General features: G+C 44.2%; 1 protein-coding gene across 1 annotated transcript; it reads right to left on the reverse strand.

Moving 5' to 3' along the window:
• Positions 1 to 52190: 52190 nt before the first annotated feature.
• On the reverse strand, positions 52191 to 119539 carry MYBL1 (MYB proto-oncogene like 1). The gene is made up of 16 exons (XM_069731427.1): positions 119354 to 119539; positions 108442 to 108547; positions 108275 to 108346; positions 107267 to 107359; positions 104242 to 104462; positions 92894 to 93071; positions 91408 to 91482; positions 90641 to 90748; positions 87474 to 87704; positions 81937 to 82281; positions 80811 to 80956; positions 79498 to 79609; positions 75259 to 75375; positions 75074 to 75175; positions 65818 to 65964; positions 52191 to 55049 (listed from the first exon to the last, which is right to left on the reverse strand). Exons 1-16 carry the CDS (start codon positions 119371 to 119373, stop codon positions 54918 to 54920), a joined length of 2205 nt encoding a protein of 734 aa, XP_069587528.1. The 5' UTR covers positions 119374 to 119539; the 3' UTR covers positions 52191 to 54917.
• Positions 119540 to 144179: the final 24640 nt, after the last annotated feature.

Here is a 144179-nt window from a genome sequence, read left to right on the forward strand (position 1 = left end):
AATAAGTTTTTTTTTTTTTTTTTGTGAATCACACAACCATCACCAAGATAGGGCGGGAATTAATGCGGTGCTGTCATGGTTCTGGAAAATCAAATTACCCGTAAGTAATTATCATTTTTTCCCTTCACCATGACAGCACCGCACGTGAGAGGAAGAAATAGAAGACTCCTAGGGTGGGACAACAGCAGATAACACCTTTCTCCCAAAAGACAAGTCTGATAGACCTAAGTCTAACCTATAATGTCGGAAGAAGGTAGATGGTGAAGACCATACTGCCGCTCTACAAATCTGTTCCACCGAGGCGCATGCCCTTTCCGCCCAGGATGTGGCAATAGCACGCGTGGAGTGGGCCGTAACACCCTGTGGGGGAACCTGACCCGAAGAGGAATATGAAAGTGAGATAGCTGAACGTAACCACCGTGCAATGGTTGCCTTTGAGGCCTTTTTTCCCCTGTTTGTCCCCTGGAAGGTGACAAAAAGGGCCGATGACTGACGCCAAGATTTTGTGGCTTCTAAGTATTGAAGCAGGCATCGTCTGACATCGAGACAATGGAAGGTTTGCTCTCCCTGGGATTTTGGTTGGGGACAGAATGAGGGCAGAATAATTTCCTGGTCTCTATGAAATTTTGAGTTGACCTTTGGAAGGAAGGCCGGGTTGGTTTTGATAACCACTTTGTCATCATGGAAGGTAGTGTAAGGAGGGTTCACCGACATAGCTTGAAGCTCACAGGTACGACGGGCTGAAGTTAAGGCAACCAGGAGGACCGTTTTTAGGGTCAAGGATTTTATTGATATAGAATCAAGAGGCTCAAAAGGGGAAACGGTTAGAGCATTTAAAACTAAATTTAAATCCCAGGGAGCCACCTTAGGTATTAATTTTGAGGGTCTGGATGTAAAAGAGGATCGGATGAACCTATAGACCCAAGGGTGGTCAGCAAGTTTATGATCAAACAGCGCACCCAGGGCAGAGACTTGCACTTTTAAGGTGCTAGTAGACAGACCCCTTTCCAACCCTTTTTGGAGAAATTCAAGAATTTCTTTTACCGGGACTTGCTGACTCGTTTTGGACAATTGTCGCCCCGAGAAATCTAGGAACTTTTGCCAGATTTTTTGGTATTTCTCTGAGGTGACCTTTTTCCTGCTGGCGGGCAATGTGGTCACCAAAGGGTTTGAGAATCCTTTTGCTAACAGAAGTTCCCTCTCAAGTTCCAGGCGGTGAGATGTAGCCTGTGTACTTGGGGATGTTGAACTGGTCCCTGGTGTAGGAGATCCGGGGCATCCGGAAAGATCCACGGGTCCGAGATAGACATGCGTCTGAGCCACGTGAACCATGCCCTTTTCGGCCAAAAGGGAGCTATGAGGATCACTCGTGCCTTGTCTTCCCAAATTTTCCTGAGGACTGTCGGGATTAATGGTATTGGGGGAAATGCGTATGCTAGATGGAAGTTCCACCGATATAGAAACGCATCTACCCCCTCCGGGTGTTCTCTTGGGTTCAGAGAATAGAACTTCTTCACCTTCCGATTTTCTTTTGTGGCAAATAGGTCTATCTCTGGAACGCCCCAGCTGGCACATATTTTTCCAAACACTCGCTGGTTCAGGGACCACTCCCCTTGACGTAGCGTGTGACGGCTCAAGAAGTCGGCTACCTGATTCTCTGACCCTTTTAAGTATGTTCCGGTTAGTGAAAGAAGGTTGTTTTCGGCCCATGTAAAAAGTTATTTGGCTTCTGCCATAAGGGATGGTGACCTTGTGCCTCCTTGGTGATTTATATAGGCTATCGTTGTGTTGTTGTCGGACAACACCACAACATGTCTTCCCCGAATCCTTTCTCCTATATGAAGAAGTGCTAGCCTTACTGCAGACAATTCCTTCAGATTGGAGGACGCTGAGGTCATTGGGCTCCCCCATTGACCCTGTAGGACCTAATCCTCTAAGTGTGCTCCCCATCCCCATGGACTCGCATCAGTAGTAACGACTACTGGATCTTGCACTGACCACGGCACTGCGTTGCTTACATTTTCTGTTTTCAGCCACCATTCTAGTGAGTCCTGAACTCTTGGAGATAGAAGAATCTTCCGATTTAGATTGTATGGACTCCTGTCTTGTTCGGCTAGAATCTGCCATTGTAACTCTCGTGTGTGGCTTTGTGCCCACCGTGTTGCTGGAATTGTTGCCGTTAGGACTCGTAAGAGCGACATTGCATTCCTTAGAGAGATAGTGCGTTGTAGCTGAAACAATTGTATTTTCTGTTGAATAGATAGAATCTTCCTCTGTGGGAGGACACACTCCTGGTTGACTGAATCTAATAAGATTCCGAGGAATTCTTGAGTCTGTGTTGGGATAAGTCTTGATTTTTTCAGGTTTATCATCCATCCTAATCTGGTTAGTACCTCCAGTACTCTTGCGACCGCTTTCTCGCAATTTTCTTTGTTGTTCGCTATTACCAAAAAATCGTCCAAATATGGTACCAACATTATGTCTTCTTTCCTGATGAAAGATGCCACTTCGGAAATAATTTTTGTGAATATGCGGGGCGCTATGGCTACCCCAAAGGGAAGACACTGATACTGTAGATGGACGGGAGTTTCTGCAAGGTTTACCACTAATCTCAGATATTGTTGGTCTTGGACAGCGATTGGCACATGGTAGTAAGCATCTGTGAGATCGATCACTGCCATGTAACAGTTTGGGTCAAGTACTTTCACTGCGGTTCTTAAGGTCTCCATTTTGAATTTTTCTATTTGAATATAATGGTTCAGGGCCTTCAGGTTGAATATTACTCTCAGCGAGCCGTCTGGTTTTGGCGTTAGAAATAAGGTGCTGTAGAACCCTTTCCCTATCTCCTGATGAGATACTTTTATTAATACCTCTTTTTGGATGAGGAGATGAATTTCTCTCTCTAGTGTGGCCTGATTTTTCCCCGCCACTTGGGTCATTTTTACCCGATTTGGTGGGAGGATGGAGAACTTGAGTCTTAGACCTTCTGACAACAAGTTGGTTACCCATTGAGAAGCCGGCAGTGCTGCCCAGTGATGGACAAACCGCCGGAGTCTTCCCCCCACCGGAATGCTGGCGTCATTGATGTCTGGGATCAGACTTGGGAGGAGGCTTGTTGAAAAGAAATCCCTTTTCTTTCCGGTCTCTCCAGGGTCTGCCTCGACTAGGCCTGTCATCTGATCGGCCGCGGGTCCCTCTATATCCAGATCCACGAAAGGACGAACGAGAGGTTTCCCATCGGCGTCTGGGAAAGGAAGGAGGAGGAAACCGCTTTTTCTTGTCCGACGCCTTCTCAAGGATCTCGTCCAGAGCCTTGCCAAAAAGGTATTGCCTTTCACAGGGTACCCCGCAGAGTTTGACCTTCGATTGAAAGTCGGCTGTCCAATTCTTCAGCCACAATGCTCTACGTCCCGAATTGGATAAAGCACATGCACGTGCACTCCTAACAGAATCTATTGAGGCATCCGCCAGGAACCTCGCGGCGCCCTGTAGAGAGGGCAACGCTTCCAGAAGTCTCTCCCTCAGGCATTTGTTTCTGATTTGGTCACTTAACTCCTCTAACCACTTGACCATAGCACGTGCCGTGCAAGTGGCAGCAACCCCGGGTTTAAATGACCATGTCGCTGCTTCCCAGGCCGACTTTAGAAAAGCATCTGCTTTCTTGTCGAGGGGGTCTTTTAGGGCTCCCATGTCCTCAAATGGTAATGCAACCCCCTTAGAGGTGCTGGCGATGGCTGCATCTAACTTAGGCGCCTTATCCCACTTCTCACAGACCTCCTCATCAAAGGGGTATTTGCGTTTTAAAGACTGAGGGATGGACATCTTTTTATTAGGCTTTTTCCACTCCCGTTTTATTAAATTGACTATGTTATCATGGAAGGGAAAAAATTTCTTCTTTTTCTCCTCCAAATTACTAAACATGGTGTCTTGGACTGTCCGCGGTTCCTTAGGAGTCTCTACCCCCATAGTCGCTCTGATGAGTTTGAGCAGCTTTCCAATATCTTCTGACTGAAAATAAGGGTGACCATACTCCTCGTCTGAGGAGTCTAAATCTGAGGCATCAGAGGGGGTTAAGGCTCCCGACTGTTCCCCTGAATCTACGTCCGACCCTTGCTCACTTGTTGGGGGAGGGTGGGTTCCCTTTGCTGTGTGATGTTTCAGCTGCTCCTTAACTGTGGATTTAACTTCCACTCGTATAATTGATTTAATATTTTGTAATAAGGAAGATGATTCCTCCGCAACTGTTTTATCGATACAGGGCTGGCAGATTTTCTTGCTGTATAGCCTGGGGAGTGTCTCTTTACATAGTGGACAGACCCTATTTTTCTGTTTGGAGGTGGCTTTTCTTCCCTACAAAACACAGTGTACAGGGTATAAGTGTGTGTGGTTTGCCTTACAAAGGCACTCACCCCTCCAGGACCCCAGATACCGCGGCAGCTTGAGTCTCCTCAGACATTCTGGGCGCAGGCATCAGCAGCGTCTCTGGATCCATCGCTGGTTCGGTCATCTTCAGGCAATTGCTTGAAGTGCAGGACCAGCGACTCCTCTTGCCGCTTCTATTATATAGAAGGAGCGGTGTGCGCGCCTCTGGAGCAGCTTCCACCCGGAAGTGTCCAGCACACCGGCTCCTTCGGCGTGTGACGTCACTTCCTGTGCGACCGGAAGTCGTCATCCTTCACTTCGGCACCAGCGTCAGTGAAGGACACGCCTCCTTACCCCCGGACCAGCCTCCTGCACAGAGCGGTCGCCGGGGAGTCCAGCGAGGGGAAAGGAAGGCGTGGACATAGCAGCCTCTTCACCGGACAGCACCGCACGTGATGCCGCCGAGCATGGCTGGCCCCCCCGTGGACCTCGGCCTCCGGACCGGAATCATCAGAGGGGGATCCCTCCGGAGGTAGGAGCTCTGCGACAGGCGTCCACCTGCAGGAACAGGAAACCAAACTGAGGAGAGAGGGGCCGCTCCATGGCCATACAGGACCGATTAAACTCTTATTAAATAAATGACACAACACCAATTTAATGGATGAAAAATGGCCGTGAGTTTTATTATGGGTTACATAAGTTAAATAAATCCCAAACTTTCAATAAATAATCCAATAAATAATTATAAAAACTTTACCAATGACCAATCCGCCCCAAAACAAGGGGCGATTTTCCCTCAAACAAACTCACGACAAAAGAATTGAAAAAAGGGGAGGGAGGGGGGAAAAACTTCTTATCTTCAGTGAAAACCGTTGTTTCTGACAGGAAAATCACCTCAGCACAGCTTTACAAATCACAAAAGCCTGCTAAAAATAGCTCCACCAATCAGGGCCCGTAGAAACGGCGCCAAACAAACCAGCTGGAGCTGGTTAAACTAATAAAAACAAAGGCTATAAATATTAACCCTTTGTTTCCCCATCTTTGAGTGAATAAAATAGCCCATATGCTTAAACCAGAGATGTAGCACTTGACGGCCCGTATAGCCATGAGACCCCCCCTTTATCCTATTTCATTTACGGGGGGGGGGCCGACATGGCCATGCAGGACCAATTAAACTCTTATTAAATAAATGACACAACACCAATTTAATGGATGAAAAATGGCCGTGAGTTTTATTATGGGTTACACACATAGTAACATAGTTAGTAAGGCCGAAAAAAGACATTTGTCCATCCAGTTCATCCTATATTCCATCATAATAAATCCCCAGATCTACGTCCTTCTACAGAACCTAATTGTATGATACAATATTGTTCTGCTCCAGGAAGACATCCAGGCCTCTCTTGAACCCCTCGACTGGGATTTATTTAACTTTTACATAAGTTAAATAAATCCCAAACTTTCAATAAATAATCCAATAAATAATTATAAAAACTTTACCAATGACCAATCCGCCCCAAAACAAGGGGCGATTTTCCCCAAAAGCCAAGCCTAAAAAGGCGTGGCCCCCCAAACAAACTCAGCCATTTTTCAACCATATATGTTGTGAATTATGTGGCTGAGTTCACTTCTGTGGTCACAAGTGGTATTGCAGTCTCTGGGCTTCCTCCCTCAGGTGTTTTGGTGAGCTCGTTGGCTGCCTTGCTATTTAGCTCCACCTGAGTCTGTCTTCCTTGCTCCTTGTCAATGTTCCAGTGTTGGATCTGAGCTACTGCATCTTTCCTTGGGCCTGCTGCTCTGCTAGATAAGTGCTTCTAGTTTGTTTTCTGTTTTTTCTGTCCAGCTTGCTATTAACTTTTGCTGGAAGCTCTGAGAAGCAAAGGGGTGCACCGCCGTGCTGTTAGTTCGGCACGGTGGGTCTTTTTGCCCCTTTGCGTGGTTTTCGTTTTAGGGTTTTTGTAGACTGCATAGTTCTCTTTGCTATCCTCGCTCTGTCTAGAATATCGGGCCTCACTTTGCTGAATCTATTTCATTCCTACGTTTGTCTTTTCATCTTGCTAACAGTCATTATATGTGGGGGGCTGCCTATTCCTTTGGGGTATTTCTCTGAGGTAAGTCAGGCTTGTATTTCTATCTTCAGGCTAGTCAGCTCCTCAGGCAGTGCCGAGTTGCATAGGTAGTGTTAGGCGCAATCCACTGCTGCTTATAGTTGTGTGAGGATAGATCAGGTACTGCAGTCTACAGAGATTCCACGTCTCAGAGCTCGTCCTATTGTTTTTGGTTATTGCCAGATCTCTGTATGTGCGCTGATTACTGCACGCTGTGTTGCCTGATTGCCAGCCATAACAGTACAAGGAGCCAACCAATGATTCCCAATAGAGGGAAAAAAGAAATCCTGACATCATTTTTTTTTCTTAGCTCTGTCTTCAGTCTTTTTTTTCCCCTAGACATTAGAGTGCTTCAGGACACAGCTGTGGACATGGATATTCAGGCTCTGTGCTCCTCAATGGATAATCTCGTTGTAAATGTACAAAAGATTCAAGATACTATTGATCAGAAATCGATGCTAGAACCAAGAATTCCGATTCCTGATTTGTTTTTTGGTGACAGAACTAAGTTCCTGAGCTTCAGAAATAATTGTAAGCTATTTTTGGCCTTGAAACCTCATTCTTCTGGTAATCCTATTCAACAGGTTTTGATTATTATTTCTTTTTTGCGCGGCGACCCACAGGACTGGGCGTTTTCTCTTGCACCAGGAGATTCTGCATTGAGTAATGTTGATGCATTTTTCCAGGCGCTGGGATTGCTTTACGATGAGCCTAATTCAGTGGATCAGGCTGAGAAAAATCTGCTGGCTTTATGCCAGGGTCAGGATGATGTAGAAGTATATTGTCAGAAATTTAGGAAGTGGTCAGTACTCACTCTGTGGAATGAATCTGCACTAGCGGCTTTGTTCAGAAAGGGTCTCTCTGAAGCTCTTAAGGATGTAATGGTGGGATTTCCTATGCCTGCTGGTTTGAATGAGTCTATGTCCTTGGCCATTCAGATCGGTCGTCGCTTGCGCGAGCGTAAATCTGTGCACCATCTGGCGGTATTGTCTGAGAGTAAATTTGAGCCTATGCAGTGCGACAGGACTATGACTAAAGTAGAACGGCAAGAACACAGACGTCTGAACAGACTGTGTTTCTATTGTGGTGATTCTACTCATGCTATTTCTAATTGTCCTAAACGCACTAGGCGGTTCGATAGCTCTGCCGTTATTGGTACTGTACAGTCCAAATTCCTTTTGTCCATTACCTTAATGTGCTCTTTGTCATCGTATTCTGTCATGGCGTTTGTGGATTCAGGCGCTGCCCTGAATCTGATGGATTTGGATTATGCTAAACGTTGTGGATTTTTCTTGGAGCCTTTGCGGTGTCCTATTCCGTTGAGAGGAATTGATGCTACACCTTTGGCCAAGAATAAGCCTCAGTACTGGGCCCAGCTGACCATGTGCATGGCTCCTGCACATCAGGAAGTTATTCGCTTTCTGGTACTGCATAATTTGCATGATGTGGTCGTGTTGGGGTTGCCATGGCTGCAAACCCATAATCCAGTATTGGATTGGAACTCTATGTCGGTAACCAGCTGGGGTTGTCAGGGAGTACATGGTGATGTTCCATTTTTGTCTATTTCGTCATCCATTCCTTCTGACATCCCAGAGTTCTTGTCGGACTTTCAGGATGTATTTGAAGAGTCCAAGTCTGATGCCCTACCTCCGCATAGGAATTGTGATTGTGCTATCGATTTGATTCCTGGTAGTAAATTCCCTAAGGGTCGTTTATTTAATTTGTCCGTACCTGAACACACCGCTATGCGCAGTTATGTGAAGGAGTCCCTGGAGAAGGGACATATTCGCCCATCGTCGTCACCATTGGGAGCAGGGTTCTTTTTTGTAGCCAAGAAGGATGGTTCGCTAAGACCGTGTATTGATTACCGCCTTCTTAATAAGATCACTGTTAAGTTTCAGTATCCCTTGCCATTGATTTCTGACTTGTTTGCTCGGATTAAGGGGGCTAGTTGGTTTACTAAGATTGATCTTCGTGGTGCGTATAATCTGGTGAGAATCAGGCAGGGAGATGAATGGAAAACGGCATTTAATACGCCCGAGGGTCATTTTGAGTATCTGGTGATGCCGTTCGGACTTGCCAATGCTCCATCTGTTTTTCAGTCTTTTATGCATGACATTTTCCGTGAGTATCTGGATAAATTCCTGATTGTTTACTTGGATGACATTTTGATCTTCTCGGATGATTGGGAGTCTCATGTGAAGCAAGTCAGAATGGTTTTCCAGGTACTGCGTGCTAATTCCTTGTTCGTGAAGGGATCAAAGTGTCTCTTCGGTGTGCAGAAAGTTTCATTTTTGGGGTTCATCTTTTCCCCTTCTACTATCGAGATGGATCCGGTTAAGGTTCAGGCCATCCAGGATTGGACTCAGCCGACATCTCTAAAAAGTCTGCAGAAATTCCTGGGCTTTGCTAATTTTTATCGTCGCTTCATCTGTAATTTTTCTAGCATTGCCAGACCATTGACCGATTTGACCAAGAAGGGTGCTGATTTGGTTAATTGGTCTTCTGCTGCCGTGGAAGCTTTTCAGGAGTTGAAGCGTCGTTTTTGCTGTGCCCCTGTGTTGTGTCAACCTGATGTTTCTCTTCCGTTCCAGGTCGAGGTTGATGCTTCTGAGATTGGTGCAGGGGCGGTTTTGTCACAGAGAGGTTCTGGTTGCTCAGTGTTCAAACCATGTGCTTTCTTTTCCAGGAAATTTTCTGCTGCTGAGCGTAATTATGATGTGGGCAACCGAGAGTTGCTGGCCATGAAGTGGGCATTCGAGGAGTGGCGTCATTGGCTTGAGGGTGCTAAGCATCGCGTGGTGGTTTTGACTGATCATAAGAACCTTACTTATCTTGAGTCTGCCAAGCGCTTGAATCCTAGACAGGCCCGTTGGTCGTTGTTTTTTGCTCGTTTTGATTTTGTGATTTCATACCTTCCAGGCTCTAAAATGTGAAGGCGGATGCTCTGTCTAGGAGTTTTGTGCCCGACTCTCCGGGGTTATCTGAGCCGGCGAGTATCCTCAAGGAAGGAGTCATTATGTCTGCCATCTCCCCTGATTTGCGGAGAGTGTTGCAGAAATTTCAGGCTAATAAACCTGATCGTTGTCCGGCCGAGAAACTGTTCGTCCCTGATAGGTGGACTAGTAAAGTTATCTCTGAACTTCATTGTTCGGTGCTGGCCGGTCATCCAGGAATCTTTGGTACCAGGGAGTTGGTTGCTAGATCCTTCTGGTGGCCGTCTCTGTCACGGGATGTGCGTGCTTTTGTGCAGTCCTGTGGAATTTGTGCTAGGGCTAAGCCCTGCTGTTCACGTGCCAGTGGGTTGCTTTTGCCCTTGCCGGTCCCGAAGAGGCCTTGGACACATATTTCGATGGATTTCATTTCTGACCTTCCCGTTTCTCAAAAAATGTCGGTCATTTGGGTGGTCTGTGATCGCTTTTCTAAAATGGTCCATCTGGTGCCCTTGGTTAAATTGCCTTCCTCCTCTGATTTGGTGCCTTTGTTCTTCCAGCATGTGGTTCGTTTGCATGGCATTCCTGAGAATATTGTTTCTGACAGAGGTTCCCAGTTTGTCTCGAGGTTCTGGCGAGCCTTTTGTGGTAGGATGGGCATTGACCTATCTTTCTCCTCGGTCTTCCATCCTCAGACTAATGGCCAGACCGAACGAACCAATCAGACCTTGGAAACATATCTGAGATGTTTTGTTTCCGCTGACCAGGATGATTGGGTGTCATTTTTGCCGTTGGCTGAGTTCGCCCTTAATAATCGGGCCAGCTCGGCTACCTTGGTCTCTCCATTTTTCTGCAATTCTGGGTTCCATCCTCGTTTCTCTTCAGGACAGGTTGAGTCTTCGGACTGTCCTGGTGTGGATTCTGTGGTGGACAGGTTGCAGCAGATCTGGACTCAGGTAGTGGACAATTTGACCTTGTCCCAGGAGAAGGCTCAGCTTTTCGCTAATCGCAGACGCCGTGTGGGACCCCGACTTCGTGTTGGGGATCTGGTTTGGTTATCTTCTCGTCATATTCCTATGAAGGTTTCCTCTCCTAAATTTAAACCTCGTTTTATTGGTCCGTATAGGATTTCTGAGATTCTCAATCCGGTGTCTTTTCGTCTGACCCTCCCAGACTCCTTTTCCATACATAATGTATTCCATAGGTCGTTGTTGAGGAGATACGTGGCACCTATGGTTCCATCTGTGGAGCCTCCTGCCCCTGTTTTGGTGGAGGGGGAATTGGAGTATATTGTGGAGAAGATTTTGGATTCTCGTGTCTCTAGACGGAAACTCCAGTATCTGGTCAAATGGAAGGGTTATGCTCAGGAAGATAATTCCTGGGTTTTTGCCTCTGATGTCCATGCCCCAGATCTTGTTCGTGCCTTTCATATGGCTCATCCTGGTCGGCCTGGGGGTTCTGGTGAGGGTTCGGTGACCCCTCCTCAAGGGGGGGGTACTGTTGTGAATTATGTGGCTGAGTTCACTTCTGTGGTCACAAGTGGTATTGCAGTCTCTGGGCTTCCTCCCTCAGGTGTTTTGGTGAGCTCGTTGGCTGCCTTGCTATTTAGCTCCACCTGAGTCTGTCTTCCTTGCTCCTTGTCAATGTTCCAGTGTTGGATCTGAGCTACTGCATCTTTCCTTGGGCCTGCTGCTCTGCTAGATAAGTGCTTCTAGTTTGTTTTCTGTTTTTTCTGTCCAGCTTGCTATTAACTTTTGCTGGAAGCTCTGAGAAGCAAAGGGGTGCACCGCCGTGCTGTTAGTTCGGCACGGTGGGTCTTTTTGCCCCTTTGCGTGGTTTTCGTTTTAGGGTTTTTGTAGACTGCATAGTTCTCTTTGCTATCCTCGCTCTGTCTAGAATATCGGGCCTCACTTTGCTGAATCTATTTCATTCCTACGTTTGTCTTTTCATCTTGCTAACAGTCATTATATGTGGGGGGCTGCCTATTCCTTTGGGGTATTTCTCTGAGGTAAGTCAGGCTTGTATTTCTATCTTCAGGCTAGTCAGCTCCTCAGGCAGTGCCGAGTTGCATAGGTAGTGTTAGGCGCAATCCACTGCTGCTTATAGTTGTGTGAGGATAGATCAGGTACTGCAGTCTACAGAGATTCCACGTCTCAGAGCTCGTCCTATTGTTTTTGGTTATTGCCAGATCTCTGTATGTGCGCTGATTACTGCACGCTGTGTTGCCTGATTGCCAGCCATAACACATATACTGAAATCCCAGATTGAAAATGTCCAACCCCACATCAGATAGATGCACCAAGTCTTGCCTATAAAAACCCGGAAGAAAACCTTCCAAGTCGATGTGCCTAAAGGAAAAACCGTTAATTAGTGGAAGGAATTTATTGAGGCTCCTGTTCACCCGGATACGGATTTTGTCCATAAAATGACAGTTAATCGTAGACCATAAAAGCCTTGGCACTATTTCAGAAAAGACAAAACCCGTATGGGGGAAAGACTGCCTCAATGAAGAAATATCTGACCTCATAATAGCCAAAAGATCTAAGGTCCTGACCTCTCCAATATCGTTACCTCCAATATGAAAGATAACGAGATCGGGAGTAGGAAACAAAGCTAGACACTTCTTAAACTCTAAAACAAAACTTGACCACTTCATCCCACGAACACTGTGCCAGAAAATAAGGACTAAATTAGGATCAAAAGATAAATTCTCAGAATAAGAGCGTTGTCTCGCCCTCTTCTGGGCGCAAAACACGAATGAATGGCCGATGATCCAAACCACCAACGGGCCTAAAATTAAAAGAAAATTAATAATCATATAATTCATGGCGAATATACAATTTAAACCTTTTGGATTCCCATCTACCCATCTGTCGAATTCTAGAATCAGAAAGGCCGGCCCTAGCTGCTTCTGTCGCAGCTCCAATTCTAAATGAGTGAGACGTTATCTTAAGATGTTCTTTACCTAATACTGACAAGCACTTCTTCAGGATGAAATTAAATTGAAAAATTGTGGCAGGAGAATTATCCTGATGCAAAAATAAAGGGCCATGAACGTTAGGCCTAACTTGAAGCCATTTGTGAGCAGTACTAACAGGGCAAATTATAGAATCAGGAACAGAATCAATTTTCAATCTAGAACCCCTACCCATCTGATCTGTCTTAGACTTTCTTATGAATATTATGATATGTGAGTCATGAAGTTCCAGATCAGATGACATGAGTCCAGACGGGTGAAATTTATTGGAAGAAATTAATTCGCCAATACGAAGGGCACCAAAAAAAGAAAGCAAAAATGCCAATTGAAACAGGATTGATTCGTAATATGTAAAACAAACCTTAGAAAGAGACAAACATAAATCTCTTAATAAGGAAAAAGACATTGGGCGTCTAGAATCCGGTTTAAATTGCTGTTTTCTAAAACCCTTTAAAAATTGCTTTATAGGAAAAAGGGCTGTCAATGGGGTACTACCAAAAAGCTTAAGAAAGAAAGATATACCAGCAAGAGATTTAGATACACTTGAATAAGATAGACCTTTATTGACTAAAATCTCAATAAACCTTAGACCAGATGTAACATTAGGAACCTTTGGATCCAAACTATTCATGTTGCAAAAATCGGACCATTGGCGCCATGCGGCTGAATAATCAGCCCATGATCGTTCAGATAATGAATGCTGAATGAAATAATCTATTACATTGCAATTAAGTCCCACAATTCCGGAGGGCAAGGAGTTGCTTCTCTGTCTGCGTTTGGTACCTGCAGATAAAAAATGGACCACTGATTTTTGCATAGCGAATCCATAGCTGCACTCAAAACACTCGTACCAGTTTTGGCTTTAATCCAAATATTACATTTGAGACATAACAAAACTAGGTGTCTCAAAATATTGGCTGCACATTTATTTTTAGAAGACAAGGTGTTAATTGCCATAATGAACCCCTGATCCATAGAAAGAAAATTAATTCTGGAATTCCGAAGAAGATCGCCCCCAAAGAAAAATACCTAGCAAAACCGCAAAGAGTTCCAAGATCATAGGCTTCTCAATCAGCTGATTAGAAACCAAAGATTGGGGCCAATTAAAAACCGACCAGTGCGAACGAAAAAGAACCGCACAACCGAAAGACTTATGAACGGAAAAATTAAAAGGCAAAGAATCTGCACTAACAAAAGCAGATTGCCAACAAGACCTGCCATTAAAAGACATTAAAAACTGAAGCCATGTCCTGGCATCCTCCTTTAGATCCGAGTGAATTCGAATATGAGAACCGGGAGAGGAAAAACCAACTGTAGCGTCGTACATTCGCCTAGAAAAAGCCCTACCAATAGGAATAATGCGAAGGGCAAAATTCAGCAACCCTAAAAGTGATTGAAATTCTTTAAGAGTAATTTTATCCCTGGAAATAAAATTCAGCAAAGCACTTTTCAATTTAGACACCTTCTCGGCGGGAAGAGAGCAATCCATTTTCACAGAATCTAATGTGATGCCTAAAAATTCAATGGAGGTGGAAGGAAAAACAGTTTTATCTTTTGCAATTGGAACCCCGAAATTCTCACAGATCTTAAGGAAAGTGGAAAGAGTTTGAAAACAATCAGAAGATGCAGAAGATCCGACAAATAAAAAGTCATCCAGATAATGTAACACTACACACTCCTTGCTATTTGATTCCAAAACCCAATGAAGAAATGAAGAAAAACTCTCAAAGTAAAAACAAGATAAAGAAAAACCCATTGGGAGGCATTTGTCAAAGAAAAATTCATCTTCAAAATAAAAACCTAAAGAATTAAAACCAAGTGGGTGGACGGGGAGAAGCCTAAAAGCAGATTTAATATCGGACTTCACCATAAGGGCGCAAAAACCAAACTTCCTAAGGATATCAATAGCCGTATCAAAAGAGGCGTAAGACACAGAACATAAGGATTTGTCCACTTCATCATTTAAAGAAGATCCAGAAGGATATGATAGATGATGAATTAAACGAAAAGAACCTTGTTCTTTCTTAGTGACAATGCCCAATTGAGAAATTCTGAAGTTTGAAAAGGAGGGAGCAGAAAATGGGCCTGCGATCCTACCCAATTCCAACTCATTCCAAATCTTCTCCCTGGCAATGTCCAAATGAGAATAAAGGGACGGTAAATTCTTGACAATTTTGCAACCTTCACCTTTAAATGGAGGAATGTGAAAACCGAATGAGAAGCCTTCAAAAATCAATTTACTGCTCTCCCTGTTTGGATAAATGCTTAACCAAAAAAGCATGTTTTCCAGATTCACTGGAGTCCGTGCCTTTTGGGTTAGTGTCCTTAAGATTTGATTGTTGAGCTGACAACTTCTTAAAACATTTGGACATTGGGTGAGAATAGCCGCAGAACGAGCATTCGTGCCGAAATCTGCACGAGTGGCTCCATTTGCAAGTAGACTCATTGAATGCGAAGCAAATGCCTTTTTTAACAGGGTTAGAGAAGGCCTGTTTGCTAAAAGATTGCCTTTGAGGTAACATTAAGTTTATCCACAATCCAACATCTTTAACACCCCATGAAACCTCAGGATGGACCGCTAGCTTCTGTCTAAATGCCTCATCATAGAGGAGCCAAGCAGATCCACCAAAATTTCTGTACGCCTCCAGAATAATATCGAGATGTTGGAACAATTTACTACACAAATTTGGAAATTTCTCTCCCAAGACGGACGAATAAATAGCAAAAGCTTGTATCCAATTGTTAAAAGATTTCAGGGGACTCCGTTTTGAATCATCAGAATCGGATTTGTCATCTTTTTTTTTAAATCTGACCGATTGATCCCTACGAGGCAATAGGGAGAATAGATCCATAAAACTATTGCTCCAAATGAGCTCTTTCACAGAAGAGCTCAAGTGGAAGCCCAAGGGTGAAAGGTCGCATGTAAGTGCTTCTTTGAAAGTATTTTTATTGCTTGTGGGACATAAATTGGGAACACCCATACTACCACCAGCTAGCACACCAGAGGGAATAGCCTCACCCATAGCCTCAATAACGGCATTTCTAATAAACATTTTAAAATCAAACGGAGGGACTGACAAGGGGACATTAAAGTTCTCACCCTTCCTTGCGGTGTTACACTGTAGGTCCGAAGAACAGCCCGTGCTTGAGCCTGCCAAGTTAGGCAAGCGCGGCTGAAAGGATCTAGAAGTTGAATCCTCATCTTCATCCTCTTCAGAGGACGGAGCTGCATGAGGGGTTAAAGTTGCTTGAAGGACTGGCAGAGCTCCAGCGATGGCGGGAGAAGTGGGAATAGAAACCACCGGCCTGTCAGCTGGTGAAGACACCGCGGCGCTTTTACGACCACGGCGCTTGTCAGCATTACCGGCGGTCTCAGATGACATACCCGGCCCAGGAAGATGACGTTGAGGAAAATCTCGCGCCGGGCTGCGAGACTTACTTGATGAAGGAGGGCCGGACTTCTTGCTGCGTTCCCGGATATGACGGCTGGAGCGCAGAGGAGACGCCGAAGGGGAAAAAGACACTGGAGGTCTCCTGGTCCTTGCTCCGGAAGAAGAAGGCGCTGAGGCACTCGCAGGCTCAGATGGAGCCAGAGGAGATGGAGGAACTTGCGAGTCCTGAACAGAGGTAAGAGGATTAACCTCAGGAGCAGAGCTAGGTGGTCCCTTAGAAAGGCAACTCTTAAGCCACTCAAGCCCATCCTCCTCGCTGGCCCTAGAAAAAAGCTGCTGGAAAAGGCTGTCCATGACGAAGAAAAACCTTCTTATCTTCAGTGAAAACCGTTGTTTCTGACAGGAAAATCACCTCAGCACAGCTTTACAAATCACAAAAGCCTGCTAAAAATAGCTCCACTAATCAGGGCCCGTAGAAACGGCGCCAAACAAACCAGCTGGAGCCGGTTAAACTAATAAAAACAAAGGCTATAAATATTAACCCTTTGTTTCCCCATCTTTGAGTGAATAAAATAGCCCATATGCTTAAACCAGAGATGTGGCACTTGACGGCCCGTATAGCAATCAGACCCCCCCTTTATCCTATTTCATTTACGGGGGGGGGGGGGGGGGCCGACATTTTTATATCTCTGCTACAGGTTTCCTGTTCCTGGGGGCGGATGCCATCTCTCACGTGCGGTGCTGTCATGGTGAAGGGAAAATATATATATATATATATATAATATATATATATATATATATATATAATGATAGATAGATAGATAGATGAAAAGCTGGTAATTCACCTGCCGCATACAGTAAAATCACAGCAGGAGCCGGTTAGAATAAAATAGATTACTTCATATACACACTTAGAATAGACAGATATATAGATGTCAGTAATATATATAATTAGTACAGTGTGTGTGCAGATTACTGTACATGTATTAAATTATTAACCCCTTGACGACCGTAGGTATTTTCGTTTTTACTTCTCGCTTTTTGAGAAAGTTCTCATGCTCGCGGTGCCGTCAGAAAGGTCCTGGGAGTTCACAGTCAATGCGCTCACTTCACCTATCTGACATCAGCGCAAAATTTTCCCACGGCCATAGGGCTGATGTCAGATAGGTGAAGTGAGTTCATTGACTGTGAACTCCCAGGACCTTTCTGACGGCACCGCGAGCATGATAACTTTCTCACGCATGACCAAATATGCAGAAGATGTATGTGACCTGTCTTCTTCACTTCCAGTAATGAGTACATGCATGCGGAAGGTTTGCAGAGAGCTGGAGATGATGTTGGCCTTTGTAAATCTTGATATAATTGCTGTGTGATAACATGCAAAGGGACGATTAGTCTAGGGAAACTAAAGCCCCATTGACTAGTCAAAGGACAAATTTGCACAAGAAAAACTGAGTTTATAAATACTTTTTTTCAACATGTGTTTAGATGACTAACAGGATAAAGGGCTGGTTAGGCAGGGAATTTAGTAATACATATACAAATGCTGGTGGGTTGGAGGACATAGGGGACCTGACAAGTTCCCTTTAAATGTGCTGCAAACAGTTATTTACTCAGTGTGTTCACTTAATCAAGAGGATAGTTTATCATCTGTTTCTGAGAAGATAATTAAGTGAATAAGTATTCTGCCTTTATTTTCTGGTATGATCATTTTTTTTAACAGCCATTTGTTGTGTATGCTAATAATGCCCCTCCTGATCACCAACATGCAATGTCTTACACACTTAGTCAGATGGGTTGTGCAGTAAATACAATGCTATATTTGCTGTGAAGAGTATTTAGGGCTGTCAGACGGTCAGTCGACAAGAGAGTCTAGGTGTCAAACTGTAGTGTGAAAGTCAATGACAATGCGCCAGTCTGCTGGCTACTGCTTGGTGCCTTGTATGTGCAAAAACTCTACCCAAGCCATAGGGAAAACTGACTAAGGAAATTGGTTTAATAAAGTATCTAATGATTATATGTGACTTTACTGCACGCACGACACTTATTACAGTACACATGCTGCAGCTAACCTTTCTATTAAAGAGAATCTTTCACCAAATTTTTCATGTTAAACTGTGTAAAGACCGCTGTCCTCAGACGCATATCCAGGTAAAGCAATGTTCCACAACTCCGGTCCTCAAGAGCCACCAACAGATCATGTTTTCAGGATTTCCTTAGTATTGCACAGGTGATTGAATGCTTGCCTGTCTAGGTGATGCAATTATCACCTGTGCAATACTAAGGAAATCCTGAAAACATGACCTGTTGGTGGCTGTTGAGGACCGGAGTTGGGGAACACTGAGTTAAAGTGTACTGTGGAGCACAGACACATCGGGTCCCCATGACACAATGCACGCTGCTGGACAATCAGAGGCCAGCAGCTGACACTATGGGTGCATTATACTTTATGGAAAACTATATGAATGCATTATACTTTATGGAAGACTATGGCTGCATTATACTTTATGGAAGACTATGGGTGCATTATACTTTATGGATGACTATGGGTGCATTATACTTTATGGAAGACTATGGGTGCATTATACTTTATGGATGACTATGGGTGCATTATACTTTATGGAAGACTATGGGTGCATTATACTTTATGGAAGACTATGGCTGCATTATACTTTATGCAAGACTATGGGTGCATTATACTTTATGGAAGACTATGGGGTGCATTATACTTTATGGAAGACTATGGGTGCATTATACTTTATGCAAGACTATGGGTGCATTATACTTTATGGAAGACTATGGGTGCATTATACTTTATGGAAGACTATGGGTGCATTATACTTTATGGAAGACTATGGCTGCATTATACTTTATGGATGACTATGGGTGCATTATACTTTATGGAAGACTATGGGTGCATTATACTTTATGGAAGACTATGGCTGCATTATACTTTATGGAAGACTATGGGTGCATTATACTTTATGGAAGACTATGGGTGCATTATACTTTATGCAAGACTATGGGTGCATTATACTTTATGGAAGACTATGGGGTGCATTATACTTTATGGAAGACTATGGGTGCATTATACTTTATGCAAGACTATGGGTGCATTATACTTTATGGATGACTATGGGGTGCATTATACTTTATGGAAGACTATGGCTGCATTATACTTTATGGAAGACTATGGGTGCATTATACTTTATGGAAGACTATGGGTGCATTATACTTTATGCAAGACTATGGGTGCATTATACTTTATGGAAGACTATGGGGTGCATTATACTTTATGGAAGACTATGGGTGCATTATACTTTATGCAAGACTATGGGTGCATTATACTTTATGGAAGACTATGGGGTGCATTATACTTTATGGAAGACTATGGGTGCATTATACTTTATGCAAGACTATGGGTGCATTATACTTTATGGAAGACTATGGGTGCATTATACTTTATGGATGACTATGGGTGCATTATACTTTATGGAAGACTATGGCTGCATTATACTTTATGGAAGACTATGGGTGCATTATACTTTATGGAAGACTATGGGTGCATTATACTTTATGCAAGACTATGGGTGCATTATACTTTATGGAAGACTATGGGGTGCATTATACTTTATGGAAGACTATGGGTGCATTATACTTTATGCAAGACTATGGGTGCATTATACTTTATGGATGACTATGGGGTGCATTATACTTTATGGATGACCATGGGGTGCATTATACTTTATGGATGACTATGGGGTGCATTATACTTTATGGAAGACTATGGGTGCATTATACTTTATGGATGACAACAGCGTGCATTATACTTTATAGGAGACTATATGAATGCATTATACTTTATGGAAATCTATGGGTGCATTGTACTTTATGGAAGACTATGGGTGCATTATACTTTATGGATGACTATGGGGTGCATTATACTTTATGGAAGCCTATATGAATGCATTATACTTTATGGAAGACTATGGGTGCATTATACTTTATGGAAGACTATGGGTGCATTATACTTTATGGATGACTATGGGGTGCATTATACTTTATGGAAGACTATGGGGTGTATTATACTTTATGGAAGACTATATGAATGCATTATACTTTATGGATGACTATGGGGTACATTATACATTATGGATGACTATGGGGTGCATTATACTTTATGGATGACTATGGAGTGCATTATACTTTCTGGAAGACTATGGTGTGCATTATACTTTATGGAAGACTATGGGTGCATTATACTTTATGGATGACTATGGGGTGCATTATACTTTATGGAAGACTATGGGGTGCATTATACTTTATGGAAGACTATGGGTGCATTATACTTTATGGAAGACTATGGATGCATTATACTTTATGGAAAACTATGGCTGCATTATACTTTATGGAAGACTATGGGGTGCATTATACTTTATGGAAAACTATGGGGTGCATTATACTTTATGGAAGACTATGGGTGCATTATACTTTATGGAAGACTATGGATGCATTATACTTTATGGAAGACTATGGATGCATTATACTTTATGGAAAACTATGGCTGCATTATACTTTATGGAAGACTATGGGGTGCATTATACTTTATGGAAGACTATGGGTGCATTATACTTTATGGAAGACTATGGATGCATTATACTTTATGGAAGACTATGGATGCATTATACTTTATGGAAAACTATGGCTGCATTATACTTTATGGAAGACTATGGGGTGCATTATACTTTATGGAAAACTATATGAATGCATTATACTTTATGGAAGACTATGGGTGCATTGTATTTTATGGATGACTATGGGGTGCATTATACTTTATGGAAGACTATGGGTGCATTATACTTTATGGATGACTATGGGTGCATTATACTTTATGGAAGACTATGGGTGCATTATACTTTATGGATGACTATGGGTGCATTATACTTTATGGATGACTATGGGTGCATTATACTTTATGGAAGACTATGGGTGCATTATACTTTATGGATGACTATGGGTGCATTATACTTTATGGAAGACTATGGGTGCATTATACTTTATGCAAGACTATGGGTGCATTATACTTTATGGAAGACTATGGGGTGCATTATACTTTATGGAAGACTATGGGTGCATTATACTTTATGCAAGACTATGGGTGCATTATATTTTATGGATGACTATGGGGTGCATTATACTTTATGGATGACCATGGGGTGCATTATACTTTATGGATGACTATGGGGTGCATTATACTTTATGGAAGACTATGGGTGCATTATACTTTATGGATGACAACAGCGTGCATTATACTTTATAGGAGACTATATGAATGCATTATACTTTATGGAAGTCTATGGGTGCATTGTACTTTATGGAAGACTATGGGTGCATTATACTTTATGGATGACTATGGGGTGCATTATACTTTATGGAAGCCTATATGAATGCATTATACTTTTTGGAAGACTATGGGTGCATTATACTTTATGGAAGACTATGGGTGCATTATACTTTATGGATGACTATGGGGTGCATTATACTTTATGGAAGACTATGGGGTGTATTATACTTTATGGAAGACTATATGAATGCATTATACTTTATGGATGACTATGGGGTACATTATACATTATGGATGACTATGGGGTGCATTATACTTTATGGATGACTATGGAGTGCATTATACTTTCTGGAAGACTATGGTGTGCATTATACTTTATGGAAGACTATGGGTGCATTATACTTTATGGATGACTATGGGGTGCATTATACTTTATGGAAGACTATGGGGTGCATTATACTTTATGGAAGACTATATGAATGCATTATACTTTATGGAAGACTATGGAGTGCATTATACTTTATGGAAGACTATGGGGTGCATTATACTTTATGGAAGACTATGGGTGCATTATACTTTATGGAAGACTGTGGCTGCATTATACTTTATGGAAGACTATGGGTGCATTATACTTTATGGAAGACTATGGGGTGCATTTTACTTTATGGAAGACTATATGAATGCATTATACTTTATGGAAGACTATGGGTGCATTATACTTTATGGATGACTATGGGGTGCATTATACTTTATGGAAGACTATGGGTGCATTATACTTTATGGAAGACTATATGAATGCATTATACTTTATGGAAGACTATGGGTGCATTATACTTTATGGATGACTATGGGGTGCATTATACTTTATGGAAGACTATGGGTGCATTATACTTTATGGAAGACTATGGGGTGCATTATACTTTATGGAAGACTATATGAATGCATTATACTTTATGGAAGACTATGGGGTGCATTATATTTTATGGATGACTATGAGTGCATTATACTTTATGGAAGACTATGGGTGCATTATATTTTATGGAAGACTATATGAATGCATTATACTTTATGGAAGACTATGGGGGTGCATTATACTTTATGGGTGACTATGGGGGTGCATTATTCTTCATGGATGACAACAGGGTGCATTACAGTTTATGGATAGCTATGGGGTACATTATACTTTATTGATGACTATGGAATGCATTATACTTTATGGATGACAACAGCGTGCATTATACTTTATGGAAGACTATGGGGTGTATTATGCTACATGAATGGCTATGGGTGCATTATACTTTATCGATGACTATGGGCTGTTCATTATTCTTTGTGATTGACTATGGGGTGCATTATACTATGTGGAGGAATAAGGGGGGTGCATTATACTTTTTCTATGGAGCCCCATGATTTCTATGTACGCCCCTGGTGAGTATAATGGTTTATTTTCTTCCATACATTAAAGAATAGCAGCAGAATGGGGGACATATACTAAGATGAGGATATATATAACAGGATGGGGCCCAGGATAAGGGACATATATACCAGGAAGAGGGTGCATATATAAGTATATAATTTATTCAGGAAGAGGGGGGGTGCCTTGGTGCAAATCTTGCATCGGGGCCCATCAGACTCTAGTTACACCACTGACTATACGCACAATGTAATTTTGGCTGCAGAGCGGAAGAAAATGTTTTTGTTTTTTATTTCACCTGTCCGTTGCAGAGATATTAGCAATCATAGAATTTGGCACCTAATAAGCTAACTTTAGTTAAACCAAGTGGGTGTTACCAGATAGTTTTCACTGGGGGCGTGCACTTCTTTTCCCTGTATGAGTTGCTTCCTGATAGCACACATTTGGACTAATGAGTTACCTTTTGTTAACACAGGACTATGTTAAGAGATTTGGAAAGTCAGGAAAAAAAGATGAATGGCCTCCAGAGTTTTACACACTTTTCTGAGGTACCCGAGTCATCAGAGACCATCTCCTCAGGAGTGTGATGTGGTTCACCTCCTGAATCCACTCAACTTTAGGCCTCATTCAGACGTCCATGTTTGCAGTATGTGTTGTATCCGTTTGTATTCACCCATACATAACCTAGGCTGCTATTCACATGTCTGTGACTTTCATAGACAGTGTGGCCATGCAAAACACATGGAGACATGTTCATTTTTTTCCGGCAGCACAGCTGACAAGTCTATAAGTTTGTGAAAAAAACACGTACCACACTGGGATGCCATCCGTGTTTGAGGACACGTGCACACAATTATTTGGTGAGCTTTTAACAGCAGTATTTGTAAGCCAAAACCAGCAGTGGAACAATCAGAGGAAAAGTATAATAGAAACATATGCGCCACTTCTGTATATACTGTATCACCCACTCCTGGTTTTGCTTACAAAAAGTGATGTTAAATACTGACCAAATACTGAACATGTGAACATGGCCTTATGAGTAGAGATGAGCGAACATTGTCGGCTCCCTTCTTATTGGGCAAGCTATAGCGCTTACCGAAGAAGCTGCGTTGGGAACTCGGATGCCTGGAGCGCTCCCGATGATCAGGTGTTCGGCACCGCAGCTGCATGTGACGCGGCTGTGTGAGTCACAACCCATGCATGGAGATCCTGATAGTTGTGACTACACAGTGGCGACACATGCAGCTGTGATGCCGCATACCTGATTATCGGGAGTGATCCAGGTATTCGGGTTCCCAACGCAGCTTCTTTGGTAAGCGCTATAGATTGCCCAATAAGGAGGGAGCCGACAATGTTCGCTTATCTCTACTTATGAGGAGTCTGCTGTGTTTTCCGATACCTAGAGATTACAGCTCTCCTGCTGCAAGGAAGTGTCAAAATAACTAATATATTATTATTATAATGGGAACCCTAGTACTGAGCCATGGAGGTTACCATATGTAAGTTCCTGCACGAAGTCCTGTGGTATTTATTGACTGTAAATCAGCATCTATACTAAAGTAATTGCAGTCATTGCCTGATTACACTTTAATCCCTTTTGCCCTTTTCTATGCCAGCTGGTTGTTAAAAAAAAAGGCTTGTGGTGAAAGTATTACCAGCAGAGACAGGTGCTCCTTGTGTGGAGATCAATTCTCAGAAATCTCCACAACAATGGAAAGCACAATCTCTGTCTGTGACACCAGGATATCAATAATCATTTATCTGGATTACCTAATGGGTGAGCTGAGGGGACCCTATTAAATCTCACCAGTGCTAATGCTTGTCTGGCTGCTTATAAGGAAAAATAACTGATTTAAAATGCCATTTTAACAAAACTAAGATTAGTCAAACATTACTACATGCTGATGTCTCTTCTTCTCTAATTTTTGTGGAATAGCTTTCCCTGTACAGGACTATTATTAATCAATAGATTGGTTGGCGGCTCCACTAAACTGTATGGTTATTTCCATACTGTACAACATTAGCGCAACCAACAGGCTTTAGGGGCTCAAATCCTCCCCTTTGCCAAGTGGCATTAAACTGAGGACAAATCCAGATGTGTACTGATCTTGAAGTGTTGGTATCTGCGGGCGCTACGTTTCTGTCTGCGGGAGTCGAGGCAATGTTTTCTTAGCCACACCATCTGCTTTGGCATTTCCACCTGTTCAATACTAATCTTGGCTAAGTCTGCGGATATGCTGTGCCTGAAAACCACTACAACCCTGTCGGACGCTATTCACACTAGGGCGTCCGACAGACAGCGGTAATTCCATTTACGTCCACTATACGCTCAGTGGCGCCGGCTAGACTTTATCCAGGTTTCTCGGGGTTAATTTAGTTGGTAATCGGGTTGGAGGTTGGGTTACGCCCATGGCCTTTAAATAGTCTTGCTGGACTTTGGGCATCGCCGATTATAGCTTGTGCCTCGTGCCTAGTGATTCCGGTCTGGAGTGGTGGTCTTGGAGAAGTAATATCGTATCTGGTGGTGTATGATCCGTTGTTATATTTCTCCTTCCTATATTTGTATTTGTTTTGCCCTGTGCACATTATCGTATTTTCCTGTGTGCTTGCGGCGTGGTGCGTTTTTAGTTTTCCCTGTCTGTGCTTTCTGTGGGGGATTAGTGTGTGGTCTCTTCACTGGGTGGTGGATAGTGGTTTCAGCATAGGACTGAAACAGGAGTTAGGGCCAGGCCTGGCGGCCCAGACAAGCACACCATCAGTGTAAATTCTGGGAGAGGGACAGACAGGGATTCACCTAGTCTGAGTGATAACGCAGGGGCCCGGGTAACCAGCCTTAGTCTACACATTACCCCCGCAACATTATAATCGGCCCAAATAAATTTTGGATGCCATGGATCCCATGACTTCCATAACCTGACAGTTGGAGGCGCTGTCCTTAGAGATCACTGAGTTGAAGGGGGCAGTTCAGCAATAAGGTCTTGTAGTATCTAAGGTGCAAGCGGTGCTGCATTGGGAACGGCCTGATAACCTAAAAGCACTCCAGCGGTTCCTTGGATTTTCTAATTATTATAGTAATATATATATATATATATATATATATATTATATTATATATATATATATATGACGACCTTTGACACTCACATTGCAGGAATGAATTTGTCGCATGGATTTATGTCTTTTTACATCAACTAAGGAATTTGCCCCTCAGATCATGTGGGGTCATCACAACAGAGACCCTAATTGGCCCAACATTTATGGACGTAACTGTTTATCACCCATGGTAATTCTGCTTCATGTCACCTGTCTTATCCATGGTTTTTCCCCTTTTTTTTGTTTTTTTTTCTATGCCATGTTGTGCATAAATATGTGATTCTTCAGAATTTGTTTTAGTCTTTGCCTGATGAAGAGACCTGTGTAGTCTCAAAAGCTTGCAATTTGTTACCATCTTTTCAGTTAGCCATTAAAAGGTATCAACCACTGAGGACTCTCAATTCTAAATATTTTTCTAATTATTACAGAAAATTTATCAAAGATTTTTCTACCATTGCTAAACCGCTTACTGACATGACGAAAAAGGGCACCAATTTCTCCGCCTGGCCGGAGGCTGCTGTGCGCGCATTCGAATTTCTGAAGAACAGTTTTGCTTTGGCCCCCATTCTGGTGCAACCGGACGTATCGAAACCGTTTATCGTGGAAGTCGATGCGTCTGAGGTTGGAGTGGGGGCAGTGTTATCACAAGGCTCATCATTGGGCGAGTTGCGTCCATGCGCCTACTTCTCCAAGAAGCTGTCGTCCGCCGAACGTAATTACGATATCGGCAACAGGGAATTGTTGGCTATCAAGTTAGCTTTTGAGGAATGGCGTCACTTCTTGGAGGGATCGGTCCACCAGGTTACAGTTTTCACTGACCATAAAAATCTACTTTATTTGGAGTCAGCCAAGCGTCTGTCCCCCAGGCAGGCTCGTTGGGCATTGTTTTTCACACGTTTCAACTTTGTTGTTACTTACCGTCCTGGGTCTCAAAACACTAAGGCGGACGCCTTATCCAGGTGTTTTCCAGGGGTAGAACCTCGGGAAGATCCGGAACCTATCCTCCAAAAGGGTGTAGTGGTCTTGGCTCTCACGACCGAGGTTGAGGCTGAGATTGCCAAGGCTCAGGAGGAGGTACCACCAGGGCTTCCCATTAACAAATCATTTGTACCGCTCCATCTTCGCCTAAAGGTGTTGGGTGAGCATCATGATGCTGTTCTGGCCGGCCATCCGGTGGTGAGGGGTACCTTGGAGTTGGTGTCGTGTCGGTTTTGGTGGCCTAAAATCCGACAGAACGTGGTCTCGTATGTGTCAGCATGCACCACGTGCGCTAGGGCTAAGATGCCCCGTTCTCGTCCTGCTGGCACACTTCATCCTCTCGGGGTACCCAGTAGACCATGGACGGAGATCTCCATGGATTTTATCACAGATTTGCCTTCCTCAGCTGGGAACATGGTCATTTTGGTGGTTGTTGATGTCGCACTTTGTGTCTTTGCCTTCGTTGCCTAATGCTAAGACTCTGGCTCAGGTATTTGTGCAGGAGGTGGTCAGACTTCACGGGGTCCCGTCTGACATCGTGTCTGATAGGGGTACTCAGTTTGTGGCAAAATTTTGGAAGGCATTTTGCTTACGGTTGGGGATCAAGTTGTCGCATTCTTCGGCGTTTCATCCTCAGTCAAATGGTCAGACTGAGCGTATGAACCAAAATTTGGAGCAGTATTTACGCTGCTTTGTTTCTGACAACCAGGAGGAGTGGTCGACGTTCCTTCCTTTGGCTGAGTTTGCCATAAATAATCACTGCCAGGAATCATCTGGGGTGTCCCCATTCTTTTGTGTTTACGGGCACCATCCTCAATTTTGTACTCTACGTCAGGGGGGCTCTGCTGGTGTTCCGGAGGAGGACCAGCTAGGAGCACAACTGTCATCCGTCTGGAGGAGAGTGAAACAGTGCTTGCTAAGCATGAGTGCAAGGTACAAACGTGTGGCTAACAGTAGACGTGTGCCAGGTCCGGACCTGAGTGTGGGTGACTGGGTGTGGTTGTCCACAAAAAAACATAAAACTCAAAATACCATCTTTGAAATTGGGTCCAAGGTTTATTGGTCCATTTAGGGTCACTGCCATCATCAACCCGGTAGCCTACCAATTGGAGCTTCCTACGGTATATAAAATACACAACGTGTTTCACAGATCTTTATTAAAAAAGGTGGTGGGTTCCGTGGACACGAAGCCGATGCCACCTCCAGTCTTGGTGGATGGCAATTTGAAATTTGAAGTCTCCAAGGTGGTTGACTCTCGAGTAGTGCATCGCACATTACAGTATCTGGTACACTGGCGTGGTTATGGGCCGGAGGAGAGGTCCTGGGTACCAGCCTCGGACATACATGCGGACCGGCTGGTCAGTATGTTTCACCGCCGTCATCCAGACAAGCCGGGTCCTATAAGTCGTGAGGGCCCTGGGGTCCCTCATAGAAGGCGGGGTACTGTCATGTCGGACGCTATTCACACTAGGGCGTCCGACAGACAGCGGTAATTCCATTTACGTCCACTATACGCTCAGTGGCGCCGGCTAGACTTTATCCAGGTTTCTCGGGGTTAATTTAGTTGGTATTCGGGTTGGAGGTTGGGTTACGCCCATGGCCTTTAAATAGTCTTGCTGGACTTTGGGCGTCGCCAATTATAGCTTGTGCCTCAAGCCTAGTGATTCCGGTCTGGAGTGGTGATCTTGGAGAAGTAATATCGTATCTGGTGGTGTATGATCCGTTGTTATATTTCTTCTTCCTATATTTGTATTTGTTTTGCCCAGTGCACATTATCGTATTTTCCTGTGTGCTTGTGGCGTGGTGCGTTTTTAGTTTTCCCTGTCTGTGCTTTCTGTGTGGGGATTGGTGTGTGGTCTCTTCACTGGGTGGCGGGTGGTGGTTTCAGCATAGGGCTGAAACAGGAGTTAGGGCCAGGCCTGGCGGCCCAGACAAGCACACCATCAGTGCAAATTCTGGGAGAGGGACAGACAGTCCCTCTCCCAGTCTGAGGGATAACGCAGGGGCCCGGGTAACCAGCCTTAGTCTACCCATTACCCCCGTGACAGTACTGCTGCAATCTTTAGGGTATGTGCACAGGTAAGAATTTCTTGCAGAAAATTCCTGAAAAAAAAAATGGACATTTTCTGCAAGAAAACCGCATGCGGTTTTTTTTCGCGTTTTTGCGCATTTTTTTGCGTTTTTTTCCCCGGAGCTTTCCCAATGCATTATAGCGGGAAAAATGCAAAAAATTAATGAACATGCTTTTTTTTACAGCTTGAGCCGTTTTACAGGGACTCTATCCATGCCCCGGGCTCTTCAGGTGCTGCTGCATCTCAGGTGTGGCGTGGGCCAATCACATAAAATTCTTAGTCCTCCGGTTCTGCCAAGTGTCCTACAGTGCCACTAAGGGTATGTGCACACGATGCGGAAAACACTGCGGGTCCGCAGCAGTTTCCCATGAATTTACATTACAATGTAAACCTATGGGAAACAAAAAACGCTGTGCACATGCTGCGGAAAAAATCGTGCGGAAACGCAGCGGTTTACATTCAGCAGCATGTCACTTCTTTCTGCGGATTCCGCAGCGGTTTTACAGCTGCTCCTATAGAAAACCGCAGTTTTAAAACCGCAGTGAAATCCGCAGAAAAACTGCGGTAAATCCGCAATAAATTTGCAGCAAAAACGCAGCATTTTTGCCCTGCAGATTTATCAAATCCACTGCAGAAATATCCGCAGTGGACCATTATACATGTGCACATAGCCTAAGGCCCCAGGCTCCCGGTACCCGGCTGCTGCGCTCTGGCTCTGAAGACGTCCTGCCGCTGTTCCCCTGCTGAGTCCTGTCCCACTCCCGTGCTCCTTTCCTCTGTGCTCCACTGCACTTCACCCTTCAGGTTCTCTATCCTTTCCTGGAGCTGCAGCACTTCACTGGCTGCACGGCTTCGGCCTCTCTCTCCTTCTCCAGGCCAGAGCACATAAAGTTGGGGGACGCTCCCCCTTCTGGCCTTGATTCAGAATGTAGTGCATACAGGGCCGTATTTGCCACTAGGCACTTGAGGGCACGTGCCTAGTGCGGCAGGATCTGGGGGGGGGAGGTCGAGGGGGGCCCGCACCTGAGCAAGTTTTTTTTTTTTTTAATAAAGTCCGGCTGGGGTCACCTTAAACACCCCCCTCATGTGCCCGCCCGCTTGCCTCCTTGAAGACATACAGAATGATTCATACTCACCTACTCCAGCGATGCCTGGTCTGGTCTCAGCGGCTGCTGCTCGTCCTGTGTGAGCGGTCATGTGGTACCGCTCATTAAAGTGATGAATAAGGACGCATATTCATGACCTTAATGAGCAGTACCACGTGACCGCTCACGCAGGCAGAAGGTGCTGTGCTGGGAGTCGGGACAGAGGTGGAGCTGGAGGATTCCGTTCTGCGCGGTGTAGAAAAGGTTAGTATGACAGCCAGCCAGGAAGGACAGGGGGAGGAATGAGGATGAAGGAGGACAGGGAGCCGAGCCATACAAGATGGGAGCGACGGGGAGCCAAGCCGATGAGCCATGCATGGAGGGGGCCAGGGGGGAGAGATGAGCCACGATGCAAGATAGGAGCGGCGTGGAGCCGAGCCAATGAGCCATGCATGGAGGGGGCCAGGGGGGAGAGGAGAGATGAGCCATACAAGGTGGGAGCGGCGGGGAGCCGATGAGCCATGTATGGAGGGAGCCAGGGGGGAGAGGAGAGATGAGCCATACAAGATGGGAGTGGCGGGGAGCCGATGAGCCATGCATGGAGGGGGCCAGGGGGGAGAGATTAGCCATGCAAAATGGGAGCCGATGAGCCATGCATACAGGGAGAGGGGGAGATGAGCCAGAGCCACCCATGCATACAGGGAGGGGGAGAATAACCACGCATACAGGGAGGGGGGTGAAGAGCCACCCATGTATACAGGGAGGGGGAGAATAACCACGCAAACAGGGAGGGGGGAGAAGAGCCACCCATGCATACAGGGAGGGAGATGAGCCACGCACACAGGAGGGGAGGGGGGGTGAGATGAGCCATGCACACAGGATGGGAGGGGGGGGGAGATGAGCCATGCATACAGGAGGGAGGGATGAGCCGTTAATACAAGATGGGATGGGGCATTATACAGTATGGAGCATCATGTGTGGCCATTATACAGTATGGAGCATCATGTGGGGTCATTATACAGTATTGAGCATCATGTGGGGTCATCATACAGTATGGAGCATCATGTGTGGCCATTATACAGTATTGAGCATCATGTGTGGCCATTATACAGTATAGAGCACTGTGTGGCCATTATACAGTATGGAGCATCATGTGTGGCCATTATACAGTGTTGAGCACTGTGTTGTCATTATACAGTATGGAACACTGTGTGGCCATTATACAGTATTGAGCACTGTGTGGTCATTATACAGTATGGTGCACTGTGTGGCCATTATACAGTATGGAGCACCATGTATGGCCTTTATACAGTATTGAGCATCATGTGTGGCCATTATACAGTATTGAGCATCATGTGGGGCCATTATACAGTATAGAGCACTGTGTGGTCATTATACAATATGGAGCATCATGTGTGGCCATTATACAGTATTGAGCATCATGTGGGGCCATTATACAGTATGGAGCACTGTGGGCATTATACAGTATAGAGCACTGTGTGGCCATTATACTGTACACAGCATCATTTGGGGCCATTATACAGTATTGAGCATCATGTGGGGTCGTTATAGAGTATGGAGCACTGTGTGGCCATATTTTTTTGTTTATAATTATTGTTTATGAAACAGTGTGATCAGCAGTACTAAATGGGTGTGATTGGGGCGTGGATATGGGTGTGACTAGTTGTGAAATAGATGTGGTCAGAGGCATGGCCTAAAATTTGCCATGGCGCGCATAGTGCCGCAAAGTTTGTCCCTCTTTCCCTTCTTCAAAACTTGGGAAGTATGATACCGCATTTGACAGATCGCGGCAAGTTCGCCATAGGGAATGAATGAGGCCGAACTCAGTGTTGCCGTAAGTGATCCATTACGCAGCAGATGGGGAAAAACTGCCGGAACTGCTGGAAAAGGCTACTTTCACATCAGCGATTTTTTACAAAGTCACTGCTGATAGTGTCATACTCACCAAAGGAGGAGGCAGCACTAAAAGTGCCTAGGGCAGCAGAAACTCTAAATGCGGCCCTGGGTGCATGTGTGTGCTTACCTGGTAAAGAGAACCCCATTGCCTCCAAGCATGATATCTCCCTACCCGAAAGGCAGGCAACATCACTGTAACAACCGGTCCCCTGGGGTGTTACACATCCCTCTTGCTAACTCCTCAAGCACTATTAATTCTTCTCCACCACAAGCAGTGCACCCGGATTCCTTCACCTCCGCAGACTTAGTGCACTCAACGGCCCCAACCTCCATCTCGATCCCAGGCCAACCAACGGATTTGCACGGAAGGGTTCTGTGGCATTCCCTCACCCCAAGTAGCAGCCTACTGCCTATGACCACTGCTGCCACTACACCACACTTTATCTAACGCCCTCTGACACCCTGAACTTGGCACTAACTCTAGTTCCCCTTCCCTAATCTGGGCCAGGCTAAACTGCAGAACTAGAGGGTTTACTTTCAGATAACATGCATTACTATAAAATACATTTCACCACTTGGGGTGTCAGAGAGTAGGACATCATCTCCACTACTACTACACTTTTATGGAGCGAAGCTGCACCCTCTAATTGGACACGTCGACTAGCCCACCGCATCACTAGATGAAGCGCAGCTTCCGCTCAATATTAGGCTATGTGCACACGTTGCGGATTAGCCTTAGGAATTTCTGGTGTGGATTCTGCCTCTCCTGGCAGAAAACGAACCTGCGGATTTGTAACGTTTTTTGTGCGGTTCCGCAGTGTTTTTTGTGCGTTTTTGCTGCGGTTTTCTTGCGGATTTGCTGAGTTTTTTTACCCCTGCGGTTTTCTATAATGGAATGGGTACAAAAACGCTACAGATTCAAAAAAAGAAGTGACATGCTACTTCTTTTAAAACGCAGCGTTTCCGTAGCAGATTTTCCGCAAAGTGTGCACAGCATTTTTTTTTTCTCATTGATTTACATTGTACTGTAAATCAATTGCGGATCTGCAGCGTTTCTGCACCTCAAAAAATGCTGCGGATCCGCAGAGAATCCGCAACGTGTGCACATACCCTAAGTGTATGAAGCGAGGCTGCCCCCACTGGCTGAGAGAATGTATAACTCATTCATACCCTCTGGTTCCAGGTTGGAAACCGGCGAATCCCCGCAGTGCACAGTATGTGCGCTGGGGGGATTCATAAGTCTGCAGTCACAAAGAGTGATTGCAGACTTATTGATTTGGACAGGACAACCCCTTTAAGTCACTGTGCAGGGAAACTGTAGAAAGAGTGCAGAGGTACAGAGCTGTTGCGATTTAAAGCCACAGTATGATGGCAACTTGTGAACACAGCTTAAGGATTTTACTTTTCATTTTCTTCCTAAGGCCATGTTCACACAATGAGTATTTTGTCAGTTTGTGACGTTGCCAATTTTCTGCAGCATTTCTTCACCTATTCGCTAATTTACGTTACTTGTATTTTTTTCATTGTATTTATGAATTTGTTTTTCAACATGTGGTTTTATCGAGTTTTTGATGCTGAATTTTTTGTCTCCTTTTGGTAGGTCATGTTTTAAATTAAGCTGATTTGTTTTTGATACTTCCTTGGCTTTAACAAAACTTTGTATTACTTTATGCTGCACCCTGGGGCTATTAATAAAGGATTGTCCATTAGTTGATAACCCCTTTAGTATACAAATGAATAACACTTCCATAAAATATTCGAAATTAACGTCCTTATTTAAAGTTTTTTTCTCAACATCATACATGGGTAATAAAATTGTTTGTAAAAACAAGGAACTTTGCAATTTACCTCATGAAAATATCCTTTATTGAGAATGGAGGGGTTTTTAATTCTTTTGTGTCCTGATTGTACTGCAGTCTATCAGCAGTGGCCGGTATCCTTGGCAAGGAGCGCGGCTCTAGGAAGCTCACAGCTAAAGAGTTTGCAAGTGCTGCTGTGAGTCTGGCCAGATCTCTGGATCCGGCCACCTTTGGTGCCCATGGGCTACTCCGACGCTGCAAAGGCTTGGCTGGAACCATTGGAGAGCGCACAGTTTTCCAGTGACTCAACCATGCTGATGGTTCAGACTCTATTCAGGAGTGCGGCACCCAGCAGGAAACATGGAGGCAGACGAGTCCTTTAGGTGCCATGCTATCTAGCCAAGTTATTTTACCTTCTTGCTTTGTTTGTTAGCATTTGGCTGTACCCATCACTCCTTGGTACATTTATATTTCAACAACAACAAAAAAAAAGAAAACAAGTTGTTTCCCCCCCCCCCCCCCAAATGTTTTGTATCTATAGACAATGTATGAGAGATTATATTTCTAAATTATTGTGTGGTTTTCCTTAAACATAGGACACGTCGTGGTGTGCACAGCATATGATGTATCACCGTATGCTGTACTAATCAATATACACATCTGCTAGAATATTATATAACAGAATTACAAAATAATATTTTATTATGGTTTGTTTGACAACAAAATAAAAGATAATTTGGTATGAAGGATATATAAAAAAAATATAATTGTCATTTCTGTGTATGTACAGCTGTGTGCAAACTGTTGCGGAATATGTTAGCGCTATATAAAAATAAAGATTATTATTATACCCAATTAGCACCATATTGATTTGAAAGCAATTTCACTAGTGTACAATTGCAACAAATGTTAAATGCAAATCTAAAATGCAATTATAAATATTAATAAAAAGAAAAGAAAAATATGTATTAGTCCGAGCATTAAGCAGAAACTGAGATAAATGCATCTCTCTTTATAAAAACAAAATTCACTGTCCCTAGACTAAACCATAACCACAAAAGCCGCTGATAGGTGATCATTAGAGTTGTACTTTACAGCTGAAGAAAGAATTAAAAAGTGCCTCTTTCCATGAAAATGTATGCAGGTTCCTCATATGCCTGCCAGATGACCTGCCTGTCACTCATATAATTGCTTCCCATCTGGTGTCTGGAATAGACAAAGGCGCGGGCATTTGTCAGAGCAGGCGGGGTGTATATATCCTAGCCCTCATATAAAGAAACACCCCAAACACATGTTGACCCGGCCATTTCTTTAGCTTGAAGGACCATTCATGAATTTGTAAACTGATTGTCTATTGAATTATTCGGCTTTCCTCTCTAAACAGCGGCACACTTCTGTCAGTCAAGAGGCCTTTACAAAAGACAAAGGCAAACTTTGGATATCCATCACATGCACAATACGACAGTTTAATCACAGCGGAACAAAGCACAAGAACAACAGCATTTTACTATTGGATGAAAGGTCACATTTTAATATTGCTTTCAGTACATTTAACTAGATAGTGATTGCTTCTAAATGCACTTAATACTCCCTGGAAAATAATATGGCACAGGCATGGGTTTAACAATAAAACAATTTTTTACTATGGTCTAACGTTGGAAGCTTTCAGATACACTATTTATTGTTAGATACAAGTGGAGCCGGAATATCCTTGTCCTTAATATAAGGGAAAGAAATCATTAGAATAAAATAAAAAATGCTATAATTATAACGTTGAGGAATTGCAGAGCCTCAGCACATATGGTTCCCTTGGTTGTGCTCACGATCTGCGCCACGATACGGCACCTACATATGGAGGATACATCTGTAATTGGATGGAACAGAGCACATTTTCAACTTTCAATTTTGACAAAATATCTGTTTATGTCTTAGAACATATCGTAGTATATACTGCGGTCAATATGAAGTACCGGAAGATGATTTATTCAGTCCGAAAACCGCACAAAGGACTTGGGAATGTTGAAGGTGAAAAGGCATTTCAGATAACAGTATAGGAAAGGATGTTTTTTTCATTCAAGCAGTCAAACTAAGGCCATGGTCACATGTTCAGGATTAGGTCAGTTTTTTACATCAGTATCTGTAAGCCTAAACCTGGACTGGGTGATAAATACAGAAGTGGTGACGTGTTTCTCTGATTGTTCCACTCCTGATTTTGTCTTACAAATACTGATGTAACTTACTGACCAAATACTGCATGTGAACATAACCTAAGGAATACACAACTTCTAGATGTAGTAAAATGGCAGGTGGGACAGCATTCAAGTAAGGGTTGATGACATTGAGGATTATAAATGGAGATGAGTGGAAACCTGGTCCACAGTCCAGGTCAGAGCTCAATGGCCGTTGACAGGGGCTGCGCATATTTACTGGCCTTCAGGGCTCCATGGTGCGGCATTTGGTTCACCAGCCTCTTGTAACGACATCTGTACGCTGTGTGATGCGCAGGGGATGACGTGCCATTCACAGCAAATCATAACATGATCTTGAGAGCCTGTAAGGTCATTAATTTCACGCATCTCCTGTCCATGGCCAGAGAGCACTGACCTGGACCACTGTTGTGCAAATGTGTGATTTCTCCCAGAAATGCTGAACTTGATGGACACGTCTTTATTCAACTTTATTCATAACTTTATGAAATATGGGTACACTATTACAGCTCAGTAATTCACAAGTTGTACAGAGCCACGATACAGGGAACATTTCACGGGTAGAGGGAAGAATGGATTCAATTAAATTTCAACAAATTCTTGATGCAACCATAACACCATCTTTAAAAAAAAAAAAAAGCTGAAGTTGAATAGAGGATGGCTTCTTCAAATGGATAATGATTCTAAGTTCATGTCAAAATCCACAAGACTACCTAAAAAGGCACAAGCTGAAGGTTTTACAATGGCCCTCACAGTCCCCCGATCTTTACATAATTGAAAATCTGTGACTAGACCTCAAAATAGCAGACGATCCAGAAATCTCACAGAACTGGACGAATTTTCCAAGGAAGAATGGATGACAATCCCTCAAACAATAATTGAAAGACTCTTCTCTGGCTACAAAAAGCATTTACAAGCTGTGATACTTGCAAAAGGGGATGCCACTAGGTACTAACCACTGAAGCAAGAAGAAAAAAAACACAAATGGGCAAATATATGTGCACAGCTTATCTTATAGTGATGTAATAATGTGTGCATATGAGCCCGGACTAGGTATAAAATGACCCTCGGTAAGTGATGCAGACAGAAGAAAAAGGAAAAAAGAAGTGATGTGCATAATTTATTTAATATATAGATATGCAGTAGTGATGCACTAATATTAAAAGAAGGGGCATATCCAAATGTGTTACACTGAGAAATGACTAAATCAGTGTATATATAAAGCATTATAACACATTCCTGCACAAAGATAGACAAGAGAGATCATTTCATCTTCAACTTGCTTAACTGTTCACAATAACAGTAATTTTAACTAGGGGTGCCAAAACTTTTACATGCGACTGTATAGCATTCTAGAATGCTGTAAATGTGGGGGTACAGGTGCTGGCCCTACTTTATATGAAAAAAAAAAAAACTGGTGATAGGCTCCTTTTAAAAATTAGCTGCTTAACTATGGTATATGACCAGTACTCATACTATCCAAAGTCTAACCATTACCATCTAACAATATAGAAGCCGCCTATCACTATTCACATTACATGTAAAAGCGCAAGACACTGTACACATAGTGCATATAAGTACTGAAATAGTTTTAGATATTCTCTTTAAATATCCTCAGAATTAATCCAATCTTTAATTGAGGTGTGTGGACTGTGACTCAAAAATTAATGAACCTATACCCCAATCTATGATGGGCATGCCATCTTCAGAAGTGTCTGAATAGTCTATGCAGGCTTGTCAACTGCCTGAAAATTCCTTGTCAATCCATAAAAATGGTAGACTCTTTTCAGTATCCGTAATATTTTTTTCTACAATTCAACAAGGCTGTGATTTTTTATTTAAACGGAAGAAGCTTTAACATGTTAGTATGATTGTAATTCTTAGCATTTTACAGCCCAAGATAAATATTGGTTATGTGTTTATAGCAGTTTTCCAAGCTATAGACCTATATAAATTATAACCTTAATTCATTATGTGTTTCCAATTTGACTGTAAAAGAAAAAAAGCTGTCCACACTTTTGGATTTATTCGCTTTACATTTATTATTTTATTTTTTGCAATATCGGTCATCTAGTCCTGCAAAAAAGAAACCCTAAAATGACCCCGTCGGTGGAAAAATAAAAAAGTTATACGTCTAGCAATGCAAAAACAAATGTTTTTGGTTTTTTATCTGTTTTTTTGTATGCAAAAGAAGCAAAAAGTTAAAAACCCTAATATGTAGTATCACTGTTATCGCACTAACCCAAAGAATAAAGCTGCCTGGTCACTTTTACCACTCAGTGAAAAGCAGTTTAAAAAAAAAAGCCTTGTGGATTGCTATTACATAGTTACATAGTTATTAAGGTTGAAGGAAGACTATAAGTCCATCTAGTTCAACCCATAGCCTAACCTAACATGCCCTAACATGTTGATCCAGAGGAAGGCAAAAAAAAAACATGTGGCAAGATTAAGCTCCACACTGGGGAAAAAAATTCCTTCCCGACTCCACATACGGCAATCAGACTAGTTCCCTGGATCAACGCCCTATCAAGGAATCTAGTATATATACCCTGTAACATTATACTTTTCCAGAAAGGAATCCAGTCCCCTCTTAAATTTAAGTAATGAATCACTCATTACAACATCATACGGCAGAGAGTTCCATAGTCTCACTGCTCTTACAGTAAAGAATCCGCGTCTGTTATTATGCTTAAACCTTTTTTCCTCCAAACGCAGAGGATGCCCCCTTGTCCCTGTTTCAGGTCTATGATTAAAAAGATAATCAGAAAGGTCTTTGTACTGTCCCCTCATATATTTATACATTAAAATAAGATCACCCCTTAGTCTTCGTTTTTCCAAACTAAATAGCCCCAAGTGTAATAACCTATCTTGGTATTGCGGACCCCCCAGTCCTCTAATAACCTTGGTCGCTCTTCTCTGCACCCGCTCTAGTTCAGCTATGTCTTTCTTATACACTGGAGACCAGAACTGTGCACAGTATTCTAAGTGTGGTCGAACAAGTGACTCGTATAGAGGTAAAATTATGTTCTCCTCATGAGCATCTATGCCTCTTTTAATGCATCCCATTATTTTATTTGCCTTTGTAGCAGCTGCCTGACACTGGCCACTGAATATGAGTTTGTCATCCACCCATACACCCAGGTCTTTTTCATTGCCGGTTTTGCCCAGAGTTTTAGAATTAAGCACATATTTATACATCTTATTACTTCTACCCAAGTGCATGACCTTGCATTTATCCCCATTAAAGCTCATTTGCCATTTATCAGCCCAAGCTTCTAGTTTACATAAATCATCCTGTAATATAAAATTGTCCTCCTCTGTATTGATTACCCTGTAGAGTTTAGTGTCATCTGCAAATATTGAAATTCTACTCTGAATGCCCCATACAAGGTCATTAATAAATATGTTAAAAAAAAGAGGGCCCAAAACTGACCCCTGTGGTACCCCACTGCTAACCGCTACCCAGTCCGAGTGTGTTCCATTAATAACCACCCTTTGTTTCCTATCCCTGAGCCAGCTCTCAACCCACTTGCACATATTTTCCCCTATCCCCATTATTCTCATTTTGTGTCAACCTTTTGTGTGGCACCGTATCAAAAGCTTTTGAAAAGTCCATATACACTGCATCCACTGGGTACCCTTGGTCCAATCCGGAACTTACCTCTTCATAGAAATTGATCAAATTAGTCTGACATGAACGGTCCCTAGTAAACCCGTGCTGATACTGGGTCATGAGGTTATTCCTCTTCAGATACTCCAGTATAGCATCCCTTAGAATGCCCTCCAGGATTTTACCCACAGTAGAGGTTAAGCTTACTGGCCTATAATTTCCGAGTTCAGTTTTTGTCCCCTTTTTGAATATTGGCACCACATTTGCTATACGCCAGTCCTGTGGTACAGACCCTGTTATTATGGAGTCTTTAAAGATTAAAAATAATGGTCTATCAATGACTGTATTTAATTCCTGCAGTACTCGAGGGTGTATCCCATCCGGGCCCGGAGATTTGTCAATTTTACTGATTTTTAGACGCCGACGTACTTCCTGCTAGGTTAAGCAGGTGACATTTAATTGGGAATTTTTATCACTAGTCATTTTGTCTGCCATGGGATTTTCTTGTGTAAATACTGATGAATAAAAAGTCATTTAGCATATTGGCTTTTTCCTCATCCTCATCCACCATTTCACCGAGACTATTTTTAAGGTGGCCAACACTATCATTTTTTAGTTTCTTACTATATTTTAGGATTATTTTTACTCTCTCTCGCAATGAGTCTCTGTCTCAATCTTTGCTGCCTTGATTTGCTTTTTACAGAATTTATTTTTTTGTATTTATTTAATGCCTCATCACTACCTACTTCCTTTAATTCTCTAAATGCTTTCTTTTTGTCACTTATTGTGCCCCTTACAGCTCTATTTAGCCATACTGGTTTCCTCCTATTTCTAGTATGTTTATTCCCATACGGTATATACTGTGCACAGGTCCTATCCAGGATGCTAATAAATGTCTCCCATTTTCTTTGTGTCTCAGGATATCATCCCAGTTAATTGCACCAAGATAATTAATTAATTATTAGTTAATTCTCATCCGTTGGAAATTTGCCCTCCTGAAGTTTAGTGTCCTTGTAACCCCTCTATTACACATCTTTTTAAAGGATGAAAACTTATTATTTTGTGATCACTATTCCCAAAGTGACCCCCAACCCTTATATTTGCTATGCGGTCTGGCCTGTTGGTTAATATTAGGTCTAGGAGTGCCCCCCTTCTTGTTGGGTCCTGAACCAGTTGTGAAAGGTAATTGTCTCTCATAGTTGTCAAAAACCGATGACCTTTGCTGGAACTGCAGGTTTCTGTTTCCCAATCTATTTCAGGGTAGTTGAAGTCCCCCATAATAATGACTTCTCCTTGAGTCACAGCTTCATCTATTTGCTTTACAAGGATATTCTCCATTGCTTCCATTATTTTTGGAGATTTATAACAAACCCCTATCAGTAATTTATTATTTTTCCCCCTCCCCTTATCTCCACCCACAGGGATTCTACATTTTCATTAAATTCACCTATATTATCACGCAGGATGAGTTTTAAGGACGATTTTACATATAGACACACCCCTCCCCCTCGCTTATCTGTACGGTCATTTCTGAACAGGCTATAGCCCTGCAAGTTAACAGCCCAGTCATGGCTCTCATCCAGCCACGTTTCAGATATCCCCACCATGTCATAATTATGCTCCAACAACATTAGTTCTAATTCGTCCATTTTGTTGGCGAGGCTTCTGGCATTAGTATACATGCACTTGATGTTCCTCTCTGTACCTCTTTTTCTTAAATTATTAACTGTTCTAACCCCACCCCCCATGCCACCGCCACCCCCAACTTCCTTATTTGTGCCCAGGTCTGTATCTGCACTATCTTCCCCTCCTATAAAATGAATACCCTCCCCCCCATTTTGCCTCTGAAAAATGGGAATAGAAAGTGATAAAAAAATGTTATGTATCCCAAAATAGCACCAATATATACATCAAATCATTGTGCTAAAAACAAACACTCATATTGCTTTGTTGGTGGAACACAAAAAAATGCTATAGTTCTCAAAACATGGTGATGCAAAAAAATATTTTTTGCATTTAAAAAAAATGCATTTTGTGTGTGTAAATGTAGCAAAACATAAAAAAACTATAGAAATCTGGTATTGCTTTAATCGTACTGACCCAAATAAGGCAACCTTATGACTTATTCTGCATAGTGAACTGTGTTATAAAAAATATAAAACGATTGTTGAACTTCTGTTTATTTTGAAATGTGTGAGCAATATTCATCTCCCATTTGTGGAATCTCACTGGACACGTTTTTAGCTTAAAGAAATAGATTCTAGGTTTTAATTAATTTTGCGTGATGGTTTCGGTTGTTTCCTAATGTTATTCAATTGGGCTGTTCTGGTGAGCATTTTTTCTCATGAACCAAATCAGCGCGTGAAGAAAAAAAAAAGTCTGAGCACGCGCTATATTTTTCCGTATGTTGGATGAGATTCGCCTATTCAAGTCTATTATATGAAGAAAAAAAAATGGATACCATATGGATCAACTGTATAGTAGCCGATCTTTACAGATACATTGCAAAACTTAACATAGGAAACTGAATTTGGTCTTGTACATGTAAAAAAAATTACAGTTTTAAAAAACTGATGCCATACAGGTGTAAATTGTCTGTTTTCTTCTGAAAGTTAATTGGATGAATTTTTATATGTTCAATTGATCTTAGTCTAAGGTTAAGTTCACTTTTATTCTGAGGTTTATGTTAATCATTTAAGTCGGGGTTTCTCTCTAAATCTCTGAAAAAAAAGAAGATTCAGACAGAATAGCCAAGGGAACCATTCGCTAAAATGAGGCAGAGTCACTTTGGACTCCATTTTGCCTCTTTCCCGGCAATGTTCTATCTTTTTAGGCATAAACAAACGCACTAAAAAGGTAGAACATTGACCACACTTTTATGTACCTCTAGAAAAGAAAAAAATCACCAGAACAGGGGGCCGTACAGAAGTCACAGTTTCTCCATCTGCCTCATAATAGTAAATGGTTCAGTTTGAAGCAAATTTAGCAGAGTTAGACAGAAACCCTTATATAGTTGCTCAGCATAACGCATAGGATCAATATGAACCGAGCCTTAACCCCAAGGGTGGTTTGTACGTTAACGACCAGGCCAATTTTTACAATTCTGACCACTGTCCCTTTATGAGGTAATAACTCAAACGCTTCAACGGATCTTGGCGATTCTGAGACTATTTTTTCGTGACCTATTGTACTTCACAATAGTGGTAATATTTCTTCGATATAACTTGCCTTTATCCATGTAAAAAGGAAATTTGGCGAAAATTTTTGCAATTTTCAAACTTTGACTTTTTGTGCTCTTAAACCAGAGAATAGGTCACACAAAATAGTTCATAAATAAAATATCCCACATGCTTATTTTACATCAGCACAATTTTTGAAACTATTTTTTTTTTTGTTTGGAAGTTATGAGGGTTAAAAGTTGACCAGCGAGTTCTCATTTTTACAACAAAATTTACAAAACCATTTTTTGGGGGGCCACCTCACATTTGAAGTCACTTTGAGGCTTCTACAGTACATGGCAGAAAATACCCAAAAGTGACACCATTCTAAAAACTGCTCCTCTCAAGCTGATCAAAACCACATTCAAGAAGTGTATTAACCCTTTAGGTGCTTCACAGGAATGAATGGAATGTGGAAGGAAAAAATGAACATTTAACTTTTTTTCACCAAAATGTAAATTTAGACTAATTTTTTTTTATTCTCACAAGGGTAACAGGAAAAAATTAACCCTAAACTTTATAATGCAATTTCTCCTGAACATGCAGATACACAATATATGGGGGAAAAACACTGTTTAGGCGCATGGCAGAGCTCAGAAGAGGAGTGCGGTTTGACTTTTTCAACGCAAAATTGGTTGGATGTAGTTTGGAACCCATGTCGCGTTTGGAGAGCCCCTGATGTGCCTAAACAGTGGAAACCCCCCACAAGTGACCCCATTTTGGAAACTAGAGCCCAAGGACTTATCTAGATGCGTGGTGAGCACTTTGAACCCCCAAGTGGTTCACTAAAGTTTATAATGTAGAGTCATGAAAATAAAAAATCATTTTTTTTTCCACAAAAAATGATCTTTTAGCCCCCAATTTTCTATTTTCACAAGAGTAGCAGGAGAAATTGGACCCCAAAAGTTGTCAATTTGTCCTGAAGACACTGATACCCCATATGTGGGAGAAAATAACTGTTTGGGCACACGTCGGGGCTCAGAAGGGAAGTAGTGACGTTTTGGAATGCAGACATTGATGGAATGGTCTGTGGACGTCATGTTGCATTTGCAGAGCCACTGATGTGCCTAAACAGTAGAAACCCCCCACAAGTGACCCCATTTTGGAAATTAGACCCCCCCAAGGAACTTATCTAGATGTGCCTAAACAGTGGCAATGCCCAACAAGTGCCCCGTTTTGGAACTAATCTACCATTTCCTGGTATGTGAATTTTAGAATGTAGTGGCATGCGTTAGTTGTGTAGTGTTTGTCAGGATGCCATACGTCAGTTGTGTAAGTCAGAAACGAATTTAGTAGTACATGGAGGTGTGGTACAGTCTAAAGCATTATTTAATTCAAAGGCCAGGTTTATTGGGGCAAGTGTAGTGTTGATAAATGGTTTCCTTTTGCACCTCTTCTGCGACTTACCTTTTTTTCTCACTTTGAGGGACCTCCCCGAGGAAATGTTGACCTGGTATGATACGAGCACCTTCAGAGCCGGAAGTACTGGGGCCCTCTCCTTCCTGATCTCCAAAGATTAAAGCCCTTGATCACTACCTCCTGGAACTGAAGGTACAACATATCGGTCTGGCCTGCACATGGTGACAGCAGGAAAACGTTGAGTATACAGGGTGGGCCATTTATATGGATACACCTAAATAAAATGGGAATGGTTGGTGATATCATTTTCCTGTTTGTGGCACATAAGTATAGGGGAGGGGGAAAACATTTCAAGATAAATAGTGACCATGGCGGCCATTTTGAAGTCAGCCATTTTGGATCCAACTTTTTTTTTTTTTCCAGTGGGAAGAGGGTCATGTGTCACATCAAACTTATTGAAAATTTCACAAGAAAAACAATGGTGTGCTTGGTTTTAACGTAACTTTATTCTTTCATGAGTTATTTACAAATTTATGACCACCTATAAAATGTGTTCAAAGTGCTGCCCATTGTGTTGGATTGTCAATGCAACCCTCTTCTCCCACTCTTGACACACTGATAGCAACACCGCAGAAGAAATGCTAGCACAGTCTTCCAGTATCCGTTGTTTCAGATGCTGCACATCTCGTATCTTCATAGCATAGACAACTGCCATCAGATGACCCCAAAGATAAAAGTCTAAGCGGCTCAGATCGGGAGACCTTGGGAGCCATTCAACTGGCCCACGACGACCAATCCACTTTCCAGAAAACTGTTCATGTAGGAATGCTCAGACCTGACACCCAAGATGGTGCACCAACATATTATGGGTGTCAGGTCCTGTCAGGTTCTGCAAATGGCATCTGTAAATTATTCCAGAAAAGTCTGTATTCCAGACTATCACTACTGCCCTTCCAAGCCCTGCCATGTGCTAAATAGTTTACAACCACAAATGGGGTTTTCCCCATTTGAAAGAAATGATGTAACAAAGTGTGGGGTCCATTTTCATCTATTACCCATGATCAAAGTTAAATAAATGCGAATACCAGATTTTAAATAAAAAAAAATGTTTATGGTCCAATGGTATGAAATACCTGTGGTGTAACATGCTCATTACACCTATAGATGAACTTATTGAAGTGTGTATGTTTTTTAAATTGTGTCACTTTTGGGGGTATTCTGTTGTTCTGGCATCTTAGGGACTCTGAAAATGTGACATGGCAACCATTTCAGCAAAATCTTCGCTCCAAAATGGCCCATTTTTTTTTATTTTTTATTCTTAGCCCTACCATTTACTGAAACTATAGTTTCTGACTACACGTCAGAGATTTGCATACTCTGGATAACTTGCATTAAAAAGATAAACTTTTTTTATATTAACCCTTGTGAAAATAAAAAATTTGGGTATTTTACCATCAAATTGTAGAAAGTTCAGTGTATGACCCGCAGTTTAAAAATGCTCACTATACCACTATGGTAATTCCTACAGTGGTGTAGGTGTAAGGTACAGAGGGTGGTAGTCATGGTCGAGGGGCTATGTTCCCACACCCTGGTACCCCACAAATGAGCAGTGTCCCAGTTCCTTAGTGTCACTCTGTGTACAATGCACTGTATTCACATTCAGACCGGCGGCCTCCACTGTTTCCATGTCCTTTAGTCTAGGATCAACCACACACAATTCAGGGGACAATTGCTTCTTATCAAACAGTCCAACTTTACTTAACAGCCGAGTTCAATTGATGTTACAGCACAGTACGTTACCATTAACCCATCAGCAGACAGGCCTCGTATTCTAACAGAAGTTGTGCACAAACTGTATAAAGTCAGACAATAGTCGTCTTTCCTTCACCATGCATGCAAATCTCTGACATCTCATTAGCCATAAATGAGGCTTTTCATTTGCATATTTCGGACGGACAGCTTTTTCTTCCTCAGCTGTGTAACATCAATTAATTGTGACAACACTGCCAGTCAGACACCTGCATCCAACACTTCACATCACCGAGGGGTGAGCCGTTCGGTTAGGAATCAACACATTTCTCCAAAATGATCCAGAGGAAATCTCTGTCCCGAACAGACAGGCTATTGACGGCTCGGAGTGGCGCTCATGCTCACAGTGCAATCTCACGCATTCGCTCTCTAGGCTGAGACAAAAGGTAGTCAATGGAATTATTACATGCCACACTTGGTGCTACATCCAGCCGGCCTGTTCTGGCCTTCCACTATCATCACATGTTGCCGATTTGGATTTTGTTCCAAAGGGTAAAATCAGTCCTAGGTACTGGCCCTATGTCACACAGTGATAAAGTAAAAGCGGGCAATATTGTAGCAGCTTATAATGGAGAATAATATAGACCCATTGACACCGCCGGTGAGTCAGTCCGGTATGAAATGGCCACAGAAAATGACTCACCAAGGGCTTTCAGCCACCAATGTGCGCTAAGGCTACTTTCACACTAACTTCGTTTTTAATATGTCGCAATGCGCCGTTTAGGGGAAAAAACGCGTCCTGCAAAGTTGTTTGCAGGATGCTTTTTGCCCCATAGAGTAACATTACAGACGCATTGCGACGTATTGACACACGTGTTGTGGCGGACCGCCGGGAGCAAAAAACGTTAAATGTAACGTTTTTTGCTGCTGACGGACCGCTTTTTCCGACCGCGCATGCGCGGCCAGAACTCCACCCCCACCTCCCCGCACCTCACAATGGGGCAGTGGATGCATCGGAGAAATGCATCCGCTGCCCCGTTGTGCGGCGCAACAAACGCTAGCGTCGGAATCTCGGCCCGACGCAATGCGACGGGCCGAATCCAACGCTAGTGTGAAAGTAGCCTAATGCATTTCATTCAGGTGTTGGAAATGTATGTATCTTTCTAAAAGATGCAATGGATACCTTTCAGGCAGAAGATGATGACGATGATCACTTCTTCTTGTGATAGTTTTAGGAACATGACGAGGTAACCTTCTCAACTCCATGAAGATACCAAGCTTTCTATTTAAGCCTAGGGGAAAATTCCTACCACTGTGACTTTTGCTGCTAATTTGCAGAAAATCCCATGAACGTCGATGACAAAATCCACATTATACATGAATTTGTTACAGCATGCAAATTTCACCGTCTGCATTCTCATTTCACGCTGCACATTTCTTTTCTGCGAAATACAGATGAGATTCGGATTGCTCTCCTCCACTTCGCTGCTATTGTAATATACTGTCCCTTTTCCATCTATGAATCCAGACAATAAATCTATAACGCAGAAATCATGTGTGAACATACCATACAGCAGAATTTTCCAGCAGACAAGTTCTCTTTAATTATCATTTAAAAAAATGAAGGGACCCTCCTGCCAACCCACAATTCAATGTGCAAAAAAACCAAAAGTGACATAAAAAGAAATAGACACGAACCAGACAGTGTTAAAATATGTTTATTTATTTGTTTATTTTTTTTTTATTACTGGTAAAGTGTACTGCTCATGAAATAACTGTACGCCAGGACTGAAGTGTTTCCATCAGCCAGACGATAGACTGGTTTGTAAATGATAATAGATTATTGAACTAGGACTATCCTCCGCCCAGTGATAATAATACAGGCGATCCATTCTTAGTTCATTCATCTTTAATAGTTACATATTAGAAAGTTGGTAGTGTAAAACATAAAGGCAAAACATACAAACAAAATATCTAAAATGGCCATAAACAAGTCACTACGGAAAGGTAATAGAGGTTTATTATGGAAGTGTATAAGCAAAGATATGGGGGATATAGCAGGCAAAGAGGAGCTCAACCAGTACAGGTAAAAAGTAATCTATTGCCCCTCTTTCTATGAAAACATCGGGGGTGCGTGTTTTGTTGCCACTGCTCACCTACTACACACATATCCCATGTATTGCATGGCTCTATAATGGCCGCACTTCTTTGCAATTTACTCAAGTTACAAGTGGAAATACAGAAGTGGCACCAATTACTCATAGCAGCTAGAGGAAAACGTGCATCATGTGGGTTGGTGTAAGGGAAAGCAGCCCCTAGAGGAGAGACTTTCTTATACAGGTGCCCAACACATTTTCTGCTGCTCTAAAATGTTCACCAAACCGTGCAATGAAAACCTCAGGTCCGCATTACAACCAAAAAACCCGGAAGTAAACGGGTATTTGTTCTATGCAAATTTTCACAAATCCGCTGGACAGGCGGTGACTAACAGACTGGAGCTGGTCCCACTATTGTGACCCTCACTGGTCGGCAGTAACTAAGGACATGCGTCCCCCATTCTCCACAGGCCGCAGCATGGCTGCTAGGAGGAATGAATGGCGTGGCCGATTGCACTTGCACACTGCATCTCTATTCCAGTTCATGGCGCTGATTGTCGAGTCCAGCTTCGTATCTTCAGCATCATGGATTTTGTACCACCCTCTGCTCCATTCACTCCTCCTGGCTGCAGCAGTCTGGCCCAGAACGATCAGGGGGCATTGGTGCCCTGTTCCGGTGGTTGGTGGGGGTCCCAGCAGCTGGACGGACACCGATCTTACAACGGTCACTTATCCATTGAATACATGATAAATTGCTTAGACCCGAATACCAAGTTAAGTATGAGTTGTGGTGGTGGGAGACGGCACAAATAGACCGGTTTTACGTGAACTCTCCTTTGGAGACAGAAGTACATAAATGTAGCCTTAACAATAGAGCACGCACTGTTGGAATGATGATTTTATTACTAAGATCTCATTCACTGTGGAGGGATGTATCCCAGAATAGGAGCCCAGTAAAAACGGAGCAGTTGTCTATAACATCCAATCAGACCACGGCTTTCATTCTCCAAATGGCCTTTCAGAAATGAGAGCTAGGATCTGATATGTTTGCTGTGACAAAACTTGTGTCTTGCACTAGTTTTGATAACTCCCCATCCATCTTATGCTTATTTTTTTCAGCTATACTTATACACTCGATAGAGAATTTCTTAAAAAGTGAATATACATTTAAAGGGATTGTCGAGGACTTTAACACTGATGGCCTATCCTTAGGATAATTCATCAATGTCTGATCAGCTGTTTCCAGTGTCTGTAGCGGCTGGAACTGCTCAGTTACGGAGCTGCACAGCTGTTAATGGGATAGTGGCCCAGCTGGGTACTGCACATCCACCCTCTATTGACTTGAATAAGGGGTGGATGTGCAGTACCCGTACGTGGCCACTATACACTCGGTGGAGCTGTGCAGCTCTGCAACTGACCAGTTTCATCCACCACCGACACTGGGAACAGCAGATCGTAGGGGGTGCCAGGTGTCGCACACCTATAGATCAGACATTGATAACCTATCCTATGGATAGTCCATCAATGTTAAATTCCTGGACAACCCCTTTAAGGGGTTCTCAGGGTATACGATATCAAAATCTTATATCTAGGATAGGTCATCAGTTTCAGGTGGCTAGGGGTCTGTTAGCCAGCACCCACACCCTTTAGCTGTAATTAGCTCTGGCCAGTGGTAATCACTGAGTGGAGATGCACTGTGCATTTTGATTTAAAGCGTAGAAGCCGCTGCCAGGTGCTGCAGATCAGCACTTAAGAGCCAATGTTACAATATTCTACAGCATCAGGTACACATTAACAGAAGCTACACAATGTGTACACCCAGCCTCTGGAGTTTATAAATGATTGACGGATGTGCCGTATGTCGCACCCTCACCCATCTGAAGTTGATGACCATTCTTAGGTCTTCAATATCATATGTCTGGAGAAACGCTTTAAGTAAAAACAGTCACATTGAAGGCCACCATATACTGTATAGTTTCCTAGTTTCCTTATAAAATTCGGTTTTAAAATTGCTCCCAAAACATTTTAAATCTTTAAAATTTTATTACTAAAAATTTACATTGGGTGCAACTTTTAAAAGTATTAAATCTAGCCATCCCGCTGAAACCCGGCTCCACGAAGGACACCACCGTACTCCTGTATAATGCCAAAGACGTATTCTGCAATGGTCTGCAAGGTTACTGAAGCCTTGTAATATGGTACATAGAAAAAGGACTTTGTGCTGTATTGGGAAAGCGGGACTATGTTACAACCCTCGTACAGTGCATATAATGCTCTTTAATTCCGTCTCTCAGTAGCAGCAAGCCGAATCTGCTGTCAGGTATAGCAGCACATCTCAGGAGTGGAGAGGAACGCAAGATCTATAAATAACGACAAAATAAACCCCAAACACTACAGTACAGCACTATTTACCCATCAGTAATACAGAGCCAAGCGCACCACTATGCTACATCCATTACATTCTCTACAGTACAAGCAAAAACAATCCTTCAGAACAAAAACAAAGAAATAAATAATAAGTGCAAATACCTAAATATAGGCAAAAAAGCAACTGATGTCGCCTGTTATAGATGTGCAAAGCTTAGAGCGACCAAAGGCATTAAGCAACTATATGGCTATAATGCGATCTAGGATGGACTGGAGTGCAATCCAAAAGAACTGAGCAAGAAGATATACGTGTCGTGTGACGTAAAGTCAGAAATGTCGCTTCCAGGCTACAGCTCTATTAGTGATGGTCCCATCTGCCAGCCTTTATGTACATAATTAATGATACAGTGCAACAGGTCCTGCTGGTCAGAAGTAAGCGAAGTCCTGAGGACAGGCCACACAGTTCTGATGTGAAAAACTTGTCACAAGATGTACAGCTGGTTTTGCAGATTGGATGGAAACAGATAAAGGGGAAAATGGCCGCAGTTTGTCTGAGGAAAAAAACATTTTGACTTATTTCAGGAGGCTAAAACCTGTAATTCATGTGGGCTTACACAATGCGAGATAGCAACCACATTCCAAGCATAGAAATAAAATGACATTAATAATGCATTCCTATATCCATTAAAAGTGGAAATCACATTCATTTTGAGGTAATCATTAAAATGGCCGTCATCTGGTTACACGGTCTGAAACCTGTCCACAAAAGTTAGTTGGACCGGCGCGTGTGAGCATGTGCAGTAGGAAGCTCTGCACCTTCCCATCTACTTGCTTTACCATCTATTGCCTCCAACCTCAGGCTCCTGTACAGAGAGAGTGGTCAATCACAGAAACTAGGGAGCAGAGATAGAAACAAGTGGATGGGAAGGTGCACTGAACTGCTTGTCCACATCATGGGTGCACCAAGCGCCTCTGCTTGGTTTGACCAGTCAATTTGTGCTGGCAGACTCCCTCTAAAGGGAACCTGTCAGCAGGATTGTGCACAGAAAGTGTCAGGTCGGCGCTGTTCTACTGATTACAATGATACCTGGTGATGAAATCCATCTTGTGGTTGTTGTGTAATCTTTATTTGTAGTTTTGAGTTAACGATATGCTCGTGTTCCGGGGCGGCCTATGTGGGGGTCTTCATGTGGTGCTCTCCTTAGCTATTCATACTGATGGCTTCTGATAGGTCACTGATCCCTCAGTGACCTGCCCCCTGTTTTACGTACATTATTATGTATTAAAAAAAAAAAATCACCTTCAGCAGGCAGGAGATGGCTGCGGCAACTGCGCTGCAGCATGATCGCATGTATCATATGCATTAAATTGTTTTATTTAGTCATAAACATTGATTCTTTAAAAAAAAAAAACCACAAAAACATGTTCTCAAAATGGCACCGACCGCGCTTGTGCAGTAGCATCTAACGGCGATCCAATAGATCCTACTGTGCAGGCGGTGCCCTTTCGGAAGAGACATTTTTTACCTCTAGCAAAATGGGGCTGCCAATAGATGCTAATGTGCAGGCGCGGCCGATGCCATTTTGAGAAAGTTTTTTTTTTTTCAGAATCAATGAATAAGACTAAATAAAACAATTTAATGTACTTTATACATGGGACCATGCTGCAGCGCAGGCATCTGCCTGCTGAAGGGGATTTTTTTTCAATACATATAATAATCAGTATGTAAAACAGGGGGCAGGTCAAAAAATGGATCAGTGACCTGTCAGCAGTCTGCATTATGAATACCTAATCAGGGCACCACATGAAGACCCCCCCCACACACACTGGCCGCCGCATATCATTAACTCAAAGCTGAAAATAAAGATTAAACAACAACCACAAGATGGATTTCATCACCAGGTATCATTGTAATCAGTATAAGGGCGCCAACCTAACACTGTAGGTTACTGAGCACAATCCTGCTGCTTTAACATTTAGGACAGGTTTCAATGCAACAAGGCAGCAGTTAATAGAAAGTACTATAGTGATTACCTCCCTAGACAAAATCTGGGATTCCTGGGCATGCGCACTGCGTCCTGGGTGAGTGGCTTAGACACGCAGTGCGCATGCCCAGGAATCCCAGCCCCGCAGTGTGAATAAATCATAAGACACTGAGGGGCTGGGATTCACAAGCAGGGCGGCCGCACAGGCGCAGTCAGCGAGACTGCATATGAGGACATACGGGCAGCGCTCACTGCGCCTGCCCCAGGCAAGACAAAAGAGCGCAGGTGCCGGCAGATTTCAAAACAAACAGCACTGAGGAGACGGCGCCCGGCGCCAAGAAGACTTGAGTGACGGCTGTGTGGCGTCTGCAGCAGGGGGGGAAAGACCTGCCTCTAGGACTGAAGACAGGTATTTCGGACAAATTAAAAAACGGATTATTTCTGCATTTACAGCACCAATAACTAAAGGAGACACCTTGTCAGAATGTAGCATTACTGCTGCACAAGGTGGCTCTTTTAGTTTCAAACGCCTGGGGGGGAGGGGGGGTGCAGGAGGGGGAGGGGGAAGGTTCCCTTTAAGGTTATTTGGGAATGTATATACAATAACTTTTTATTTTTTTCTATTCCCAGATCCTCGTTTTGATGTGAAATAGATACAGATAAAGGGTACCAGTCAGTAGATTTGGGGGCAGTAAGCCATCAGCATGTCACCATACAGCAGGTGACTAGTGCTCAAAACATATCTATATTAACACCACGCATTTGGCACTCAAAGAATATAATATGTAACTTACCCTAAAGGAGTTCAGAGCTCATTGGGAGCTTGAAATTTTGACTTTGAATTGGCCTGGCAAAAATATTTTATATTACAAATTTAAATGGGTTGTCCATTAAAAAACATTGATGAAAGGTGCCCTGGTCTTTAATTACAGGTTCTGATCCTTGGAGACCCTCTCCTGGTGTATCCAGCACATGACTGCTTTTCCTGTGTTGTAATGTGACCACAGCTGTGGGTGAAGGGGCTGGCTGGTCAACTGCTCATTTACATAGCTAAGCCAGCCCCCTTCTCTATCTATACATGGTCTGTTAACACATAAAAAGGGCAGCATCCTAACTTCACTCACAGCCTGGTCATGTGCGGTCACAGGAAAAGCAGATGAAGACCTGCTGGGAATGAAGCTTATGGCAAAAGATGGTGGCATCTTTCAGGCATGGTCTATATTAGTAAGATACATAACTTACTACATTACCCACATTTAGCTTCATTTTTATCTTCACTGGGCAACTTTAATTAACCCTGTAATTGCCTGCACTAGATTGTCCCTTTGTTACAGATTATGCATGAAATCTATACTTTATGTAAGCCAACTTGAATTTCAGGTTTAGCAATCCTTTAACAAGGAATAAGCCAGAATAAAATGTCAGAAACGTCCCAGATGCTAGCAAATCAGGAAGCCGCTAAGGCTTCAATAAAACCCTTTATACAGTAATAACACGAATCTCTACTTGTAAGCATCAAATAAGTTAAAAAGATCCCAGGATCAACATTTCCTCGTTCCTTTGCTCTGTACATTACATTCAAACATAGTATTATCCTCACCTCGAGAATAAAAATACTGATAAATTCTAATTAGGAAAACCTAAGTCTGCATTTCGCCTAGTTCTGCATGAAGTACCTTAGTATATAAATACATAACACTGTAGCTCATTCATGTGTTACTACGCAGCATACCAAATCTACTAGTGCAACTTCCTGTTCCCTCAAACATCTACAGTATAAACAGACATCTGGAAGCTGGAAGTATTAATGCAAGCGCTCTCTGCACAGGTCTAATGTCAAAAGAAAAATATGGAGAGAAAATACCAGAACTCAAAGTAACTGAAACATAAAAAACAACTAAAAGAAAAGAATGTAAAAATGTCTAAAACCTTGAATGAGCCTAGATCAGCTCTCCCTCGGATGCCACAAGTTGTCTATACTGGATTCTGCATTTACTGCAACGCTTATAGATTCACCTAAGTACAAATGGTTCATCACCAGTACATCGTACTTCATTCTATAGGGCTCAGAAAAAGAAGCTTTGCTTACAAAACCAAAAATAAACATTATGCCAGAGCAAAAAGTAGAGTCTTGCAGCAATGTCTTCTAACAAATCATAAGGTCAACAAGAGGATTGGACAGGGTCCTCAGTGGAGAAAAATGCTTAAACTTGTGTCATTTCAAGTTTCTGCAACTTCCACCTATTTGAAAGGCAAGGAAAGTACAGAGAACATTTCTTCTCCAAAAATACGTACCAAGAACCACTTGTTTAGGACATCAGTGACGTTCCTAAACTCCATGTGATGTGATGTCCAACTGAACGTTTGAAAATCTTATGGGATAATAATCCATTTTTACGTAATAATAATAACTAAAGTCAACATAATCACTCAACAGACCAGACCAGAAGTGATCAAATCCGAAGAATGTTAGTTTTTAGTTTTCAAAGCAAATGCTCGAGTGAGGTTGTGGTCAAAAGTTGACTTATTTTGTTTGACAGGTTGATGTAGACTTGTCAACTAAGTTTGTTATCTGCTTGAAAGAGGCCTTAAAAAAAACCTAGACCAGAGGTTATTGTAATTATGTAGAAAAGTTCTGCTTTTGGTTTACAAATATTTCCCTATGTGAACTTTTTGAGTTTTTAGAAAACTGGTATGTGCCTTTTATATAAAATGCTGCTACATTGTAGCCTTCATGCATAATACAGGCCTGCAAAACAAAGCAGTCTTATTAACAGCTTGGAAAAGTCCTATTTTAGTGCATGTATCAAAGGAAACTGGATTCACCAGTTCAGTATCCTCAGTATCCTACATTCATAAAACTAGAGGTCTGGATGTAGAGTTGGTGGACGTCTTGTAGGTATCAAGATAACGTCTTGCTTGTTCTGTCATGATGAGCTGGTCTTCCGTCTTCCCAAATACAACTGCTTCCCATTCGTAAAAAGACTGAAAACAGACACACAGTGGTTGATGTATTTGGACTTACTATAACACATGTACAATTTTAAATCAGTTATTACATTAACCCCTTCATGACCCAGCCTATTTTGACCTTAAAGACCTTGCCGTTTTTTGCAATTCTGACCAGTGTCCCTTCATGAGGTAATAACTCAGGAACGCTTCAATGGATCCTAGCGGTTCTGAGATTGTTTTTTCGTGACATATTGGGCTTCATGTTAGTGGTAAATTTAGGTCAATAAATTCTGTGTTTATTTGTGATAAAAACGGAAATTTGGCGAAAATTTTGAAAATTTCGCAATTTTCACATTTTGAATTTTTATTCTGTTAAACCAGAGAGTTATGTGACACAAAATAGTTAATAAATAACATTTCCCACACGTCTACTTTACATCAGCACAATTTTGGAAACAAAATTTTTTTTTGCTAGGAAGTTATAAGGGTTAAAATTTGACCAGCGATTTCTCATTTTTACAACGAAATTTACAAAACCGTTTTTTTTAGGGACCACCTCACATTTGAAGTCAGTTTGAGGGGTCTATATGGCTGAAAATACCCAAAAGTGACACCATTCTAAAAACTGCACCCCTCAAGGTGCACAAAACCACATTCAAGAAGTTTATTAACCCTTCAGGTGCTTCACAGCAGCAGAAGCAACATGGAAGGAAAAAATGAACATTTAACTTTTTAGTCACAAAAATGATTTTTCAGCAACAATTTTTTTATTTTCCCAATGGTAAAAGGAGAAACTGAACCACGTACGTTGTTGTCCAATTTGTCCTGAGTACGCTGATACCTCATATGTGGGGGTAAACCACTGTTTGGGCGCACGGCAGGGCTTGGAAGGGAAGGAGCGCCATTTGACTTTTTGAATGAAAAATTGGCTGCACTCTTTAGCGGACACCATGTCACATTTGGAGAGCCCCCGTGTGCCTAAAAATTGGAGCTCCCCCACAAGTGACCCCATTTTGGAAACTAGACGCCCCAAGGAACTTATCTAGATGCATAGTGAGCCCTTTAAACCCCCAGGTGCTTCACAAATTGATCCGTAAAAATGAAAAAGTACTTTTTTTTCCACAAAAAAATTCTTTTAGCCTCAATTTTTTCATTTTCACATGGACAACAGGATAAAATGGATCCTAAAATTTGTTTGGCAATTTCTCCTGAGTACACCGATACTTCACATGTGGGGGTAAACCACTGTTTGGGCACATGGTAAGGCTCGAAAGGGAAGGAGCGCCATTTGACTTTTTGAATGAAAAATTATCTCCATCGTTAGCGGACACCATGTCGCGTTTGGAGAGACCCTGTGTGCTTAAACATTGGAGCTCCCCCACAAGTGACCCCATTTTGGAAACTGGACCCCCCAAGGAACTTATCTAGATGCCTAGTGAGCACTTTAAACCCTCAGGTGCTTCACAAATTGATCCGTAAAAATGAAAAAGTACTTTTTTTTCACAAAAAATTTATTTTCGCCTCAATTTTTTCATTTTCACATGGGCAATAGGATAAAATGGATCCTAAAATTTGTTGAGCAATTTCTCCCGAGTACGCCGATACCTCATATGTGGGGGTAAACCACTGTTTGGGCACACGGCAGGGCTCGGAAGGGAAGGCGCGCCTTTTAACTTTTTGAATGGAAAATTAGCTCCAATTGTTAGCGGACACCATGTCGCATTTGGAGAGCCCCTGTGTGCCTATGCAATGGAGCTCCCCCACAAGTGACCCCATTTTGGAAACTAGACCCCCCAAGGAACTTATCTAGATGCATACTGAGCACTTTAAACCCCCAGGTGCTTCACAGAAGTTTATAATGCAGAGCCATGAAAATAAAAAATAATTTTTCTTTTCTCAAAAATGATTTTTTAGCCTGGAATTTCCTATTTTGCCAATGGTAATAGGAGAAATTGGACCACAAATGTTGTTGTCCAGTTTGTCCTGAGTATGCAGATACCCCATATGTGGGGGTAAACCACTGTTTGGGCGCATGGCAGGGCTCAGAAGGGAAGGCACGCCATTTGGCTTTTTAAATGGAAAATTATCTCCAATCATTAGCGGACACCATGTCGCGTTTGGAGAGCCCCTGTGTGCCTAAACATTGGAGATCCCCCACAAATTACCCCATTTTGGAAACTAGACCCCCAAAGGAACTAATCTAGATGTGTAGTGAGCACTTTGAACCCTCAAGTGCTTCACAGAAGTTTATAACGCAGAGCCATGAAAATAAAAAAAAAAAATTATTTTCTCAAAAATGAATTTTAGCCCGCAATTTTTTATTTTCCCAAGGGTAACAGGAGAAATTTGACCCCAAAAGTTGTTGTCCAGTTTCTCCTGAGTACGCTGATACCCCATATGTGGGGGTAAACCACTGTTTAGGCACATGCTGGGGCTCGGAAGTGAAGTAGTGACGTTTTGAAATGCAGACTTTGATGGAATGCTCTGTGGGCGTCACGTTGCGTTTGCAGAGCCCCTGATGTGGCTAAACAGTAGAAACCCCACACAAGTGACCCCATTTTGGAAACTAGACCCCGAAAGGAACTTATCTAGATGTGAGGTGAGCACTTTCAACCCCCAAGTGCTTCACAGAAGTTCATAACACAGAGCAGTGATAATAATAAATACGTTTTCTTTCCTCAAAAATAATTTTTTAGCCCAGAATTTTTTATTTTCCCAAGGGTTACAGGAGAAATTGGACCACAAAAGTTGTTGTCCAGTTTCTCCTGAGTACGCTGATACCCCATGTGTGGGGGTAAACCACTGTTTGGGCACACGTGGGGGCTCAGAAGGGAAGTAGTGACTTTTGAAATGCAGACTTTGATGGAATGGTCTGCGGGCGTCACATTGCGTTTGCAGAGCCCCTGGTGTGCCTAAACAGTAGAAACCCCCCACAAGTGACCCCATTTTGGAAACTAGACCCCCAAAGGAACTTATCTAGATGTGTGGTGAGCACTTTCAACCCCCAAGTGCTTTACAGAAGTTTATAACGCAGAGCCGTGAAAATAATAAATACGTTTTCTTTCCTCAAAAATGATGTTTTAGCAAGCAATTTTTTATTTTCTCAAGGGTAACAGGAGAAATTGGACCCCAGTAATTGTTGTGCAGTTTGTCCTGAGTATGCTGGTACCCCATATGTGGGGGTAAACCACTGTTTGGGCACACGTCGGGGTTCGGAAGTGAGGGAGCACCATTTGAATTTTTGAATACAAGATTGGCTGGAATCAATGGTGGCGCCATGTTGCGTTTGGAGACCCCCTGAAGTGCCTAAACAGTGGAAACCCCTCAATTCTACCTCCAACACACCCCTAACCCTTATCCCAACTGTAGCCGTAACCCTAATCACAACCCTAACCCCAACACACCCCTAACCACAACCCTAACCCCAACACACCCCTAACCCTAACCACAACCCTAATTCCAACCCAACTCTAAGGCTATGTGCCAACGTTGCGGATTCGTATGAGATTTTTCAGCATCATTTTTGAAAAATCCGCGGGTAAAAAGCACTGCGTTTTACCTGTGGATTTACCGTGGATTTCCAGTGTTTTTTGTGCGGATTTCACCTGTGGATTCCTATTGAGGAACAGGTGTAAAACGCTGCGGAATCCGCACAAAGAATTGGCATGCTGCGGAAAATACAACGCAGCGTTCCCGCGCGGTATTTTCTGCACCATGGGCACAGCGGATTTGGTTTTCCATATGTTTACATGGTACTGTAAACCTGATGGAACACTGCTGCGGATCCGCAGCGGCCAATCCGCACCGTGTGCACATAGCCTAATTCTAAAGGTATGTGCACACGCTGCGGAAAACGCTGCGGATCCGCAGCAGTTTCCCATGAGTTTACAGTTCAATGTGAACCTATGGGAACCAAAAATCGCTGTACACATGCTGCGGAAAAACTGCATGGAAACGCAGCGGTTTACATTCCGCAGCATGTCACTTCTTTCTGCGGATTCCGCAGCGGTTTTACAACTGCTCCAATAGAAAATCGCAGTTGTAAAACCGCAGTGAAATGCGCAGAAAAACCGCGGTAAATCCACGATAAATCGGCAGCGGTTTAGCACTGTGGATTTTTCAAATCCGCTGCGGAAAAATCCGCATAGGACCAGAATACGTGTGCACATACCGAAACCCTAACCCTAGCCCTAACCCTACCCCTAACCCTACCCCTAACCCTAGCCCTAACCCTACCCCTAACCCTAGTTCTTACCCCAACCTTAGTGAAAAAAAAAAAAATTCTTTATTTTTTTTATTGTCCCTATCTATGGGGGTGACAAAGGGGGGGGGGGTCATTTACTATTTTTTTATTTTGATCACTGAGATATAACCTATCTCAGTGATCAAAATTCACTCTGGAACGAATCTGCCGGCCGGCAGATTCGGCGGGCGCACTGCATATGCGCCCGCCATTTTGGAAGATGGCGGCGCCCAGGAAAGAAGACGGACGGACCTCGGGCGGCCAGGTAAGTATAAGGGGGGGGAGATCAGGGCACGGGGGGGGCGTCGGAGCACGGGGGGGTGGATCGGATCATGGGGGGGGTGGATCGGAACACGGGAGGGAGGATTGGAGCACGGGGAAGGATTGGAGCACGGGGTGAGGGATCGCTGTGCGGGGGGGTGGATCGGAGCACGGGGGGGTCGCTGTGTGCGGGGGGGGATCGGAGTGCGGGGGGGTTTGATTGGAGCGCGGGGGGTGTGATTGGTGCACGGGGAAGCGGACAGGAGGACGGGGGAGCGGAGCACAGGACGGAGGGGAGCGGACCACAGATCGGGGGGCTGGGGGGGCGATCGGAGGAGTGGGGTGGGGGCACATTAGTATTTCCAGCCATGGCCGATGATATTGCAGCATCGGCCATGGCTGGATTGTAATATTTCACCAGTTTTTTAGGTGAAATATTACAAATCGCTCTGATTGGCAGTTTCACTTTCAACAGCCAATCAGAGCGATCGTAGCCACGAGGGGGTGAAGCCACCCCCCCTGGGCTAAACTACCACTCCCCCTGTCCCTGCAGATCGGGTGAAATGGGAGTTAACCCTTTCACCCGGCCTGCAGGGACGCGATCTTTCCATGACGCATATGCTGCGTCATGGGTCGGAATGGCACCGACTTTCATGACGCAGCGTATGCGTCAAAGGTCGGGAAGGGGTTAAAGGAAACCTGTCACCAGGTTTTCTCCATATAACGTGCGACACCACCATTAAGTCCTCTGTTACAGAATACTAGGATGCTGTTAAAAAAACAACTCCCCAGTCTCATTGTGCAGATCCCAAAAAGACCTTTAATAATACTCACCAACAGCATGGTACGGTCTGATGGGTGTTCTCTTGTCTTCATTCATTGCCTCATCTTTTCGTACAATCATAATCCTCCTACCCTACTTCATGTGGATGACGTGTCCTACGTCATCCACACAGTTTTTCCCTTCTCGCTCATGCACAAGTGCACTTCTCTCTGCCCTGTTGATGCGCTCACTTTACTTTGCGTCATTAGCGCTCTTCGGCCTTTTCCGGCACATGCGCGTTAATTACGGTTATCTGTACTGTGGGCAAAGAGAAGTACGTTTGCCCAGGAGCGCAATTGGGGGACACTGTGGATGATGTAGGATGCATGATCCACACAAACCAGAGAAGGAGAATGGCGATTGAAGTAAGAGCGGAGGTGCCGGATCAAGACCAAAGATGCCCAGCGGGCCAGACTGCGCTGTATGTGAGTAGAATAAAAGGTCTTTTTTGGGACATGCAGAGAAGATTGAGATCTTTGTTACAGCATATTAGATTGCTGTAAAATGAGGCCTTAAAAAGGTTTTCCCACGAACAAAAGTTGATTTTGATCAATAGATCTTGGACATAAATAAGTTTCACAATCGGATGTGTTTAACCTCTTAACCAACAAGGTTGGTTTGCACGTCAATGACCGGGCCAATTTTTACAATTCTGACTACTGTCCCTTTATGAGGTAATAACTCTGGAACGATTCCATGGATCCCAGTGATTCTGACAGTTTTCTCGTGACATATTGTACTTCACATTAGTGCTAACATTTCTTTGATATGACTTGCGTTTATTTGTGAAAAAAATGGAAATTTGGCAAATATTTTGAAAATTTCGCAATTCTCCAACTTTGAATTTTCATGCCCTTAAATCTCAGATATGTCACACAAAATAGTTAGACCCCAGTCCAGAGCCTCTCACCTAGCCAAATTAGTTCTCATGCTTCGCACTAACGAGGGCCAACAACCCGAAACACCGTGTCTGCGAATTGAGATACTAATTTGGCTTTTATTCTAAGTCATATTGCACGACTCGTTAAAGAGTTGATTGTGACTTGTAGGATCGCTACTTCCAACAGGTGGCGCTATAAGAGTTAAGTCCTCTTTTTCTTAAAAGAGGCAATTTGCATACAAAATAGTTAATAAGTCACATTTCCCACATATCTACTTTATATCAGCACAATTTTGGAACCAAAATTTTTTTTTTTGTTAGGAAATTACCGTATAAGGGTTAAAATTTGACCAGTGATTTCTCATTTTTACAACAACATTATTTTTTTAGGGACCACATCACATTTGAAGTCACTTTGAGGGGTCTATATGATAGAAAATACAAAAAAGTGACAGCATTCCAAAAACTGCGCCCCTCAAAGTGCTCAAAACCACATTCAAAAAGTTAACTAACCCTTCAGGTACTTCACAGGAATTTTTGGAATGTTTAAAAAAAAAAAAATGAACATTTAACTTTTTTTCACCAAAAATGTACTTCAGATCCGTTTTTTTTATTTTACCAAGGGTAACAGGAGAAATTGGACCCCAATTGTTGTTTTACAATTTGTCCTGAGTACGCAGATACCCCATACGTGGGGGGAACCACTGTTTGGACGCATGGTAGAGCTCGGAAGGGAAGGAGCGCCATTTGACTTTTCAAACTAAATTGGTACCATTTTTGGGTGCATTTTTATTATGATTTTTGTTTTGGGAGGCATAATGAACAAAAACCAGCAATTCGTGAATTTCTTTTGGGTGGGGCGTTTATACCGTTCCGCGTGTAGTAAAATTGATAAAGAAGTTTTATACTTTGGGTCAGTACGATTACATCGATACCTTATTTTTTTTATGTTTTGGCGCTTTTATACAATAAAAACTATTTTTATAAAAAAAATTATTTTTGCATCGCTTTATTCTGAGGGCTATAACTTTTTTATTTTTTCGCTGATGATGCTGTATGGCGGCTCGTTATTTGCAGGACAAGATGACGTTTTTAGCGGTACCATGTTTATTTATATCCGTCTTTTTGATCGCGTGTTATTCCACTTTTTGTTCGGCGGTATGATAATAAAGCAGTTTTTTTGCCTTTTTTTTTTTTCTTTTTACAGTGATCACTGAAGGGTTAACTGGTGGAACAGTTTTATAGGATGGGTCGTTATGGATGCGGCGATACTAAATATGTGTACTTTTATTGTTTTTATAATTTACATAAAGAAATGTATTTATTGGAACAATATTTTTTCTTTATTTAGGAATTTTTAAAAAAATATATTTTTACACAGTATATTTCTTTTTTTACTTTTTTTGTGGGATATCACTGTATAAAGTCAGATAGCTGATCTGACACTTGGCACAGCACTGTGTCAGATCAGCGATCTGACAGGCAGTGAAGGAGGCTTCTCAGGTCCTGCTCTCAGCAGGCACTGAGAAGCCATATCCCTGCAGGACCCGGAAGGACCCTGCGGCCATCTTGGATCCGGGGGTCTCCAGGCAGAGAGAACCTCAGAAAAATGCGATCACATTGCGTTATTCTGAGGGTCTGAGGGAAGCACGCAGGGAGCCCCCTCCCAGCGCGATGCTTCTATATGCCACCGGAACGCCGCAATCTTGTATGATCGCAGTGTTCCGGGGGTTAAAGTGCCGGGAGCGGTCCGTGACCGCTCCTGGCACTTAGTGCTGGGTGTCAGCTGTGAGAGAGCGGCCGATCGCATTGGGCATACTACTCCGTCCATGGGAATTAAGTCTCAGGTCACATAGATGGAATAGTACGTCCAATGCTAGAAAGGGGTTAAATAAAATGTTCCTGTGCTGAGATAATCTTATAAATAAGTCCCTCCTGTGTAGTGTATAATGGCCGTGTCTGACCGTACAGGAACATGGTCTGATCATACCACATCAAAATACAGTTGTTAATACATATGATGTCTGAAATTAATGGATACGATTCAGGCTCTCAAGAAATCATCAATCTGAAGCAGTAGAAACAATATAGCTGTCATATCTATACATTTTGCAAAACCTTGCAGAACCTTAGTTATCTAAAAATCGCTGTTCAAGGGTGAGAGAAGAAGAGAACTTCCAAGCAGATGCTTCCAAGCCCATAGGTTTATGTTGATATCCCAATTGTCAAAAATGATCTTTATGAGATAACACAACCTAAAATTTGCCTTTAGCTGTTTGGTTCACTTTCAAGGTCAAATGACAAAAATCCCAAAGGTTTGACAGAAAGTGATAAAAAGGGATTCTCACAGATTTTGCAAAGCTAAACAAATTAATACAGCACATCTGCTTTCTGAAAGAAAAGGTAGTCCCCAGTGGCAGCAGCAGCTGAAGTTAGGAGGGATGGAGGGCATTGTTTCATTTCAAGATCCTCATCCATGGAACAGCCTCTATAGATAAGCTCAATGTAAATAACTGCCCTCAGTCCTCGGTACTAACACACTCCAATATCAAGATTGCTAAAGTTTTATTCTCATCTTCTTTCCTCAGAGCGCATCGCTCTCCTGTCTCCCAGCTTTCTGTTTGCTGGGGAAGTGACGTGCTCCTGAAGACTGAAGCCTCCGCTAACAGCATGACTGAGCTGCTGGTCTGAACTGTATGTTGTGCAATGCTTTGCCTCTACAGAATCGGAGAAGAGCAGAACACTAAAGCTAGCTGGATCCAGTAAGATTTAGAGCAACACAGTCTCTAAACCAAAAGGTTGCAAGCGTGTGCTCCATTACTAGGAACTCCGACACCTCTAATAGACATTTCTGGAGGATAGTTATCCTTTGACCCCAAATACACACCAGATGATTCCATGAAAGGTCATTACCAGCGTTGGACTGGAACACCTTTGGCCCACCAGAGAAAATCATTCTTGGGGCCCACTATATAGCTACATAGAAATAAATATAAGACCACCAATTGTGCCGAAAAACACGTTAATATCAGGGTATAATATAAGGTAGTACACGTCTTCATTATGTAGCAGGGGTTGGGGTAGCCCCCCTCATAGAAAATAAAGTAGCCAACTCATAGAATAAAACGTAGCCCCCTCATAGGGTACAATGCAGCCCCTCATAGTATATAAAGTAGCCCCCTCATAACATATAATGCAGTCACCCACAGAATACAATGCAACCAGCCTCAGAGTATAATGCAACCCTCTCATAAGGTATAATGCAACCTCCCCATAGAATATAATGTAGTCCCCTCATATGGTATAATGCAGCCCCCTTCACATAGTTTAATACAGCCCCCCCAGAGTAAAATGCAGCCCCTCCATAGAATATAATGCAGCCCCCCTCAAATAGTATAATGCAGCCCCCCACAGAATATAATGTAGCCCCCTCAGAGTATCATGCTGCCCCCTCGTAGGGTATAATGCAGCTCCCCCATAGGGTAATATGCAGCCCTCCGTCCTAGGGTATAATGCAGCTTCCCCCATAGGGAATAATGCTGCCCCCTTATAGAGTACATTGCAGCTCTCCCTATAGGGAATAAGGCTACCCCCTCATAGGATACAATGCAGCTCCCCCCATAGGGTATAATGTAGCTCCCCCATAGGGAAAAATGCTGCTCACCTCATAGGGTATAATGCTGCCCCCATAGGGAATAATGCTGCCCTCCATAGGGTATAATGTATCTCCCCCCATAGGGAATAATGCTGCCCCAATTTACTGATATATATATATTTTTTTTTATCTAAGAAAAAAAAAAACACTCACCTCCTCTCCTCCTCGCTCCCACACTGATTCCACCGGCAGCTCTGCTCTGATGTCAGGAGCTGCGTTGCAGTCGGCCTCACACACAGCAGGTACGCGATGGAGTGACGTCATCGCGCACCCGCTGTGTCTCAGAGGCGAGGGGAATGATGGGAGAGGGAGCGTTATCTGACACTCTCTACTCCATTAATGGGCACTGGGGGCAGCGCTGGCGACGGGTCCCCCTGGCTTACGGCCCCATAGTGGTCGCTTGGGCTGGGCTGGGTGCCCTGAGGGAGAGGGGGTGGGGGCCCTGGTCTGCGGACCCGGACATCGGGCAGCGTTAGCTACAGCATGCGGCAAACACTGCCCGCTATTTTAGTGAAATGATTTCACTCCTCTCCACGCCCATTGGGGCGTGGGGAAGCGTGAATATATTCATTTCACTTTAGCAGCGGGAAAAGGCTTAGGCTTCCTGTCACCCGCTGTTGCTCCACTGGCACCGGGGGCCCCATAGCAGCTGCGTGGTGTGCAGCTATTAGCGACACCCCACTGGCTGGGGGCCCTAGGCAGCTGCTGGCCATGTATTCCAGCAAGTGTCAGGGACTGAGCCCACTGGAGAATGCTCCGGTTCTCCGGTGGCCCAGTCCGACCCTGGTTATTGCGCATCTTTTTCTGTAACTCTAAGTGCCATGCTCAAGCTATAGCATTCAATGCTGAATTGTCAAAAAAAAGTGCAAATGTAACAGGCAACATAAAAGATCTACCACAGCTACTACCAGTACTTTATAGAGCACAAAGTAAAGATACCTGGTCAAATCTTTCCATTTTAATTGTTCTGGAGTCGGGGGTTGGCTTCTTTCTTGAAAGTAACATATGTTTTTCATCGCTATACTTGCATCTCCAGTCATCCTTTTCGGCCACTGGACTAGTTTCACTCTTAATTTTATTTTCATTCTTTAAAGATAATAAAATGTAGTAACATAGTAAATTAGAACATGCCCGTGCCATCAACTGATGAAATATGGACATCTGCCCTATACTTTAAGTGTTTCAGTCTATTGTAGACACTTTCAGAAACCGATTCATCATTGCATTTGTGCCTATTCTTTGTCTAGTGTTAAGTGTTTGGCACTTTTTTGTTTGCATCCAATTCCCTATTGTATTTGCGCCTTATCTTAAAAGGAATCGGTCAGTAGGATGTCCCTCCTAAGCAGTCTATACCGGCATGTATGTCATAGAAAGCAGAATAAAAATGATACCTTGATATATGCGATCTGATGTCTTATTCCAGAGAAATCCATATTTTTCTCATATGTAAATGAGCAGCTTAAGACTATGGGCAGACACCGATCTGCATGAGAATCTGCCTCCAGAGCTTATTTTACAAGAAGGGGTCATTACCAGTTTGATATGTAATGGCTGCATCCTGCTCTCCTGATCTCACTGCAGAGCTGTGTGTGATGATACCTGACATCTGCAGGTTCCTCTGAGCTTTCATCTCACAGGCAGACAGGGCTGCAATATTATTACAATTCAGCAGACCTCAGAGAGCTACGAAAAATGTGTTTGTAAGACGACAGTTCAATTTTACTGTTCAATTTCACTGTTCTGAATTACAGACATGTCTCACTCTGATAACACACCCTTTTAATTAAAATAATCTCTGGAAGCAGATTCTCATTCAGATCAGTGTCTTGCCCACAGTCCTGAACAGCTCATTTACATATTAGAAAAAAATGTGGATTTCTTTGTAATAAAACATCAGGTTGCACATATCAAGGTATCATTTTATTCAACTTTCAATTACCTACATGCCCTTATAGAAGACTTGGGGGGGGGGGGGGGGGGAGGGGGGAATGCTCCTACTGACAGATTACCTTTAAGTCCATTTCATATGTGCAAACCGGTTTGATTTATTTTGTTTTCCGTTTTGTGGGCAGGGTTTAATGATTCCATATGTTTTCACTCGATTCATCAATTTTCAAAAAAAGTCGCAAACTCTGCTGCAACCCCACTCCAGCTTCCCGCACCCTCCTTCCTGGTGTACTTTCGAGTAAGCCAGTATTTTGGCACAATTTTTGCATCATTTCTTAAAATGTGTAACTTTTCGTACAGAATAAGAAAAGACCACTTTTGACTATATGCCAAATTTATGAATTGGGTGCACCATTTTAAAGAATTAGGTGTGATAAATGGCATCAAATATCTTGTGACAAAAAAGTAGAAGCGAATTAAGAAGACCCCGAATATGATGAATCGGGGTCTTAGTGCCAAAATAACCATTTCCTGAAAATTGGAGAAATGAAGGCAGCAAAAACAGGATTTTTGGTTACTTACCGTAAAAATCTGTTTCTCGGAGCCTTCATTGGGGGACACAGGAACCATGGGGTGTATGCTGCTGCCACTAGGAGGCTGACACTATGCACAAAAAAAGTTAGCTCCTCCTCTGCAGTGTACACCCCACCGACTGGCATTATGCACCTCAGTTAGTGAGAAAGCAGTAGGAGAAAAACAATAAGGTTGAAATAACATAACCACAAAAGTGAGAAACAGTAAACACAAGAACAGACATAGAGCACAGAACAACAAAAACTGAATAACCAGAGAGGGTGCTGTGTCCCCCAATGAAGGCTCCGAGAAACAGATTTTACGGTAAGCAACCAAAAATCCTGTTTTCTCTATCGCCTCTCATTGGGGGACACAGGAACCATGGGACGTCCCAAAGCAGTCCCTGGGGTGGGAAAAACAGACTTCCATCAGGTCAGAGGACTCACCACTGCCACCTGCAAGATCCTTCTGCCTAGGCTGGCGTCCGCTGAAGCGTAGGTATGGACCTTGTAAAATTTGGCGAACGTGTGGATGGAAGACCAGGTTGCCGCTTTGCAAAGCTGTAGGGCAGAAGCCCTGTGGTGCACCGCCCAGGAGGCGCCGACTGCCCGGGTAGAGTGAGCCTTAATCCCAGGAGGGGGCACTCTGTTCTTGACCCGGTAAGCCTCCAAAATTGCCGTTCTGATCCAGCAAACAATAGTCACCTTGGAAGCCGGCAGGCCTCTACGTGTGCCATCTGGAATGACGAAAAGAGAATCCGTCTCCTGGAAAGCGGACGTTCTAGCCAGGTAGATCCTAACTGCCCTGACGAGGTCCAGCTTGTTCAACGATCGCTCCAGAGGATGAGTCGGAACTGGACAAAAGAAAGGTAGAACAATGTCCTCATTGAGGTGGAAGGTGGAAACCACCTTAAGGAGGAAGGAAGGCGGAGGCCTGAGGACCACCTTGTCCTGGTGGATAACCAAGAAAGGAGGTCGGCAAGAAAGGGCCGCCAACTCTGAAATGCGGCGGATAGAAGTGATGGCCACAAGAAAGGCCACCTTCCTGGAAAGAGCCGACAGGGAAACCTCCCTGAGGGGCTCAAAGGGGGAACCCCTCAGAACGTCCAGCACAAGATTTAAATCCCATGAATCCACATGGGCCCTGTACGGAGGGGCAGTATGGGCTACTCCTTGAAGGAAGGTCTTAACCTGTGGCCGAGAAGATAACGTCTTCTGAAAAAGGATGGAGAGCGCAGAAACCTGGCCCTTTAGGGAACTAAGAGCAAGGCCCGAATCCAGTCCTGCCTGAAGGAAAGCCAAAATGGAAGGCAGGGAAAAGGACATAGGTGAGACGCGGTTTGACTCGCACCAACGGAAGTAAGCCTTCCAGGTACGATAGTAGATCCTAGAAGACGAAGGCTTCCTAGCCTGGATCATAGTTCGAATCACCCGATCCGAAAGGCTGGATGCTCTTAGAATCGTGGTCTCAACAGCCATGCCGTCAAACTGAGCGAACGAGAATTTGGGTGGCAGATTGGACCCTGGGACAGTAGATCGGGTCTGTCTGGAAGCCGCCAGGGGGCGTCCGCGAGAAGGTTGACGATCTCCGCAAACCAAGATCTCCTGGGCCAATCCGGAGCAATCAGAATGATTAGCACCCCTTCCGCCTTGATCTTTTTCAAGAGCTTGGGAAGCAAGGGCAGGGGTGGAAACAGATAGGGGAGCACAAACTGCGACCAAGGATTGGCCAGAGCGTCGACGCCTACTGCGAGTGGATCGCGGGACCTGGAGACGAATCGAGGGACCTTTCTGTTCATTCGGGACGCCGTGAGGTCCACATCCGGAGTCCCCCATCGAAGACAAATCTGATGGAAGACCTCCTGATGCAAGGACCATTCCCCTGCCGCAAGACCCTCGCGGCTGAGGAAGTCGGCAGCCCAATTGTCCACACCGGGGATATGTACCGCGGATATCACCGGAACTGTTGCCTCTGCCCAGAGGAGGATCTTGGACACCTCGGCCAAGGCGCTCCGAGTCCCCCCTTGATGGTTGACATATGCCACCGCCGTGGCATTGTCCATCTGGATTCAGATAGGTAGACCCCTGAGAATCCCTTCCCAGTGACGAAGGGAGAGAAATATGGCCCGAATCTCGAGTACATTGATCGGCAGAGAAGACTCCTGCGCCGACCAACGACCCTGAACAGTCAGGTGGCGAAACACCGCACCCCAGCCGAGCAGGCTGGTGTCTGTCGTCACCACCTGCCAGTGAACTGAAAGGAAGGACCTGCCCTGGGAGATGAGAGGTGACGTCAGCCACCAGTTGAGTGACCGTTTGACCCGGGGAGAGAGGTGGATCGGACGATCCAGGGAGAAGACAGACCTGTCCCACTGAGACAGGATGGCCTGCTGAAGAGGTCGCAAGTGAAATTGGGCAAAGGGAATCGCTTCCATTGTTGCTACCATCCTCCCCAGAACCTTCATGGCCAATCGGAAGGAAGGAAGACGAGGACACTGAAGCGAGCGTACATCCCGACGAAGGGTGGATTTCTTGTCCTCGGGAAGGAAGACTTGTTCTGACGAGTGTCGAAGAGCATGCCCAGAAAAACGATGCACTGAGAAGGAATAAGGCAGGACTTCTTCCGGTTGACCAGCCACCCGAAGCAGGCTAGGGTGTCAAGGACGATGGACAGACTTTCGTGAGCCTGAGAAAAGGCCGGAGCCTTGAGGATGTCGTCGAGGTACAGAAACAGAACCAGGCCTCTGACCCTCAAGAAGGCTATCAGTGCCGCCATGATCTTCGTGAAAACCCTGGGAGCGGATGCAAGACCGAACGGCAGGGCGACAAACTGAAAATGGTCCTGGAGCACGGCAAAGCGCAGGAATCGGTGATGTCCCGGGAATATTGGGACATGGAGGTAGGCATCCTGAACATCTATGGAACAGAGAAATTCCTGAGCCTCCATGGAAGCAATTACTGAACGAAGGGATTCCATCCTGAAGTGACTCAGATGAACTATCCTGTTCAGCAATTTGAGATCCAGAATGGGACGAACCTTGCCGTCTTTTTTCGGTACCACAAAAAAAGGTTTGAATAGAAACCTGTGATCCGTTCTTTTCCTGGGACGGGAACGATTACTCCGGCTTTGAGGAGAGAAGCGATGGTGGCGAAGAAACCCGGAACTAGAGCGGGGTCTCTTGGTGGTCGGGATTCTATCTTGTATCCCGAGGATACAACTTCCCTGACCCATGCGTCCTCTACTGAGGAGATCCAGACGTGCCTGAAGAAGAGGAGACGGCCGCCCAGCTTGGGAAGTGAGCTGGGGTCTTGCTAAGGGTCATGCCGAGGTGGATCTTCCCGCCCTGGAGGATCTACCATGGGAGTAGCGAGAACGCCAGGAAGGAGTGCGTCTAAAGGATACTGCCTTCTTCTCTTGACGTGCCTGTGGCCTCTGTTGCTGCTGGGAAAAGGCGTTTGATGCCACGAAGCGACGAAAAGGCCGAAAAGACCGAAATTGCCATCTAGAAGGAGGGTGACGAGGTTTAGCCTGGGGAAAAAGAGAACTTGTGCCCCCAGGGGCGTCCTTAATGATTTGGTCCAGCTTGAAACCAAAAAGACGTGAACCCTGAAAAGGCAGGCTGGTAAGGGACTTTTTAGAAGACAAGTCCGCCTGCCAGGCCTTGAGCCAAATGGTCTGACGGATGGCAACAGCGTTGGTGGCTGCCTGGGCCGCACAAGATGCGGCATCCAGGGAAGCGGAGACCAGGTATTCACCCGCATGAGAAATCTGGTTGGCAAGCTCCGCCAGCTGTCCGGGTGGAGCCCCATCCAGGATGCCCTGACAGAGTTGTTTGGCCCATTTGGATATGGATTTAGAAACCCAAGTGGAAGAAAAGGCCGGGCATAGAGAAGAGGCAGCCGCCTCGAAGGCTGACTTTGCAAAGGACTCTATAACTATCATTAGAGTCTTTCAGCGATGCCCCGCCGGATAGCGGGAGGACAGTGTTGGTGGACAGCCTGGAAATTGGAGGATCCACCGAGGGAGAAGCTGTCCAATTAGCGGTGAGCTCCGGAGAAAAAGGATATAAAACGCCAAGGCACTTTCCTCTATGAAAGCGTCTGGTCGGATTCTCTCTTTCTCTTGTCATGATCTCCTCAAATTCAGGGTGAGGAGCGAAAAACTTGGAAGGTGGTTTAGACCGTCTAAACGAAACCGCCTGGTCTGCGGGTTCTGTAGAGGAATCTTTGATGCCACGGGTCTGATTTATTGCTCCAATGAGGTTCTGAACCATATCCCTCATGTTGGAGATTTGGTTCGAATCCAGCTCCGAAATATCCTCTGAAGGCGCATCAGAGAACGCCTCTCCTGACTTGGGAGAGGAGGACCCAGGGGAAGCCAACCACAGAGAAGGACCGTGGGGCGAGATGGAATGGACCGGCGTTCCTGTCTGGACCTTTTGCGACCTATAACGGAAGGCTCGGATGGGGCCTCCTGCGACCCGCTGGCTACTGCGGGGGTCTGCAGGGGCAACCTATCAAGCACGGACACAAGAGTTTGAGCCACCCATGTTAGATCCACTATGGATTGTGACAGAGAGGAAGCCCAGGCTGGAGTGGAGGCTTCGCTCTCGGGCGCAACAGCAGGGGGGTCCTGGGTGGAGGGCATAATGGGGTTGTTGCAGGCCTGACAGAGGGGAGAGGACTGACCTGATGGAAGTTTGTATTTACAAGTCGAACACGCAAAGTGTTTGACTAAGACAGAGGAAGTAGAGGCAGAAGTAGGAGGACGAGAGTGACCTCCCTTGGAATTAGACATGGAGAGCGAACCCCTGGGAAATGCCAGAAGGTTAGGGGACAGGAGGGCAGAGGAGAGTGTCAGTCTGCAGAGCAGAGCTACTCACGGCAGGCGATGCGATTTTCGGACGGAAGGCTGCATGGCTTTGAAGATGTGCTTCAGTGATGATCCTTAAAGCAGGAGTGCAGGCAGACGGAGCAGACCTCTGAAACTCTCCTGTCCGGGACCAGCTGTGGGGCTGAGGCGACCGCAAGTGAGGAGGATTCACGCTCTTGGAGGGGGGCGTAACAAGACGTTCCTGGTGCGAAAATACAGAAGGAGGTGGGCAGGACTTATTGCCTGGCCAGGAGCACCAAGATAGCGCCGGGGACGGAGCTCGCAGAGACAGTCGGGCGGGGGAAAGCCCGCCCGAGAACGCAGGAAGTGGGCGGAGTCGCGGCCGGAAGTAGGCCCCGAGAGAAGCCAGGACCTAAATTAGAAACTGGCAGCCGCCGAGGAGGGTCGCGGGACAGGAAATGGTAGGCCGCCGGAGGAAAACATTGCGGCTGTCTGTAGGGGGCTATGCCGCACGGGCGAAAGATACGGCCGCAGACAAGGCAGTGTGGCTGCCTGTAAAAGTGCGACCGCCAGGCGAACGGACCGGACTGTCGCCAGGACAGAGGAAAAGTGCGGCTGCAGTAACAGCAGCGCGGCTGCCATAGGGCACCGAGCCACACCGAGCAAAGATGCGGCCGCAGGAGCCCATATTTCCCTGTTCTGTGACAATAAAGAGGATCGCGCACCCTGTAACAGGGAATCCGCAGGGACCCCCTATGAGCACCCCGACTTGAGGAGACCGAAGGTTAGGGGACAGAAGGGCAGGTGAGAAGGGAAAAGGATACTCACCTAAACATCCCACGCCGTCCGTTACGAACCTCAAACTGTGGAAGGTATTAGACGTCTGTGGAGCTGGATGTCCTCGTCTCCTCCAGCCGACAGGCTCTGGTGGGCGAGTGGGTGGGGGACAGAAGCAGGACCGGTCTTCTGAGCACGCTTGTGTGCCAGGCTTTCCCAGTGAGGAGTTCTTTGGTCCTGCAGTCGGATCTATGAGGATACGGGGTGGCAGTACACGCCGTACTCATAGTCCGTATTGTGGGATTACAGGTGTGACTGATCACCCTGTATCCCTCCGGAAAACCTGAAAAGAAAACGACGCACATTGAGGTAGATAGGGGTCTAATAAAAGACCCGTGTCCACCTCCTACTGACACTAAGCTAAACTGAGGTGCATAATGCCAGTCGGCGGGGTGTACACTGCAGAGGAGGAGCTAACTTTTTTTGTGCATAGTGTCAGCCTCCTAGTGGCAGCAGCATACACCCCATGGTTCCTGTGTCCCCAATGAGAGGCGATAGAGAAACTTTCACATTCAAGAACATATTTTCATTACAGTTTGTATGATTCCGGGCTAAGCACTGTATGGGGCAGCAGTGACCTTCATTGGAAGGTAAAAGTTTGTGCACCCCTGGTCAAAATTACTGTTATTGTGAACAGTTAAGCAAGTGGAAGATGAAATAATCTCTAAAAGGCCTAAAGTTAAAAATGACATTTCCAAAAAATAGTATATTTCCATCTTTTACATTTTAAAAATTACACAAAAGGAAAATGGGCCTATACAAAAGTTTGGGCACCCTTAGAGATTTGTGTGCGCAGATAACTTTGACCATGGCTTCAGACCTTAATTAGCCTGTTAGGGTTATGACTTGTTCACCATCATCGTTAGGAAAGGCCAGATGATAATAATCATCTTTATTTTTATATAGCGCTAACATATTCCGCAGCGCTTTACAGTTTGCACATATCATCATCGCTGTCCCCGATGGGGATCACAATCTAAATTCACTATCAGTATGTCTTTGGAATGTGGGAGGAAACCAGAGTACCCGGAGGAAACGCACACAAACACAGGGAGAACATACAAACTCCTTGCAGTAATGATGATGCAAATTTCCCAGTTTATAAAAACCCAGCCTCCTCTAACCTTTTGCTAAAAAGCCACCATTGGTTCTCCTAAGCAGCTGTCTAGTACTCTGAAAATGATAATGGTGGAGGCCTACATAGGAGCAGAAGGCTACAAGAAGGCAGAAAAGCGTTTTCCAGTTGCCCTTTCCTCAGTTCAAAATGTAATTAAGAAATGCCAATTAAGATAAACAGTGGAGATCAAGATAAGATCTGGAACACCAAGCAAAATTTAAGTGATAACTGCTTGTAAGATTGCTAGAGGTGCAAATCAAGACCCCAGCTTAACTGCAAAAGGCCTTCAGAAATATTAAGCAGATTCTGGAGTTGTGGTACATTGTTCTACTGCTCAGAGACACCTGCACAAATATGGCCTTTCTGGAAGAGTCATCAGAAGAAAACCTCTCCTGCGTCTATCATAAAATTGAGTGTCAGAAGTATGCAAAAGAACATCTAAACAAGTATGATGCACTTTGGAAATAAGTCCTGTGGACCGATGAGGTTAATATAGAACTCTGTAGAGAAATAAGGGCACACAATTTCAGCAAAAGAACAACTCGCCAACCATTAAGAATATGGGCGTAATAATCATGCTTTGAGGTTGCGTTGTCGTCAATGGCACGGGGTACATCTCACGGATAGAAAGAAGAATGGATTCAATTAAACGAATGGATTCAATGAAATTTCAACAAATTCATCATGTAAACATAATACCATCTGTAAAAAAGCTGAAGTTGAAACAGGATGGCTTCTACAAATGAATAATGATCCTAAACACACCTAAAAATCCACAATAGATTACCTCAAAAGGCACAAGCTGAAGGTTTTACAATAACAGTAATTTTAACCAGGGGTGCACAAACTTTTCAATGCCACTGTATAGAGTATGGAAGATTTAATTCTTCCCTACAGTAACCTGTTGATTAGAACAAGAAATGAGATCCCAGGTCAATCATTACATACCTGCAAGTCAGAAGTGTCATCAGCTAATAGCTGAGCACCAAACTCATCCTTGTCCCAAGCATCGAGAATCAGTGACTTTCGGACCTTTTTAACAGCAGAACGCTAGATATAATAATGATGGGTGTTAGTAATCTTTTTGGTAATATTTAGGACAGTAAATTAAAACCAGAAAAATTATATTTTACCTGTTTTTGTGCCCTATAACCAGGTTCATCATCTTCCTCTTTGAGGAATATATCCTTCCCAGTTTCTTGTTTTAGTACCTCACGTATATCCTCTTCAAGGTATGCAAGAGGCTGTGACTGAAATTATCCAAACCTAGTTTAATTTACATACACTATCACATGGTCATATAGATAAATGAAGCAAACAACATGTTCACAAAACTATCTTTTTGCCTACACAGATGTAGCACATAAGGACAGCTGCAACATCCTAAGTCATCAAAAGCCTTAATCTGATTGTATACTTGATTCTCTATATTGCATATCTTGTTAGTTTTGAATAATCCTTTTTTTCTTTAAAAAATATCCCTCCAAAAGAAGCCTGATAACAGTGTGTCCCGCCATTTCCCTACAGCAGCATCACAGAAGAACTAAAGCATTACAATTACCATACACAATTGTCCAAATGGGCAGAACATTTTTTTACCCTTTTCCCCACCGCATTCATTAGCATTATTAAAACATTACTTGTATTAGGTATTATTTAAAATGAATCATGCAATTTACCAAACACTAACCAAGTACTAAATTACAACTAGTGGACTAAGTTCCTAGTGTGTGGATTTTTCAATATTTCTGTCTAATAGAGAGCATTACGTGTCAACTCTCCTATTGCTGCAGTGGATATTATGGTGGTTTGTGCAAGGGGTAGTCACCACAATTGATACAACCTAATGCAACCCACCTGCAACCCCTCATTAACATACTTTGCTACTAATCCAGCTTCCTCAGGGATACAGAAGCTTAAGAACAAATGTCCCTGTACCCCTGATGAATCTGAATTAATAGAGAAACAGGTAAAAGGGAAAGGGGAGACTTTTGTGTTTGTGCAGTAAGAAATAAAAATGCCTTAAAACATTCTCTTTCTCTCTCTCATTATTCTGGCAAATATTAATAATTATGGTAATCCTAATTGACCTAAAACGGGAAAGGTTTATTTTGATTTCATGTCATATATTGAGAAAAACATGCTCATGTGTCTTTTTATATAGTGTATGCAAACTACTGGTTTCAACTGTATACAGTGGGTACAGAAAGTATTCAGACCCCTTTAAATTTTTCACGCTTTGTTTCATTGCAGCCATTTGGTAAATTCAAAAAAGTAAATTTTTTTCTCATAAATGTACACTGCACCTCATCTTGACTGAACAAAAAATAGAAATGTAGAAATTTTTGCATATTTATTAAAAAAGAAAAACTAAAATATCATATGGTCATAAGTATTCAGACCCTTTGCTCAGACACTCATATTTAAGTCACATGTTGTCCATTTCTTTGTGATCCTCTTTGGAGTCCAGCTGTGTTTAATTAAATGGATAGGACTTGATTTGGAAAGGTGCACACCTGTCTATATAAGACCTCACAGCTCACATTGCATGTCAGACCAAATGAGAATCATGAGGTCAAAGGACCTGGCCAAGGAGAGAACTGTGGCAAGGCACAGATCTGGCCAAGGTTACAACAGAGTTTCTGCAGTATTCAAGGTTCCTAAGAGCACAGTGGCCTCCATAATCCTTAAATGGAAAAAGTTTGGGACCACCAGAAGTCTTCCTAGACCTGTCCGTCAAGCCAAATTGAGCAATCGTGGGAGAAGAGACATGGTGAGAGAGGTAAAGAAGAACCCCAAGATCACTGTGGCTGACCTCCAGAGATGCAGTAGGTAGATGGGAGAAAGTTCCACAAAGTCAACTATCACTGCTGCCATTCACCAGTCGGGCCTTTATGGCAGAGTGGCCTGACGGAAGCCTCTCCTCAGTGCAAGATATATGAAAGCCCGCATAGAGTTTGCTAAAAAACACATGAAGGACTCCCAGACTATGAGAAATAAGATTCTCTGGTCTGATGAGATGAAGATATACATTTTTGGTGATAATTCCAAGTTGTGTGTGTGGAGAAAACCAGGCACTGCTCATCACCTGCCCAATACAATCCCAACAGTGAAACATGGTGGTGGCAGCATCATGCTATAGGGGTGTTTTTCACCTGCAGGGACAGAACAACTGGTTGCCATTGAAGGAAACATGAATGCGGCCAAGTACAGAGAGATCCTGGACCTCAGACTTGGCCGAAGGTTCACCTTCCAACAAGGCAATGACCCTAAGCACACAGCTAAAATAACAAAGAAGTGGCTTCAGAACAACTCTGTGACCATTCCTGACTGGCACAACCAGAGCCCTGACCAAAACCCAATTGGGCACCTCTGGAGAGACCTGAAAATGGCTGTCAACTAACGTTCACCGTCCAACCTGACGGAACTGGAGAGGATCTACAAGGAAGAATGGCAGAGGATCACCAAATCTAGGTGTGAAAAACTTGTTGCAACATTCCCAAGGAGACTCATGGCTGTACTAGCTCAAAAGGGTGCTTCTACTCAATACTGAGCAAAGGGTTTGAATACTTATGACCATGTGATATTTCAGTTTTTCTTTTTGTAATAAATTTGCAAAAATTTGTACACTTCTGTCTTTTTTTTCAGTCAAGATGGGGTGCAGTGTGTACATTAATAAGAAAAAAATGAAACAAAGAGTGAACATTTTAAATGGGTCTGAATACTTTTCGCACCCACTGTATACCCTACCATCATTCTTGTGACTTAACCCCATTATTATTGTATCCTTTACAATCATTGGGATGACTATCCTGTAGAATGTAAGCCCGCAAGGGCAGGGTCCTCGCCCCTCTGTATCAATCTGTAATTGTTAGTTTGCTTACTGTAAGTGAAATCTGTAATTTTTATGTAACCCCTTCTCATGTACAGCACCATGGAATCAATGGAGCTACATAAATAAACTAGCTTTTTCCAGCCAGCTAACGCTCGGCACGCTCATTGCTATCTAATTAACGCTGCTGGTGATTAAAGTAAAGTAAATAATGACAACATTCAATAGCGCTTACTCAGGTGGTAAATTAACTTAAAGTGAAGTTAATAACAGTGTGGGGACGGAGCCTCGTGTGGAAATGTGTGGACGGAGCCTCGTGTGGTAATGTGTGGGGACGGGGCCTCGTGTGGTAATGTGTGGGGACAGAGCCTCGTGTGGTAATGTGTGGGGACAGAGCCTCGTGTGGTAATGTGTGGGGACGGAGCCTCGTGTGGTAATGTGGTAGGGGGGCAGGATTATGTGTGGTGATGTGGTAGGGGGGCAGGATTATGTGTGGTAATGGGGTGGGGGGCGGGATTATGTATGGTAATGGGGTGGGGGCGGGATTATGCATGGTAATGGGGTGGGGCGGGATTATGCATGGTAATGGGGTGGGGGCGGGATTATGCATGGTAATGGGGTGGGGGCGGGATTATGTGTGGTGATGTGGTGTGGGGGCGGGATTGTGTGGTGATGTGGTGTGGGGGTGGGATTATGTGTGGTGATGTGGTGTGGGGGTGGGATTATGTGTGGTGATGTGGTGTGGGGGTGGGATTATGTGTGGTAATGTGGTGGGGGGTGGAATTGTGTGTGATAATGGGGGGCAGGATTGTGTGTGGTGTTGGGGGGCGGGATTGTGTGTGGTGATGTGAGGGGGGTGGGATTATCTGTGGTGATGTGGTGGGGGGTGGGATTATGTGTGGTAGGGGGCAGGATTATGTGTGGTGATGTGGTGGGGAGATTATGTGTGGTGATGTGGTGGGGGGCGGGATTGTGTGTGGTAATGTGGTGGGGGGTGGGATTGTGTGTGGTAATGGGGGGCTGGATTATGTGTGGTGTTGAGGGGGCGGGATTATGTGTGCTGATGTGGTGGGTGGGCGGGATTGTGTGTGGTGATGTGGTGCGGATTGTGTGTGGTAATGTGGTAGGGGGCGGGATTGTGTGTGGTAATGTGGTAGGGGGCGGGATTGTGTGTGGTAATGTGGTGGGGGCGGGATTGTGTGTGGTAATGGGGTGGGGGGCGGGATTGTGTGTTGTGATGTGGTGGGGGAGGAGCTACTGTGTAGGGGGCGGGATTAGCGAGTAATCACGATGCCTCCTATATATATATAGATGAATAATAATAATAATAATCTGGCCAAACACTTTGTATCCCGTCTTTATTCTGACTGATGACAATGCCATCGGAGGAATTACACATGAAAGACAGTTTGCTCCTCCCTCCCCTCAAAAAAACGGAGCAAAAAAGCGCAGTCTGTACCCTGTCACCTTGCTACAATCTACAGTTTGGCTCCTGGCCGTATAAATGAATGTAAGCATAATACAAACTCTCCATACGTACCACAACTTTCAATGGTCCATACTTTTTCTCCTGCGCAGCAAGAGCATTTTTAAAAGGGGTTGGTGTTCTAGGGGATCGTAGCAAGGACTTCTTTATTGTGGGGGTGCGAAATCTGAAGAAACAAATGTGTTGATGATAAAAAATAAATAAATGAATAGGTCCTGATCAGAAGACTCACAATGAAAGAATGACACATGTACACACTCCTTCATGATGATATATTCTTCACGTACGACATAACAGAACCAACAGAAGACAAGTAATCATATAGTAACTCGTTTTAAAGTTAAACTGTGGGCAAAAAAAAAAGAAAACCAGCAATTTGGTAGGTACATGGAGCACCATATCTTCCAGTAATTGTTGCCTACTTGAATACAACCATTCCCCAGATAAGTCCCACTGACCTTACTGGGCCGCTGCTAAAGCCAAACTTGTACTTAAAAGGAACCTGTCACCTGAATTTGGTGGGACCGGTTTTCGGTCATATGAGCGGAGTTTTCGGGTGTTTGATTCCTTGCGCAGGTGTGTACTACGGAGGACAGAGAATGAACTTCAATCTAATATTGCGGCCAGCATGCAGCCAGCGGGAAAGGAAAGGGTGAATAAAACACCCGAAAACTCCGCCTATATGACCGAAAACCAGTCCTGCCAAATTCAGGTGACAGGTTCCCTTTAACAAATTGACCTCATTGATATGACCCACCCTGCACAGAAAATACTATGGGTCGCTATATCAGTGCTTACGCCTGAAAAAAAGGGCATAAACAACTTTGAAAAGTCATAAAATTGTGCGTAATGCGAAGATGCACAAATATTTTTTGCAAGTTTTTCTCCAGTTTCAGGCAGCTCTGCCAAAGGGGCGGAGCTGGGGAAGAGTCTGGTGTGGCTACGCCGACTTGTTGAAGTCTTCAAAAGTGGCAGCGATTCTTACTCCAGAAATGTTACCCCTGGAGTAACATTTGGAGGGGGGTGAACCACACTGATGCACCAAATTCACCAAGTGGCATGCCAGTCTGAATGAATCGGGGTCATTGATTGTCAATCAATATAATTGGCAACCCCGGTATTTCCTGTGCTGTCTGCCTGTCAAATGGCTGCTTCGTGGTAAAATTATCAAGGTGAAAGCAGCCTAAATAACAGAAACCTAAGGGGAGCGGAAGGAATAAACGAATATCAAACACCAGCAACATATGACCTGGTGACAAACCTCTTTAATGCCAGTTAAGACATGTACATATAGAATACCCAATAAAGTATAAATATGAAAAATAAAAAACATCACTGACATGCTCGGGAGCTCCTTATCTACTTGCCCGATATTCTCCTTTCCCTTTTTAGGGGTTGTCTGCTTCCGCAGGGGAGTTGTGAGCATCTTCTGTCCACATATTGGCGTGGAAGTGTACGCTGGATTTTCAAAACTGAAATATTCTTGAACATTTCCAGCAGAAATATTGAGAAACTAGAAAAAAAACAAGTAATACATTTAAAAAAATAAAATATGTATCGGATGTATTGTCATCCTTCTGTGCTAACTCTAACATAAGTGGCGCAACAATCATGAAGCTAAATGTGCAGGAGAGGAAATCTCCCGTCCAATAGTCATAAAGTCTTTTCTGCCAAGAGTTCCTTGATGTTACATAGCTGACTAGTTCCTGGCAAGATCTTATAGTTGGATTCCGCTTATATTTCCTTAAAGTGGCTGCATAGAAAATGGTGGCAAAGTGATGGTAGAATTACCAGCCAGTGACTCGTGTGTGCATCATAGGTTAAAAAAAAAAACCTGAAGGAGAAATTGCAAATGGAAAAAAAATCAGATCCCAGGAATTCTTTACTAACTGAGGTAATGCCAAAGGAATGTGCTGCACATATGTAAAATCACCTCCAAAATGTCCACCAGCTTCTTACATGATTGGTTACATATAAGGGCTTGTTCACAGACTACAAATTTGCTACGGATTTTCTTTTCAGATTTGCAGACGGAAAATCAGCAGTGAATTACAACAGCAGCATTCCTCATCCACACGCTGGAAATGGCTTTTGTACATTGTGGATTTTTAGCATTCTGACCATTCTTCCTGCAGATGGACTTCACTCTTTTCTACGCGTTGGGTGAAATCAACACCAAAATCAGAATGTTCTGCATGCGCACCTTGATGAAGATCTGCGTCAAAATCCGCAACTGATTTTTGCTCAGTGTGTGACGTGCGATCAAACAAGTGCCGCTAATTTTTACTCTGATTTCATAAATGTAATACTCTGCAGACCACTTAAAGCTTTGGCTACTAGTTACACCACAATAAAAATATGGAGCATAGAAAAGCATGAAATTTCAATAGTTTGCAGACCTGGGAGAATACGGACTTCACTATACATACAAAATGGCCATGATCAGGACAAGGTTAATAATGGCACAAAATTTAAGTGACTTATTGTACCAACCTGTGATGGCGAGAAGGGAAGCGCCTTGACGGGGGTACTTTTCAGCACACCATCGTTACAATCGTACATTTCACTCCCTCTAAAGCAAGGAGAAGGCCTGGGGCGGAGTGTTTTCTTCCTTAGGATCACTGGAGGCGTGTTAAACTTCGATATAATGGGTGAAACACATGGTACTTTATGTTCCACATTAGAAGAATCCATGTCATACAGCTCCAAACTGCAGCTTAATGAACAGTCGCGGGAACCTTCTTGCTGAACCGAAATGATCTTTACTGGGTTCAGCTTGGCCGGCGTGATCTCAATGGAAGCTTCAAAACCTGTGGCATCGTTCCATATCGGAAGCTCCTATGTGGACAAATATGTGGCATATTTATACACGTATATGGACCAGACCAATAAAGATTGCTCATAAAAGCGTAAAAGGCAGTCAAAATTTCCAAGTGGGAAATCAGCTAATTTAACTTGACTTGCAAAATTAGAATTCTTGCGACTATTTTCATCAGCCACTGGGGATCTTTAACCCCTTCATGACATGCGCCGTACTAGTACGGCGCATGTCGTGTCTCACCCTTTGATGTGGGCTCCTGTGCTAAGCCCACATCAAAGCCGGGACATGTCAGCTGTTTTGTACAGCTGACATGTGCATGCAATAGTGGCGAATGGAACCGCAATCCACTCACTGCTATTAACCAGTTAAATGCCGCTGTCAAACGCTGACAGCGGCATTTAACTAGCGCTTCCGGCCATCGGGACGGAAATGCGGAAAGCGCTAAATCGCTGGCTGTCAGCGATGTGCCGGCATGACAGCCAGAGGTCTCCTTGAGACCTCTATGGTTGTTGATGCCAGATTGCTATCAAACATGATCCCAGTGTTCCGGGGGCATAGGGAAGCATCGTGCAGGGAGGGGGCTCCCTGCGGGCTTCCCCGAGACCCTCGGTACAAGGCGATGTGCTCACCTTGTACTGAGTGTCTCCTCCCTGCAGGCCCCGGATCCAAAATGGCTGCGGGCCTGCATCCGGGTCTTGCAGGGAGGTGGCTTACAAGGAAGCCTCCCTGCTGTGCGGTGTGATCGCTGATCTGACACAGTGCACAGCAAAGTGTCAGATAATTATTTTTTCTATAAAATAGTTTTTATCGTATAAAAGCGCCAAAACATAAAAAAATGATATAAATGAGGTATCGCTGTAATCGTACTGACCCGAAGAATAAAACTGCTTTATCCATTTTACCAAACGCGGAATGGTATAAGCGCAGTTCCTCCCCCCCCCCCCCAAAAGAAATTCACGAATAGCTGTTTTTTTGGTCATACTGCCTCACAAAAATCGGAATAAAAAGCGATCAAAAAATGTCACGTGCCCAAAAATGTTACTAATAAAAACTCGTCCCGCAAAAAACAAGGCCTCACATGACTCTGTGGACCAAAATATGGAAAAATTATTGCTCTCAAAATGTGGTAACGCAAAATAATATTTTTTGCAATAAAAAGCGTCTTTTAGTGTGTGATGGCTGCCAGTCATAAACATCCATTAAAAAACCCGCTATAAAAGTAAATCAAACCCCCCTTCATCACCCCCTTAGTTAGGGAAAAATATACAAATTAAAAAAATGTATTTATTTCCATTTTACCATTAGGGTTAGAGTTAGGGTTGGGGTTTGGATTCCATTTACAGTTGGGATTAGGGTTAGGGGTGTGGTTAGGGTTATGGTTGGGATTGGGGTTAGGGGTGTGGTTGGGATTATGGTTAGGGGTGTGTTTGGGTTAGGGTTTCAGTTATAATTGGGGGGGTTTCCACTGGCACATCAGGGCTCTCCCAACGCGATATGGCATCCGATCTCAATTCCAGCCAATTCTGCGTTGAAAAAGTAAAACAGTGCTCCTTCCCTTCCGAGCTCTCCCGTGTGCACAAACAGGGGTTTACCCCCAACATATGGGGTACCAGCGAACTCAGGACAAATTGGACAACAACTTCTGGGGTCCAATTTCTCTTGTTACCCTTGGGAAAATAAAAGTTTGGGGGGCTAAAAAAAAACATTTTTGTAGGAAAAAAATGATTTTTTATTTTCCCGGCTCTGCGTTATAAAGTCTAGTGAAATACTTGGGGGTTCAAAGTTCTCAACACATCTAGATAAGTTCCTTGGGGGGTCTAGTTTACAATATGGGATCACTTGTGGGGGGTTTCTAGGTACATTAGGGGCTCTGAAAACGCAATGTGACGCCTGCAGACCATTCCATCAAAGTCTGCATTCCAAATGGCGCTCCTTCCCTTCCGAGCTCTGCCATGCGCCCAAACGGTGGTTACCCCCACATATGGGGTATCAGCATACTCAGGACAAATTGCACAACAACTTTTGGGGACCAATTTCTCCTGTTACCCATGGGAAAATACAAAACTGGGGGCTAAAAAATAATTTTTGTGGGAGAAAAAAAGAATTTTTATTTTCACGGCTCTGCGTCAAACTGTAGTGAAACACTTGGGGGTTCAAAGCTCTCACAACACATCTAGATAAGATCCTTAGGGGGTCTAATTTCCAAAATAGTGTCACCTGTGGAGGGTTTCAATGTTTAAGCACATCAGGGACTCCCCAATGCAACATGGCGTTTCATCTCAATTCCAGCCAATTTTGCATTGAAAAGTCAAACGGCTCTCCTTTCCTTCCGAGCTCTGCCATGCGCCCAAACAGTGGTTTACCCCCACATATGGGATATCGGGGTACTCAGGACAAATTTTACAACAACTTTTGGGGTCCATGTATTCCTGTTACCCTTGGTAAAATAAAACAAACTGAAGCTGAAGTAAATTTTTTGTGAAAAAAAATTGAATTTGGTTTTGAGCACCTCGAGGGGTGCAGTTTTTAGAATGGTGTCACACTTGGTTATTTTCTGCAGTTTTTAGAATGGTGTCACACTTGGTTATTTTCTATCATATAGACCCCTAAAAATGAGTTGAAATGTGATGTGGTCCCTAAAAAAAAAAATGGTGTTGTAAAAATGAGAAATTGCTGGTCAACTTTTAACCCTTATAACTCCCTGACAAAAAAACAATTTGTTTCCAAAATTGTGCTGATGTAAAGTAGACATGTGGGAAATGTTACTTATTAAGTATTTTGTGTGACATATCTTTGTGATTTATGGGCATAAAAATTCAAAGTTGGAAAATTGCAAAATTTTCAAAATTTTCGCCAAATTTCCGTTTTTTCACAAATAAACGCAGGTAATATCAAAGAAATTTTACCGCTATCATGAAGTACAATATGTCTCGAGAAAACAGTGTCAGAATAACCGGGATCCGTTGAAACGTTCCAGAGTTAAAACCTCATAAAGGGACAGTAGTCAGAATTGTAAAAATTGGTCCTGTCACTAACGTGCAAACCACCCTCGGGGCTAACGGGGTTTAAAAAAAAAAAATATAAGGCCATGTTCACATGTTCCTGATTTCCCTGCTGTTTTTTCTGCACTAAAAACCGCAGCTCTTGGCAGAAAACGCAGGTCCTTTTTTTGGTGCGTTTTTGATGCATTTTTTGATGCGTTTTTTTAGTGCGTTTTTTTATGCAGTTTTCTATGCAGAGTCTGTGTGTTTTCTAGGAAGTTTTTTAGGGTTAAAATGGCTGAAAATACCCTAACCCTACCCCTACCCCTAACCCTACCCCTATTCTAACCTTAGTGGGGAAAAAAAAAAAAATTCTTTATTTTTTTATTGTCCCTACCTATGGGGGTGACAAAAGGGGGGGGGGGTCATTTACTATTTTTTTTATTTTGATCACTGAGATATAACCTATCTCAGTGATCAAAATGCACTTTGGAACGAATCTGCCGGCCGGCAGATTCGGCGGGCGCACTGCGCATGCGCCCGCCATTTTGCAATTTTTGGCGGCGCCCAGGGAGAAGATGGACGGACGGACACCGGGAGGCCGGGTAAGTATAAGGGGGGGAGATGAGGGCACGGGGGGACGTCGGAGCACGGGGGGTGGCATCGGAGCATGGGGGGGTGGGATTGGGGCACGGGGGGCAGCCACACTGCAGCGGTTCTGCACCACAAACCGCAGAAAACCCGCAGATATTTTTTTCATCTGCGGGTTTTACTGCGGGTTTGACCTCACAATGGAGGTCTATGGGTGCAGAACCGCTGCAGTTCCGCAAAAAGATGTGACATGGTACTTCTTTTTTACCGCGGCTATTCAGCGCGGCTTTTTTCGCGATTTTCCGCAATGTGGGCACAGCAGTTCCTGTTTTCCATAGGGTGCATTGTAATGTACCCTGCATGGAAAACAGCTGCGGACCCGCAGCGGGAAAATCGCGGCGGTTCCGCATTAAAAAAAGGATGGTGTGAACATGGCCTAAAAGTTTAAATCACCCCCTTTTCGCCCCATTCAAAATAAACAATAAAAAAAAAAAAATCAAACATACACATATTTGGTATCGCCGGGTTCAGAATCGCCCGATCTATCAATAAAGAAAAAGCATTAACCTGATCGCTAAACGGCGTAGCGAGAAAAAAATTAAAAACACCAGAATTACTTTTTTTGGTTGCAGCAACATTGCATTAAAATTCAATAACGGGCGATCAAAAGAACGTATCTGCACTAAAATGGTATGATTAAAAACATCAGCTCAAAGTGCAAAAAATAAGCCCTCATCAGACCCGAGATCCCGAAAAATGGAGACGCTACGGGTATCGGAAAATTGCGCAATTATTTTTTTTTTGGATAGTTTGGAATTTTTTTTCACCACTTAGATAAAAATATAACCAAGACATGTTTGGTGTCTATGAACTCATAATGACCTGGAGAATCATAATGGCAGGTCAGTCTTAGCATTTAGTGAACCTAGCAAAAAGGCCAAACAAAAAACAAGTGTGGGAATGCACTTGCTTTGCAATTTCACCAAACTTGGCATTTTTTCCCCCTTTTCTAGTACAATACATGGCAAAACCAATGGTGTGGTTCAAAAGTACAACTCGTCCCGCAAAAAACAAGCCCTCACATGGCCATATTGACGGAAAAGTAAAAAAGTTATGGCTATGGGAAGGAGGGGAGAGAAAAAGGAAAACGCAAAAAAAGAAAAAGGGCTCCGTCATGATGGGAGTCATACTACCTATGCTTATAGGAAGGATTTTCAGCAGGTTCATTATCATTACAGACAGGATTACACTGACAGGTATGACCTCTATACTCAGCTGATAACTCAGGATCCACCAATCAAAATAGTTGATGTCACAGCTGACCCTGCTCCCTCTACTTCACAATGATCTTTGCACATGCACATTAGAGGCGTGAATACAAAAATAGCGTCGGGGTTTGCACTTTTGGCCATGTATGTGTGCTTACTGAAACAACAGGAAGTTAAGGTCTAAAAAACAACAGTGGTCAGTGTGAAAACTTCAAGATTTTATTTTAAATTTTTAATCGATTGTGATAACACAAGGAAAAAAGTTGTTGGTAAAAAAAAAAAAAAAAAAAAAAAGTACTTTAACACAAAAACCTGATTTAAACAATAGGTAATGTTCAGATGATACATTCCCTTTATTCTTGTACTCACAATTTCAAGGTCATCAAATGGTTCACCATATTCTGGGATGGTGTCTAGCGAGGGTATAACAGAACTGGTTTCCATGACCATTTTATTCCTTGGGGATGTGCTCTGGCCCATCATGTTCTTGGAGTCATCCATACCGTAGACTTCACTGGTGTGCTCCTCTAAACTGGCCATGGTGTTAGACATACTGTCATCCACAATAATAGTTTCAGACCAACTTGACAAACTCCCAGTCTGATGAAATAGATGAGTGAAGATGAAAACAGAACAATGCAGTTACAGACAATATAGCTTGTAAAATAGAGAAAAGAGATCTGTCTACAGTGATCAACTTAAAATATTTTTATTAAGTAGACAAATGACAAGACAAGTCAAAAACAAAAGTGTAACAGTATTTAAAAAGGAACACAAAGATGGCCATAAACACCACAATACCAACCAAGTCTGTAAAAAGTCTGAAGTCACTTTATCTGACTATAGACTGTAGAAGTGAGACTGTGTGATGTGCACAATGTCAGGACTCCCCTGTATGACCCAAGCTAGCGGGTGATCATGTGAACACATGTATGAGATTTGCAAACTTACGGTCACTTCTCTACTAGTCTTATCTGTCTCCCCTCAATAGACGACAATTGAAAGAATCTGAATGAGACAAGTAGGAAAGTGACCGCAAGTGTAGAAATCTCATACATGTGGTCACGTGATCACCCACTGACTTGGGTCATACAGGAGAATAGTAGATTCAGATGTATCATTGACCAAACTTGTGCTTCGTTCAGCAGGGCCTCCCACCAGGTCCAAAAACAATGTAGAAAATTCAGAGAAGCCAAGGCACCAAAACCACAGGTTCTTGATGGAGCTGTATTTTATTAGGCTTGAGAAAGGCCAACTATGGCCGAAACGTTGACCGCTTTGTCTTCCTGTTTTAACTAATATGGAATAAAGTTCATGTTTTTTTTTATCAAGAACCTGAGGTTTTCTCTGAATTTTCTCCTTCGGGTCATACAGGAGAATCACAATAGTGTGAACATCGCACACAATCATGATTGAGCAGTCACACAGAGCGACCGTAGACTTATTGTTAGACTGGACAACACCTTTATGGATTCTTCCCACAACAATATGTTAAGAAATATAACACTACAAGTAAAAATTTTCTATGACCTCTCACTGCCCTATGAAAAAAGAAAAAAAACCTACACAGTATATGCTGACTTCAGTAAGCGCTTGCAGAACCTAGAGCAAAATCGCACACCTGGAATAACAATTTTCCTAAAAACATTTTTAAACAAGCTCAGATATTTAATTCTGCAGGGCATGTACGCATTGCATCAAGAATAAAGGCGCCAATAATGAGAAGTTGAATGAAACTATCAAATGCAAACAGCAGACAAAAAAAAACAAAAAAAAAAACTGTATGCTCATTTTCTACCCTCTATTTCCAAGTCATTAATACTTAGGAAAATTCATAGAATTTAATCACATTACTGCATATACTTAAAACTAAGGCTACTGCTCTATAAAAAAAAACAACAACAATTTTTACACAATAAATGTCCAATGTATTTTGGCGTTATAAGGTATAGAAATGAGTGAATCAATATGTCCCCAAAATGTCAGACCTTTCACTCAGTGGGTTTGGGTGGGGTTATCAGGACTCTCCCTGCCTCTTCTTCAGTCATAACACAATTTACAGACAAAGCCTACTTCATATCATATCAACCTATACAGTGGGGTAAATCAGTATTTGATACACTGCCGATTTTGCCAGTTTTCCCACCTAGAAAGAATGGAGAGGTCTGTAATTGTTATCGTAGGTACACTTCAACTGTGAGAGACAGAATCTAAATATAAAAATCAGAAAATCACATTGTATGATTATTAAATAATTAAATTGCATTTTATTGCATGGAATAAGTATTTGATCACCTAACAACCAGCAGGAATTCTGGCTCCCACAGACGTGATAGTTTTTCTTTAAGAAGCCCTCCTACTCTGCACTCATTACCTGTATTAAGTGCACCTGTCTGAACTCATTACCTGTATAAAAGAAACCTGTCCACACACACAATCACACTCCAACCTTTCCATCATGGCCAAGACCAAAACGCTGTCTAAGGACACCAGGGGCAAAATTGTAGACCTGCACAAGGACTGGATGGGTTGCATGACAATAGACAAGCAGTTTGGTGAGAATGCAACATCTGTGGGCACAATTGTTAGAAAATGGAAGAAACACAAGATGACTGTCAATCTTCTTCGGTCTAAGGCTCCATGCAAGATCTCGCCTCGTAGGTTAAGGATAATTCTGTGAAAGATCAAGAATCAGCCCAGACCTGCACAGGAGGACCTAGTCAATGAGCTGGGACCAAAGTCTTAAACATTACCGTTAGTAACACACTACGCCATCATGGATTAAAATCTTGCAGGACACACAAGGTCCCCCTGCTCACGCCGGCACATGTCCACGCCAGGATGAAGTTCAAAAATGACCATCTGGAATATCCACAGGAGACATGGGAGAAAGTCACGTGGTCAGATGATACCAAATTAGAACTTTTGGGTAACAACTCCACTACCCGTGTTTGGAGGAAGAAGAAGGAGGAGTACAACCCTAAGAATACTGTCCCAACCATGAAGCATGGTGGGGAAAACATCATACTTTGTGGGTGCTTTTCTGCAAAGGGGACAGGATAACTGCACTGTATTGAAGGGAGGATGGATGGGGTCATGAATCGCAAGATTTTGCCCAACAACTTCCTTCCCTTCCAACATAACAACGACTCGAAACACAGAGCCAGGGCAACTAAGAAGTGGCTCTGTAAGAAGTATTTCAAGGTCCTGTAGTGGCCTAGCCAGGCTCCAGACCTGAACCCAATAGAAAAACTTTGGAAGGAGCTGAAAGTCAATGCTGCCCCATGACAGCCCCGAAATCTGAAAGATCTGGAGAAGATCTGTATGGAGAAGTGGGCCAAAATCCCTACTATAGTGTGCAAAGTCAGCAGTGTATCAAGTATTTTCCCCAATGTATATGACAGAGCTTCTCTCCTGCTCTTCCATAGGGAAGCATAAATCATCTGACAGGTTTTCAGTCATTGATTGTAAGGAATTTAGAAAACAGAGCATGCAATAGTGAGAGAAGGTTAGAAAGAGTCAAACAGCCTTCTTACAGATGGCACTCTCTTTCTTCTGACTTCATTCTCAGCTGACATAAGCAGCAACTCAAGTTCCTTTATCCGTTTTTCCTTATCAGGGTCATCCACATCAACAAAGGGCTGCTGAGATGCATGTAAAAGAACCAGAGAAGAGGGGAAACAACAGTCATGGAGACAGAGAAGAGGCTTCACACAGTAGCAGATTAGGGAAGTGCAGCACAATGAAGATCGGTAGATAAAAGTCGCCTGTGCTGCGCTATATACAATAGTGTAACACTGGTATATAATAAACACTCACTCATATGTATTTCTCAGCTCACCTACACAATGCATGTACACCTTTCTATTGTGAAAGTATTATTTTATAAAGACAATATTGCACTAGTTAATTTATTAGGTCACTGGTAAAATATACCGTAAGGTCTTGAACCAGCAAAATGAAAAGGCTCTAAATACATCCTGAACCTCCTTGAGGTCTACAGCATCTTAATTATTATTTAATATTAACATTAATATAATATTAACAGATCATTTGTAGTAATAGTGACTTAGGACAACTAGAAACTGATACAGCTATGAAGCATTTACTAAATAAGGAGAAGACGAGGATTGCATGTCTGGGGGGACATCTCCATAGTAATAAAATGGTCCTTATATATAGTATGTAAGCATAAAGCCTATTGTTACTACATAAGAACATGCTTTCTATAGACAGGCTTTATAGTATTACTGCTGTTATCTACCTTTACGTTTAGGCAGACGCGTCACACAATAAACGTTACCTGAATGAAAGCATAAGAGCTGTGAGCACTTTCCATGCGGATGTTATCAGAAGGCACATAATGGTATCCTGGAACCTGAGGACCCAGAACGACAAAAGAATTTATTTTCTGACTCAGTGAAATAAATCATTGAATAAACAAAGTATTATACATTTATTTTCACTCAAACACATTTTGTCATAATATTGGGGCTCCCTTAACACATTGCTAATCTCTACTCAGATTTTGGGAAGACATGTTGTTACATTAAAGAAATCTGCTTTAAGCAATACATTTGCTGGTTGGTACAGGTCTCAGTGCTTTGACTCCAATGATCAGCAAGTTATGTGGATAGGCGAGAGCTTGTTTTAACTGGATAAACCCTTTAATAACTGAACCTCATACTAAAAAAAAGTTCTAAATTTGCTAATACAACCCATCATAATACCACTACACCTCAAAAGACTGAACTAAAGGAGTTCCATAGATGAGGAACCGTGTACAGATATCTTATGCATGAGATTTAAGTAAACATTCATCCTCATACTCTTAGGGAGTTTAGAACCAAGATTTATAAGTGACCATGTTAAGATATTAAGGCACATTTAGCTCGCCATTATTTAAAATATAGTTTTTGTAGCCAAAAGTCCCTTTTTTTTAGCTAATGTTTTACCCAATTTTCCTACACAGCTATTCTCATTCTGGACACTTCACCATCTGGATTTCCTATAGAGCAATTCTCAAGCTCTGCAGCCAATCACTTGTAACTGACCCTTGGTACTTTACTATAAACTATAGTATGTTACAAACTGGGCCTCAGTTACATTACTCAAACCCCGTCAGGTCATTATCCTGCTCTCTTTTTCAACACATAAGGATCTGGGGACAAGTAGAGAAAAGATGAAGACTGAGCACTGAAATACTCTAAAAAACAAGTTAAAGAGAGGGAAACAATGAAGAACAGATGGAGTGTGAACGAGAATGGGGAAAGTCATGTCAAAGAGGACAAAAGAATTTTAAATGAGAAGTTGGTGGCCCACGATACAGAGACATGAAGAATAATAATCATGAAATACATATATATTCATCTACACAGAGATCCTGGCAGGTTATGACTAATCCAAACATACGGAGTTTCAAGAGGTAAAGGAAGTATGTAAAAATAGGTGGAAAAAAAACACAAATGGGCCAGATATACTCCATCCCTAGAGACATGGGTAAAGAAAGGCTGAACAAAATGGGCGATTCTTCCAAGGTGACAGTGATGGATGCACGTATGAAGTAGTAGTGCAGATGCCATATGGAGAGAGGAGCCAAGGGTGGAGGTCAACTACAAAGAGCGAGCCACAAGAATGGCGTGGACTGAGGGGACAAGTAATGAAAGAATCATCTTTGATGAGGGGCATCACCGATTCCGCTCTAAATAGATACCTCCACTGTGTGGAAGATAAAGCTGCACTTTTAGAGATGGCGAAGGTTAACATATGGAAATGGAGAGGATAATTACTTGAGATTGGACTGGCACATAGTACATATTCTGCGGCTGCAAGTGAGCAAGTGTAGCACAAGCTTTAGGATGGTGTTTTGAAGGCTGTTCCTTTTCTGTTAAATCCTGCAAATATCCCTCCTGCTCCACTTTGCGTTTCATAGTAGAATTCCAGTGATTCTTTATAGAATTATCAGTCCTAGAATTAATAAAAATGCAGAACATAAAGAATTATACATTCACGATGTAGGCCACCACACACCTCCACAATTCCTCTGAGAAACAGAAGAACAAGCTCACATCTGGGTCTAACTAGTTAGGCTACGTTCACATTTGCGCTGGGCGCAGCGTCGTCGACGCATACCGACGCATGCGTCATGCGCCCCTATCTTTAACATGGGGTGCATGGACATGCGCCGGTATGCGTTGTACTGCGTTTTACGACGCATGCGTCATATAGACGCACAAGACAGGACGCAGGGGACGCTACTTGTAGCGTTTTCCCTGCGCCGAAAGTCTTGATCTGTAGGGTCTTATGACAACGCATGCGTCGCAAAACGCTGCATTGTGTATTTGCGTTGTTGGTTGCGTTGCGTCGCCGATGCTGTGCCAAACAACGCAAATGTGAACGTAGCCTTAGGGGGGGTGACACTGTTCAATCAGTGCTGCCTGAATCACATTTTATATATCCTACAAACATATGGTGTCGCAAAGCCCAGATGGTATCGTATTACCGAACATATAAAACCCAAAGAGCATAGCCAAAAATTATTTAAAAGATTTAAGAAATGGGGTCCACAGTGAAGAGTCAAGTAAAAAGAACCCAGACAAGCAAAATAACATGGGTAACAAGTTATACAGGGTGGGCCATTTACATGGATACACCTAAATAAAATGGGAATGGTTGGAGATATCAACTTCCTGTTTGTGGCACATTATATATGGGAGGGGGGAAACTTTTCAAGATGAGTGGTGACCATGGCGGCCATTTTTAAGTCAGCCATTTTGGATCCAACTATAATATTTGCAATGGGAAGAGGGTCATATGACACATCAAACTTAGAGAATTTCACAAGAAAAACAATGGTGTGCTTGGTTTTAACGTTACTTTTTATTCTTTCATGATTTATACATTCATGACCACTTATAAAATGTGTTCAAAGTGCTGCCCATTGTGTTGGATTTTCAATGCAACCCTCTTCTCTCACTCTTGACACACTGATAGCAACACCGCAGAAGAAATGCTAGTCTTAGGGGGTCAGATTGCTTGTAGGAATCCTCGGACCCGATACCCATAATGTGGCGGTGCCCCATGTTGATGGAAAAACTCAGGGAACGTGCCATCTTCAGTGCATAAAGAGGGCAACACATCATCATGTAGCAATTTCAGATATCCAGTGACACTGAGGTTTCCATTGATGAAGAATGGCCCCACTATCTTTGCACCCCATATACCACACCATACCATCAGTTATGGGTGTCAGGTCCGAGCATTCCTACATGAAAAGTTTCCTGGAAAGTGGATTGGTGGTTGTGGGCCAGTTGAATGGCCACCAAGGTCTCCCAATCTGACCCCCTTAGACTTATCTTTGGGGTCATCTGAAGGCAATTTTCTATGCTGTGAAGATACGAGATGTGCAGCATCTGAAACAATGGATACTGGAAGCCTGTGCTAGCATTTCTTCTGCGGTGTTGCGATCAGTGTGTCAAGAGTGGGAGAAGAGGGTTCCATTGACAATCCAACACAATGGGCAGCACTTTGAACACATTTTATAAGTGGTCATAAACTTGTAAATAACTCATGGAAGAATAAAGTTACGTTAAAACCAAGCACACCTTTGTTTTTCTTGTGAAATTCTCAATAGGTCTGATGTGTCACATGACCCTCTTCCCATTGTAAAAAATAAAGTTGGATCCAAAATGGCAGACTTAAAGTTCCCCCCTCCCATATACTAATGTGCCACAAACAGGAAGTTGATATCACCAACCATTCCCATTTTATTTAGGTGTATCCATATAAATGGCCCACCCTGTACTATATAGATAACAACAAGTGTACCTAATGGCCTAGTTCAGGGAGCCCACTGAGGAGCCCCCTGAGGTTTGCGGGAATGCACAGGGGGACTTTGAACTATGGTAAGCACTGCTTTTTGAGATAATGGTATTTTGTTACAAACAGGATAGGGGGATTTTTGGTACTCACCGTAAAATCTTTCTTGGAGCCTTCATTGGGGGACACAGTTAACCATGGGTGTATGCTGCTGCTGCTAGGAGGCTGACACTATGCAAAAAAGGAAAAGAACAATAGCCCCTCCCCGGCAGTATACACCCACCGACAGGCACTGAGCACCTCAGTTGGTGAAAAAAGCAGTAGGAGAAACAACCATAACTGAGAACACATGAGTACCAACTCAATCAGGACTTGTAGGCCCAAACACGGTACCAAGAACAAATAACAAGGAGGGTGCTGTGTCCTCAATGAAGGCTCCAAGAAAGAGATTTTACGGTGAGTACCAAAAATCCCTCTTTATCGCTTCATTGGGGGACACAGATAACCATGGGACGTCCAAAAGCAGTCCCGGAAAAGGGTGGGTAGAAAGGAAGCGAGAAAAAGGGCTCAGGTCGGCGGTGTGTGACCGCCCCCTGCAGTACCTTCCTACCAAAACCTGCATCTGATGAGGTCTGGGTATGAACCCTGTAGAACCTCGTGAACGTATGTAAAGACGACCAGGAGGCAGCCTTGCAAACCTGCAAAGCGGAGGCCTGGTGACGAACAGCCCAGGAAGCACCGACAGCTCTGGTGGAGTGGGCCCGTACCCCAGGAGGGGGCTGTGTCTCTCGAGCACGGTAGGATTCCGTTATAACAAAACGAATCCAGCAAAAAATAGTGGATTTGGACGCTTGAAGGCCTTTTCGGCGACCCTCAGCAATGACAGAGTCGGATTTGCAAAAATGGGAGGTTCTGGAAAGATGGATCCGAACGGCCCTGACAACGTCAAGCTTGTGAAGAGACTTCTCCAAGGGGTGAACAGGAGAAGGGCAAAAAGAAGGAAGAATGATATCCTCATTGATGTGGAAAGTGGAAACCACCTTGAGAAGAAATTCGGGGACAGGTCTTAGAACGACCTTGTCCCAGTGAAGAATCAGGAAGGGGGAGCGGCAGGATAATGCTGCCAACTCGGAAACTCTTCTAATTGAAGTGATGGCAATGAGGATGGCCACCTTCCAGGAAAGAAAGGAAAAAGACGTCCTGAAGCGGTTCAAAAGGAACGGTCTGAAGGGCACTGAGAACCAAATTGAGGTCCCAAGGTTCCAGCGGAGGCCGAAAAAGGAGGAGCAAGATGAGCAACTCCTTGCAGAAAAGTCTTCACTTGAGAGACAGAAGCCAAGTCCCTTTGGAAAAGAATGGACAAGGCGGAAACTTGACCCTTTAGGGTACTGAGGGACAAACTCGAGTCGAGACCCGACTGCAGGAAGCCTAGAAAGTCCAGAAGGGAAAAAGTCATCAGAGAGACGTCATGTGTCTCGCACCACCGGAAGAAGACTTCCAGTACCTGTGGTAAATGCGAGAAGAAGCTGGCTTCCTGGCTCTGATCATGGTCTGTATGACCTGATGAGAAAAACCAGACTCCCTCAGAACCGCAGCCTCAACAGCCATGCCGTTAAATGCAGGGACTGAGAACTCTGATGGAAGAGTGGGCCCTGTGAGAGAAGATCTGAGCGGTCTGGGAGTCTCCAAGGGGTATCCGCGAGCATGTTGACCAGCTCCTAGTACCAGGGGCGCCTTGGCCAGTCTGGAGCTATGAGTATGACCGGAATCCTCTCTAATTTTATCTTTTTTACTACCCTTGGGATCAAGGGAAGTGGGGGAAACAGGTAAGGAAACTGAAACTGCGACCATGGGATTACCAGGGCGTCGTGGCTGATGGCCAGAGGGTCCCGGGATCTGGCGACAAACTGAGGAACCTTGTGGTTCATCCGAGACGCCATGAGGTCGACATCTGGGGTGCCCCAACGAAGACAAATCTGGTTGAATACGGAGGGATGGAGAGACCACTCGCCCGCCGCCAGGCCCAATTTTCGACGCCCGGAATGTGGACAGCTGAAATTACCAGAACGTGACATTCCGCCCAATGAAGTATCCTTGCTGCCTCTGCCATTACCTGACTGCTGCGCGTCCTGCCCTGTTGGTTTAAGTATGCCACGGCCGTGGCGTTGTCCAACTGGATGCGGATCGGACGACCGGCCAGGAGTGATTGCCAGTGGAGTAGGGCAAGGAAGATTGCTCTGGTCTTCAGAAAGTTGATCGGAAGAAGAGCCTCCTGGTGGGTCCAGTGACCCTGCGCTGTGAGATGTCAGAAGACAGCTCCCCAACCGAGCAGGCTGGCATCTGTGGCGATGACCTTCCACTGAAGCGGAAGGAAAGACTTTCCTCTGAGGAGCGATGAAGATAGGGTCCACCAGGTCAGTGACTGCCGAACCTGCTGAGGCAGACGAACGGGGCGGTCCAGTGAGGTCGTGGATCTGTTCCAGTGGAGAGAAGAAACGGTTGGAGGGGACGTGTGTGGAATTGGGCAAAGGGAACGGCCTCCATGGAGGCAACCATCTTTCCCAGGATTGCCATGCAGAACCGAAGCGAGGAGCTGGGTGTTTGAGAGATCGGACTGCCTTGCGGAGACTGGAGAACTTGTCCAGTGGGAGGAAGACCCGAGCCAAGTTCGTGTCGAATTCCATGCACAGGAAGGACAGACGCTGGCAGGGCATCAGAGACGACTTGTCCCGGTTGATGATCCACCCGAGGTGAGTCAGAGTGTCCAGAGAGATCTAGAGGCTTCACGCACAGTCTCGATGAGAAGAACCCCTGATCAAAAGATCATCCAGGTGGGGGATGATGAGTATCTTCCTGGAACGAAGGATGGCCATGACCGCCGCCATGATCTTGGTGAAGACCCTGGGGGCCGACGCCAGGCCGAACAGGAGGGCCGTGAATTGGTAGTGCTCTTCCTGGATAGCAAACCGAAGGTACCTCTGGTGCCGTACGCAGATAGGGACATGAAGGTACGCATCCTGAATATCCACCGAAAACAGGAGCTCCCCGGGCTCCATGGCGGCAATCACAGACCGCAAGGACTCCATCCTGAAGTGGCGGAGTCGAACATGGCGGTTCAAAAACTTGAGATCCAGAATTGGACGAAGGGAACTGTCCTTCTTGGGGACTACAAAAAGGTTCGAGTAGAACCCCGAAAAACGGTCGTTTGAAGGGACAGGAGCGACTACGTCAGCTGTGACCAGGGAAGAGATGGCCTGAAAAGACCCGTGCAGTTGAGACGGTTGCCTTGGTGGACGAGAGAGATAACTACCTCTCTGACCCAGGCATCGCTGACTACAGACAGCCAGGCATCCCGGAAGGAAAGAAGTCTGCCTCCCACCCTGGAAGTCAGGTGTTTTCTGCCTGGGAAGCACTTCTCAGGATGTTCACAGTGCTTAGACACGGTAGACTCAAATTCCTCGTGATTGGGAAAGGAGCGAGAAGGACGCTTGACCCGTTTGAAGGAGACAGAAGGATCCTGTGAGGGAACCTCGTCCTGTTTAAGCTTAAAGGTACCGTCACACATAACGATATCGTTAACGATATTGTTGCTTTTTGTGACGTAGCAACGATATCGTTAACGAAATCGTTATGTGTGACAGCGACCAACGATCAGGCCCATGCTGGGAGATCGTTGGTCGCTGGGGAAAGTCCAGGACTTTATTTCGTCGCTGGATCTCCCGCTGACATCGCTGAATCAGCGTGTATGACGCCGATTCAGCGATGTCTTCACTGGTAACCAGGGTAAACATCGGGTTACTAAGCGCAGGGCCGCACTTAGTAACCCGATGTTTACCCTGGTTACCACTGTATATGTAAAAAAAAAAAAAAAAAAAACACTACATACTTACATTCCGGTGTCTGGTCACGTCCCTCGCCTTCAGCTTCCCGCACTGACTGAGCGCCGGCCGGCTGTAAAGCAAAGCACAGCGGTGACGTCACCGCTGTGCTTTACGGCCGGCGCTCAGTCAGTGCGGGAAGCTGAAGGCGAGGGACGTGACCAGACACCGGAATGTAAGTATGTAGTGTTTTTTTTTTTCACTTTTACAATGGTAACCAGGGTAAACATCGGGTTACTAAGCGCGGCCCTGCGCTTAGTAACCCGATATTTACCCTGGTTACCCGGGGACTTCGGCATCGTTGGTCGCTGGAGAGCTGTCTGTGTGACAGCTCTCCAGCGACGCTGCAGCGATCGACATCGTTGTCTAGATCGCTGCAGCGTCGCTTAATGTGACGGTACCTTAAGAGTTTGGGAGATAGCCAAGATGAGACTATCCACAATAGCCTGTATGCCAGACGTCTGGTCTGAGTCAGATCCGGACTGGGAATCTATGTCCGACCCAAGGTCCTCCTCCGAAGAGGGGAATTGGGAAGAGGTGAGCAGCTTGGGTAATGCTGAGGGCCCGGAGAGCTGAAAGAGGAGCCGGACAAGGACCTCTTAATAGAACAGTCGGCCGGAGCGTTCTTCTGAGGGTCGATAACAGGTGCGTGCGACTCACCATGAGAGACGGTCGGAGCACTGGTGGCTGTAGCTAGATGCGGGAGTCGTTCAAGCGCCTGGACCAGAGATTTGGATACTTTAGTCAAGTCAGAGACTGACTGAGACATACAAACTGCCCACTCTGGGGGAGGAGGAGTGCACTCATCCCGAGATTCGGAAGTTTACTGCGGAGAAGACATGGTAGGCGGACTGCAGGATTGGCAGAAGGGTGACGACAGACCTGCTGACCACTTTTTCTTGCAGCGTGAGCAAGCGTAATGAATGATGGTGGGTTTGGAAACAGAAGCCCCAATAGAGTTGGACATATGTAGGCTGTGAGCTTATAGTAAGAATAAAAGGGTTGGCAAGCTCTGCCTGTGTAAGTCTAAACTACTGCAGCGCTGCCTCCGGAGTATGATATACTGCAGGGGAGGGTTGCTAGGGTACGGATGAAAGCCTACCGTACAGAAAGGAAAGAGCTGCAGCTGAGCCGCTATCTGTGCCCCCAGAGTGGAGTAGCGTCCGGATAGGAAGCAGAATCCAAGATGGAGGAGGAATAGAGGCCTCATGGGGAAGGGGGGGAAGGGGGAGTGGTTAAGCGCACAGCAAATGACCGGGAAGAGAGAAACCCCTGATAGGTCCAGAGGCAGAAGGGGGCGTGCAAGCTGTATTAAAATATCACTGGGCGCCAAGAAAGCGCGGGCGATAAGGAGGTGCGGCCGACCGGCCCGAACTGAGGTAAAGTGAAAGTAAAAAAGGGAAGCCGCGGCGCTGAATGGACAACGCATGGAATAGACGGCAGGGCAGCGCTGACAGGTCCAGGGGAGGGAAGGGAGCCAGTGTGAAACAACAATCCCCTTCTCCCCGATATATCTTCATTACCTTGATCTTCAAAGCTGTATGAGGGTCGTCCAGGGGCCCAAGGGAAGGCAGGGACGCTGGAGAGAAGAACCCTCTTCCAGGAGACGGCATCAACCCCCTTAGGGAAAAAAAGGGGGGAGGGTCACCGCTGGTGACTACCGTCTCCCTCTCAGCCCTCTCCGAGAAGAGGGGTGAGGAGGAAATTCGACAAGGACCGGCAACCAAACTCACCCTGAGGCACCAATGAAGGCACAGGGGAGAAATGTCCTGCCAGCAGGCCTGAGTGTTGCGATGTGGGTGACACCACACTGCTCGCTCAGCCGCTAATAATGGGAAGGCAGAGTGAATTAACATATGAGTAAAATATAAATAAATAAATCCGCGCAGAAAACCATATAGAAAACCCAAAAGCTTTTACTGGACGATATACAAATACCTTCCACATATAAATATTGCACCTCCCCTATTTGCATACAATGAGTGTAAACACAATACACTATAGCTCTACGTGATGGAACCTCAGCAAGAAACAAACTTATGCACTGTTGTAGAGACTACGTATATGCTGATGTTCAAATGGCCATATTATATATAGTCAATAGTCTTGGTAGGCCAGACTGCGGATGCCCAGTCAGAATGAAAAAAACAGGAGACTATGAGTCTATATTATTCAGAAGTGAGAGATCTCTCATGCACCGTGGAACACAGCAAGCGAGCAGAAAAACGGAGAAAAAAAGAAGAAAAAAATCCTGTGGAAACTAAATGTATTACTGTGACACCGCCCCGGCCGGTGGCGGGTGTTGCAAAGGATAGAAGCAGCAGCGTGGGACAGACGGGTTAACCGTGTCGGAAACCCGTTGTACGAGCCTACTGTCACCTTAGATGGAGCTCATATCCTGCCGCTGGCTTTTCTTCGGTATACCTCCACTGAAGACAATAATCGATCCTGGGCTGGTGGTGTGGTCGCGGCTTCCAGGCGTTCACTGCTTCCTCGCGTCTGCGATCTTCGGGGCAGGACCTGCCGTGACGTAACCAGTCACATGGAAAGAGGAGTAACTTGGAGACTGAACGTTCAGTAGGTACGGGTCGCCTCATAGACCAAAGTCCTACGCGTTTCGGAAAGAACGCTTTCCTTCATCCCTGAAACTAAACGCGTAGGACTTTGGTCTATGAGGCGACCCGTACCTACTGAACGTTCAGTCTCCAAGTTACTCCTCTTTCCATGTGACTGGTTACGTCACGGCAGGTCCTGCTCCGAAGATCGCAGACGCGAGGAAGCAGTGAATGCCTGGAAGCGACCACACCACCAGCCCAGGATCGATTATTGTCTTCAGTGGAGGTATACCGAAGAAAAGCCAGCGGCAGTATATGAGCTCCATCTAAGGTGACAGTAGGCTCGTACAGCGGGTTTCCGACCCAGTTAACCCGTCTGTCCCACGCTGCTGCTTCTATCCTTTGCAACACCCGCCACCGGCCGGGGTGGTGTCACAGTGATACATTTCGTTTCCACAGGATTTTTTTCTTCTTTTTTTCTCCGTTGTTCTGCTCGCTCGCTGTGTTCCACGGTGCATGAGAGATCTCTCACTTCTGAATAATATAGACTCATAGTCTCCTGTTTTTTTCATTCTGACTGGGCATCCGCAGTCTGGCCTACCAAGACTATTGACTATATATAATATGGCCATTTGAACATCAGCATATACGTAGTCTCTACAACAGTGCATAAGTTTGTTTCTTGTTGAGGTTCCATCGCGTAGAGCTATAGTGTATTGTGTTTACACTCATTGTATGTAAATAGGGGAGGTGCAATATTTATATGTGGAAGGTATTTGTATATCGTCCAGTAAAAGCTTTTGGGTTTTCTATATGGTTTTCTGCGCGGATTTATTTATATTTTACTCATAGGTTTATTATGACATCGTAGTGGTTGTTGTCCTTATCCGCAGCATTATTCCATAGCTGGTCACTGAGCGCCACTGTATATATACACATTTTTATACAAACTAGAGTGAATTAACACCCTGATTCCCTAGAAGTTGAATTTGAAAAACAAAAATAATTAGTAAAACAACAAACCTGCGAAAGCAAAAAATTATTAGCTGCCGATCTGGGAGATCCAGGTCCGCCTCCTGCAGACACTAAGCACAAACTGAGGTGCTCAGTGCCTGTCGGTGGGTGTATACTGCCGGGGAGGGGCTATTGTTCTTTTCCTTTTTTGCATAGTGTCAGCCTCCTAGCAGCATACACCCCACGGTTATCTGTGTCCCCCAATGAAGCGATAAAGAAAAATATATTTTACCTGCATTATTGTCCCTGAACTAGGCCATTATTTACACTTGATATTGTCTACACAATATGACTTGTTGACAATGTTCTTTTTGCTCATCAGCTTTGCTTTAATTCACTCTTCACTGTGGACCTTAATTATCTAATTATTAAATCTTTTTAATAGTTTTTACATGTTCAGTAATAAAATACTTTTCGCTTAGACTATTGTGGACTTTGTGACTCCATATGCTTGTAGGCAATAATATAATTATATACGGTATATACTATACACACACACATACATGTATTGGAGTTCTTTCCATAGATTTGTAAGATTGCCAGAGCTCTTGGTTGACTATCTAATTTTACAAATTGATCTTTGGATAATCTAAAGAGTGTATCAGAATAATTATGGACAAACCCTTAAATTTATTTAAACTTATTTAAACTATTTAATCCTAAATTTCCAAAGAGGATAATCAAGGGAGGGATACAAGAGAAGAGGAAATGCTACTTGCTTAAAGGGGCTGTCCACCTTTGTGGGCAATTTTTTTCTTACTTAAATGTATGCAGTTGGGGCTAAAAGTCATTTTTCCAGCTGGGTTACATAACATTTTTTGCATCGTTTGCCTCCTTTAGCCGCTGTAAGACACGGTCTATTGCTGACTGCAGAATGAGATGACGAGGTCGGCCACATTATCTTTTACTTTATCAGATGTGCTGAGGATATGATTTTGTGGCACTTACTATTATATAGGTCTGACAATGACAGGTTCTCCTCCCAGGCACAGGCTGCACAGATCTCCCGTCCATACAATGGCTGCTGGTGGAGGAGCCTGTGACCAGACCTGTCCATCAGCCTCGTCCAATTGAAAAGCAGAAAACAAATTGCTTGCAAAAAGGTAGACAACCCCTTTATGGATCCATCTATTTACTAAATAGCACATGACAAAGAAAACCATTTGTTTTGAATTTAGGAAGAGACTGTATAATACGGTAATTATTTATTAAATTCTTTCAATCCTGCAGAATATGAGATATTCTGGATTATTGGACATTCATATTTACAGAAAAGTACTGTATATTAAAACTCATCAATTGTAAGAATAGCTAACATTCAGAACAAAAGCTAGAACTAAAATGTTAACATAAAAACTTTTTTTTGGGGGGGGAGGTAATTACAAGTGTAGTTTTTTTAAGCAACCACCACAATGAAAAACAATCACAAAAAAAATAAAAAAGTATTAAAAACAAACAAACAATTTTCCTCTTTATTTGTCCTTTGTACTGCTAACCTTCATGAATGGTACAAAGGAGTATAATGTGCACCACCTTAAGAAGTGTACTCCACTCATAGGCTGGAGTACATGTCTATTGGATTTTACAACACTTTTGATGTGCTTGGCCATGCCCCATTCCGACTAAGTTGTAGCCACTTTTCAGAAATTTGGTGAAGTTGGCGAGGACTGGCGGACAAAATGTTCCATGGATTGGGGTCAGTACATGTGATTCCAGGCTCAGAGCATTTTTCTAACTAGTTTTCTTGGTTGCTGGGTGCTACATCACAGTTTGGAGCTGGAAACCAAGCAATGGGAATATCCATCTACAACAGATCTCTGTCTTATTTTATATAAAAATGCAACCTATTCACAAGTAAGAACAGATTCTTACCTTCCTGGAAGCAGTTTTGCAATTTCTGCCCATCGGTTTCCAAGCCGTTTATGAGCCTTGTAGATTAGGCGGTCCTCTTCTAGTGTCCAAGAAGACTTCTTTACTTCCGGGTTTAAGTGATTGTGCCATCGCTCCCTGCATTGTTTGCCAATTCTCCCCTTCAGATGCTTTGCAATAAGAGACCACCTTTTGGGACCATATTTATGAACCAATTCAATCACCTGATACCAGGCAGGAGAAGAGATGCGGTTACAAGTAATACAAAAACTCTTCTTGTCCTAAAAAAGCTACATAAAGTATTTCAGCCATACAACGCAGATCTTATAAGCTATTACACATTTTTTTTTTTTAAATGGTTAAATATGTGTTTTTAGATATACTCTTACATGGCTAGCATTAGTCTAAGGCTGGAGTCACAGAAGCCTTAGACTAATACAGCCTGAGAATACATTTGTTGCATAGTGCAATTGCATCTGAGAATTCAAGTCCATAGGTGTATGTGAAACATCGGACTGCACTCGGATGTCATCTGAGTGCAGTGTGATTATGCCGATGTCGGCTATGGAGGAGATGGAGAAATTACTTTCTCCATCTCCTCAGCACCTGTGGCGCCATTCCTTTATGCAAGAAAATTGGAGCACAGTGCCCATCTGGCTTATGTTCCCAGCAGAGCTGGAGCCAAGGGTCATTAGCATGTCGCATCCGATGCGATACGCTAATGTGACTCCTGCCTACAGCTTCATTCAGGCATCTGCATTTTATGTTCTATAATTGATGCGTCTTCTGTCTGTGAAAACACTAACAGAACACATATGTACTGTCAAGGCCAGTAGTTTTGGCACCATTTAAATTGTTCCAGAAAATAAAATATTTATCCCAGAAAATTATTGCAATTACACATTTTTCTATTGTTCAATATAAAAAGGCAAAATGGACATAATTTCACAGTAAACCCCAAAAATGGGCCAAACAAAATTGTTGGCACCTTTCCAAAAATATGGGTGAACAACTTTTCTTTGAAGCATATGATGCTCATGAAAACATCTTGTGGACAGATCAGACCAAGATAGAGCTCTTTGGTAAAGCACATCATTCTGTTTACTAAAAACAGAATGAGACCTACAAAGAAAAGAACACAGTACCTACAGTAAAATATGGTGGAGGTTCAAAGATGTTTTGGGGTTACTTTGCAGCCTGTGACACTGGATGCTTGGACTGTGTACAAGGCATCATGAAAAATGAAGATTACCTAGGTCATTGGTCTTCCAGCAGGACAATAACCCCAAAAATACTTCAAGAGGCACCCAGAAATGGATAGTAACAAAGGACTGGACAGTTCAGAAGTAGCCTGCAATGAGTCCGGATCTAAATCCCATTGAACACCTGTGGAGAAATCCTAAAATTGCTGTTGGGAGAAGGCACCCTTCAAATATGAGAGACCTGGAAAAGAAGAGTGGTCAAAAATTCCAGTTGAGACGTGCAAGAAGCTTGTTGATGGCTGTAGGAAGCAATTGATTGTAGTTATTTAATTTAAGAGGTGTGCATCTAAATATTAAAGGGACACTGTCACCTGAATTTGGAGGGAACAATCTTCAGCCATGGAGACGGGGTTTTTGATTCACCCTTTCCTTACCCGCTGGCTGCATGCTGGCTGCAATATTGGATTGAAGTTCATTCTCAGTCCTCCATAGTACACACCTGCGCAAGGCAAGATTGCCTTGTGCAGGCATATACTATGGAGGACAGAGAATGAACTTCAATCCAATATTGCAGCCAGCGTGCAGCCAGCGGGTAAGGAAAGGGTGAATCAAAAACCCCGCCTCCATGGCTGAAGATTGTTCCCTCCAAATTCAGGTGACAGTGTCCCTTTAAGTTGAGGGTGCCAGTAAATTATTCTGGTCCATTTGGGAGGAAATTATCGTGTATAACAAAATCTGTAATTGCAATAATTTTCTGGGTGAAAAATTGGAACAATTTCACGGGTGCCAACACTTTCGGCCATGACTGTACGTGAAAAACGGACGTTTAAATGAGGGATAATGTTAGACCCTTGTGGAGAATGCCTGCAGAGGAGTCTTAGGGTATGTGCACACGATGCGGAAAACGCTGCGGATCCGCAGCAGTTTCCCATGAGCTTACAGTTCAATGTAAACCTATATGTAAACCTATGGGAAACCAAAAACACTGTGCACATGCTGCGGAAAAAAACGCACGGAAACGCAGCGGTTAACATTCCGCAGCATGTCACTTTCTGCGGATTCCACAGCGGTTTTACAGCTGCCCCTATGGAAGATCGCAGTTGTAAAAACAGAATGAAAACCGCAAAAAAAACGCAGTAAATCTGCGATAAATCTGCAGCAAAAACGCAGCGTTTTTGCCCTGCAGATTTATTACATCTGCTGCGGAAAAATCCGCAGTGGACAAGAATACGTGTGCACATAGCCTTATAGGCCAGGTAATACTTTATGGGAAAAAGAAAAGTACCAGTATGCTAGTTAGCCCCCTTTTAGCTAATTTGGATGGCTACTATAAGGCACATGTTAACGTTTTATATTAGGTTAGAAAAAAGTTTATACTGGAGAATAAAAAAATATTTTCTCAAATGGTAGCAAATTTGTAAATTTAAATTTTTTTTTTACAAATTTCACTATTCAATTTAATAGAGTTTTCACCATTGTCTGCACTCTTAATTCAACCACGGAATGTTTTTTCTGTTGTCCAGAAGTCAGTGCACCCAGTTAGTCCAGCCGACTCTTCTATAACCTGATTCTGCGCTTCTAAATCATCCCCCCCAACCCTTTCGTGCCACTCTCTTCCCAAGTTGTGTCATGTGAAAGCAGCATTCTGGAGACAGCCACTGGAGGCTAAGTACACTCTCCAATATGACTGCAGATCGCACGATTTCACGATGTAGCTGCTGTGCTCGGTACCAGAACATCGGCAGAAGGACTGCGGTACCACCGTTTACTAATATGTAACTAAAATGCTGAGCCAAGTCTTACAAGACGTTCTAGACACAAATTACCCTTTGATCTTCCTCTTTGGTCCAAGGTCCCTTTACAAGTTCAGGATTCAAAACCTTCTGCCACCGATGTTGACACTGAATTTCTGACCGGTTCTAAAAGAAGACAAGCCACTGTGATGGAGATCTGCCCAAAGCAACAGCGTGACACACATGTACCTACACATTTCAATTGGAAATATTATTTAGGAACGCAACACATGGCCTGGATCACAAATACATCAAGTTACTACATTCTTACCACAAACCTGTTCTTCCAGTTTAAGTGTGGTGTGAGCTCAGGCTTAGCTTAGCTTCCATGCCAGTTAGATTTGGCAACTAATCCATGTAAATGTACAATGACAAGCAGAAAAGCTGAGCTCACCGGGCCTAGGTCTCAACTATTAAGCACTACATATGGCACAAGCTAAAGTGTTATTCCCATCTCCAAGAGCCTATCCCAATATATGGTAGGTGTAATAATAATAGTAATGATAATAATAATAATAATAATAATAATAATAATAATAATAGTAATATTAGCATATACCTCCAATTAGAAATGAAGTATAGTTCTCCTGATTCGCTATGTCCTTTGCCCCATGTGCAGGGCATTGCAATAGCTTACATATCCATGGTTACAGTCACTCACATAGTGATAGTTAGATTTCCATGATTATGACCACTAACTGTTACTATGTGAGTGGCTATAACAATGGATATCTAAGCTATTGCAATGCCCTGCACAATGGTCAAAGAACATAGCGAATCAGAAGAATTGTACTACATTTCTAATGGGAGGATTTTGCTAATATTAATATTAAACCTATTCCATATTGGGATAGGATCATGGAGATGGGAATACCTCTTTAATGTTATGTAGAGTTCTAACACACTTACCATAAAAAAGATAATTCCAGTTTTTCATCGATACTAATTTACTAATTGGATGAGTCAGGATGCCTTTAGATCACTAAGGTCCATGTAGAAAGCAAGCTAAAATGTCAGCCCATGTGTATTGTGCCAGCTTACCATGAAGTGACAAGCAACTAAAGCCCAGTCATCTGTCCCTTGATGTTCAACTAGTTTCTTCAATTTTGCATCCTAAAAAACAAAACAAAAAAAAACAAACATCTTCGATGAAAACTGAAGACATAAAGAGAAGGAATGGTCAGACACATGGAGCCTGTAAACACTACCTCTTCTTTGGACCATTTAACTCTATTCCAGACTTTCTTCCCAGATTTCTGCACTGGAATCTCATAATCATGGTCAATGTATTGAAGATCATCATCTTCGTCCTCACTGGGGATAGAGACGAGGAGAGATGGAGTCAAACAAGCCATACAGGCAGTTAAGGCACATGAATGGGGTCCAATGGGAGTTAGGGCTCAGCTCAAGTTAGCATCCTCCCCATACACAGGACTGTTCTCTACGACACTAATAAAAGAGAACGGAGAACAGACCCTGTGGCCACATTGATGTCCTTTAATCCAAGATGGGGGACGAACGGACACAAAATTTGGGTGCATAAATGAAATTATGTAAATATATAATCTCAATATTGCTATGATGACCCTTTTCTTTTATGTTCCCTCCTGAGTTCATTTAAAGCTGCTATATCATAGAGCCCATTTAATGAACACTATACAAATATAGGGCTTATCACATTACTGAAGCAAACACTATGCAGACAGTATGATACAATGTGAAGAACACATGGTCGGATTTATAAAGACTTGTTGCTGCTGTCAGGAACATTATCTGAATTTTTACAGTAACAAGGGACTCAAAACTTTTACAAATCAATCACATGCAGCTGGATGGCCACAGCCGAGACGCGCAGCTGGATGGCCACAGCCGAGATATGCAGCTGGATGAAAGCAGTTGAGATGTGCAAAGACGTGCATCTGGATTGCCAAAGCGGAGAAGTGCAGGTGGATGGCCACAGCTGAGATGTGCAGAGTCATGCAACTGGATGGCTACAGCAGAGATGTGCTGAGACATGCAAATGGATGGCCACAGCAGAGATGTACTGAGATGTACAGCTGGATGGAGACGTGCAGCTGGATGGCCACAGCTAAGATGTGCTGAGTTGTGCAGCTGGATGGCCACAGCTGAGATGTGCTGAGACATGCAACTGGATGGCCACAGCAGAGATGTGCTGAGATGTGCAGCTGGATGGAAAGGTGCAACTGGATGGCCACGGCCGAGACGTGCAGCTGGATGGCCACAGCCAAGACGTGCAGCTGGATGGCCACAGCTGAGACGTGCGGCTGGATGGCCACAGCTGAGACGTGCGGCTGGATGGCCACAGCTGAGACGTGCCGAGACGTGCAGCTGGATGGATATGTGCAGCTGGATGGCCACAGCTGAGATGTACAGCTGGATGGCTGAAGCTAAGATGTGCTGAGTTGTGCAGCTGGATGGCCACAGCTGAGATGTGCCGAGACGTGCAGCTAGATGGCCACAGCTGAGATGTGCCGAGACGTGCAGCTAGATGGCCACAGCAGAGATGTGCTGAGACGTGCATCTGGATGGAGACATGCAACTGGATGGCCACAGTTGAGATGTGCCAAGACATGCAGCCAGATGGCCACAGCTGAGATGTACGGAGACGTGCAACTGGATGGCCAAAGCACAGATGCTCTCAGACGTGCAGCTGGATGGCCACAGCTGAGATGTGCCAAGACATGCAGCGAGATGGCCACAGCTGAGATGTACTGAGACGTGCAACTGGATGGCCAAAGCACAGATGCTCTCAGACGTGCAGCTGGATGGCCACAGCTGAGACGTGCAGCTGGATGGCCACAACTGAGTTGCGCGGAGATGTGCAGCTGGATCACCACAGCTGAGATGTACAGCTGGATGGCTGAAGCTAAGATGTGCTGAGTTGTGCAGCTGGATGGCCACAGCTGAGATGTGCCGAGACGTGCAGCTAGATGGCCACAGCTGAGATGTGCCGAGACGTGCAGCTAGATGGCCACAGCAGAGATGTGCTGAGACGTGCATCTGGATGGAGACATGCAACTGGATGGCCACAGTTGAGATGTGCCAAGACATGCAGCCAGATGGCCACAGCTGAGATGTACGGAGACGTGCAACTGGATGGCCAAAGCACAGATGCTCTCAGACGTGCAGCTGGATGGCCACAGCTGAGATGTGCCAAGACATGCAGCGAGATGGCCACAGCTGAGATGTACTGAGACGTGCAACTGGATGGCCAAAGTACAGATGCTCTCAGACGTGCAGCTGGATGGCCACAGCTGAGACGTGCAGCTGGATGGCCACAACTGAGTTGCGCGGAGATGTGCAGCTGGATCACCACAGCTGAGATGTACAGCTGGATGGATGCAGCCAGGATGTGCAGCTGTATGGCCGCAGCTGAGATGTGCTGAGACGTGCAGCTGGATGGCCACAGCCGAGATGGGCTGAGACGTGCAGCTGGATGGCCACAGCCGAGATGGGCTGAGACGTGCAGCTGGATGGCCACAGCCGAGATGGGCTGAGACGTGCAGCTGGATGGCCACAGCCGAGATGGGCTGAGACGTGCAGCTGGATGGCCACAGCCGAGATGGGCTGAGACGTGCAGCTGGATGGCCACAGCCGAGATGGGCTGAGACGTGCAGCTGGATGGCCACAGCCGAGATGGGCTGAGACGTGCAGCTGGATGGCCACAGCCGAGATGGGCTGAGACGTGCAGCTGGATGGCCACAGCCGAGATGGGCTGAGACGTGCAGCTGGATGGCCACAGCCGAGATGGGCTGAGACGTGCAGCTGGATGGCCACAGCCGAGATGGGCTGAGACGTGCAGCTGGATGGCCACAGCCGAGATGGGCTGAGACGTGCAGCTGGATGGCCACAGCTGAGATGGGCTGAGACGTGTAGCTGGATGGCCACAGCTGAGATGGGTTGAGACGTGCAGTTGGATAGACGTGCAGCTGGATAAATCTCCTAGTGTGTCCAAACTTTTGCATCGGCCCATTTTCCTTTTTGTAATTTTTAAAATGTATAAAATTACAATATATATATATATATATATATATATATATATATATATATATATATATATATTGTACAAATACAGAGTGTCATCTTTAATTTTATGCATTTTAGAAATCATTTCATCTTCAAATTGCTGAACTGTTCACAATAACAGTATTTTGACCAGGGGTGCACAAACTCTTACATGCCACTTTATGCTGCAGAAGCAAAGTAGCCGCTGGTTGCAGTGTCTGAAAGAATGCAAGGTTCAGACCAGCGGCCCAATGATGCCGCTGATCTGTGCTTTTAATCCTTAGTGCACTGCCCTGGCAAGAAGGAAGCAGGGAGGCAGGGAGCGGAGCACTCCTGATGAGAAAACCTCTTTAAAACAATTTGACTTTTTTATTGTACAGTCCCACATAGCTGTTGACACATGTGACTTGCTTAGACCAAGCCTACAATGGTGGCAATTGACCAAACAAGTATGCAGATTACACCTCATTGTTGGGCCTCACTCATGTTTAGCTTTATCTTTCTTGTTTTGCATAAAAAAATAAAAATGAATGTTTTTATCCATTTTGGTCCATGTATCTTTCTAACCATCAGCATGGCATCTGTTCTTCTATGCAGAAAAAAAAAAAATTTACAGCAAAAACTGAAGGCAGTCAGACAAGTTACCTTTTTCTGTGAATACTGGCAAAAAAAAAAAAAAAAAAAACACAGACGTGAAATCCACACTGGCTATACTGGGCGTGTGTTTTATCCGAACACAGAACAAAATGTTTGAATGAAGCCTTACACTTGTCAAAAAAAGACAAAACTATTACCAGAGTCACCTTTTTTCACCAACCAGAAAAAATAGAATTAGACTTACCGGTCATTCGGTTTCTAGGAACCTTCCATGACAGCACTAATTTGATACTGCTGTCGTGGAAGGTGACTGGAGAAAATAGAATTAGACTTACCGTTAATTCGGTGTCTAGGAACCTTCCACGACAAATTCATCATTCATGAACTTTGCGCAAAGTAAAAACTGTTTTTTTGTTGTTTTTTTTTTACAAACTATTTTTGCTACTTTTAGAACAAAAAGTTGCTCAAAAATATCTCCAACTTTTTGAAAAGTCTTAAATGATGAATCAGACAAAAACATCTGGTAATCCTAACTCTGTCCGCAGTGGCGAACTAGAAAAAAAAAAATACCTAAAAAAAGGTGCAATGAATTTGGAACAAAGATGCAAAACACCAAAGACTCAATAAAAATCAGGCGCATAAGCACTAATGAATCGGTTCCTATATGCCTGGTATTGCCAGAACTACACTGACTGCTCAATCACAATACATTGATACATGTTTATAGTCAATGCTCACAAATTGCTTGTGAGGCAACAGTTAATACCTCCGTCATTATGCAACACAAGCGCCTCTGTCACTACATGGGTTTATCCAAAAAAGAGAGTCACATTTTCCGATGTGCATTCCTTTGCTGTGAAGCCAAGGGCTGGGCGGCCGCTGTTGTAGAGCTGCCATGAGCAGTGAGGAGGCAGCGGCGGATGCAGAAAGATACAAGCAGAGTGCTACATACAGATATATATTACCGGTATATATTTATGTGCAGCAAATCCTCAACAAGAGACAATCACTAAGAGGACCCCACTATCCCACCGTCTACAACACATTTTTCTGATGGCTTTTCAGTTTTCCATATTCTGCCTTGTTTTCATTGGAATTTTGTCTGTGTATTGTTGTGAATACTTTTCTGCACAATGATGACAGAAGTATTCTAGGAGTGATACCTTTATACTTTATCCTAGAATACTTCTGTCATCATTGGGCCTAAAAGTACTCATATCGATTTGTCTGGCTAACACGGTACCACAACACAATTTGTTATTGTACGTCTGTGTATTGTGGAGCTTCAATTCCTGTTGATTATTTAAGAATAAAAGGGCCATACTTGTTCGATTTTTTCAATGTTAGGGTTTTTCAGAATAGGGGAAACAGCTTCACGCTTCTTATGGGAAAGAGCCAACAATAGCTGTGGCGACTTACAGATTTTCCACAGCAGCTGTGACAGTTTGCTAATCCAATATTTACAGATTATATATTATACCCATACAGTATATCTAGCCATACAACTGCATGATGACCTCCTAGATCAGGCTAGGATGCCTTTTTCCACCTCCTAGATCCGGCTTGGATGCCTTTTTCAACCTCCTAGATCAGGCTTGGATGCCTTTTTTCCACCTCCTAGATCAGGCTTGGATGCCTTTTTTCCACCTCCTAGATCAGGCTTGGATGCCTTTTTTCCACCTCCTAGATCAGGCTTGGATGCCTTTTTTCCACCTCCTAGATCAGGCTTGGATGCCTTTTTTCCACCTCCTAGATCAGGCTTGGGTGCCTTTTTCCACCTCCTAGATCAGGCTTGGATGCCTTTTTCCTCCTCTTAGTTCAGGCTTGGATGCCTTTTTCCTCCTCTTAGTTCAGGCTTGGATGCCTTTTTCCTCCTCTTAGTTCAGGCTTGGATGCCTTTTTCCTCCTCTTAGTTCAGGCTTGGATGCCTTTTTCCTCCTCTTAGTTCAGGCTTGGATGCCTTTTTCCTCCTCTTAGTTCAGGCTTGGATGCCTTTTTCCTCCTCTTAGTTCAGGCTTGGATGCCTTTTTCCTCCTCTTAGTTCAGGCTTGGATGCCTTTTTCCTCCTCTTAGTTCAGGCTTGGATGCCTTTTTCCTCCTCTTAGTTCAGGCTTGGATGCCTTTTTCCTCCTCTTAGTTCAGGCTTGGATGCCTTTTTCCTCCTCTTAGTTCAGGCTTGGATGCCTTTTTCCTCCTCTTAGTTCAGGCTTGGATGCCTTTTTCCTCCTCTTAGTTCAGGCTTGGATGCCTTTTTCCTCCTCTTAGTTCAGGCTTGGATGCCTTTTTCCTCCTCTTAGTTCAGGCTTGGATGCCTTTTTCCTCCTCTTAGTTCAGGCTTGGATGCCTTTTTCCTCCTCTTAGTTCAGGCTTGGATGCCTTTTTCCTCCTCTTAGTTCAGGCTTGGATGCCTTTTTCCTCCTCTTAGTTCAGGCTTGGATGCCTTTTTCCTCCTCTTAGTTCAGGCTTGGATGCCTTTTTCCTCCTCTTAGTTCAGGCTTGGATGCCTTTTTCCTCCTCTTAGTTCAGGCTTGGATGCCTTTTTCCTCCTCTTAGTTCAGGCTTGGATGCCTTTTTCCTCCTCTTAGTTCAGGCTTGGATGCCTTTTTCCTCCTCTTAGTTCAGGCTTGGATGCCTTTTTCCTCCTCTTAGTTCAGGCTTGGATGCCTTTTTCCTCCTCTTAGTTCAGGCTTGGATGCCTTTTTCCTCCTCTTAGTTCAGGCTTGGATGCCTTTTTCCTCCTCTTAGTTCAGGCTTGGATGCCTTTTTCCTCCTCTTAGTTCAGGCTTGGATGCCTTTTTCCTCCTCTTAGTTCAGGCTTGGATGCCTTTTTCCTCCTCTTAGTTCAGGCTTGGATGCCTTTTTCCTCCTCTTAGTTCAGGCTTGGATGCCTTTTTCCTCCTCTTAGTTCAGGCTTGGATGACTTTCTTCCTCTTAGATCAGGCTTGGATGCCTTTTTCCTCCTCTTAGTTCAGGCTTGGATGCCTTTTTCCACCTTTAGTTCAGGCTTGGATGCCTTTTTCCACCTCTTAGTTCAGGCTTGGATGCCTTTTTCCTCCTCTTAGATCAGACTTGGATGCCTTTTTCCTCCTCTTAGTTCAGGCTTGGATGCCTTTTTCCACCTTTAGTTCAGGCTTGGATGCCTTTTTCCTCCCCTTAGTTCAGGCTTTTCCTGGACGTAGAGTTGTACAAACATCCGGGACACGCACATGAATTATGCACCGTAGCAATGTTACCTTACACTGAGGCTTCTGCAGAACGGCTGCTAATACGGAAAGAGGCTTCAAAAGTCAAATCAATTTTCTAGTGCCGATAATCTGGATTAGAATGGGAAAACTAAATCCAGAAACAAACTATAGAACACTTGAATTAATAAATCCATGACATCTAGGAGAATATTGATATTTATGGTATCTGAAGTCTGAGTTGTAGTTACATGATTACAATGTATCAGGATTACACTACTACTCACAGGACTCAGTCTATGCGGTGATACCATGGAATGAAAACAAAAAGTTTATTACGCCTCAATCCCAAACCATACAAAAACCAAAAACTACAGACTGGAACCTGATTTTGTACATTTTACTGATAGGGTGATTTGCTTGTATTTATTTCACAAGCCTCTTTGTATACATACACATCAATACTGTGCACCACAATGAAATAACATCTTTCAGGAATTTCGTCCTTTTTTACCACTTTTCAAAACAAATTGGGTAGTAGTAGAATTTTTGGCACACACCTCATCCTCCTGTTTATTTGGAGCAATGTGTGCAGAATCTAGGCCATTTTGCTCGGTGAATCTCTCGTATATAAACACACCACAAACTATGTGGCTGTAATGCTGGCCACCCGTGGTAGCCAATAGGCCACGATTTCACTTCATAATTGTGCGGTAAAATATGAACTGGCAAAAGGGTCAAATCTTGACAGTGTGCAATATGCCTCGATCACACCGTAGAGTCATGAACTGTGACAGTTTGCAACATGCACACTGTCAAGATTCTCCTGTTGCCTGCTCAAGTGGTTGTCGCTTGAACACTCGTGCAATTTCAATACATGTGGTCAAGTGCAGACTGGCTTCTAATCTGATTCTCTAAATAGAACATTGAGAAAAGCTGTAAAAGTATGAAAATGGCATGATTGGTCACATGATAACCACTTGAGCATGTAAAGAAAGCAGAATCCTGACAGGGCACATATTCCACACTGTCAGGAATTGTAAATCTGCAGTGTGATAGAGGCAGTGCAGAAATTGCATGGCACGACGCTCCATGCACATGACAAAACAGCCCCATGTGGATGGAGCAGTGATCGGTCTGCTGCACCACATATTATTAAAAAGACCGCAGATCTTCGGCACTGAGTGAATGGTCCAGAAGTGCCCATGATCGATTACTGCTCTATCAACATGAGCCTCTTCAGAGTCAGAAGGAGGCCCCAGCAATCAAATTCCCAGGGGCTCCAGCAATCGAATTCCCAGCAATTGGTAAATGATCCCCTATTATCCCCTATGTAAAGGGTGATTACTTGTAAACACCCCACTTACTACAAAAATCAGTAAATATAATGGACACCTGTGTATAATGGATACCTGTAATTGCTTTTCAGTACATGGAAATTGGAGGCTTCAATTAATAAAAACTTCAAAACATTAACAGAATGCCTCACACGACCATTTGTAGTGTGAACAGTAACAAGCCAACTCCGAGGACAAACCGTGGCCCATAATACCTGGACTGAAGATACTTTTCATTATAAATTTAACAAGTCGTCAAGGTCCAAATAAATAAAATGCTGATTAAAAGAAATTAAAAAAAAATGTAGAAAGAAAGAAACGGAAAAATTGTACTTGATCTGCAATATAACAAGCCAACGCAGAGTCAGATAAGGGCACAATACACTTCTTTGAGTCAGTGCTACGGTTTTTAATAATATTTTTTACAGCCTTTGAGCCGAGCAACAAAGCATCAAAATGAGGAAGAAAATATAAAAACATGCAAAGAATATGTAAATATGAGGTTCAGCAGATGTGAGGACACAACTTATAGCCAGGCTTCATCAATACATAATGCACCATCATCAGTGTGCCCAACTGTGCCCGCATCGCTTATGGAGAGGAGTCAAAGACGTCACGCTGGATGTCACTGCAGGGGTTAATGTGACCTGTTCCCAGCCAGAGAAGACACATTATATACGAGCTGTACACACGTCCACTAGTAGAACTACACTGTATCATATTCACTGTAAACATGGAAATAAATACAAGGAAAGAATCCGAAAACAGTTACATGTATCCGTGCAGCACAGGTGAAGGGGACTGGTCGCCCTATAATATTACACTCTGTAAGGAGCCAAAAACACCGCTGTATGCAGAGGCGCAGTGTGCACTGGGGCTAATTAACACAGCTGGAGTGGGGGCGCAATATGTGTCTGATCATGGGGTCTGTAAAGCGCTGGATAAGGGAGTATGCAGACAGCCTCATCAATATTAGTAGGAAACTTTATAAAGGGGTTTTATAAGGTAAACAGAAAGGCAAAGAATGAGGAGCAGCGTCACCGCGACCCCAATGTACAGACATAGCAAGACTCACCGCATCCCACAGACAGACAGGTGGCAGACAACCTGAATATATATATATATATGTGTGTGTGTATATATAGGCTGACATTATTACATCACATGAGATAGGATGCAGATATTACACATATAGAGGAGATGATGCATTATCTATAGGCCATTAGTTATTACACTGGATGGATATTAGACATTAGATACAAAGTGGGAGATAATACATACATTATACTATAGGCACATCATCAGAGATAGAGACATTAGGACTCACATACAGGATATTATAGCTACACAGGCAATATATATATATATATCCTCGCCATCTCTGCCGCAGTCACACACATATAGGATATTATAGCTACACAGGCATTATATATCCATATATATATATATATATATATACACACACATGTCCTCGCCATCTCTGCCGCAGTCACACACACATATAGGATATTATAGCTACACAAGCATTATATATATATATATATATATATATATATATATATATATCCTCGCCATCTCTGCCGCAGTCACACGCACATATAGGATATTATAGCTACACAAGCATTATATATCCATATATATATATATATATATATATATATATATATATACACATATATATACATATATATATCCTCGCCATCTCTGCCGCAGTCACACATACATATAGGATATTATAGCTACACAAGCATTATATGCCGGTATATATATATATATATATATATATATATATATATCCTCGCCATCTCTGCCGCAGTCACACGCACATATAGGATATTATAGCTACACAGGCATTATATACCGGTATATATATATATATATATCCTCGCCATCTCTGCCGCAGTCACACACACATATAGGATATTATAGCTACACAAGCATTATATACCGGTATATATATATACACATGTCCTCGCCATCTCTGCCGCAGTCACACACACATATAGGATATTATAGCTACACAAGCATTATATACCGGTATATATATATACATGTCCTCGCCATCTCTGCCGCAGTCACACACATATAGGATATTATAGCTACACAAGCATTATATACCGGTATATATATATACATGTCCTCGCCATCTCTGCCGCAGTCACACACACATATAGGATATTATAGCTACACAAGCATTATATACCGGTATATATATATATATCCTCGCCATCTCTGCCGCAGTCACACACACATATAGGATATTATAGCTACACAAGCATTATATACCGGTATATATATATATATCCTCGCCATCTCTGCCGCAGTCACACACACATATAGGATATTATAGCTACACACGCATTATATACCGGTATATATATATATATATCCTCGCCATCTCTGCCGCAGTCACACACATATATAGGATATTATAGCTACACAAGCATTATATACCGGTATATATATATACACATGTCCTCGCCATCTCTGCCGCAGTCACACACATATAGGATATTATAGCTACACAGGCATTATATACCGGTATATATATATACACATGTCCTCGCCATCTCTGCCGCAGTCACACACATATAGGATATTATAGCTACACAAGCATTATATACCGGTATATATATATACATGTCCTCGCCATCTCTGCCGCAGTCACACACACATATAGGATATTATAGCTACACAAGCATTATATACCGGTATATATATATACATGTCCTCGCCATCTCTGCCGCAGTCACACGCACAGAGCAGCGTCTCCCGGTACCGGGTGCAGGACAGATGTGCACACGGCTCAGTGACAGCTCCGGGCATACACAGTACACACAGGACTGATCCCGGCGTCGCTATGAACCCCGCGGTTTTCCTGCAGCCACAGAAGGACTACTTGTCCCATCATGCGCTATCCGGGCATCTCCTGGAGGGCGCCCGCTGTCCTGCCACTGGCTGTACCCGGCTCTTCTTACCTGCGATCTCGCCCAGCCATTCCGCGCGGTGTATGGAGTATTACAGCCGGGTGACAGGTGCCAGGCGGGGCACAGGCGACATGTCAGCGGCTCCAGTACCCTGTAGTTGCACCTCCGCGTCTTCCTGCCAAAGAAAGTCGAAACTGCGCACGGTGCCAACGGCAGCGTCTCGATCTCCCCCTGGCCCGAGCCCACTGCTGGACCCGGGCACGGACTCCCCAGCGCGGCTGAAACAGGGGCGTGGCCTACAGGCAACCAAGCACAATCAGCCAATAGAAAGTTCTGTATGAAGGGGCGGTGCCAATGAACACACGTGGGGAGGGGTGAGATGCTAAGAAATAGGGCGGGGCTGTGTTAACTTGAATCCAGGTCTTTTCCCGCGCTGCCTTTATCGGAGCTGTGCTGGAAGGGTGCGCGGTACAACGTGCGCGGCTCGGCCGGGACTGACAGCTCCGCCACACAGCACTGCGCGCTGTCATTTACACGAGCTGTCATCGCATTACCGACACCGCCCGCGCACTTGTGTATGGAGGGGGAGCGCAGTAATCTCGTGCAATAATGGACTTGGCTGGAAACGGAACACGTGACCGGTGGGTGGGACTAGCTGTCAAATGGAGTGGGCGGGGCTTGTGACAGCTGTCAGTCACAGAACTGGGAGTCTGCGAGTGCCGGTGACCGTGCGGTGTGACCACGTGGTGTGGGGCTGGGGAGCGTCTCACGGTGAGAAGCCCCAGTGTACTACGGAGGAGCGGGAGACGCGCCACTAACAGCAGACATTGCCTTCGGGTTTCATTTTCTAGGGTGACTGGAAAATATGAACCGGAGCCCAGTCCCCTCCCACATACCTGCACTCAGCCTGATGGGGGACCAAGGCACCTGGGGGGGGGGCACTGGGCGATAAATGGCACGTTTGGAGGAGGGCGATAAATGGCCCATGTGGGGGGGCACTGGGCGATAAATGGCACGTGGGGGGGCACTGCGCGATAAATGGACATGTGGGGATACTGGACGATAAATGGCACGTTTGGAGGAGGGCGATAAATGGCACGTTTGGGGGGGCACTGGGCAATAAGTGGCACAAGTGGGGGAGCACTGGGCAATAAATGGCACGTGGGGGGGAGGGTGGCACCCCAGGGTCCTGGTTGTTACAGTAGCATTGTTTCCCTCATGGGGAGAGTGATGTTACGTTTGGAGGCAAGAAGGGATAACTGTAACAAGGTAAACACAAGCATGCAACATGTTCACACTTCAGGGTCCAGGCCATCAGGGGGAGCTTTTGATCCTATTTACAAGGTGACTCCCCATGTATATGGTAGTCTGTAGGGAAAGTTGGTCATTTCTTGCCAGTAAACAGACTGGAGCAGTCTGAGGCAAAAGAGGGTTTACAGAGCTGTGTAGCCGCAGTGCTGCAGTTCCTGGAAAGAGATATACAGAAAGCTGAATATATTGCAGTGAGCGTGCAGGAGAGCGAAGCACAGGAGAGGATTCCAGTGGGAGATCAGACAGGAGCAGGCTGCCTCCTTCTGAGGCGCAAAGACCGGTAGCCGGAACACCAAGGATCGTAAGGCCCTCCACGACTTACATCAGAGACCGGCAGGACAGCTGAACTCAAGTTACCTGTCTGCCCTAAAACCCAGGAGACCTGGTGACACCTATAGAGCCCGGGACGTGCTAGAGTCCCTATAAACAGACTCAAGTCACCAGTCATACGGGTTATGTCCTATCCTAGACGGGGGGGGACAGAGAGAGAACATCTGTAATGTACAGTGTTCATTTTAGGACATGGTCACATATCAAAGTCAAGCAAATAAGGCAGCACACTGCAGCGCTGAAACATGCAAACTTGCAACACAAAATTTAAACTGCATTACTGCACTAGAAATATGAAAAATGAGAGCGTTTAGCGCATAAAAATGGCCAATTTCATGTGTACCTGGTAGCCCCTTTACGGCATCTCTCTTATACCAGGTCCTACACTTGCCTTACCTCGCTGAGAATAAACGTCTCCATCTGAATGGGTACATGTGAAACCTCTTCCTAGACTAAAATTCTCTCTCTGGAGGGGTATTGGACCTGCTGTAATTAAAACACCTTTGGCTAGGAGGCGGAGTGCACGATCAGAAGGCTAAAGAATACATCAGCACCTGTTCACACTTAGTCTATGTTTGGATGTGCCGGTCAGGTTTTTGAAATGTATTCTTTAGCCTTCTGATCGTGCACTCCGCCTCCTAGCCAAAGGTCCACAGAGAGAGAGAATTTTAGTCTAGGAAGAGGTTTCACATGTACCCATTCAGATGGAGACGTTTATTCTCAGCGAGGTAAGGCAAGTGTAGGACCTGGTATAAGAGAGATGCCGTAAAGGGGCTACCAGGTACACATAAAATTGGCCATTTTTATGCGCTAAACGCTCTCATTTTTCATATTTCTAGTGCAGTAATGCAGTTCAAATTTCGTGTTTCAAGTTTGCATGTTTCAGCGCTGCAGTGTGCTGCCTTATTTGCTTGACTATATGCGAGTTGGCGACTTTAGGTTCAGCACCTGTTCACACTTAATCTATGTTTGGATGTGCCGGTCAGGTTTTTGAAATGTATTCTTTAGCCTTCTGATCGTTCACTCCGCCTCCTAGCCAAAGGTGTTTTAATTACAGCAGGTCCAATACCCCTCCACAGAGAGAGAGAATTTTAGTCTAGGAAGAGGTTTCACATGTACCCATTCAGATGGAGACGTTTATTCTCAGCGAGGTAAGGCAAGTGTAGGACCTGGTATAAGAGAGATGCCGTAAAGGGGCTACCAGGTACACATAAAATTGGCCATTTATTCGGACTCCCATGACAGCACTACGAGAGAGGGGATCCGCCCTTCAGGAACAGGAAACCTACAGATAAAAAAGGGCGGCACCTCTCCCCATGCATCAGTTGGTTTCCTGTTCCTGGAGGGACAGGATCCTACAGATGAATCTCGTAGAATGGATCCCAGGCAGGCCGGTCGAATCAGGTTGCGGGGGGGTCTCCTACCTCGACCGGTGCGGAAGCTCCTGGAAGACATCACGGTGGTCCTGGCTGGACTGCACGTCAGTGATGTAGACAGCAGGGAGCAGAGTCCAGTGGATTCCTGATCTCCGTTAGCGCCGGCGCCGGTAAGTATAGCGCTCCTTCGGTCCATGTGGGGTGCAGCGCGGTGGTGATGTAGCGGTGCCAGGAGGGGAACGCTATCCGGAGCGCTACTGCGTGCTCTTCGGCGTCCTGCATCGCTCTCAGCGTTAGCTGGAGCATTTCCGGTGCAGTGACGTCGAGGGGGCGGAGTCAGCAGGCGCTTCCAGTCTCTGGGTGACTGCGCATGCGCAGTTCATCCAAAATGGCGGCTCCCATCGATCCTGAACGCTGGTCTCCTCACACACTGCGCTGACCCCCCAGCTGTAGCCTCAGCAGCCGGAACCAATGAGAGGGCGCCAGGCAGCCTGCTGACCGGATCTGAGGGGGATTTAAGCAGGAGCTAGGAATAGAGCTCTGCCTTTGGTCACATCCACATCATGGAGAGTGATGGTGAGCGGCAGCTTCAGTTGCCGGAGGAGGTGCGACAAAAGCCCACGGAGAAGGAGCATGCCAGGAGTGACCAGTCCAGCCGTAAAAGCTCGTCCAAGCAGGGATCTAGAGCATCGACTGGCAAAGAACCCCCTCGTGTTCCGGTACCTCTTTTTGGCGTACACTGGTAAGTGATCTACGTGAATGCTCACTCAGTGACGCGGGCCCCTTATACTTTGTCATTTTAGGGAAAGAAAAGTGCAAAGTTGAAACATAAGGAGTGTGCCCTGTGTGAAGTCCCGTTACCAGATTCTTATACTAAAAAATTATGCGCCTCCTGTATACAACAGACGGTGAGGTCTACAGGAGTGGAGGGGTTGAGTGACATCAGGCTAGATAGATGGTATCACCCTTATTGTCCTCCCCTAGGTAGCGGAAGAATCTGCTTCTACGGCTAATCTACGTGAGATGATCCATTCAGAAGTAAGGGAATCCCTGCGGTCTATGTCCCAGGCGGGAAGTTCAAAACAGAGAACCTCGGTGATCTCTGATTCGTCAGAGGAAGATAAGGACGAAGGTTCTTATGGCTCAAATCTCTCTTCCTCGTCGTCAGAAGAGGAATCTGGCCGATTCTGTCTGCCTCTGGACCGAGTGGATAAATTAGTTAAATCGGTCAGAGGTACGATGGGCCTAGAAGAGCCTAAGACTCCGCTTTCCAGTCAGCAACTAATGTTCAGTGGCTTGGAACACAAGAAGCGTAGGTCCTTCCCGGTGAATGATAAAATTCAAGACCTGATTCTCCGAGAATGGAAGAAACCGGAGAAGAAAGGCTCATTACCACCAGCTTTAAAACGCAGATATCCCTTTGAGGATACGACTGTGGATACCTGGGACAAGGCCCCTAAATTAGATGCTGCGGTAGCAAAGGCATCAAAAAAGGCCGCATTACCTTTCGAGGATATGGGATCCCTTAAAGACCCCCTTGACAGGAAGGCGGATACCTTCCTTAAAGGTACCTGGGAGATGGCAGCCGGATCGTTGAGACCAGCGGTGGCTGCGACTTGTACAGCCAGATCCCTAATGGTCTGGCTGGAACAGTTGGAATCCCAGCTTAAAGAAGGCGCTTCCAGAAGTTCCATTCTAAGGGAGCTTCCGGTGATTCAAGATGCTGCGGCTTTCCTGTCGGACGCGTCGGTCGATTCGGTCAGAATGGTGGCCAGAGCAGCAGGACTTTCCAACGTGGCTCGTAGAGCCCTATGGTTGAAATGTTGGTCGGGTGACATTCAATCAAGGTCCAAATTATGCGCTATCCCATGCAAAGGGGAATACCTCTTTGGACCAACCTTGGATGACCTGCTTGAGAAGGCTGGAGATGACAAGAAAAAATTCCTGAGTTTGTCATCAGCTTCTTATCGGCGTCCATTCAACAGGAGGAGATTTGGTCGCGGAAGGAAGCGCGCATCCTCGCCCGCTAGAGAGAATTTTAGATGGGAGGATAGACGCAGGAGAGGTACGGGTTACATGTTCCGCCGTTCCTCAAAAGAACGTAAGAAACCGGACCAATGACTAGTGATCCCTGTGGGAGGGAGATTGTCAGCCTTCTCTTCCGCATGGTCTAACATCTCAAATAGTGACTGGGTCCGAGGTATTATTTCAGAAGGTCTGAAGTTGGAATTTATTCACTGGCCTCGGGATAAATTTATGTTAACCCCCTTACGTTCCTCCACTATTGAGCAGGCGGCTTTGGAGGCAGAAGTTGTGAGTTTATGCCTCAAAAACGTGCTGATTGAGGTCCCAGAGTCAGAAAGAGGGAGTGGATTCTACTCTCCCCTATTTCTGATTCAGAAACCAGACAAATCATTTAGGACTATTATTAACCTTAAATCCCTTAATGAATACCTGGTTAAAGCCACATTTAAAATGGAGTCAATCAGCTCTGCAATTAAAATGTTGTTCAAACACTGCTTCATGGTGGTTGTGGACTTAAAGGATGCGTATTATCATGTTCCTATCCATGGAAACTTTCAGAGGTTTCTACGTGTGGCGGTGTCTATGGGGGGTATTGTTCGACATTTTCAATTTAGAGCCCTTCCCTTCGGCCTCTCAACATCTCCCCGAGTATTCACTAAAGTAGTTGCGGAGGTCATGGCGCACTTACTTGAATCTGATATCCTCATAATCACTTATCTGGATGATTTCCTGATAGTTGGGAACTCAGCAGACCATTGTCTTGCTCAGGTAAAAACAGCTATATCTAAGCTAGAGAATCTGGGCTGGATCGTGAATTATGAAAAATCCCGATTACAACCCCTAAAAACCAGAGATTCCTAGGTCTGCTGTTAGATTCCGAGTTCCAACAATGCTGTCTTCCACCTGATAAACTGCGCCATATCCAACAACAGGTATTAAAAGCAATTAAAAAACCAACCATGACTCTTAGACAGGCTATGTCCTTGTTAGGTTCCCTAACTTCCTGTATTAGTAACATAGTAACATAGTTAGTAAGGCCGAAAAAAGACATTTGTCCATCCAGTTCAGCCTATATTCCATCATAATAAATACCCAGATCTACGTCCTTCATTCCCGCCGTCCGTTGGGCCCAGTTCCACTCCAGACCTTTACAGTTTGACGTATTGAATTATGATAGAGTCTTACAGGGTTCCTTGCAGGGTCAGATGACATTGAGTCCAGAGGTTCTGACATCTCTTAGATGGTGGCTAAGGGAAGACAATCTGTCAGCAGGAGTTCCCTGGGTGACTCAAGTGACTCGGGTAGTTACGACTGACGCCAGCCCCACAGGGTGGGGGGCACACATGGGTGACGTAGTAGTCCAGGGTTTATGGGATCCTCAAACATCAGCCTCTTCCAATCAGAAGGAGTTAATGGCAATTGAATTCTCAATTAAAGAACTCCTCGTATATCTACAGGGTCACCATGTCAAAATCCTCTCCGACAACCAGGTGGCAGTGGCCTATGTGAATCACCAGGGTGGAACACGCTCCAGGTCCCTGATGGAAGTAGCGGATCGACTGCTCCAGACAGCAGAAAACCATTTTCTATCTTTATCCGCAGTTCACATAAGAGGGAGAGAGAATATAAGAGCAGACTTTCTAAGTCGAAGCACCTTAAAACAAGGGGAATGGTCTCTGAATACAAAAGTCTTCAATCGGATCGTCCGCATGTGGGGTCATCCAGAAGTGGACTTATTTGCCACCAAGGACAACAGAAAGACGATAAATTTCTGTTCCTTAAATCCCAGGGAATATCCACTGGCAGTGGATGCCTTCCTGATCAGATGGGATTTCCAATTGGCATATGCGTTCCCCCCGCTCAATCTATTGCCGCTGGTGGTCAGGAAGATAAGGGAGGATCATGCGAGAGTCATACTGATCGCTCCGTTCTGGCCCAGAAGAGCTTGGTTTTCCTGGCTCAGGACCATGTCCGTGAAAGACCCCTGGGTACTGCCGGACATTCCGGACTTACTTCATCAAGGTCCGATCAACCATCCACAAGTGAAGGGTCTCCATTTGACTGCATGGTTTTTGAGAGGTCATTGTTAAAAAGCAGAGGTTTTTCTCCAAACCTAATTGATACCCTTATGAAGAGTAGGAAAAACATAACAACTAAGATCTACTCTAGAACTTGGAGGAAGTTTCTGGCCTCTTCAAATTTTAATATTGAAGAGGGTATACCAATCAACCAGATTCTAGAATTCCTGCAGAGGGGGCTAGAGCTAAATCTATCCACAAGTACACTAAAAGTACAAGTATCAGCCCTGGGGGCTCTATTCTCTTGTAACATTGCAGGTAATTACTGGGTATCAAGGTTTATCAAAGCTGCTAGTAGATCCAGACCTATACACAAGAATAGGTCAATGCCTTGGGATCTCAATCTAGTCCTTTCAGCCTTGACTAAGGAACCATTTGAGCCCTTACATTCAGCCTCACTTAAATTACTATCCCTCAAAACAGCGTTTTTGGTGGCAATTACATCTGCTCGTAGGATAGGAGACATACAGGCTCTTTCTAGGCTGTCCCCTTATACAGAATTTCTACAGGACAGAGTAGTCCTCAGACCAGATCCAGCTTATTTACCAAAAGTGGCCTCAGATTTTCACAGATCTCAGGAGATAGTGTTACCGTCATTTCTTCCTAATCCTTCTAATTCCAAAGAGGAGTTACTCCATACATTAGATGTTAGGAGATGTCTATTAGAATATATATCAGTCACTGATGCTTGGAAGAGAGAGGATGCGTTTTTTCTATCCTTCCAAGGTCCCAGGAAAGGTCTTAGAGTGTCGAAGTGCACGTTAGCGAATTGGATTAGGGAGGCTATCTCTCTGCCTTATACTGCAGGTGGAAGTCCAGCTCGCAGAATCTGAGGGCACATTCCACCCGGGCCATGGCTACATCCTGGGCTGAAAGATCTGGAGTTTCCATCGACCAGATATGTAAGGCAGCTACGTGGTCATCCCCTTCCACCTTTTTCAAGCACTATAGGTTGGACTTGGGGTTCTCTTCTGATCTCCCCTTCGGGTTAAGGGTGCTACAGGCTATAGTCCCTCCCTAAGGTAGTTTACATCTCTGTAATTCTCTCGTAGTGCTGTCATGGGAGTCCGAATAAAGCATTAAGCTACTTACTGGTAGCAGCATTTTTCGGAGGCCCATGACAGCACCCTTAGTTCCCTCCCTATTCACGTGGGGGTTGCACTTCCTGTAATGTATATAATGAGATAGATAGATCTCACGTGTGGTATATAGTTTATTATGATTGATTATTTTTGTACATAAACTGTATATAATGTATATTTGTGTGCTACTAACCGCGGTAGTCCTCTCAGGCTCTGAAATACAACTGATGCATGGGGAGAGGTGCCGCCCTTTTGTATCTGTAGGTTTCCTGTTCCTGAAGGGCGGATCCCCTCTCTCGTAGTGCTGTCATGGGCCTCCGAAAAATGCCGCTACCAGTAAGTAGCTTAATGCTTTTTATGCGCTAAACGCTCTCATTTTTCATATTTCTAGTGCAGTAATGCAGTTCAAATTTCGTGTTTCAAGTTTGCATGTTTCAGCGCTGCAGTGTGCTGCCTTATTTGCTTGACTATATGCGAGTTGGCGACTTTAGGTTCAGCACCTGTTCACACTTAGTCTATGTTTGGATGTACCGGTCAGGTTTTTGAAATGTATTCTTTAGCCTTCTGATTGTGCACTCCGCCTCCTAGCCAAAGGTGTTTTAATTACAGCAGGTCCAATACCCCTCCACAAAGAGAGAGAATTTTAGTCTAGGAAGAGGTTTCACATGTACCCATTCAGATATAGACGTTTATTCTCAGCGAGGTAAGGCAAGTGTAGGACCTGGTATAAGAGAGATGCCGTAAAGGGGCTACCAGGTACACATAAAATTGGCCATTTTTATGCGCTAAACGCTCTCATTTTTCATATTTCTAGTGCAGTAATGCAGTTCAAATTTCGTGTTTCAAGTTTGCATGTTTCAACAAACAAGAACAAGAGTATGCATAGAACTAGGGATCACCACCATATAATTATAAATGGAAAAAGATCTTTATTCACAGGACAACGTGTACAGAAACATTTAAAAACATCTAAAAACATAGATACAACAATAATGGGTCCACCAGAATAACAATATAAATGTTGACAAAAACATGCCACCCACACAACTAGTGCAGATATTCACTTAATATATAATATACAGTACAACTGATGCCGACCACACACACAAAATCCATGTGCACATCAAAGCAGTGTAAATATAGCAAGGCACTGGGCAAATAAATAGTATTAACTCCTAGGCCACAGACGGCCAAGGTACCCTAAATACACCTCTATCTAGTGGGGATCTAGATCCAAAAAGGATTATTGTTCTTAAATAACCAGTGTATGATAATTACCCCACTTGAGGAAGACACCCTGAGCGTCGATACGCGTGGGTCTTGGTACCCACACAGCTTGACTGATCCGACACTATAGGCCTGCTGGCTTAGGACTGTCTATAGTGGTGTTGGCATTTGGACTGGGCGAGATCTGTCTGAGGACCACTTAGGCGGACGCAGTGGGGTAATTATCATACACTGGTTATTTAAGAACAATAATCCTTTTTGGATCTAGATCCCCACTAGATAGAGGTGTATTTAGGGTTCCTTGGCCGTCTGTGGCCTAGGAGTTAATACTATTTATTTGCCCAGTGCCTTGCTATATTTACACTGCTTTGATGTGCACATGGATTTTGTGTGTGCGGTCGGCATCAGTTGTACTGTATATTATATATTAAGTGAATATCTGCACTAGTTGTGTGGGTGGCATGTTTTTGTCAACATTTATATTGTTATTCTGGTGGACCCATTATTGTTGTATCTATGTTTTTAGATGTTTTTAAATGTTTCTGTACACGTTGTCCTGTGAATAAAGATCTTTTTCCATTTATAATTATATGGTGGTGATCCCTAGTTCTATGCATACTCTTGTTCTTGTTTGTTGCTACTGTTTATTGGTATGCATGTGGTGATCCCCTTTCTTTGGGATATTCTGATGGTGCCAGCCCAAACCTTTGTGTATATATGTGAAGGTTGCATGTTTCAGCGCTGCAGTGTGCTGCCTTATTTGCTTGACTATATGCGAGTTGGCGACTTTAGGTTCAGCACCTGTTCACACTTAGTCTATGTTTACATATCAAAGTCAAACATCAGAAATACTCTGTCTGATGCCTGACTCTGAGGGTATGTGCACACGTCAGGATTTCTTGCAGAAATTTTCCTGACAAAAACCGGACATTGCTGCCAGAAATCAGCATGCGTTTTTACCGCGATTTTGCAACGTTTTTGGTGCATTTTTTTATGCGTTTTTCCCCAAATGCATAGAATAGCGGGAAAAACGCAGAAAATCCGCAAAATTAATGAACATGCTGCTTTTTTTACCGCGATTCACTTTTTTGTGGGAAAAAAACGCTTCATGTGCACAAAACATGCAGAATGCATTCTAAATGATAGGATGCATAATGTATGCGTTTTCAATGCGTTTTTACCGCGAAAAAAACTGAACGTGTGCACATAGCCTGATACCTGACTCTGATACCTGACTCTGATACCTGACTCTGATACCTGACTCTGATACCTGACTCTGATACCTGACTCTGATACCTGACTCTGATACCTGACTCTGATACCTGACTCTGATACCTGACTCTGATACCTGACTCTGATACCTGACTCTGATACCTGACTCTGATACCTGACTCTGATACCTGACTCTGATACCTGACTCTGATAGAATCAGAAGGTTATTTAGATTCCCTCCATACAGTATGTGAATGGCTCATCTCATAAAATTAGTACCTGGTATCACTTGAGCTTGTGGTGCAATGGTAAGGCTGACGGCTGTAGTCTCTAGACAGGCTGCTTTTACACATCAGGTTTTTGCCGTAAGGCACAACCCGGCAGTTTTTTTTCTGCCAGATCTGTTTTTTTCGGACGGATCCATTTTTTTCCGACGGATCATTTTTTTTCTGCCGGATCTGTTTTTTTTCGCCTGATCCGTATTTTTCTGCCGGATCCATTTTTTTTCTACCGGATCTGTTTTTTTTTCTGCCGGATCCGTGTTTTTCCGCCGGATCGTTTTTTTTCTGCCTGATCAGTTTTTTTTTTCTGCCAGTTCCGCAGGATCCGTTTTTTTTCCCCTCAGGAAAAATGGATCCGGCGGAAAAAAACGGATCCTGCGGGAAAAAAAAAAGGATCCGGCGGGAAAAAAACGGATTAATGGAAAAAATGGATCCTGCACAAAAAAACGGATCATGCATAAAAAAACGGATCATGCATAAAAAAACGGATCTGGCAGAAATAAACGGATCCGGCGGAAAAAAACGGATCCTGTGGAAAAAACGGAACCGGCAGAAAAACGGATCCGGCAAAAAAAAAACAATCCGGCAGAAAAAACCGGATCCGGCAGAAAAAAAAACGGATCCGGCGGAAAAAAACAATCCGGCAGAAAAAACCGGATCCTGAAAAACAGATACGGCAGATAAAACCGGATCCTGTGGAAAAAAAACGGATCCGGCAGAAAAAAAACGGATTCTGCGAAAAAAACGAGTCTGGCAGAAAAATAACGGATCCGGCGGAAAAAAACAATCCGGCAGAAAAAAAACAGATCCTGAAAAACAGATCCGGCAGATAAAACCGTATCCGGCAGAAAAAAAAACGGATCCTGCGGAAAAAACGTATCCGGCAGAAAAAAAACGGATCCGGCGGAAAAAACGTATCCGGCAGAAAAAAAACGGATCCGGCGGAAAAAAATGAATCGGGTGGAAAAACCGGATGCGGCAGAAAAATATGGATCAGGTGGAAAAAACGGATCTGGCGGGAAAAAAACGGATCCGGCAGAAAAAAAACAATCCGGCAGAAAAAAAAACCATCCGGCGGATGGCAAAAACCTGATGTGTGAAAGCAGCCTAAGTCTAGAGACTACACCTGTCACCCTTACCATTGCACCACGAGCTCAAAGTGATACCAGCAGCGTCGGACTGGAGCACCTTGGGCCCACCAGAGAAAATCATTCTTGGGGCCCACTATGTAGCTACATAGAAATAGATACAAGACCACCAATTATGCGGTAAAAAGCGCTAATATCAGGGTATAATATAAGGTAGTTCACGTCTTAATAATGTAGCAAGGGTTGGGGTAGCCCCCTCATAAAATATAATGCAGTCCCCTCTCATAGAATATAATGCAGCACCCCACAAAATAAAATGCAACCCTCTCAGGTATGACGCAGTCCCCACCATAGAATATAATGTAGCACCCCATAGGGTATAATTCAGCCCCCCCTCATATAGTATGCCACCCACCACAGAATATAATGCAGCCCCCTCATATAGTATGATGTAGCCCCCATAATATTATGTAGTCCCCTGAGAGAATAATGCAGCCCCACCACAAAATATAATGCAGCCCCCATAGAGTATACTGTAATCCCTCATATAGTATGATGTAGCCCCCCATAATATAATGTAGTACCCTGAGTATAATGCAGTCCCCCCACAGAATATAATGCAGCCCCCCAGGGCCGTATTTAGAGTTTCTGCTGCCCTAGGCATTTTTAGCGCTGCCTCCCCTTTTGGTGAGTATGACACTATCGGCAGTGACTTTGGCAAGAATCGCTGATGTGAAAGTCGCCTTTTGCAGCAGATCGGGCAGTTTTTCTGCATCTGCCGCGTAACGGATCACTTATGGCAACACTGCGTTTGGCCTCATTCATTCCCTATGGGATTTGAGGCACTTGCCGTGATCTGGCAAATATGGTACCATACCTCCCAACTTTTGAAGAAGGGAAGGAGGTATAAACTTTGTGGCGCGCGTAGTGCGCCGCAGCAAATTTTAGGCCACGCCTCTGACCACACCCATTTCACAACTAGTCACACCCATATCCACGTCCCAACCGCAGCCATTTTGCACTGCTGATCACACTGTTTTATATACAATAATTATAAGCAAACAAAAATATGGCAACACAGTGCTCCATACTGTATAATGGCCACACATGATGCTCAATACTGTATAACGGCCACCACACATGATGCTCCATACTGTATAATGGCCACACATGATGCTGCATACTGTATAATGGCCACACACAGTTCTTCATACTGTATAATGGCCACACATGATGCTCCATAGTGTATAATGGCCACACATGATGCTCCATAGTGTATAATGGCCACACATTGCTCCATACTGTATAATGGCCAGACAGTGCTCCATACTGTATAATGACCACCCACACATACTCCATACTGTATAATGATCCCACATAATGCTCAATACTGTATAATGGCCACAAGTGATGCTCCATACTGTATAATGTCCATTGGCCACACATGATGCTCCATACTGTATAACGGCCACACATGATGCTCACTACTGTATAATGACCCCCCTCCTGTATGCATGGCTCATCTCCCTCCCATCCCATATACATGGATCATATTCCCCCCTGTATGCATGACTCATATCTCCCCATGTATGCATGGCTCATATTCCCCCCCCCCTATGCATGACTCATATCCCCCCCCATGTGTGCATGGCTCATATCCCCCCCCCTGTATGCATGGCTCATATCCCCCCCCCCTGTATGCATGGCTTATATTCCCCCTGTATGCATGGCTCATAGTCCGCACCTGTATGCATGGCTTATATTCCCCCCTATATGCATGGCTCATAGTCCGCCCCTGTATGCATGGCTCATATTCCCCCCTGTATGCATGGCTCATATTCCCCCTGTATGCAGGCTTATATTCCCCCCTGTATGCAGGCTTATATTCCCCCCTGTATGCAGGCTTATATTCCCCCCCTGTATGCATGGCTCATATTCCCCCCTGTATGCATGGCTTATATTCCCCCCTGTATGCATGGCTTATATTCCCCCCTGTATGCATGGCTCATATTCCCCCCCTGTATGCATGGCTCATATTCCCCCCCTGTATGCATGGCTCATATTCCCCCCCTGTATGCATGGCTCATATTCCCCCCTGTATGCATGGCTTATATTCCCCCTGTATGCATGGCTTATGTTACCCCCTGTATGCATGGCTCATATTCCCCCCTGTATGCATGGCTTATATTCCCCCCTGTATGCATGGCTTATATTCCCCCCTGTATGCATGGCTCATATTCCCCCCTGTATGCACGGCTTATCTCTCCGCATCCGTACCCACTCCTGCTCGGCGCGCCAGCTTATGTCCTCCTTCATCCCCCCCGTCCCTCCTACTCACCTGTCCCACTGCACGGCCGTGCCGACATCCCTTGCGCTCTGTCCCGACTCCAGGCGCCGGCGCAGCACCTTTTTCCTGCTTGAGCGGTCATGTGACACTGCTCATTTAAGGTCATGGAATATGTGCATATTCATGGCCTTAATGAGCGGTGTCACGTGACCGCTCGTTCAGGACGAGCTGCAGTAGTGCAGATGCCGAGACCATCGCTGGAGTAGGGTGTGTATTCAAGGCGGGTGGCGGGGGGGCGCCCTGGAGCAGTGGGGGCCCTGCCAGTAGGTGTCAGTGCCAGGGCCCACCGGAGGATCCTCCGGTTCCCCGGTGGGCCAGTCCGAGCCTGAATACCAGGTACTAATTTTATGAGATGAACCATTCACATACTGTATGGAGGGAATCTAAATAACCTTCTGATTCTGATGTTTGAATGTTTCATGTATCAGACTCAGGTATCAGAGTCAAGTATCAAAGTCAGGTATCAGACTCAGGCATCAGACTCGGGGATCAGACAAAGTATTTATGATGTTTGACTTTGATATGTGACCATGTCCTAAAATGAACACCGTAGTAATGACCTTATGTGAAGCCATAGGCAGTAAGGGACTACAACACCACCACGGTAGAGGAAGGCTTGATTTCCACCTGGATAACATGAACACTGTAGTAATGACCTTATGTGAAGCCATAGGCAGTAAGGGACTACAACACCACCATGGTAGAGGAAGACTTGATTTCCACCTGGATAAGGAGACTCCTAACTTGCCTCCAAGCCGGCCGGACCCTGCCTGCCCTGTGATCTGGTGCTCTGGACTGTGGATGCTGAAGCCTTCAGTTAAGCGTACTTTTACACTAGCGTCGGTACGGGGCCGTCGCCATGCGTCGGCCTGACGTACCGACGCAAACTGTGAAGAAAATGAACAACGGGCAGCGGATGCAGTTTTGCAACGCATCCACTGCCCCATTGTAAGGTCCAGGGAGGAGGGGGCGGAGTTCTGGCCACGCATGCGTGGTCGGAAAAAGCGGAACCGACGGGCAAAAAAACGTTGCAACGTTTTTTGTCCCGACGGACTGCGAAAACACGACGCATCCATCGCACGACGGATGCAACGTGTGGCAATGCGTCGCTAATGAAAGTCTATGAAGAAAAAACGCATCCTGCGGGCAACTTTGCAGGATGCGTTTTTTCTCCAAAACGACGCATTGCGATGGAGGCCAAACGACGCTAGTGTGAAAGTAGCCTAAACCAAGGTAAAGAGACTGCAAACCTGTGTCCTCTGTTCTTTACTGCGCCATTCACCATCTTACATCTACACACCGGGAGCCCTGGGGACATACTTCACCTGTGGGAAGGTATACCATCTAGTCTGTGCTGTTTGGCTTTATGTAGCAAAAAAAAAAATGGTTGTGCACTCTGTCGCTACAGTATAGTGTAACTCTTCCTCAAACAATAGTGCACTGCGGTGGTCTGTGCTGTTTGGCTTTATGTAGCATGCATGATCTAGTTCAAGGGTGACAAACTCTTTTTCACTACAGGTCTCATCTGCATAATGTCTGTTTTTTATAGTAAGGCTGCGGTCACACTCAGTATGTGGTCAGTATTTTACATCAGTATTTGTAAGCCTAAGGCCGGCCTCACGCTCAGCGTATAAAAATACGGTCCGTAATTTACGGCCGTAATACGCTGAAAAGTCCCCAAAATAGTGGTCCGTATCTCCTCCGTAGGCAGGGTGTGTCAGCGTATTTTGCGCATGGCATCCTCCGTATGTAATCCGTACTGCAAGATTTTCTCGCAGGCTTGCAAAACCCCAGCGAATGAATGGAAACTAGGTCAATGACCTGTAGTTACCTTCATTCGCGGTGAGGCGCCCTCTGCTGGATGTCCTTCGAGCGTGGGAAAAAATCAGAAAAGTTCCCAGGCTCGAGTTCATATGAGGACAACCAGCAGAGGGCGCCTCACCGCGAATGAAGGTAACTACAGGTCATTGACCTAGTTTCCATTCATTCGCTGGGGTTTTACAGCGAGGAGCATAGCTGCATTATAGCAGAGCTCCTGGCTGTAAAAAAAAATTAACCCCTTCAGATGGATTTACAACGTGGGACGTTACAGATCCTCGGAAGGTATGTATATTGTTGGTTTATTATTTTTTCTTTGTCACAGAGCGAGGGTCTTCAGCCAGTGGATTGAGCGTACAATAAAATATTACAACAAACGGTGTGTTTATTTCATTAAAATACTTTTTAATAATGTTTGTGTTTTTTTTAACTCTTTCATACAATTGGATTAATAATGGATAGGTGTCATACTTGACGCCTCTCCATTATTAATCTGGTTTAATGCCACCTTACAATAGCAAGGTGACATTAACCCTTCATTACCCCATATCCCACCGCTACACGGGAATGGGAAGAGAGTGGCCAAGTGCCAGAATAGGCGCATCTTCCAGATGTGCCTTCTCTGGGGTGGCTGGGGGCAGATGTTTTTAGCCAGGGGGGGGGGGAATAACCGTGGACCCTCTCCAGGCTATTAATATCTGCCCTCAGTCACTGGCTTTACCACTCTGGCGGAGAAAATTGCCCACGCCAATTTTTTCCGCCATTTAACCCTTTAACCCCTTCATGACCCAGCCTATTTTGACCTTAAAGACCTTGCCGTTTTTTGCAATTCTGACCAGTGTCCCTTTATGAGGTAATAACTCAGGAACGCTTCAACGGATCCTAGCGGTTCTGAGATTGTTTTTTCGTGACATATTGGGCTTCATGTTAGTGGTAAATTTAGGTCAATAAATTCTGCGTTTATTTGTGATAAAAACGGAAATTTGGCGAAAATTTTGAAAATTTCGCAATTTTCACATTTTGAATTTTTATTCTGTTAAACCAGAGAGATATGTGACACAAAATAGTTAATAAATAACATTTCCCACATGTTTACTTTACATCAGCACAATTTTGGAAACAAAATTTTTTTTTGTTAGGAAGTTATAAGGGTTAAAATTTGACCAGCGATTTCTCATTTTTACAACGAAATTTACAAAACCATTTTTTTTTAGAGACCACCTCACATTTGAAGTCAGTTTGAGGGGTCTATATGGCTGAAAATACCCAAAAGTGACACCATTCTAAAAACTGCACCCCTCAAGGTGCACAAAACCACATTCAAGAAGTTTATTAACCCTTCAGGTGCTTCACAGCAGCAGAAGCAACATGGAAGGAAAAAATGAACATTTAACTTTTTAGTCACAAAAATTATCTTTTAGCAACAATTTTTTTAATTTCCCAATGGTAAAAGGAGAAACTGAACCACGAAAGTTGTTGTCCAATTTGTCCTGAGTACGCTGATACCTCATATGTGGGGGTAAACCACTGTTTGGGCGCACGGCAGGGCTTGGAAGGGAAGGAGCGCCATTTGACTTTTTGAATCAAAAATTGGCTCCACTCTTTAGCGGACACCATGTCACGTTTGGAGAGCCCCCGTGTGCCTAAAAATTGGAGCTCCCCCACAAGTGACCCCATTTTGGAAACTAGACGCCCCAAGGAACTTATCTAGATGCATAGTGAGCACTTTGAACCCCCAGGTGCTTCACAAATTGATCCGTAAAAATGAAAAAGTACTTTTTCACAAAAAAATTCTTTTTGCCTCAATTTTTTCATTTTCACATGGGCAACAGGATAAAATGGATCCTAAAATGTGTTGGGCAATTTCTCCTGAGTACACCAATACCTCACATGTGGGGGTAAACCACTGTTTGGGCACATGGTAAGGCTCGGAAGGGAAGGAGCGCCATTTTTGAATGGAAAATTATTTCCATCGTTAGCGGACACCATGTCGCGTTTGGATAGCTCCTGCGTGCCTAAACATTGGCGCTCCCCCACAAGTGACCCCATTTTGGAAACTAGACCCCCCAAGGAACTTATTTAGATGCCTAGTGAGCACTTTAAACCCTCAGGTGCTTCACAAATTGATCTGTAAAAATGAAAAAGTACTTTTTTTTCACAAAAAAATTCTTTTCGCCTCAATTTTTTCATTTTCACATGGGCAGTAGGATAAAATGGATCATAAAATTTGTTGGGCAATTTCTCCCGAGTACGTCGATACCTCATATGTGGGGGTAAACCACTGTTTGGGCACTCGGCAGGGCTCGGAAGGGAAGGCGCGCCATTTGACTTTTTGAATGGAAAATTAGCTCCAATTGTTAGCGGACACCATGTCGCGTTTGGAGAGCCCCTGTGTGCCTAAACATTGGAGCAACCCCACAAGTGACCCCATTTTGGAAACTAGACCCCCCAAGGAACTTATCTAGATACATATTGAGCACTTTAAACCCCCAGGTGCTTCACAGAAGTTTATAACGCAGAGCCATGAAAATAAAAAATAATTTTTCTTTCCTCAAAAATGATTTTTTAGCCTGGAATTTCCTATTTTGCCAAGGATAATAGGAGAAATTGGACCCCAAATATTGTTGTACAGTTTGTCCTGAGTACGCTGATACCCCATATGTGGGGGTAAACCACTGTTTGGGCGCACGGCAGGGCTCGGAAGGGATGGCACGCCATTTGGCTTTTTAAATGGAAAATTAGCTCCAATCATTAGCAGACACCATGTCACGTTTGGAGAGCCCCTGTGTGCCTAAACATTGGAGATCCCCCAGAAATGACACCATTTTGGAAACTAGACCCCCAAAGGAACTAATCTAGATGTGTGGTGAGGACTTTGAACCCCCAAGTGCTTCACAGAAGTTTATAACGCAGAGCCATGAAAATAAAAATAAAAAATTATTTTCTCAAAAATGATCTTTTAGCCTGCAATTTTTTATTTTCCCAAGGTTAACAGGAGAAATTTGACCACAAAAGTTGTTGTCCAGTTTCTCCTGAGTACGCTGATATCCCATATGTGGGGGTAAATCACTGTTTGGGCACATGCCGGGGCTCGGAAGTGAAGTAGTGACGTTTTGAAATGCAGACTTTGATGGAATGCTCTGTGGGCGTCACGTTGCGTTTGCAGAGCCCCTGATGTGGCTTAACAGTAGAAACCCCCCACAAGTGACCCCATTTTGGAAACTAGGCCCCGAAAGGAACTTATCTAGATGTGTGGTGAGCACTTTGAACCCCCAAGCGCTTCATAGAAGTTTATAATGCAGAGCCGTGAAAATAATAAATACGTTTTCTTTCCTCAAAAATAATTATTTAGCCCAGAATTTTTTAATTTTCCCAAGGGTAACAGGTGAAATTTGACCCCAATATTTGTTGTCCAGTTTCTCCTGAGTACGGTGATACCCCATATGTGGGGGTAAACTACTGTTTGGGCACATGCCGGGGCTTGGAATTGAAGTAGTGACGTTTTGAAATGCAGACTTTGATGGAATGCTCTGCGGGCGTCACGTTGCGTTTGCAGAGCCCCTGATGTGCCTAAACAGTAGAAACCCCCCACAAGTGACCCCATTTTGGAAACTAGACCCCGAAAGCAACTTATCTAGATGTGTGGTGAGCACTTTGAACCCCCAAGTGCTTCATAGAAGTTTATAATGCAGAGCCGTGAAAATAAAAAATCATTTTTCTTTCCTCAAAAATTATGTTTTAGCAAGCATTTTTTTAGATTCACAAGGGTAACAGGAGAAATTGGACCCCAGTAATTGTTGCGCAGTTTGTCCTGAGTATGCTGGTACCCCATATGTGGGGGTAAACCACTGTTTGGGCACACGTCAGGGCTCGGAAGTGAGGGAGCACCATTTGACTTTTTGAATACGAGATTGGCTGGAATCAATGGTGGCGCCATGTTGCGTTTGGAGACCCCTGATGTGCCTAAACAGTGGTAACCCCTCAATTCTAACTCCAACACTAACCCCCCCACACCCCTAACCCTAATCCCAACTGTAGCCACAACCCTAATTCCAACCCTAACCACAACCCTAATTCCAACCCTAACCCTAAGGCTATGTGCCCACGTTGCGGATTCGTATGAGATATTTCCGCACCATTTTTGAAAAATCCGCGGGTAAAAGGCACTGCGTTTTACCTGCGGATTTTCCGCGGATTTCCAGTGTTTTTTGTGCGGATTTCACCTGCGGATTCCTATTGAGGAACAGGTGTAAAACGCTGCGGAATCCGCACAAAGAATTGACATGCTGCGGAAAATACAACGCAGCGTTTCCGCGCGGTATTTTCCGCACCATGGGCACAGCGGATTTGGTTTTTCATATGTTTACATGGTACTGTAAACCTGATGGAACACTGCTGCGAATCCGCAGCGGCCAATCCACTGCGGATCCGCAGCCAAATCCGCACCGTGTGCACATAGCCTAATTCTAAAGGTATGTGCACACGCTGCGGAAAACGCAGCAGTTTCCCATGAGTTTACAGTTCAATGTAAACCTACGGGAAACAAAAATCGCTGTACACATGCTGCGGAAAAACTGCACGGAAACGCAGCGGTTTACATTCCGCAGCATGTCACTTCTTTGTGCGGATTCCACAGCGGTTTTACAACTGCTCCAATAGAAAATTGCAGTTGTAAAACCGCAGTGAAATGCGCAGAAAAAACGCGGTAAATCCGCCATAAATCCGCAGCGGTTTAGCACTGCGGATTTATCAAATCCGCAGCGGAAAAATCCGCAGAGGACCAGAATACGTGTGCACATACCGAAACCCTAACCCTAGCCCTAACCCTACCCCTAACCCTACCCCTAACCCTATTCTAACATTAGTGGAAAAAAAAAATTCTTTATTTTTTTATTGTCCCTACCTATGGGGGTGACAAAGGGGGGGGGGGGGGTCATTTATTATTTTTTCTATTTTGATCACTGAGATTATATCTCAGTGATCAAAATGCACTTTGGAACGAATCTGCCGGCCGGCAGATTCGGCGGGCGCACTGCGCATGCGCCCGCCATTTTGGAAGATGGCGGCGCCCAGGGAGAAGACGGACGGGACCCCGGCTGGATCGGTAAGTATGATGGGGTGGGGGGGGGACCACGGGGGGGGGGGGGATCGGAGCACGGGGGGGGGGAATCGGAGCGCGGGAGGGGTGGAACGGAGCACGGGGGGCGTGGAACGGAGCACGGGGGGGCTGGAACGGAGCACGGGGAGGTGGAACGGAGCACCGGGGGGGGTGGATCGGAGTGCAGGGGGGGTGATTGGAGCACGGGGGGGTGATTGGAGCACGGGGGGAGCGGACAAGAGCACGGGGGGGAGCGGAGCCCTGTACTGAGGGAAGCCGGAGCAGTGTACCGGCCAGATCGGGGGGCGATCGGTGGGGTGGGGTCACATTAGTATTTCCAGCCATGGCCGATGATATTGCAGCATCGGCCATGGCTGGATTGTAATATTTCACCCGTTATAATAGGTGAAATATTACAAATCGCTCTGATTGGCAGTTTCACTTTCAACAGCCAATCAGCGATCGTAGCCACGAGGGGGTGAAGCCACCCCCCCTGGGCTAAACTACCACTCCCCCTGTCCCTGCAGATCGGGTGAAATGGGAGTTAACCCTTTCACCCTGCCTGCAGGGACGCGATCTTTCCATGACGCCACATAGGCGTCATGGGTCGGATTGGCACCGACTTTCATGACGCCTACGTGGCGTCATGGGTCGGGAAGGGGTTAATAGCTAGAACGGCCAAATTTTGCACATACACACTACTAACAGTAGTGTGGAATATGCAAAAAAAAAGGGGGATATGACATGGTTTACTGTATGTAAACCATGTCTCATATCATGTCGGGTTTTTGAAGGAGATAGCAAAAACCAGCAATTGAATTACCGGCTTTTAAGCTATCTCGCGCTGGATGAAATATTAATATATATATAATATATACATATATGTGTCTCAATGACATATATATATATATATATATATATATATATATATACCTATTCTATGTGTACACATTTATTCCACCTATTCCATTGTAAGCTGTCAGTGTGATTTTACTGTACACCGCACTGAATTGCCGGCTTTTCTCGCTAACACTGCTGCGTATTTCTCGCAAGTCACACTGTTGGTCCGTGTGTAATCCGTATTTTTCGGGCCCCCATAGACTTGCATTGGCGATTTTTTTGCGCAATACGGTGTCAAACGCAGCATGCTGCGATTTTCTACGGCCGTAGAAAGCCGTATAATACGGATCAGTAAAATACGGCAGATAGGAGCTGCGGCATAGACAATAATTGGGCCGTGTGTAATGCGTGTTTTACGGACGTATTTAATGCGCTCATACGTCCGTAAAACTTGCTAGTGTGAGGCCGGCTTTAACCAGGAGTGGAACAAACAGGGGAAAGCTATAATAGAAACACGTCACCAAGTCTGTATTTTTGACCCACTCCTGGTTTTGGCTAACAAATACTGATGTGAAATACTGACCAAATACTGATAGTGTGACCGTAGCCTAAGACTGTATAAATGTAACTACAACCACATCGGGTTCTCAAAGAATGTAATAAAATGGCCCCCATCACATAATTCAAATGGCATCCTGTCCTACTTGCGTGTCAGGACAAATTTCATTCTGAAGAAACTGTGCTCCTGAGACCTGCGTCTCAACTGACAGAGGAGCTGTATCATCAGCACTTGGGTGAGCTCCTGGAGCATGGCTGTGACAGGACGAGAAATAAATCTCTGCTGACATCACAAATTATTATTTTTTTCTCCAGCTTCAGTTCTCCCTGTGCAATCATCAGCCAAAAAGATTTTTTTCTCCACCTGTCACAGCTCTTCTCTAGTAGTTTACTGGTATGTGTGCTTACAATACCACTGCTCTGTTAGTTGAGACACCAGTCTCGGAGCTGTGTTTCATCGTCATGCAGCCCGTTAACATGTAATTAGGACAGGATGTTTGAATTATGTGATCGGGGTCATTTTATTACATCCTTGGAGAACTTGCTTTAGCATATTGTTAGTAACCTGGGGCACCAGATAACACACCGTCCACGTCCATTGATCATGTTCTTAAAATACGAACTAACACAACAAAATGCAAGAGCAACCATTTAAATGAAAAGTTAAATCAACTACATTTCTTGGATTAAATGTTGATTTTATTTCAGGCTTTTAAAACATGCATACCTGTTTTATTTTCTGGTTGCATGTGTGACACCATTTTCCACGAACAAAGTGTCTGTTTGGTTTTAGGTCTTGTGCTGCGTCAGCCTGTTTTATAGGTTGCTGTCCATGATGTGTGACCTGTGCTTGGTCTAGTTTAGAATCATTATTAACAATGTCACAGAGCTGCGGCGGGGTAGAAGTCTTGGAGCTGCGGCGGGGTAGAAGTCTTGGAGCTGCGGTGGGGTAGAAGTCTTGGAGCTGCGGCGGGGTAGGGGTCTCCTAGCTGTGTGCCACTGAACAAAGCCGTATTGTAGTGTGCACCAGAGCTCGTAATCCCAGATGGCACCCGCTCCTTGTACAGGCGCTGTCCCACTGCTAAGCTCAGTCTGTGTTCTATGTAGACCAGGGGTGTCAAACTGCATTCCTCGAGGGCTGCAAACAGGTCATGTTTTCAGGATTTCCTTGTACTGCACAGGTGATAATTTAATCACCAACTCATTATTTGTGTAGGTGATTAAATTATCATCTGTGCACAGTACAAGGAAATCCTGAAAACATGACCTGTTTGCAGCCCTCAAGGAATGCAGTTTGACACCCCTGATGTAGACTGTGAAAGCAGAGGGACTGGTTCTCCATTTTCCCATATGGGAATGTAGAGAAACATCCTTCTGCATCCGGATCTAGTGGGCCACATAAAATGTCACAACCCCGATTTGGCCTATGGGTTTTGAGTTTGAAATGTGATCTTGTGTCTAGTCATCAAGTCTGCTGTGCGGAGACTGACGCCCAGGCTAAGGCCTCAGCCAGACGTCCGTTTTTCTCACATACAGGTCATTCCATTTCAAGTGATCCAAATCTGAATACTTTTTTACCTGACATCTTAGGATATTTTTTTGTTTGGTGTTTTACAAGCTGACGTTACTGGAACCCGGATACTAAGCAGGAGGTACCCATGCCAGGAAGCACTACCAAGGACCACCTGACGTTGGTAGAACTCGGATACCCAGAAGGAGGCACCTAAGCCAAAGGCTCTGCCCGGAACCAGCTGACTGTACTGGAACCAGGATGGGGAGCAGAAGGTACAAGAGCCAATGGAACAACCGAGGACCAGCTAACGTTACTGGAACCCGGTTACTAAGCAGGAGGTACCCATGCCAGAAAGCACTACCAAGGACCACCTGACGTTGATGGAACTCGGATACCCAGAAGGAGGCACCTAAGCCAAAGGCTCTGCCGGAACCAGCTGACGGTACTGGAACTAGGATGGGGAGCAGAAAGTACAAGAGCCAATGGAACTACCGAGGACCAGCTGACATTACTGGAACCCGGTTACTAAGCAGGAGGTACCCATGCCAGAAAGCACTACCAAGGACCACCTGACGTTGATGGAACTCAGATACCCAGAAGGAGGCACCTAAGCCAAAGGCTCTGCCGGAACCAGCTGACGGTACTGGAACTAGGATGGGGAGCAGAAGGTACAAGAGCCAATGGAACAACCGA

Source organism: Ranitomeya imitator, chromosome 6 (assembly GCF_032444005.1).
Source record: "Ranitomeya imitator isolate aRanImi1 chromosome 6, aRanImi1.pri, whole genome shotgun sequence".
Taxonomy (NCBI): domain Eukaryota; kingdom Metazoa; phylum Chordata; class Amphibia; order Anura; family Dendrobatidae; genus Ranitomeya; species Ranitomeya imitator.

Excerpts from the sequence above, each read along its gene's own strand:
- MYBL1 (XM_069731427.1), bottom strand. The coding sequence starts at position 119,373 with ATGGCTGGGCGAGATCGCAG. Across the intron at positions 93,072-104,241 it reads GCAAAACTGCTTCCAGGAAG|GACTGATAATTCTATAAAGA; the intron begins GTAAGAATCTGT and ends TATTAATTCTAG. Across the intron at positions 79,610-80,810 it reads AAGGGAAAGGAGAATATCGG|ATTTCGCACCCCCACAATAA; the intron begins GCAAGTAGATAA and ends TTGTTTCTTCAG.